At 56.8% G+C, this 116,822-nt stretch overlaps 4 protein-coding genes across 13 annotated transcripts; 2 read left to right on the forward strand and 2 right to left on the reverse strand.

The window, feature by feature from the left end:
- The first annotated feature begins 8,872 nt into the window (after window positions 1-8,872).
- Window positions 8,873-64,410, forward strand: ACSBG1 (acyl-CoA synthetase bubblegum family member 1). Its single transcript, XM_088025188.1, has 26 exons — window positions 8,873-8,962; window positions 11,273-11,654; window positions 11,742-11,782; window positions 12,348-12,375; window positions 18,068-18,142; window positions 18,535-18,810; window positions 21,305-21,362; window positions 21,454-21,470; window positions 21,788-21,893; window positions 34,728-34,896; window positions 35,468-35,533; window positions 36,228-36,319; window positions 38,097-38,195; window positions 39,164-39,264; window positions 48,998-49,218; window positions 49,628-49,716; window positions 50,002-50,122; window positions 54,000-54,080; window positions 54,164-54,313; window positions 54,631-54,807; window positions 55,455-55,636; window positions 56,441-56,671; window positions 57,299-57,516; window positions 62,180-62,319; window positions 62,748-62,994; window positions 64,325-64,410. The coding sequence occupies exons 1-26, from the start codon at window positions 8,873-8,875 to the stop codon at window positions 64,408-64,410; spliced, it is 3,543 nt and encodes a 1,180-aa protein (XP_087881314.1).
- A 1,381-nt stretch (window positions 64,411-65,791) lies between these two features.
- IDH3A (isocitrate dehydrogenase (NAD(+)) 3 catalytic subunit alpha) lies at window positions 65,792-80,360 on the reverse strand. The gene is made up of 11 exons (XM_028093817.2): window positions 80,268-80,360; window positions 76,513-76,575; window positions 74,001-74,084; window positions 72,544-72,658; window positions 71,150-71,337; window positions 70,692-70,825; window positions 69,909-70,011; window positions 69,755-69,819; window positions 68,401-68,485; window positions 67,821-67,973; window positions 65,792-66,447 (listed from the first exon to the last, which is right to left on the reverse strand). Exons 1-11 carry the CDS (start codon window positions 80,292-80,294, stop codon window positions 66,364-66,366), a joined length of 1,101 nt encoding a protein of 366 aa, XP_027949618.1. The 5' UTR covers window positions 80,295-80,360; the 3' UTR covers window positions 65,792-66,363.
- Window positions 80,361-89,380: 9,020 nt separating this feature from the next.
- CIB2 (calcium and integrin binding family member 2) lies at window positions 89,381-107,211 on the forward strand. 10 transcript variants are annotated; one of them, XM_088024918.1, is made up of 7 exons: window positions 89,590-89,657; window positions 91,560-91,777; window positions 94,090-94,124; window positions 98,967-99,091; window positions 102,284-102,395; window positions 103,920-104,067; window positions 105,885-107,209. In XM_088024918.1, exons 5-7 carry the CDS (start codon window positions 102,327-102,329, stop codon window positions 106,394-106,396), a joined length of 729 nt encoding a protein of 242 aa, XP_087881044.1. In that variant the 5' UTR covers window positions 89,590-89,657; window positions 91,560-91,777; window positions 94,090-94,124; window positions 98,967-99,091; window positions 102,284-102,326; the 3' UTR covers window positions 106,397-107,209. The 10 variants fall into 10 exon arrangements, 9 of the variants coding, with proteins under 9 accessions (XP_027949623.1, XP_027949626.1, XP_027949622.1 ...); XM_028093830.2 differs by lacking the exons at window positions 91,560-91,777; window positions 98,967-99,091 and having other exon boundaries at window positions 89,408-89,657; window positions 102,284-102,424; window positions 105,885-106,080; window positions 106,223-106,362; XM_028093828.2 differs by lacking the exons at window positions 91,560-91,777; window positions 98,967-99,091 and having other exon boundaries at window positions 89,413-89,657; window positions 105,885-106,080; window positions 106,223-106,362.
- A 474-nt stretch (window positions 107,212-107,685) lies between these two features.
- SH2D7 (SH2 domain containing 7) lies at window positions 107,686-116,347 on the reverse strand. The gene is made up of 6 exons (XM_088025189.1): window positions 116,172-116,347; window positions 114,838-114,927; window positions 111,860-112,025; window positions 111,312-111,515; window positions 109,451-110,190; window positions 107,686-107,773 (listed from the first exon to the last, which is right to left on the reverse strand). Exons 1-6 carry the CDS (start codon window positions 116,345-116,347, stop codon window positions 107,686-107,688), a joined length of 1,464 nt encoding a protein of 487 aa, XP_087881315.1.
- Window positions 116,348-116,822: the final 475 nt, after the last annotated feature.

The following is a 116,822-nucleotide window of genomic DNA, read 5'->3' on the forward strand; positions in this document are numbered from 1 at the left end:
CGGGGGGGGGAGGGGGGGGCATGCGGAGGCCTGCGGCGCATGGCTGCACCCTTGAGGGGTTTAGGGTGGGCGGGGGTCCTCAGCTGTGGTGGGACCGCGGTTCCCGGGCCCCTGCAGCTGCTGGCGTCCCCCGGGGCATCTTCAAGGCTGGGGCGAGCGTAAGCCCTTCCAGATTTGTGCTGTGGTGCTCTGCCCGCCCCAGCTGTGCACCGCGGCCTCCCCACTGCGCACACCTGGGATCCCCTCAAGTCCCCCAAGGGTAAGCAGTGACGTCCGGCGCATGTGGGCAGTGACGCCCTTCAGGGGTGAGTAGCCCCGTGTCCAGGTCTCCAAGAGTGGGCAGTGGCCCCTCGTGTCCTGCAGGTGGGAAACTTTCGGAACCACTAAGGCTGGACCCGGCTGGTGGGCCCCGCATTGTGCACATTGAGGGTGGGGGTTGGCTCTGGAGCTGGGCTCGGTGGCCCTGGGCCCCCGGTCCCTGCCTGGGAGGCTACAGTCACAGGTCTCTAACCTGCCTGGGCTGTGGGCCCCTCCTCCCCCACCGCGGCAGAAAGGGGCGTAGAAGGAGTGCTATCAGTGAACTGCAGGCTCCCAGCTCCAGCCGGGCCTCGGACGCTGTCGGGGAGGGGAGGCCCCTGCTCTCTTCGGGGATCCCCTGGTCTTGTTTGGGGTCCTGTGGCTGAGGCAGGCTCCATGCCCTCTCCCAGTTCTGTGGCAGAGTAAAGTGACTTTTAACATCCAAGCAAAATTCAACTGCTCATTCCTGGTTTGGGAGGCACTGCTTTTCCCCGTCCATCAGGCTGCTCTAGAGCAGTAACCTGTGGGCAGAGAACGCAGAGCTGGAGGTCAGGAAGCAAGATTCTGTAGCCAGGTGTTAGGAGCGCCCGAGTTTTAGCCTGAGCTTGTTTGCTCATCAGCAGGACATGGTCATTGCCACCTGCACGCCTGCCTCTCAGGGTTCCCTCGAGATCAGATGGGATGATAACCGTGCAGGCTGCCGGCAGCTCATAGGGATCCCTGTGTCTGGGCTGCACTGCAGACCAATGCCTTCAGAACTTCTGGGGTGGAACCCAAGCATCAGTGTTTGTAAAGCTCCTCGGGTGAGTCCAGTGTGCAGCCAGGGCTGAGAACCGCTGCCCAGCAAGGCACGCCTACCTGACTCAGTGCCCCGGACCAGTGACGCCGTGCGACGGGCATATGTGGGTGGCCAGAGCCTACAGCACAGAATAGGGCAAAGAACTCAGGAACCGGGAGACCTGGGTTCACATATCAGCATTGTCACTTCTGGCTGTGTGACCCTGGGCAGGTGACTAGCCTTCCTGAGCCTCAAATTCCTTGACTCTTTAATGGGGATAACAGTAGCACCTACTTCATAACCGTGTGAAGCACCTGGCGTGTCTCCACACACTGATGTATTTGTTTTTGTCTTTCTGTTTTTGTCTAAGCTAAAAACCTGGCAAAGAGCTCTCCTTCCTGAAACTCTCCCCAGGCTCTTCTGAACCCTCTTCTTAACTTGGCCTTGACCTTGGCCTGTAACACTTGAATAAACACCCGTGTGATTTCCAACAGCTCCAGGCTGCATCCCTGGGATGACTCCCCCTGCCCCACCCCCACCCCCGGAAGCGCCTGCGTGGGAAACTCAAGGTTGCCCGACCTGGTTACTGTTTGTTCCGTCCGGACACCTGAAGCTAGGGCCTCTGTCTCCAGGCGGTTGTGGGAGGGTGGACTCTAAGTTCAGTGCCCGCCAGCAGACAAGCTGGTGTGACTGCGTCTACACTGGCCATTAGTGAGGGCCTGCGCCTCCCGAGCCCCCGCCCGCCCCGCCCCCGCAGCCTCTCTTCAGAGCATGGAGTTACTTCTGGACACACTGAAGCAGACTCTTTTTCTCCATCGCCATATTTAAACCTGTCCTCTGAGTAATGTGCTGGGAGGGGGGGTCAGGAGGAACTTTGTGGGGGAAGGTACGGGCCATGCACCAGAAGGGACTCTGTCTTGGGCAGAGGGGGAGGGGGGCGTGCTGACAGGATGGCAGAACAAAGGCGGAGAGCCCAGTGTGGTGGTGGAAGAAGGCTCTGAACTGCGGAAGTCTTTGCTTCTTCTGGGACGGCCCCGGGAGCCAGTGAAGGTCTCGGAGCGGGAACTGCATTCTGGGAGGAGTAACCAGCAGCAGTCAGCAGGAGCTGGTGGGCCCAGGCCTGCCGGGAGGGCTCTGGGCAGGACATGCACACTGGAGAGGCCAGGGGTTGACGGGCTGGCCCAGAGAGGGGGTGCAGAGGGAGGAAGAGAGCTCCAGGGTGACGCTGGGGGACCCTGCCTTAGCGGGTGGGCAGCCGTGAGAGAGGCCAGGACAGAAGCTGGAGTGTGAAGGGGAGGCCAGGGTGGTGCAGGAGCAGATGGGCCGGCGCCTGGGGAAGCAGGCAGCCAGAGATAACAGAGCCCGGGCTCTGAAAGGCGGGCACAGGCGTCCTCCAAGGAGAGGATGCTGATTTGTCGGCCCCCAAAATAGTTATAGCTCCCGGCCATTGTTTCAATATCCCAAGGGACTTCTGCTTCCCTGCCTCTGTCTGGGTGTGTGTGACGTTGGGCAGATTTCCTCTCTGTGAGCCTCAATTTCCCCTTCTGTACAACGGGGACAAGAATACCAACCTCATGGGGTTATAAAAAGATCAGTGGACACAATGTGCATAAAGTGCTCATTATGGCTGTGCTCACAAGACGGAATTTGTGGATTTCATCACAGCAGGTGGTGGGTGCACACCTGCTGGGTGCCTGGCTCTGTGCTGGGCAGCAACAACACAGAGCAGGAATAAGGTAGTGCCTGCCCTTGAGGAGCCCATGGACCGGCCACGCCTAAGCCCCTGACTCTAACCACTCTGAGTAACCCCAGCGTGGACTGTGTTGCCAGCAAGCCAGCCCCAAGGACTCATATTAAAATCACCATTGCTACCTTTTTGGGGTTTTTTTTAAGATTTATTTATTATTTATTTTGAGAGAGTGAGAATGAGAGAGAGAGAGAGAGCACATGAGAGGGGGGAGGGTCAGAGGGAGAAGCAGACTCCCTGCTGAGCAGGGAGCCCGATTCGTGACTCGATCCCGGGACTCCAGGATCATGACCTGAGCTGAAGGCAGTCGCTTAACCAACTGAGCCACCCAGGCTACCTTTTAACAGCAAAACCCAAGCTCCATCTTTTAAAATTAATTTGAGAGACAGCACGCGCACAAGCAGGGGGAGCGGCAGAGGGAGAAGCAGGCTCCCCGCCGAGCAGGGAGCCCGATGTGGGGCTCGATCCCAGGACCCTGAGATCATGACCCAAGCCGAAGGCAGATGCTTCACCGCCTGAGTCACTCAAGCGTCCAAACCCCAAGCTACTGACAATACTTCTGTGGGTCACCGTCTCCAAGAGCCCACTTCGTCCTGGGACACGGGCCTCCCCCAGAGCTGTAGCCACCAGAAAGGGGGGTGTCTGTTTCAGGAGAAAGAACTCAGAAAGGGAGGGAGTGGCCTTCCTGGCGCATGCTTGTACTTCACACACGGCGCTCTGAGGTCTTCCCATCAGGAAGGCTTTGGGCCCGTGGGGAATGGACCATGCGTGCGTGGACTCTTGCCTGCATGGAGCTCCCATGGACCTGCAGGGAAATAAACCTCTAAGCACGCGATGTGGAAAGAGCCACGAAGGCAAAGGAGAAGCAGACCCCGTGCTCACCCCACTGCCTTTCTTACAAAGGGGAGGTCTGCAGCCACCCTGGGCCCAGCGCGTCCATCTCCCGACTCCGCTGTTCCAACAGCTCTTCCCACTCTGGGTCTCTGTGGCACAGTTTGATAATCCCCCAATATTTCACACGTTTTCCTTGTATTTGTTGTGGTGGGGAGTGACCTTTGATGTTACTACTGTCACTGTCTAGGGGCCCCATGAACAGTACCTGTGGGAGATAGGGACTTACTGATAAATGTTGAGTGTGTTCTGTTCCAACCACCAGCCGCCCAGTCCTCTCCCCTTGAGACACACCAATATTAAAATTAGGCCGCTTAATACCCCGACAGTGGCCTCTCAGTGTTCAAGCGAAGGGGAAGAGTCACCTGTGTCTCACTTTAAATCAATTCTAGAAATGCTCACGTGTAGTGAGGAAGGCACACCAAAAGCCAAAATAGGCCAAAAGCATGGCCTCTTGCACCATTTAGCCAAGTGATGACTGCAAAGGAAACGTTCTTGAAGGAAATTAAAGGACCATGCCGCGAACACAGGAATGACAAGAATGGGAAACAGGCGTATTGCCGACACGGAGAAAGTTTGCGTGGTCTGGACAGAAGCTCCAACAGCCACAGAGTTCCCTTAAGCCGAAGCCTAACCCAGAGCAAGGCCCTCACGCTCTTCGGTTCCGCGAAGGTGGAGAGAGGGGACGAAGCTGCAGAAGACAAGTCTGGAGTTGGCCGAGGCGGTTCCTGAAAGACACTGTATGACACAGAAGTGCCAGGTGAAGCAGCACGTTCTCCAGAAGATCCAGCTGTGATCACTCATGAAGGTGGCTCCTCGAAACAACACAGGTTTCCAGTGCGGATGAAACAGCCTTACATCAGAAGGAGACGCCAGCGAGGACCCCCATAAGCTGGAGAGGAGAAGGCAGTGCCTGGCCTCACGGCTTCAGGGGACAGATGGACTGTACTGTGGGGGTTCGGGCAGCTGCTGACTTGAAGCTGAACCGATGCTCAGGGACCAGTCTGAACATCCCAGGGCCGCTGAGAACCATGCTCCACCTACCCCTCCTTGCTCTGTCAGTGGAACCGCAGAGCCTGGATGGCCGTGCATTTGTTTTCAACATGGTTTACTGGATTTTTGCTGTTGAGGCCTGCTGCTTAGGGAAAAGGTCCCTCTGAAGATATGACTGCTCACTGACACCGCAGCGCGTCACCCGGAGCTCTGATGGAGATGGACAAGATTGGTGTGTTCTCACACCTGCAGCCTGTGCATGGCATCATCTTGACTTTCGAGTCTTGTTCTTTAAGAAATACACTTTGCAAGGCTATGGCTGAGCTAGATAGTGATTTGCGGAGGATCTGGGCACAGGAAGCGGAAAGCCTTCTACAAGGGGTTCGCATCCTAGACGCCATCAAGAACATTCATGACCCATGGAAAGAGGACAAAATGACAAACAGCAGTTTGGAAGAGGTGGGTTCCAGCCCTCGTGGAGGACTGTGAGGCCTTCCGGACTGAGGGGGGCAAGTCACCGCAGACGTGGCGGGAAAGCAAGATGACCAGAACCAGATGGGACCAAACTGCCGGAATCTCATGAAACTTGAATGGGCAAGTTGCTGCTTCTGGACGAGCAGAGAAAGTGGAATCACTCCTGGTGGAGATGCCGTGAAGACTGTTGGGAGGGCACAAGGTTTTAGAATATTCCACGAACTGAGCTGAACAAGCAGCAGGATTTCAGAGGCCTGACTCGTTTTGAGAGTTCAGACAGCATCACCCACTACAGAGAACTCCCTCACGAAAGGAAGTCAATCCATGCCTCAGACTTCATCACTGTCTTACTTTAAGAAGCTGCCAGGGGTCCTCTGGGTGGTGCAGTTGGTTAAGCATCTGACTCTGGGTTTTGGCTCAGGGTCGTGAGATCGAGCCCGGATCGAGCCCCACGTCCGGCTCTGCGATCATTGGGGAGTCTGCTTGAGATTCTCTCCCTCTCCCTCTGCCCCTCCCCCCTCAAATAAATAAATACAATCTTTAAAAAGAACTTGCCCCAACCCCCACCTTCAGCAGCCACCACCCAGCTCAGTCAGCAGCTGTCAACACGGAGGCAAGACCCTCCACCAGCAAAACAATCCAGTGAAAGCTCAGAAGGCGGTTAGCATTTCTTCTAGCAATAAAGCTTTTTTAAATTAAGTATGTACATTGTATTCTTTATACATAATGCTATCACATACCTAATAGGCTACAGTGTAGCACAAACGTAACTGTGCGCACTGGGAAACCAAAACAGTGATGTGCCTTACGGTGCATTTAGTTTGCATTTAGTTTACGGTGAGACTCATTTTACTGCGGCGTCTGGAGCTGGACGGGCAGCATCTCCCACGCATGCCTGCATCCTGTTGAGTTGGGGTGGGCGGGGAGGCCTAACAGGCTTTACAGAATTGTTACACATTTATATTCCATACTTTTATTTTCTGATTATTTCAGAAAAATCACTATCTTGTTATAAACAGCACTTTTGCATATTTTGTCTTCTATTTTCGGCAGCACAGAACGTTTCTGGAGCCACTGCAACTCTCAGCTTTGATTTGCAGACACTTTGCTCTTCTGAGGCATAGCAAAATTCTCAAAGCAATGCTTAGATTCAGAAGTGAATCATGAATTTTATGCACCATGTTCAAACATTGTAATGGGGTCACATAAGGTAAATAAGAGTTACTGTAGAAATATTGCAAATATTTTAATCTCATCATATACTTGATATCAGTTTTTTAACAGCTTTATTGAGATATCATTGACATATGATGCTTTGCCCATGTTTAAAGTGTACCATTTTGGGAATGCAAGCTGGTGCAGCCGCTCTGGAAAACAGTATGGCAGTTCCTCAAAAAGTTGAAAATAGAGCTACCCTACGACCCAGCAATTGCACTACTGGGTATTTACCCCAAAGATACAAATGTAGGGATCCGAAGGGGTACGTGCACCCCAATGTTTATAGCAGCAATGTCCACAATAGCCAAACTATGGAAGGAGCCTAGATGTCCATCGACAGATGAACAGATAAAGAAGATGTGGTATATTTATACAATGGAATATTACTAGCCACCAAAAAAAAAAAATGAAATCTTGCCATTTGCAATGACGTGGATAGAACTAGAGGGTATTATGCTAAGCAAAATAAGTCAGTCAGAGAAAGACAATTATCATACGATCTCACTGATAACGTGGAATTTTAAAAAAAAACAGCATCATAGGGGAAGAGAGGAAAAAAATGAAGCAAGATGAAACCAGAGAAGGAGAAAAACCATAAGAGAGTCTTAATCACAGGAAACACACTGAGGGTCGCTGGAGTGGAGGGGGGGGGAGGGATGGGGTAACTGGGGGATGGACATTAAGGAGGGCGCGAAAGGAATGAGCACTGGGGGTTACATGCAACTGATGAATCACTCACCTCTACCTCTGAAACCAATAATACATTATATGTTAATTAATTGAATTTAAATTTAAATTAAAAAATAAAGTGTACCATTTGATAAGGCTTGATAAACGTATAAACCCATGAAACCATCACCTTAAGCAAGGTAGTGAACACATCCATCACTCTCCAAAGTGTCCCCCTGAGAGAGTGTGCATTTAAAAGATGATCTACCCCAGCTTGTAATGGTCTGCAGCGGACCTGGAGGCCAAGGCTTGTTCTACTATCTCCTCGTTTGGTTCTTTCCAGGAAATAAAGCTCTCAGGGCCCTTGCATGTGATGCTGGCTCTGCCTGTTCCTCACTGGGTGACCTTGGGCAAGCTACTTCACTGTGTCAGCTTCTCACCCGTAATAGTACTGACCTCATAGGGTTGCGGGGAGTATCTAAGATCATAAATGTGATCATGTGCACACGTGCGTATATGTGTGTGTCCGTCACACACTGCAAACCCTCAGGGCTCTGCTCAGCACAGCACGTGGTCAACGTGGGCCATTGTCACTTGATGCAAATAGCCCGTCAACGCGTCTGCTGGAAGCAGCGCATGTGGAAATACAAAACGCCCACAGGATGGAAGGTCGAAATCTCCTCCCTTCTCCAGTGGAAGCGAGCTGAGACACTCGCCTTACTGAGACCACTGTTGTCGGGTAGCCTGTCTGGGTAATGCTACACATATTTAATAGTTTCCGTGGATCTTTCCGTGGCCTCAGCTGGTCCCATCCCAGCAGTAATGGTTCCAAGCAAATGACGGTTCCCGACCAGGGGAGAGCACTCGGCTTCCGCTTTCAACCATCAGGCTCAGCTCTTCCTCTGCTGCCCTCCCCATGACCGACGGCTGTGCAACATCGCTCAGACCCTCACCGCCCTCCAGCTACTCACGCAGCAGCCAGAAGCCCAGTGCTGTCCAAGTTGCAGGACCCCGGCTCTGGCTCCTTGGGTGGGCCCTTGCGTAGGAGAATCAGATCCGAGCTCTGGCATTGAAGCTGCCCCACGGTCTGGGCCCAGCTCGCCCTGCTTGGCTCCGGGTCCTGCCAGAACTGTAACGTGCACTGCCAGGATGGTGCAGTGCTGGTGGCCAGTGGGAGGCCCGAGGACAAGGCTGGAGTCCACTCCGAAGCAGAGACACCGCACTTCGGTTAGGGTGATGGTGAAGGAGCACTTGAAATGTGCACCTGAGTAGCTAGCTGTGCGTTGCTCTTAGAATGGGAACTGTCCCTGGAAAAACACACTGAAAAGCAGTTTAGGGAGGAGATTGCGATTCAAAGGGCAGGGTCTTAACAGATGGCGGCTAAATGGGGAACACGGAGGAGGGATGTCTGCTCCAGGAAGGAGCCTGGAGGCAAAGGGGAGGAGGAAAGAGGCCGGCCACAGGAAGAAAGTCCAGCCCAGGCGGGCTGCGCTGTCTCACCTCCACCCACTGGCCTCCCGCCGGCCAAGCGCACGCACGTGTGAGTGTGTGCACGTGTGTTTGTGTGTGCGCTCCGGGCAGGTCTGCAAGCGGAACACCAAGAATGCTCAGGGGAGCCCACAGATTCCCCACGGCCTCTGGGAAGGCGCTCTCGCTGCTTTGTGTGGGCTGGGGTGGTTTTGGCGACAGGGGAGGACTGGGGAGGTTGTCCTTGCGTTTGGGGGCTTACCACGGAAACCGCGGTGACTTCCGTGGTGAGACACGGCCTGCGTTGAGCCACCTTGGACTCCGCTCTGCTACTCCCCATGAAGCTGCCGGGCAATTCCGTTGACCACATTGTCTCTGACTTCCTCCCGCTGTTTGGAGGCCCTGTGGTGTCTGTGGGCTCCGGGCCGGTGGGGGGGAGGCCCGAGAAGTGGGCCCTGCCCGGCAACCCAGCACAGTGAAGTGCATCATACGGAACACGGTTCTGTGACTGCCCAGCACCAGTCTCCTGTCCCAGGGGCCCTCCAGAGGGTGGTCTCTCCCTGGGGAGGGGCCGAGCAACCCCGCAGAGCCTGCCTCCCCTCAGTGGGGGCCAGGGATGAGGGCACGGTTTGGGCTAGGCCACAGATCCTCCCTTCTAAGACGCTGGGCCCCACAAGAGTGACCCAGGGCGAGGAAGGACGCCTGGCAGCTGTGGGGGAGCCAGCCGGCCTACCAGGTGCTTGGCCTGTTTGTTACTCCCCCCTTCGGGCCCTCTGGAGCACCTAGAGGGACGCAGCCTGCAAGGTTGGTGCCCCGGCCTCCTGTCAGTTCTGCAGGTCCTCCCACGGCCTTCTGTTAGGCGGCCCCGGGTCTGAATCCGGCTAACAGAAAGCAAAAGGATGGTTGGACGCCACGCCCCGGGAACCCTCCTGCACTGTCTCTTCCTCTGCCTGTGGCCTCACGGTGGCAGGTGACCCGGGAAGCCGTGTGTTGAACGGCAGGGCCGCCTTCAGCCTGCGTGTCTGGGTGGCTGTGTGAAGCAGAGAGGCCCCCACGCCCTACACCCACCAACTGTCCGCGGCTTTATGGGAGCAAGAAATAAATCCGTGCTGTGTAGAACTATTGTAGTTTTGGGATTTTCCCAATGCATCAGCTAAGTATACCTTAATTCATATAGCTAGCCGGAGCCAGTTTCTGTTGCTTGCCACCAAAAACTCTGACCGACAAAATCTATTTGGTCACTAGGGATCTAAATCTGAAAGGCTTACACAAAAATGCCAACAACCACTATACCCAGATGATGAAATTGTGGGTGATTTTTATTTTCTTATTCTGCTTTTCTGTCTCATCTTTTTTTTTTTTTTTTTTTTTTGCATGAGCATTTATATAAAATATACTTAGGAAAAAGTCATTAAAAATAAGCAGGTTTGGATTCTCCGAGACAGGGCTGGAGCAATACCAGTCTCCACCTGGAAGGCCACTGGACTTGCAGAAGTGGTGACTTGGGGCCCCTCAAATCTTCTCTGAGCTACAGCACCCAGCCCAGCCCAGCCTCCACAGCTCTCCCTCTCATGTCAGACCCCCTTCCTGGAGTCCTGCTTGCCTCACAGAATGGGACCCCAAGCTGAGCACCGTAAGAGAGGCTGGACTGCCATTCAGTGAGGCATCTCTGGCCCTGGGGTCAGCACGTCCACAAGGCCCTAGGAGGGTCGCACGGGGAGTGAGACCGGAACACCAGCACATACTCCTCACAATTCTCTGATCATCCCAGGGCTGGCAAGGGGAGGCCCTCACGCACGGTGTCTGCACTGGGAGGGCTCCACGTCTTTGCTTAGTTTGGATCAACACACACTGTCAGGAGCATCAGATGCCATCTTTGGACTGGTCCCTGCAGGAGACCTAGCTCACTGGCTGGAGGGAAGGCACACCTGCCCAGCAGCGTGGGCATGACCACCCTCATTTCACCAGTGAGGAGACAGACCCACAGCTTACCCCAGGTCACGCACTGCGAAGACGGGGACACTGCCGGAACCCCAGCCCTGTCTGAAGGATCCCAACGCCTACCGCGTTCTTTCCAATCCACCACACAGTCCACCACACACACCTGCCTCTGCAGCTGAGGTCAGAGAGCTGGGCTGTTAGGGTGCAGCCAAACCCTCACGTGACCAGCACAAGGACACGGGAAAACATCTCCAGCTCTGACAAAGTCTTGGCCTTTCTTGTTGTTTATAAGGAGGTGGGTTAGCTACAGCGCAAACATTTTGCTCAGTTTCTGCAAAAATCATATAATCCACCTACACACCCTCCCAATTTTTGAATGAGGAAATTAAGACCCTAAAATGGGCCCCAGCTTGCCCAGGGTCCAGACAGCATCTTAGTCCAGACAGCTTAACGTTAGAACCCGAGCCTCCTCGCTCCCAGACAATGAGCTCTGTATCATACAGCCAACAAAACACCCTAATCACTGTCATATGCTCAGTTAATTTCTTTTGTTTTATTTTAAATTCCAGGACAGTTAACATACAGTTCTATTAGTTTCACCCAGTGCTCATGACCAGTGTAGGCTCCTTCTTATTGCAATGTAATGTCCCCACCAAAAATATACTAATCCTAAGTACACAGCTCAATGAATTATCACAAAGCGAACACTCCCATGTAACCCTAGCCCAGAGTTGGAGCAGCTCCCGTGAGCCCCGCAGCCTGCCCCCTAGCATTGCGCACCCCAGCTCGCCCCCCAGTCTGTCCCCCTCAGCACCGTGCACCCCGCCCCTGCCCCCAGCCGGCCCCCCAGCACCCCGCCCCCCCAGCCGACCCCCCAGCTCTGCACACCCCAGCCCGCCCCCCAGCATTACGCACCCCAGCCCGCCCCCCAGCACCCCGCACCCCAGCCCACCCCCCAGCATTACGCACCCCAGCGGCCCCCCAGCACCCCGCCCCCTCAGCCGGCCCCCCAGCTCTGCACACCCCAGCCCGCCCCCCAGCATTACGCACCCCAGCCCGCCCCCCAGCACCCCGCACCCCAGCCCACCCCCCAGCATTACGCACCCCAGCGGGGCCCCAGCACCCCGCCCCCTCAGCCGGCCCCCAGCTCCGCGTGCCCCACAGCCCGCCCCCGCCCGGGTACAGCCCTGACTTCTTAAGCGCAGAGTCGCGGTTCCTGTTTGTGAACATTGAGTCCTGTAATACGTGTTCTTTTGTGTCTCGCAGCTTTTGCTCCGTGTGAGCTTGGTGAGAATTACCAGTTTCTGGTCTGACAGTAACTCACATTCTCACTGCTGCTTGGTGCCCCCCGGTGTAAGCATGTCACCCATTCTGCTATCCATGGGCATTTGGGGTGTTCCCAGTTTGGGGCTAGTGTGGCCACGGGCACGCCCGTGCGTGTCTGCGGGCGCACGTGTGTTCACGTCTGTAGGGTCCACCCCTAGGAGTGGGATGGCTGCGTGGGTCGGGGTGGCGCTTTCTCGCCCCCCACCCCACCTCCCCCCGTGGAGATCCCAGCTTGGTGCTCTGAGACAGCCCCTGTGGGGGCGCGGGGAACCGGCACGGGGCCGCGGCGGCACGGACGCGCTCCAGCAGAACGCTGCCCGCGGGCTCCGCCCGTCTGCAGAGAAGTGCTCCCCGAAGAACCGTTCAGATAACCCCCTTCCAGATAAACAAAGGCCCCACATCTGCAGGTTGGAAGCGTTCTGTTCAGGCTGCCAGTTGGTGATAACCTGCTCCCCCTGCACGGCCCCTCCCGAGGGGCTGGAGCGCCCTCCATGCCTCTGCAGCGGGCTCGGGCTGCCATGTCCCCCTTGCCGCTGTGTCCCCCAGGCCCCGCGCACTGCCCGCTACACGGAAGGTACGCTGTAAGGATTTGTGGGATCGAATTTAGCTTTCTAAAACGCAAACGGGACGCTGTTGCTGAAAGCCCAGGTGCCCCTCGCTGTGCGTGGTCCGCAGCCCCGTGGCTGTCCCCCTGGCTGCTTTAACAGCCACAAACTGAGTATCTTAAGGAGCACACGTTTCTTCTCTTCCAGCTCTGGAGGCCAGAAATCCAAAACGGGTCTCACTGGGCTAAAGTCAAGGTGAGCAGGGCTGCATCCCTCCCAAGGCTCTAGAGGAGGGCCGTTGCATTACCTTTCCCAGGTTCCGGAAGCCCTCCGGGGCCTGCGTTCAGGGTCTCTCCCCTGTCGTCCCATCTCTGCCTGACTCTGTGTCCGTGGCCACATCTCCCCTCACGCGGGCCTTCCTGCCTCTCTTGTGACCACATTGGGACCCCCAGGTAATCCAGGATAAGCTCCCATCCTGAGGTCCTTAACTTGACCACATTGGCTAAGTCCCTTTTCACGTGGACGTTAACAAATTCGCAGGTTGTGTTAGGACATGGACATCTTCGGGGGCCATAATTCTGCCCCAAACCCAGGAACTGCTTGGTGGGTCCACACCCACGCTCTTCTCTCCTGGCCCATACACCCCTCGGTTCTCTAGGAGCCCCTGGCACTTCCCCACTCCCACAGCTTTGTTCCTGGAATTCTCACCCCCAAAACTCCAATCCACTGAAAAGCCCCCTTCACCAGGGAGCCAACCCTGAGCCACACACATGGATGATGGCTCTGACAGGTGGCACCTTGGGGCTCAAACTCTGGCTCCGTCATGTGCTGTGTGACCTCAGGCGTGTTCACGTCCATGTGTCTCAGGGTCCTCATCTATGAAATAATGATAATAACGTAGTTTTATAAGGTTGTATGAGGATTAAGTAGGACAATGTGCGTAAAACACTTTAGCATAGAGCCTGGTAAACAACAGCTTGATTCAAACAATGGTCCTGTTTCCATTGTTACTGGTGTCCAGGGCCCCCTTCCTAGCCGGGCTGAAACTCCACATAAGCAGACCTGTGTTCCTCAGTCCTATGCCCGAGTGGTCAGACCTTGGAGCCACCAGGAAAAGCAGGGTCCCGAGCCCCAGACTGAGCAGAGGGGGCCCCGTAGCTGTTGGTGGCAGGGAGGAAGTCTCCATGGATTGTACCAGAAAAAGCTGGAGCATATAGGGGTATCTGGGAAGGCCTCCTAGAGGAGGTGAGTGTGGGAAGCCTGGAGTGAGGGGAGGCAGCCCTCCCCACTTTCTGTACCTTTCCATCACCTCTTCAGCTTCCCATGGCCCTGCGGTGTGAATGCTCTTTCCGAACGGGGGCAAAGCCCAAGGGGGGGGAGGTCAGTTATGGATGCTGAGAAGGGCCCTGGCGATGACTTGGCTCCTCTGTGACCCAGGTCCTCAGAAAGGGCTGATGGAAGCTGGTCCCGGAGCCCCCAGTTCCCCCTGGGGCTCCACTCAGTCTTCTTGGGATTTGGGGGTTCAGGGTCTGACTCGGTTCTGCCGCAGGGAGAACTCCAAGAAGAATGGATCTCCTGCAGTCCTACCAGGCAAAAGCAGTCTATTGGGACGATCAGATTCTTATGTGGAAAAAGAAAAAAAAAAAAAAAAAGCTTTTTAGACTCTTGGGCGATGCTACAGAAAAGAGCGCCAATGCATTTAGCTGGGGCTGTGCATCCACTGGGCTCCCTGGGCACAGCCAAGACTCATCCCCTGGGCCAGGGCAGCCTCCTCTGAGCTCCCATCCACAGCTTGGCAAGCCCTCGCTGGTAGCTCGGGTGCATCAGGAGGTGGCTCAAATCAGAGGGCTGAAAACCATCAGCAAAAGGGGGAGGGGAAGGGCAGGGAAGGAACGTGTTTGGTTTTGCAGAACCCACAGCTCCAGCCAAGGAGAAGCATGAGTAGGTGCCTCACCTGACAGCCCCTTCCGGGAGCCGGTCTGAGCCAGGCACAACGCCCCCTGAGTTATCTTGAAGTTACCTCTAGCTCATTATAATACCAGGAGCTCCTGCTGTGGGTGGAGCTTTCTACCATTTTTGGAACCTACAGTGTGTGCACCAGCATACTGGTGCACGAGGCATCCACGATTGAAACCCAGGGATTGTGCAAGCTCCCTGCCTGGCCCCTAATGCCCGGAATATGCTTCCTGCACCTAACACCATGGGAGACAGTGCTTAGAGCCACCTCCCTGGCTCCTTACTTGTAACGAGGAACTTCCACACGTCCTTCAGTCGTGTTCCCTCGGACGCAGCCCGAGAGGCAAACCCCCTGTGTTACGTCAGTGCTGCAGAGCCAGGCTTGTCTGGGAGCTCAGACCACCTGCGTTCTGGCCTCAAATCTGTAACGGCTCGCTGTGGGACCTCGGCATGTCCTAGCCTCTCGGAGTGTCCCCATCTGCTCAGTGGGGTTACACGAACGCCTCCTGGCGGGGCTGTCCTGACACACACACAAGCCTCGGGTGTGGATGCATGGCATGGCTCTGGGCACGTGGGACGCCGGGGTGGCCTCGCTCCCCTCTCCTGTTGTAGGAAGGCCAGGCGGCTGACACTGTTAGGCCAAGATGTGGCCACTCACACCTGAGGGTGAGCAGACTTCATTTCTTCCCAGCTGGTGCCCTCTGGACATCAAGGATCAGGGGCTGGACAGGAAAGGGTCAGCTAGGAACTGAGAGGGCCCCAGCCTGACTCTGCTAAAGATGCTCTTTCGTTACACCCTGCTGCCTGGCCTTAGAGGTTTGTCATTAAGTAGCACACAGGGTTTGAGCAGAGAGCACACTCTCCGTGCTTGGAAGTTCAGCCCCTGTGTTGACCAGCGCTGGGCTCTCCCAGCCTGCCTCCTCGGCCCTGGCTCCTGGCTGCCCCGGCCACGTGCCAGGACTCCGAGGCCTTGGCGGGCCATCTGCTGGAGAGGCCACAGACGCATCAGCCCAGGCAGAAGCTGGAGGGTCCCCAGGCCATGCCCCTGGCTCCCTGAGGTTGGGGGTCTGTGCCAGGCTTGGGGGAGCATGCCCAGTGCCACCAGCCCTTTCCCCCATATGGGCCAGCCTGCTTCCTCTCTTTGGGCCTTAGTTCCCTTGAGTGTAACATGGAGGCCGTGGTCCCCAGGCCTGGCATGCACAGACCTCACCTGGGGCAAAGGCTCACTGAGTTTTCAGTCAGTGAAGCTCTTGGAGCTCCATTGGCCCTGCCCCAGGTGAGGCCCTGAGACGGGTGTGCATGTAAATGTCACTTCATAAGTGGGGAAACTGAGGCTTAGGGCCACGAAGGCCTCACCCAGGGTCGTGCACCAAGGCCTGCAGACCCTTGTCCGGGGCTCCCTCCCCAACCTCAGCCCAGCCCCCAGCTCCAAGGGCAGCTAGCCCGGGGCGGGGCTGGGGGCCTGAGCAGCAACCAGCATGCTCCCCACTCCATTCTTCCATGAGGACCTGCCTCCGTGCCAATTTGGAGCTTTCTCGGGGCCCAGGGTAATACAAATAACAAACATTAACTCTTACTGAAAGCTTCCACAGCTCCAGGTGCTTTCTGTACATTTAACTCACTGTAACCCACCAGATAGGAATTATTATGACTCATTTTTTCAGATGAGAAAATTGAAGCACAGAGAGGTTAAATAATGTACCCAAGGTCACACAGCTTGTAATCAGCTATTTTATCCCAGGTTGCCCAGAAAACAGAGTCAAGGCAACGCTTCTGCCCTAAGACTGTTGGGACGGTATTCCTAGGGCACTGATGTGTGGGGCGGGGAGGAAGTGAGGCAGAAACGGGTGGAAGCAAATACAAGGTGGTGAGCGGCCCCACCACGGCTCACAAAAACAGCTCTTTGTCACATCCTATGGGACACCCAGGCTCCTCCCGGTCTCCTGTGTCTCCACACGAGGGAGCTGGTGCAGAGACAGTGTCTGGGAAGACAGGGACTGATGGGAGGCGTGAGGCCTGGGGGGGGGTGGGGGCGGGCCGACTGGCCCAGCCCAGCCCGCATCCCAGCCCCACCCACCGCCCATGTGTACTTGCTAGCCCTGCCTTCTTGGAGCGCCTCATTTTGTTGTCCTTGTTCCCTAAGCTGGTTTTGGTTAGGGTTTCTGTCCCTGGCAACCAAGTGTCCCCATTTTATAGATGAAGAAACAGACTCGGAGGGGGGTGACTTGTCCTGGGCTGCGTTCTAACCTTACACCAGTGCTCAGCCTCTGCCCCGAGAACACTGGCTCTGTGGCCCTCGGTCTGGGCCTTCCAGGTGAGGGAAGAAGGTGCCTCTTTGGCAGACATGCTTCTGGGGTGGCCCACCTCCTCTTCGTCTGCCCCAATCTCCTCCCTCAAAGGGCTTGTTCCCAGGTAGCCCCGTTGCCCCCTCCTGGCCCTAGGCCCACTCGTCAGAACCCCAACACACCACATTCTTTGGCCCCTGCTTCAGGAAAGCTCTGACCTGGTGGTAAGGCTGTGAGACCCTGAGGCCCTGGGAGAGGAGTCTGAGCCTCAGGAACGCCTCCTGGGGTTCTGTCCAGAGCTGGAGGAAACAGCTGGAAGCGGGGGACCCAAACCCCACCTGTCCATAGGACATAGACGCAGCCCTGGCCATGGAGCCCTCGGGTGCACAGGGGCCTGGAAGCTGGGCTCGGGGGGAGGAAGGTGGTTTCTGGGGCGGAGGCGGTTCTTGGAGATCTGGCACATGGGAGATGCTGCAGTTCCAAGCAGCCTAAGCCAGAGCCCCGGAGCACAGCGTTTCAAAATTTAAAAAACAAAATAAAAAATTATGCCCTAGTGATACATATACATGGTATTAGAAAAATAGCCCAGAGGAGTTGATGCTCCGCCTGCCCGAGCTGCAGATGCTTCTGTGGGTTGTTTTTTTAAACCATTTCTATTCATAACACCTGTTTCTTGAGAGGGTTCTGCAGGTTTAAAGCATATGCTCATCTCCTGCGGTCTCGGTTTATCAGCCGTGGAGGACACCTGTGTACAATGACTTAGCTCATTAGGTGTCGCTCCCACCCACCCCACCCCCAGCCTCCTGCCAATGCTTGGTCATTGTGCTCCGAGTTTTGGCTCTATTATCTGCTCCTACAGTTTTGAACGGCATGCTTATGCCTCCACCTCGGTTTCCAGCCACGTTCACAGAACCCGAAAGTCCTCGGTGTGCGCTACGGGTCTGAACCATTTACCCACGTGATGCTTCTGACAGCCATTCCCTGACACTGGCATGGTTCACATGGAAAACATTTACCTCCTCCAGTGAAAATAAAACTAAATTTCCCCAGCTTTTTCTATAGCAGATTCCAAAAGTGTCCTGTGATCAAATAGTGTAGGTGGAAGGGACAAACGTTTCTTGATAGTTTCACATCAATTTCAGCGCACTTTGGGAAACGTGTGTGTGGAGCAAACCAGGCAGTTGGTGACTTCACAGATGGAATGGCTTTGGATGAAACCAGAATCCATTTCTAGATTTTAGAAGTGGGTCAAAGTAAAGAAAAACATGTAGGGTGTACAAGGCCAGAGGTGTGCAGACCCGGCAGAGACTGTGACCGTCTGGGATGAGCTGGAAAACTCTCGGTCCTCCAGGCTGGGGAGCTGCCCCTGCATGTAGTCATGGCAGAGCCCCCATCCCGGCTCCGCCAGGACACGTAGGGACACGTAGACTCGATTTTCTCCCAACTGTTGACGATGTTGACACATTCACATTTGTGCCAGGATTTGTCTTTGCAAGTCGTTCCTTGGTGCTGTCGGGTAGCGGGGCCCAGATCACAGAGGGCCTAGTGGACCAGGGTAAGGACCGAGGCTTCTATTCTGACAAGGGGAGTTTGGGATGGCACGGAGGAGGAATGTGCTCTCAGACTGCAGCTGTAACGGGGCCTGTGTGGCCTCATCCCTGCGCGGGGGTCCAAGACTGCACTCTGCTCCCCCAGGTCCAGGCCTGCGAAGGCCAGTCGTTCACATCTGATGGGGGCAGGGGCTCCACCCTCATCACACCCAGTCTTCTGGGTCCCTTCCAGGACTCCTCCTTCCCGCAGCCCCGCCCCATCCCCGCAGCCCCGCCCCCTCGGTCCTTCAGCCCCGCCCCCTCATTGCCCCTTCCCTCTTCTTTCCCGAGCCTCCTAATCTAATTTCCAGGAGAGGGAAATGGGCTCTGCGTGCACATTCGCATCGTCCTGTTCCAGGTCAGCCTGGTGGGGACCGGTGGGGGGACCGTCATCGCCTCGGGCTCCAGTGCAGGGAAGGAGGCAGAGATCAGGCTATCCCTGCCAGTGCAGCCTCGAGGAAGCCCCATCGGCCACCGCCTCCGTGCGGGGCACCTTGTTCACTCGTCACCCACGACTCGCAGAAGTCGCAGTTACTATCCCACCGCACTGCGGCCAAGCTCACGGTCACTGCGCTGGAGTCCCTTCCCCAAGGTCGCTCAGCTCCTGAGCACAAGGACGGGGAGCTGAACCCAGGTCTGTGTAACCCCAAAGCTCGGGGCTTTCCTCCTGCTACGGTTGCTCACTGTCCCATCATATCGAGGGTCTGCTAAGGGCTAGAGCCCTCTCCCTAGAGAGACGGGGACAAATGGGGACACACACACACACACACACACACAGGGCCTATGATTTCAGGGACTTCCCACACTCCTGGCTAAGAACACCTGTGCCATCCACAACCCCATCTTACCACGGGGCCCGGAGCATGGAGACACCCTATTTCCAGTCAGCAAGCCCTCCCCACCCCACCCTGCACCCCAAGTACCGAGCAGAGAGGGGGGCCCTCCGGCTGGTGCAGAATGTGGATGGGGCTTCCCAGTCGACAGACTCAGGCGGGCAGAACTGCAGCTTGCTTTCTCTGTAACCTGACGGAAAAAATTTTAAACCTCTCCCCTTCTTCCTACTAATGGCAGAGTGTTCAATCTATCCATGTCACAAAAACTGTCATTTCTAACTTTAAACTGAGTCACATCCCAGCAGCTCCACTGTGGGAACTTGTCCTGGGGTGAAGTGCTGATGGTCCAGGCTGCAAACAACCGCGATGTTCATCCCACTACAGGGGGGCCGTGGGGGGCCAGACCCCTCCCATGGCTGAGGAGCCAGGCCCACCAGGTAGGTGGCCCTACCCCGGGCCTCTTGGGGCCTCATACAGGAGCAAGGAAGCTGCTGCTGACCCTGCAGGCAGCCGAGGGGCACGAGGAACCAGCCCCCAGCCTCTCCCTCCACCCTGTGCCCCCTGCGTTGGCCTAACTCTACCCCGGTGACGTCCACACAGCTCAGCTGCGGGGGCAGAGCCGGCACAGACGGAATCCGGGGGGCAGAGGCAGCCTGACCAGCATGTGGTCACAGTTACTTTCCCCGGGGAATGGGTTGACTGTCCACACGGCTCAACCAGACTCGGCTGCTCGCTGTCCTTCCCTTCCGCACCAAGCCCGGCACCCACCCTCTGCACAGCATGTGCCTTTGGTCCTGGTGCCCAGGGGAGTGGCCAGCAGCCTCTCTTGCCGGCCCCCAGCTCTGCCCTCTCCCCAGGTGGGCCCCTGGTCCGTCGCCGGCTCTGAGGAGGGGGCTGCCCAGGCCCTCCCTTCCCTGGTGCCCTGGCACCATCTCCTCAGTGGCACTCAGGGGCCTTGTCGTCTCCACTGTGGCAAATGGCCCAAGGAGGCCCCTGCCCACACCGCTCCCCAGGGCCGACGTCCTTCCTAGGACCCCCAAGAATCTGGGGGAGGGTGAGCAGAAGGGTGCACTTGCTAGGCCTGTTCACACCTCCTTCCAAACCCTTCCAGGCCTTCTTCTTGGCCAAGAATTGGACATCTTTCTTCTCTGACTCAGTCGCCCCGTGGCTGGGGGCTCTGGGACTTATCAATAAGACGCAGTCCTGCTGGTGCACCCGATTCAGGAACATGCCCCCCCCACCCCCCACACGTTCCCAGTCTCAGGCCTTTACCCACATGATTCAAACAAACTGAGGCCCAGAGAGGGGCAGGGACCCACACAAGGTCCCAGGGGAGGGGGCATGGGTGAAGGTTCAGGCCTCAAAGCCAGACTGGGCCCTCTGTCCTGTGTACCTTCAACAGCACGGGGAGGCAGCATCCCGAGGCCTGAGGCCGATGCCAGACTTTTCCGGCAGACAGCCAAGCTCCTTCTCAGCCCCCTGCCACCACCCGTCAGGACAGCATTCCCGGCGACCCAGCTGAACCCTCTGCCCCTTTCTGGGGACACCTCACAGGAATCCCCACCAACACGTCCTGTATAGAGTTTGCACTGGGTTGACTTATGTCCCCAAAACTCATGCCCACTCAGAGCCTCGGAAGGTGACCTTGCTTGGAAGTAGGGTCTTTGCAGATGGGAGCCATTAGGATGACGTCGTATGGGATTCGGTGGGCCCCGGTCCAGTGACTGCTGACCTCGCAGCAAGAAGAGAGGATGAGGGATGTAGGCACAGATTGGGGTGCAGCACCTCCAAGCCAGGGCCGTCGAGGGCTACAGGCCACCGCCAGAAGCTGGCAGAGGTGAGGAAAGAGGCTCTCCTAGAGTCCTGGAGGGGACGGCCCTGCTGAGGCCCTCAGGTCACCAGTCTGACCTGTGAGACAATAACCTGTGTGCTTTAAGGCCCCCATCCTGTGGTGCTTTGTCCCAGCCTCCTTCGGGAACCACTACCCAGTGTAAGGGGGGATTCCTGGGGTTCAGAGGAAGCCCTCTGTTCTCCCTGCCCCGCGTCTAGCTGTCTATGGCCACGCAAGCCCATCGGCACTCTTCTCCCTTCTGCCGAAGGGGCAGAGCCATGCTTGTCTCTCGGCGCCCTGGAACGGTCACGGTCCTCGGTCCCTCTATCATGTCTGCTTCGGGCCAGAGGCCTGTGACAATGACAGGATAGTCCTCGGGGTGGGAATGTCTCTGCTTCCCCCAGACTGGGCTCCTGGAGGGTGGGAGTCAGGGCCCCTCCTCAGCTGTCCTGTGTCCCGGGCAGGGCCTGGGCAGGTGGGCCGGGAGGAGAGACCGCCCGCCAGGGCGGCGTTGGCCAGACGGTGAGGCAAGGCTGCAGAGTGTGAGCACTCGGGGCAGCCGTCTCGGCAGGGTCCGGGTGCACACAGGGGCTGAGATCCCCCTCTGCCCTAGTGTGGCCTGTCAGGCCGGTGAGGACGGTCTCAGGGGGCCCAGAAGCCCGGAGCCCATTGGCCAGGCTTCCTGGGAGAGCTGGGGCGGATTTGCATCAAAAAGAACACTGGCTTCATTGAAATTCTCCTCGCCTCCCGTGAAACAAAACCACGAAGAAAAGGAAAGTTTTCATCCTGAGCAACTTCACCCCTGAGGAGCGTTTTGAGCGTCTAAAAATAGAGAGGAAATGGGCCTCTTTGGGCCGCTCCAGTCGCCGCCCCTCGGCCCGGGGCCCGCCCCCACTGCCCACTCAAGGCCAGCCTCTCGCCCAGTGGGGCACCAAGCTCTTGCGCAGGTGCCCGCAGCAGATGCCACGCAGCTCTGGAGCTGGACGCGGCTGCCCCCGAGGACCCCAGCATGCTGGACAGCGCAGAGGCCCCCCAGGAAAGCTCGGCAGCCAGGTGAGCCAGCAGGCGGGCCCGTGTCTGCGCTCTGGGCTGGGCTCTGCCCCGTGGACCTGGGCAAGCGGCTCCGTCCTCTGAGCCTCAGTCTCCTCATCTGGGAAATGGAAGGAAGGGTCTGGAATGAGCACTGGCTGGGGTGTGAGTCGTTGGAGCTGGTACTGCCCTGTGTGGCCGAGAGGGGCTCAACCGAAAAGGGAGCTGCCCCCCAGGGGCGTGAGCCAGGGGCTGCTGTGGAATGGGGGGAGGGTGCTTCCGTCCTTAAGAACCCTTTCCTGTCTCCCCCAGGGGGTCGATAAGAGACAAGGATGGGGAGAGCTCTAGCTGTGTGACCTTGGCAGGCCCCCGCCCGTCTCTGGGCTACAGCTTCCCCAAAGCCCTGTGCATATTCACTGCGATTCACGGGAAGCAGATTCAATTAGTCAGACATTTGCTGGCACCCACTCAGCCCCGGGCCCTGTCCATCCAAGGAGCGGGGGATCCTGGGAAGAAGGGACCCAGTCCCGGCCTCAGAACGCCCCAGCCAGGAGGCAGGGAGACGGCAGACACCCTCCAGGGTCCAGACGTCCATGCTCTGTGCCCAGAAGTGGCACCGGCCAAGCGGGAGGAAGAGACTTCTAATTGGGGGCGCTAGCCATGGTGGAAAGACGTGAAGGAAGTCAGGAACCTTGGGGATGCGAGAGGTGGGGGCGCTGCGTGTGGAACGGGCGGGGACGGGAGTGGTAATCACCAGGTCTGGGCTCCAGAGCGCGTGACCACTGTTCCCACGGGAGGGGCTATGAGGACGGAATGAACGTTAACGAGCCTCAGAGACAGAGGCCCCTCCAAGGGGTGGGCTCTGGGTCTCCAGGGAACCCTCCAGAAGCAAGGGGGTCCTTGCCTGCAAGGCCTCGAGAGCAGGAGGTCCAGCCCCTCTCCCCGGACCAGGGCCATACACACAGGGGGTCAACAGGCCCCTTGAGGTAAGCTGGCCGGAGCTCCCTCACCCAGGGGGAGGTTCTGGACTGCTCAGCACACGGGTGCTCCTGCCACCCCCTCCTTCCGGGCGGCAAAGCGCTCATAGGCACACCTTGAAAGCTCAGCCCTTGTCAGGAAGCGCCAAGCTCTGCTGGTTCTCCGGGTTCCCTGTGCCCGAAAACGAGCAGTCAAGGTGGGGGTCAGGAGCCCAGGGTTTCCCAAGGTCCACCGAGAAGGCCCATGGTGGCAAGGGGTGGCAGAGGGTCGGTCCCGTGCACTCGCTGGGGTCTGGCCACTCTGGAGGAGCTGGGCAGCGGAGTCCTCAGAGCCTGAGCCTGCTTTGCAGACACTATGAAAGGGAGGCCGTCAAACGGGGACAGAGCCCCTGTCAGGGACAGAGGGCTGGAAACCCAGAGCTGGAGGACCCGCCCCTCTGCTTTCTTGCTTAGAGGCTTTGGGTAAGTTGTCTAGCTTCTCTGAGCCTCAATACCACCTTCTGTGCCCACGAAGACAGAGCGCCTGACCCCCATTGACCTTGCAGAGAAGTTGGGCAGATCCTACTAGCTACTAGCCAGTGTGGATGGCTCGGTTCCAGAAGCAGAAGGGCCGCCCTCCCAGGCATGGGAGACGTCCTGGCAATGCTGGAAACTCTCTTAGCAGCACCGGGCGGGAGGGCCTTGGGTTCCCACCCCGCTCCGCTCCGGACCTACTCTGACCCCGGGCAAGATGGGCTCTCGGAGCCTCTGTTCCCCTGTCTGTCCAATGGGGGAGATACTCCCGCTCCGTCAGCTTTGCAGAGTACCCGGAAAGAACTCGATGTTGTTCCCAAGCTCCTCTCCACCTCTCCACCCTGCACCCCCAAGACAGCGGGCCTGCATTCCTCCAGTAGCCCGAGAGGGGCCTTATCTTCCCAACCCCCTTCCCAGGGCTGCAGAGGGGAGGACTGGAGGTGGGGGGGCGGGGGTGGGGAGGCAGGAACTGAGAGCCGGAGGAGGGTTTGCACACCAGCCTGACCGACGTGAATTCCCTTTTGTGCCAAGCCAATGGCAGGGCTGGTGCTGGGCGGTGTGGGCAGGGTCTGGGGGGAAGGAGCCAGGCCAGGGCCAGCAGAGCTAGAAGCTGCTGGGCTGGAGCTGGGTCTGTGCCCTTTGAGGCGGTGGTGCTAGGTCACGCCACACATCAGGAGCACCACTGAGTGCGTCCAGGGCCCCTGTTAGATTCTCTGTCCAGTACAGATACCAGCCTCCCCGAGCCTGAAGAAGCCCAGCTCGGACGAGGGCCTTCAAAGGAGCCAGAGAAAGGGGCAGTTCTGGGTCTGTACGGCTGTGGATGCCCGGGGGCGGGGGGGAGCAGGCAAGGGCACCATGTGGACGGAAGGTGTGGGTGTGGAGGAGTTATAGGCGGCCATCAGACCGGTCAGGTAGGGCCAGGCTAACTTCTAGGTCTGGATGGGCCGGTGTGGCCAGACTTAGGGGCAGCCAGGCATGAGGGCGGCCGCAGCCAGAGGAGGAGACCCTGAGGAACCCTGATGCCACAGAAGCAGCAGAAGCAGAAGAGAGAGCCCAGTCTGGGGGGAGAGGAAGCCGGCGGGGAGCCTGGAGGCCTGGAGGCCAGGAGACAGGAGCCTGCGGGGCCGAGTGTGGCCCAGGGAAGGATGGTGAACGGACCACACTTCCCCGGGGCTCCCAGCCACCCCTCCCAGCACTGCCCACCCAAAGACTGGGTGCAGAGAGGAGGTCCCTGGGAGCCAGGGACGTGGGGCAGGCCGGGGGGCTGCTGCAAGCCCAGGGAAGGAGGCTCTTCTCACTGACAGAGCTGTCCAGGGAGGACAAGGGGTGAGCTCCCCGTCTCTGGGATGCGCAAGCCTAGAGGGACAGTCAAACTGCAAATACTAGGGGAAGGATAGAGGCATTTTCAAGAGTACGGACTACCCAGTGCCTTCTGGTTCTCCCCAGCCTCCCGCCTGCTTCCCCGCGGCAAGAAACACGACTATGGCAGGGGGCTTCTGTTTTTGTTTTTGGTATCTTTATTGTTTTTCTCTGCTTTCATAAATAACACGTCCATTTATTGAAAATCATTCATTGTTGACTACGTCAGGCACTGTGTTAAGCGCCGTAGAGTATCATAGAAAACAAGGCGAGCTTCTGACCTAAGGAGTTCAAATCCTTGCAACAAAGACCCACATCAAACAGTAATTATACGATGACTTGTCCTTGTCACTGGGATTGGTGCCACGAAGGAATTAAGGAAAAGAAGAAGGAAGTGTGATCGATACCACCAAACGGCGAAAATGGCACATTTGTGTTTGTATATGCTTTATCGCAATAAAATGTATCTTTAAAATGTTGGTAATTTTTTTAAAGAAATTATAGACAGCATGTAACAGATGTCCAACCTAGACTCCGGGGCTGGGGAAGACTTCTTAGGGGAAGCAACACCTAAGCTGAGACCCGGAAGGTGAGTAGGGGGTGATGAAGGGAAGAGCTTTCTAGGAAAAAGGCACAGCTCATGCAAAGGCCCTGAGGTGGGAAGGAGCCCGTAGTGTTCGAGAATCTACAAGGCCAGTGGGCACAGGACGGAGCACTTGGGAGTATCTGTGCCCCAGGAAGGGGCTGGCGCCAAGGGTCCCTGTACAAAGGGCACATCGGTAGAGTCAGAGTCCCCAGTCCCCGGACCTCTGAATACAGATCTGGAGGCCTTCAGGAGGCAGGTCAGCCCAGGCCAGCCCTGGGTCCTTGCAGGGGATGCCAAGCTGTTGGCCGGGGACAGCAGAGCCTAAGCTGGCCTGGAGTCAGGACGCTGGGCCCAAAGCTGACTCACTGTCCCCAGGCAAGCCCTTGAATGGCAGACTCTCAGGTCAGTGGGGTTTTTTTAGGTCACTGAGTCTAACCCACTCCATCACAACAATCACATATTATCAACCTACCCTGACTTGAATACCTCCAGTGATGGGGAACTCACTACTTACTTCTTTGTCCCTGCAAAGGACATGGTTTCATTTAGAGAAAGCCCTACATCACCCTGGGTCCTGGCTCCAGTCTCTCCTCCCAGGCAGCCCTGGCTCCTCGCAAGGGAGCTTGTGAGGGACGCTTGAGGGCAGGGCTGGGGCGCTGCTTTGGAAACTGGGAAGGTCATGACCATGTGAAGGACATCCAGGACCTAGCTTGGACTCTAGCCCCAAGAAGCTGTAAAGTAAGACTTTACATCTGCAGAATCTAATAGGTTGTATGTTCTGTATTAATGGAAGCAAATTTTTCATATAGTGCAATGCACAAAGATGAGTATACCTTGATGACTTTTGACAAAAAGCAGATAGTCCTGTACCCGGCAACATGGTAGAAGTACAGAACGTCTCATCGTTCCAGAATGCTCCTGCACTCCCTGACCGTCAACGCTTGCCCCGTCTTATGGAAGCAGCTGGTTCGGACAGACACTGCTCTTGCAATTCCTGAACGTCTTGTCGATGGGGTCACATGACCAGGACTTTTCCTCCCACTCACTGGGAGGTTCACCCTATGGCTTAGCCCCCCTGCCCCGCGGAGTGGACTCTGCTCCGGGCTATCCACAGTTGGATTATCCATTCTTCTGTGGAGGACGTGGGGCTGTTTCCAGTTTGAGGATTTTATGACTAGAACTGTAACGAACATTCTTGTGTAAGGTGTTTTGGGACATGCGTATTCATTTTCTTGGGTAAGCCCCTGGGGATGCTATTGCTGGCGCAGGGCCAGGGCGATGTTTGCAGAAGCCACCAGACGTTTTCCCACGTGGTCGTACCGCCCGCGCTAGCATTTTCTGCTGCCCCACATCTTCGTCAGCGCTGGGAGGGTTATTCTTTTTACCACTAGCCACGCTGCTGGGTGAGCGGTGGAATCTTCTGCGGGTTCAGTTTTAATTTCCCTGATAACGATGTTGAGCGTACGTTCAAGTGCTTACTGGCCATTTCTCTACATTCTTTTGTGAAGTGTCTGTTCAAATCTTTAGCCCATTTTGTAATTGGGTTCTTAATCTTTTTGTTCTTGTTTGCAGAGATTCTTCATATGTTCTGGACATCAGTCCCTCGTTAGATAAATGTCTTGCAAATATTTTCTCCCACTTTGTGGCTTATCTTCACTTTCTTAACGGTGTCTTGATGAACAAACATCTTTTATGTGATAAAATTCAATGTATCTACTTTTTTCTGTTATGGTTAGTGCCACTGTGTCATTTCTAAGAAATCCGCCTATGCTAAGGTTTTAAGATACTTTTCTGTGTGTTCTTCCAGAGGTTGACAGTTTTAGCATTTATATTTAGGGGCATGATCCATCTCAAGTTAATATTTTTCCACATATTTATTCAGTTATCCCAGTGCCATTTGTCAAAAATATTTTTTTTTCACTGTTAAGCTGCCAAGGCTCCTTTGTTAAAAAAAAAAAAAAAAAAAATCAGTTGACCATATACGTGTGTGGGCCTGTCTCTGGACTTTCTCCCACCGAGCCAGTCTTCTATCCTGACGTTCCTACCAAACTGTGCTGTCCGCCTTGGCGGTGTCGTAGGTCTTGAAACCAGGCAGTGCTGGTCCTCCGTGCGGTTCCTTTCCCCTGTTTGGGCTACGTCCAGCGCCATCAGCAGCCTCTAAGATGTTCCAGGACCCTTGCCTTCAGGATTCCGCGCAATGGCCCTCCGCGTTTCTGTGTATTTCTGGGTGGTGCCTTCACGTGGTCTCCTTCACGCTGGCTTCAAGGCAGTCAGACCTCTGATGAGTTTGGATATGACGAGTTTCCCTGACCCAAAAAGCATATGTCCTGAGAGTCAGGGGAAACCCATACCAGCTCTTAGGATCTAGCCTTGGAGACCACATGGCGTCGCTGCTACTACATTGTATTTGGTGGGAGCCAGTCATCGGTAAGGCCCGTCTCCGAGGAGAGGGGAGTGGGCCCCAGCCCCGCGATGGGAGGGCGCAAGAGGATTTGCAGACCTGATTTCGAGCTGTCACAGATGTGCGGTGAGAACTCCTCCCACCTGTCATTTCGATGGAATGTCATCACTTCATCATTGTTTTGAAAGCTGCTGTCCCTGGAAAGATTGCTCCCGGGTTAGCACGTTAGCACTTTTAAGTATATGGTCCCAGGGTCTTCCTGTCCCCTTTTACTTACGGGAAGTCAGTCATCGTTTCTATTCCTGTTTCCTGTTAGGCGACAGGTTTTCTCCTCCACCGGCCTTGGTTGTTTTTACAACATTGTGATTTTCAGCAGTTTCACTGGGATGGATTAAAGTGTGGGTTTACATTATTTCATTTAATGCAGATTAAGCTCGGTCATCATGTGTGACTTCTAGGTTTTCCATCTAGAATTTGTAGGCTGATGGTTTCATCAAATGTTGAGGGAAAATTAGACATGAATTTTTTCAAATTGTTTTCTGCCCCATTCTCTTTCTCCTTCTCAGGGACTTTGATTCAATGTACGTTAGACCATTTGATACTGTCTCACAGGTCACTGAGGCTTTGCTCATTTTTTATTTTTTTAAAGATTTTATTTATTTATTTATTTGAGAGAGCGAGAATGAGAGAGCGCGAGAGAGCACATGAGAGGGGGAAGGGTCAGCGGGAGAAGCAGACTCCCTGCTGAGCAGGGAGCCCGATGCGAAACTCCATCCCGGGACTCCAGGATCATGACCCGAGCCGAAGGCAGTCGCTTAACCAACTGAGCCACCCAGGTGCCCCTGCTCATTTTTTTAAATGGTGATATAATTTATCTATCATACATTTTACCCGTTTAAACTGTAAAATTCAATAGTTTTCAGTATTTTCACAGAGTTGTGCAGCCATCACCATGGTCACTTTTCGAACATTTTTGCCATCCCCAAAGAAACCCTGAACCGCTTCGCAGTTACTTCCCATTTCCCCTCAAGCCCCCAACCCTAGGCAACCACTAATCTACTTTTTGTCTCTATAGATTTGCTTCTTCTGGGCATTTTATGTCAGTGAACTCGTGTATCATCTACTGTGAATGGCTTCTTTCCCTAGGAATATTTTCATAATTCAGCCATGTTGTGCTTCATTCCCTGGACGGCCAGGTAACATTCCAGTGCATGGGTGCGCCCATTCTGTTCACCCACTCATCAGTTGGAGGACGTTCGGGCTGTTTTCATTTGATGGCAATTATGCATGATGCTGCCATGAACACATGCACAAGTGTTTATCTGGACGTGTTTGTATTTTTGTTGAGTATCTACATGGGGGTGGGACCGCTGGGTCAAAGGATGATTCTGTGTGTAACTCTCTGAGGACCCGCCAGACTGTTCCCCACGGTGGCTGCACCACCTCGAGTCCCCAGCAGCCGTGTGCGAGGGCTCTGATTTCTCACACCCACCCAACCCTGGTCATTGTCTACCTGTCTGACTACAGCCATCCTGCAGGGGGAGGTAGTATCTCCGTGGTTTTGATTCCCTGGTGGCTGACTGTGCTGAGCATCACTGCATGTGACGGTTGTCCATTTGTGCGTCTTCCTTGGAGAAATGTCTGGTTTTAATCAAGTTACCTGTCATCTTTTTGAGTTGTAATTGTTCTTTGTATATTCTACATGTAATTCTCTTATCAGACGTATAATTTGCAAATGTTTTCTCCCATTCTGCGGGTTATCTTTTTGCTTTACTTATGGTGTCCTTTGAAGCACAAGAAGGCTTAATTTTGATGTAGTTCAATTTATCTGTTTTTTTCTCGTTGCTTGTGCTCTTGACGTTGTATCTCGGGAAAGCTGTGCCTAACTCGGGCCCCATAGACTAACGTTTCTTCTGACAGTTAAACTGTTAGCTCTTACCATTAAGCCTTTGATACATTTTGACCTAATTTTTTAAAAAAGATTTTATTTATTTATTTATTTGACAGAGAGAGACACAGCGAGAGAGAGAACACAAGCAGGGGGAGTGGGAGAGGGAGAAGCAGGCTTCCCGCAGAGCAGGGAGCCCGATGCAGTGCTCGATCCTAGGATCCTAGGATCATGACCTGAGCCGAAGGCAGATGCTTAACCCACTGAGCCACCCAGGTGCCCCTTTTTTGACTTAATTTTTTGTGTATATGGTGTGGTCCAACTTAATTCTTCTGCATATGGATATCCAGCTGTCCCAGAACCATTTGTTGAAAAGACTGTTCTTTCCCCTACTGAACGGTCTTGCAACTCTTGTTGAAAACCAATCGACTGTATATGTGAAGTTGAGTTCTGGATTCTACATTTTTTTAAGATTATTTATTTATTTGAAAGAGAGAGAATGAGAGAGAGAGAGAGAGAGCACATGAGAGGGGGGAGGGTCAGAGGGAGAAGCAGACTCCCTGCTGAGCAGGGAGCCCGATGCGGGACTCGATCCTGGGACTCCAGGATCATGACCTGAGCCGAAGGCAGTCGCTCAACCAACTGAGCCACCCAGGCGCCCCACTGGATTCTACATTCTGTTCCATTTATCCATACATTAATCCTTTGTTTGTTTTTTTTAAAAGATTTTATTTATTTGACAGAGAGAGACACAGCGAGAGAGGGAACACAAGCAGGGGGAGTGGGAGAGGGAGAAGCAGGCCTCCCGCCGAGGAGGGCACCTGATGCGGGGCTCGATCCCAGGACCCTGGGACCATGACCTGAGCTGAAGGCAGATGCTTAACCAACTGAGCCACCCGGGCACCCCCCATACATTTATCCTTATGCCAGTACTATGTTGTCTTAATGACTGTAGGTGTGTAGTATGTTTTGAAATCAACAGGTGTGAATCCTCCAGCTTTGTTCTTTTTCAATATTGTTTTGGCTATTCTGGGTCTTTTGAATTTTCATATAAACTTTAGACCAGCTTGTTAATTTCTACAAAAAAGTCAGCTGGGATTCTGATAGGGATTATTTTGACCGGTAGATCAGTTTTGGGGGGGGGGGGGTATTGTCATCTTAACAATATTAAGTCTCTTGATCACTAGATGACTTTCCATTTGTTTAGGTCTTAATTAATTTCTTTCAACAATGTTTTGTTATAGGTTAATTTAAAAAATATTTTTTCTCTCTCTTCTTTCAATTGAATTATTTCTATCATTCTGTCTTCAAGTTCACAAACGTTTTTTCTGATAGTTCCAAATCTGCTGTTAAGCTCATCTGGTAAGCTTTTCATTTCAGAGATTGTACTTTTCTTTATACTTTCTATTTTCATGTGGCAATCCTCCATTGTTCATCAATTATGTCTATATTTTTTCTTTAAATTATCAAACATGTGTTAGTAACTGTGTTAAAGTCCTTGCATGCTTATTGCAACATCTGTGTCATCTCTGAGTTTGTTTCTATTGACTGCCTTTTTTCTCGATTTTGGCTCAAATTTCTTGCCTTTTCAGATGTCTGGTCATTTTTTGTTATACGTTGGATATTGCGATGATAGGTTAGGAGTTTGTTGATTTAAAGGATTTAAATATGCATTTCATTCAACTAGAGTCTCAGCCACAGGGCTCTGCCTTTCTGAGTCCGTCACTCCTAAGAAATCCCATGTTGCTGAGCTGTATGCAGGGGTTTTGGGAGTCTCACGGAGACCCACCCAAGTTTAGGCAGTGCATATGATACTTCAGAGTTTAAAATCTGGAGTCAGGGGCGCCTGGGTGGCTCAGTTGGTTAAGCGACTGCCTTCGGCTCAGGTCATGATCCTGGAGGCCCAGGATCTAGTCCCGCATCGGGCTCCCTGCTCAGTGGGGAGTCTGCTTCTCCCTCTGACCATCCCCCCTCTCATGCTCTCTCTATCTCATTCTCTCTCTCAGATAAATAAATAAAATCTTAAATAAATAAATAAATAAATAAATAAATAAATAAATAAATAAAATCTGGAGTCAAACTATCTGGCTTTAAATCCCAACTATTCCAATTACTAGCTGTATCACCTACAGCAAATTACTTCATCACTTTCTGCTTCCATATCCCATATAATGGGAATTATAATTCAGTACCTACTTTATAGGATTGTTGATGTCATTGAATGACTTAATATATGTAATGTGCCTGCCATATACTAAGTGCTCAGGAGATATTAGTTTGAACTTTAAAAAAAAAAGTGAAATGAGGGGTGTGCCTGGATGGCTCAGTCTGTTAAGCGTCTGACTTCAGCTCAGGTCATGATTTCAGGGTCCTGGGATCGAGCCCCATGTTGGGCTCCCTGCTCAGCGGGGAGTCTGCTTCTCCCCCTCCCTCTGCCTGCTGCTCCCCCTGCTTGTGCTCTAGTTCTGTCTCTGACAAATAAATAAATAAAATCTTTAAAAAAAATTTTTTTCAAAGTATTAGTTGATGGAGGGGTGTAATAAAAGGGTCTCATGGTGAATGACAGAAAATGGGACCATGGGGTGCCCACCCTTCTGCGCCTCACCCTGTTTGCCCCTGCCCCACCCAGGTGGCCTGGGATGAACCCACCGGTCCCAGTGCCCAGAACACTTTCTCTTGGGCGGGACAGGATTGCCTCCCAGCTCAGTCCGGGTTTTGCAACAGAGCCTGGCGATGGATGAGTTCATCTCCATGCAGGCTTGTGAGCTTTGTCCCGACAGGGTTGGAGGCTCTGGGTGTGGCCAGTTGGGTTAGAAGTGAGCTGGCTGGCTGGCCCCACCCAACATGGCAGGAGCCTAGGTGGAGCTGGGACCAGCCTTTGGGGCTGAAGCCTCTCCCCAAACACACCTCTGCGGGAGCCTTGCACTGGGGACTCAGTCCCCAGGGTGCCTGCCCCAAATATGTTCCTTCTAGCAGATGTGAGGGACATGGCTTCGACCACCCGTGCCCTGTTCTCACCCTTTCTGAGAGACCATGGGTCCCTAGAAGTCCTCTGCCTGACCAGGGTCCCCCGGGAGCTGGTCCGTCCTGGGGCCCTAGCTGCTTCCCCTTGGGGCCAGCCTCCTCCATGGCACCATGGCCTCGGGAACATCCTCTGCCTCAGGTCAAATCGTCGAAACTTCACTCTTTGCCAAACCGTCTCCTTTAATTTCGCCATACCCCCCACCCCAGCCTGGGTCTGGTAAGCCCAGTGACCTTGAATGCTCCTCTAGTCACTGCCATCACCTCTCAACCTTCGAGGCAAGGCCCCCATGCCCCCTGTGCGGGGGTTGCTGAAGCACTCTTCACGGTCGGAAGGAGGACCCCCCCCTGGAGCCGTCAGACCTGGGGAAGGGACAGATCATTTCCAGCTCCGGGAATGTGGGCTTAATTCGGATTTTTATTTCATGGTAGGCAGTTATGTTTAAGAAAATAACATCCAGCCTCTATGCTAAGTGCTCTGGGAGGGGCTTAGCCAGGGCAGCTCCAGAGGGTCCCTCCCAGAGGGCTTCCTGGAGGAGGGGGCTCTGAAGAACAGGATGCCGCTTGTGGGTTTTGCAAGGGGACGGAAAGTGACGATTACACATTTCCGAAGCCATCCTGATCCTGGAAGAAGCCCATTTACCCAGCCTCCTCGTCCATTTAGAAACTAGATCCAGCTGCCTCAGGGGTGCTGAGAGAGCTGGGCGTGGGGTTGCTGCCAGCTCTTGAACTGAGGACCTTTCTGATGCCATCCCCCACCCACACCCATGCCCAGCACCAAGTCCAATCATTAACGCCACCGCAGCTCAGCCCGCAGCAGGAGAGCATCAAGAGGAGGGAGGAATCATCCGCGTCCTGGGGACAGAGGAGGTCTGCGTTCCTTCCTGGGGTTCGCTGGGGCTGGGAACCCTTCCAAAGCACTGGTGGGGGCGAGGGGGGCTTCTGGCAGTTCTCAAAGGGGCTCATGACCCATGGCAGGCTCAGGGCTAGGACCCCTGACCCAGATGGTCAGGACAGCCTGAGGTGGCAATGGGCATTCACTGTCAGGAAAAGAGAACTTTAAGGAACTGGAATTTGGTGAAGGGCAGAATTTTCTGGAAGTGGGTGCGCAGGCAGTGACCTACCAGCTTACTGGGGTAGTCGGGAGGCATCTGACATCTGACTGGGGTCAGGACCATGGAACCACCTGTGCCCTGCCTCTGGGCCTTCAGGTGGGGCTTGTAATTCCCCCTGAATGCCCAGCAGGGCCCTGCATGTCTTCCCCTCCCCCAGAGGCCATCTGGATCCTGAAGTTGTAGCTTGCAAGGGATCGCTAAGGGGTGGGGGCCCCCAGGGCTGGAGGGGCGGCTGGGAGGGGGTTTCCAAGGAGCAGGGGCCCTGGTGTTAGAAGGTTTGGGTTTGATGCCACAATCCTGCCAAGTCCCAGAGTAGGGGAAGAAGTAGAGGGGGCACGAGAGGGAAAGGGGCAGGGGCGTTTGCTGCCATGGGACAGGGGAGAGAAAGCTGTTTTATGATGCAGATAATGGGTAAATCTAGCGCGCGTAGTGTCCTGGTTCCGGAGTGGGTCACAGAGACCCAGGATCTGATCCCTGCTCTGCCTTCTTGCTGGGCACGCGACACCGGGCCAGTCTCAGGCTCTCCGGGCTGCTCTGCTGTTCATCTGGAGTACGGGCTCTGGATGACGCCTCCACTGCAGGGCTGTAGAGAGCATGCAAGGAGCCGGCACATGGAAGATGCTTGGCACAGCTCCTGCATTTAGTAAAGAAAAGTTAAAAAGTCGAAACCAAACCAAAAGTGAAGCTCCCAGCCCACCACGGGAGCCCAGGCGGGCTTCAGGTTCGGCGCCCAGCCACAGGGCCGTGTCGTCCTGCAGCCCACAGCCTGCCTCCCCTCCCCACACTGGTAGGTCCCTCTTCCTCTCTTGCTCCCCACCCTCTTATGTAAGGCTCACAGGTGGGCAGCTGGGGCCCGTGCCAGGTGGGTCAGCGGTGTCTGGGGCCACACCTCACCCACAGCCCCAGGGCAGGCCGGGGCGGGTTCCCTCGCATGCCCAGCCCCACTGCCTCATTACCTGGAGCCCTGGCAGCACCGACTCCCACACTTGGTGCCTTAGCCAACGGAGCGCAGGGAACGCCGAATCCTGTACCTGCCTTCACGCGGGGGAGACAGGTGAGCACCCGGTGCAGTCAGACCCGGCCCTGCTGGGCGTCCACTCTACCTCCATGCCCGTTCGGCAAGGAACCCGGGAACCTGAGAGAGCAGCTGAGAGTCCGATCTTCGAGGTGAGACAGGCCATGTGGACTAAAGAGAAGAGAGGGCGGTAGGCCACCGTGTGGAGGGGTCAGAGAGGCCCGTGCAGATGCAGCTCCTGGGCGGGCTGCTGGCATGGCACGCTCCAGCTGGGGTGGCCGGGACACTGGGTTCTGGAGGAGCTCCTCTCCCAGCTGGGGCCTTTTAGGATCCGGGGAATGTTGGGGCAATGCCCTGCCCTGAAATCCTCTGCTGTGTTCCCAGAGTTAGGGTCTCCCCTCGCACCCGGGGCGGAGAGAAGCAAGAACTGGAAGAAGGAATGGGGAGGGCGGCCGGGGGGGTCAGGAGTCTGCAAAGCAGGAGTCCTGGGGCTCTGATTGGTTTGCTCATCCTGGTAAGCGCCTGGCCCAGGGAATAGAAACTGGAGCCCGAAGGCGAGTCTGTGTTGTTCTCGATGTGATGAGATGTGTGGGCTTAGCAGGCAGTAAATTACAGTCAGGTGCCCAGCCTCAGGAGCCGGTGAGTCCTGCCCAGCAAGGAGGGCACCTGCGTCCTCGCCTGGTCCGGCCACGGCCCGTGACGCACACCGTGTCTCTGTTGCAGGGCGGTCTGGTGGAGTGGGGCCTCTCTGGGGCTGATGCGTTCCCTGAGGTCCCCACTGTCTCCTGGGTGAGCTCGAGGGGCGCGGCCGCCCCACGGGGACCATGTCAGAGATGCTCCTGCTCAGGTCTGCCAACTCCATCCTGAGGACCATGTAAGGAACAGGGACCCCACCCCCCTCCCAGGGAGAGTACCCGGGCCACATGGCACCTGGACCCCCAGTCTTGGGTTTGGGGGTTTCCATTCCACTGAGTCACCCTCCCAATTGTACCCAAGAACTTTCTTTTCCTTACTCCCCGAAAGACCCATGACAGCCCCCCAGCAATATGTGAGAGCCACTGAGCACTAAGCACTTTGCAGGTACCCTGTATCCTCACCACAGACACGGGGCTGACGCAGAGCACCGAGGCTCAGAGAGGTACGGTGACTTGCCCAGGGTCACACAGCTAGTGGAGCTGAACCCAGATGGGCCAATTCTGGTGAGCCTCAGAAAGCATTTATTGAGCACCGATTGCATACAGCACAGTGGCCTGGCTGTTGAAGATGGAAAGGGAAGAAAGACAACAAAATAACTAGGAGATCGACGCCCCCCTCCAGGAGGGGCTCCCATGGAAAAGGAAGGCTCCTCTTGGCTTGTGGGTCACACACATGGTGAAAACTTGAGGAGGATGTTTCCTGAGCTCCAGCTGTGTACCTTAGTGCATCTCAGAGCCAGAGGACAGACAGACTCAGGGAGCTTACCAAGCCGCGTGCGGCATTCAAGGCCCAAACCGGAGTGTCCAAAGGCTGTGAAAGTGAAAAGGTGTTGGGGATAATGCCCGACGGCTTTCTGAAGGAGGAGCTGAACGAGGCTCGGTAGGCTCTGTCCTCAAATGGTCCCCTTCAGCTCCTCGGGCAAGACAGGAGGACAAAGGAGAGACCAATTGACCAGAGACGGTTAGGAGAGGGAGTGCAGGCTCTCCCAGCCCCCTCCGCCGGTCCCACGCACCTCACCTCGGGGTATATTCATGCACACACGCCCTTCAAGAGCTACCTCGCCCCCCGAGCAACCGGACAGGTGCTAAGCACATTTGGTTTCTGTGCAAGACCAGTAAGGCAAGGTGCTCATGGGGTATGTGCAAGCAGGAGGAGTCTAGTTTTCCAGAAGGAGAGGAATACTGTGCTCATCCCCTTTGACAGGCGCTGGTCCTGATCGCGGTGGTGCCACCTCGCCTGCTGGTCCCTCGCCGGCCCCCGAGGCCGCCCAGAACAGTGGCAGGAGTCAGAGGGGCATGGGAGGGGTCAGGGCAGTCGGGGTGGCTCCCCTCGGAGGACACTGGGAAAGCCAGGTCCCTGGGCTCACTCCCCAGGCAGAAGAGGCCGGCTTGTCCAGCGTTGGTCTCTCAGCCCCCGGGCCAATGCAAAAGGGGCCAGGAAAGAGGGGGCAGGTGCGTGGCTGGAGGCCCCCCTCCCCCCGGCAGCCGCAGGAGCGTGGGCGAGGGTGAGCACTGAAGCCGGCGCCGTGGCACCCCGCCCAGACACGGGGCAGTAGGCCTGCGGGGAGGGCACAGGCCCCAGTGCCACGCAGCGTGGCCCCCTTCCCTTCTGTGTCAGGAGCCAGGCCAGACGTCAGTCCCTGGTTGTGACCCCAAGAGCAGCCACACGTCACAGGGAGGTCCTGCGAAGTCTGTTTCAGATGGTGGGCGAGGATGCCATCCCCTTCCAGGATGTTGACCTCTCTTAAGGAGGCATCCAGCCTTCTGCGGCTCAGGGCTCCACATGGGCCGTGCACGGGGTAAGCAAGGTGTCCCTGTCACAGTCCCCAGAGGAGGACCGGCTCTACCCTGTGACCCCAGACGGGGGGCGGACAGCAGTGCGTCTGAGCCACCAGAGCCTGGCCCGTGCATGGGGGTGCCGGGCGCTTGGGAAAGGGGCCCCCACACCCAGAAGTTTCCGCGCGGGATAAGCTCGCTTGGCCCCCGGCTTCCTTAGGCAGCTGTCTTTTCGTTTCGTCCGTATTTAGCTTTTTTGAAACCAGAAGCAGTTTACGCACATTTTTATCAGGTGCAGGAAATGCTGCCGGTACCTTCTGATGCTGGGGATTTAAAGCAGACTCATCTGGCAGGCGGTCGCAGCCTCCCACAGCCTCCGCTAATCTGGGGGTGGCAATTCCGGAGGCCAGTCGGCTGTAGGCGCCGGGTTCACCCTGCAGCTGGCCTCACTCCTTTGAGGACACGGCCGGCAGAGTGTGGACCCCGCACCAAGTTCACTGTCCCCGCTCAGGGGCTCCCAGTGGGGCACCCGAGGCCCACGTGTGTGCGTGTCCCACATTCACCCACTAATTATATTGTCTGCGCCCAGAGCTCTGGAACCATTTGGTATCAGCACGGCTGTCTCTGTCCCAAAACAGATGCAGCGTCCACTCTGCGACCGAAGCGAGTAATGGTGGCGGCCAGCGCCCCAGAGTCAGCAGGACGAGTTCCACGCACTCAGAACCCTCTGCCTGGCACAGGGGCCCCTTGGTCCCTGTGCCAGACAGAGGAGCCTTGCTCACAAAGTTCCCAAGAACCGACTTGCCCCCACGCGCCCCCCTTCTCCCCAGGCCCCTCCCTTCATAACCTCCTGATGTCTTTCACTTTAAAACCTATCTCAGGTTCTTAAGCAGACTGCGGCCAGGTGGGCCTGGGTGCGTTCGCAAACTTAGTTTGAACCTGCAGTACCAGCAAGGAATAAGGCCGAATGTGACAAGCAGGTAACTGGCCCAACAGCCTGGGAAGTGGGCAGGGATGGGACTAGCCCCACCCTGACAGACGGATGGGACTCCCTGGAGCCAGGGTCCTGCCCTTGGGGCTGCCATGACCAGCTGCACAGGTTGCACACTGCACAACTCCAGTAGGCTCTGTTTACATACTGATGAGTGTGAAATATGCCTGTGGAGTTGTGTAAGGCCGTAGTCCTGCTTGACTCTGGTGCATGTACTGAACTCCATCCGCTCATCACCCAGGATGTTGAGGTCTGGCCAACTGAACCCTGAGGACAAATGGTGCCAAGGATCGGTCGGCTGACAACAGAGACCCCATAACCCCTTGTGCTATCCGGCTGGAAGGGGAGATCCATCGTCTAGAGCCACCAGGCCTGGGAAGCGAGGAGGATCTGGGCCAGGGGTGAAGGGGTGGAGGCAGACGGCCTGAGCCCCAGATCTCTCTGGCTCCACCCCTGTTATCTCCATGGGGCAATAGGCTAGGGCCTCCCACAGGCCCCCTTGGGGAGGGGAAGTCCTCACTGGGGTCTGCACAGGACACGTGGGAGCCCTAGAAATGTCCTCAGCTCCACTCTGAGCTTCTGAGCATGGCTGTTTCCAATGTCTGAGGCCCAGGGGGTGTGGGAGTGAGGAGGGGCTCCACTGGAGTGGTGCCCAGAATCGGCCAGTGCTGAACCCCCACGCCTTTCCGTGTCCAGATGGGGACACTGAGTCCAGAGGGAGCTGTGCCCAGAGTCACACGACAAACTAGAGCAGAGCAGGGCTCGGTGCTGAGAACTTGCAGGGAGAGCCTGGGTGGGGTGAGGTTAGCCTGCGGCTACGGAGGTCTTGTCCCCTGACCCCCACCGGGAGGCAGAGATGCCTGCCAGAGGCAGAGATGCCCGTGTCACCCCCGGGGGGCCCAGATGGAAGCCAGGCCAAGCTCGAGGGTCTCACGTTGTTTCTCCCCTCCCCAGCAGCTCCCTGACTGATGGGCAGACGCTCTCCAAAGAGTCCCTAAGCCATGCTCTCGTGCTCTCGTCCTCAGAGAAGGAGAAGGATGTCCAGCTGGATGGGTCAGGTGAGCTGGCTGGGAGGCTGCGGGCAGCACCCGGGCAGAGGCCAGCTGGAAGAGCCACAGGACGGGACTTGGGGGCCGCAGCCGGTTGCCATGTCCCCAGGGACCCCGCCACACCCCTTTCCTTATGGCTGCGTCAGGGCCAAGCCTGAGGGAAGGCGGTGAGTGGTGGGGGGGACGGAGGCAGGGAGGCAGCCGGGGCCCCTGGATGGGTGGAGGCCCTGGGGAGCAAGGCTGGGAGCTCCCAGCCTGGTAGCCTGGGGTGAGGCGCCGGTCGGGGGGCTGGGAGTGGGCAGAGTGTGTGGGAGGCTTGCAAAGACCTTCGCCCTCAGACAGCGGCCCCAGGAGGGTGGCGGAGCTGTATCATTTACCCGGAAGAGTCATCAGAATGGTAGTAGCCACATAGCTTCCTTCATTTTTATTGGCTATCTGACAACATTGTAGCAAGAGCACAAGTCCAGCAAAAGCTGAAACAGTAAGCGCCTGGGGCAGGGGTCACCGCCTCCGGGGTCTGCGCTGTCCTTGGGGTGGCACATCCTGTGTCGCCTGCCCCGGGGTGCGGACCCTCCCCGCCGGGAGCTCCTGGGAGCAGAGACTCCCCAGACGGCCCCCTCGCTCGGGTGTTTGCGGGGAAGCGTTTGAACTCGGCGCGTCTTTGGCAGAACGTCCTTCAGTATGGGTCCGCCTGGTGTCTTCCTCGTGGTTAGACTAGGTCTGGGATTTGGGGAGCAAGTGGTAGTGTTTGAGGGGGAACTAGCTGGGGAGGTCATTTCTTCAGGTCCCTGCGCAGGACCGAAGGGCGGGTGGAGCCGGCAACAGGACAAGGGGAGGCTCCGGCCTGGCTTTCTGGGTTGGAGGACAGTCACAGCGTCAAAGCAAAGGTCCCCATGCCCACTAGAAGAGATGCCAAGGGGCGTAAGGAGGGCAGGCTCCCCGGGGAGCGAGTGCCAGTGACCTCCCCCAGCGGGGCAGGCGCCACCATCAGACTAGCTGCCCCTCTCCCGGGCTGGACGTCTTGGGCTAAAGGAGCTGCTGGGGACCACTGCTGTCAGCAGGCGCATGGCAGAGCTGCCCCCGGGGACGTCAGCCCTCCCCGGGGCGCTGTCCGGCCAGCCTCGTGAGGGTCATGCTCTGCCCAGCTTCTCCTGTTCAGCCCCGGGGCCTCTGGGGCGCGGCTGAGGTGAGATCTGCGTCCAGCCAGGACCGAGCACCTGCCACGGGCCAGCCTGGTGCTGGGGCTTGCTCTCGAGACTCCCCCACGGGGCCAGGAGCCCAGGCTCCAGGCTCCGCAGGGAAGGAGGTGGGAAGGAGTCTTGCGGCTGCCCCGTCTGGAAGCATGCTCCGTAGGATCGGCAGAAGGCCCCCGTCCCCCGTGGAAGACTGTAGGGAGGGAGCTGGAGGGTGGTAGGAGGGGTTCAGTCCTCCTTCCCCACCCGGCTGCCCCCTGAGAACATTTACCCCAGGCTAGGCTTTGTGCTGAGGGCTTTGCAGTCTTTCATGTTGTCTTCAGAACCCCACCGGGTAGGCGCTCCATCAGTCCCACGTGACGGAGGTAACCGAGCTCAGAGAGGTTCAGTGGCGCCGCCGGAGGAAGGGGAACTCTTGGCTGGCCACGCTCGCTGCCTCTTTGGGCCCTGAGTAGCAGTGCAGTCCCCTTGGGGCCTGGCCAGCCCCTGCCTGCCCTCCCGCGAACCGCTGATCTGGCAGCCCCTCTGGGGAGCTCTGGGAGGCCTGCCTTCCGCAGTCAGCATCCACCTGGCCCTCCCTGAGTTCCCAGGACCTTGAGGGTCCTCAAGCTCCTGCCCCCAGGCCAGGCTCTGAGCTAGCAGTAGGCCCACTGAATCTGACCACACAAAGTCAGCCTTGCGCCGGGCCCTGGAGACACAGTTCTTTCCAGCCTTTTCTAGCTGAGCATGAACCCCAGCTGGAGCAGGGCAAGGCCAACACTGCAGGGAAGGGGAGGGGGTCCAGGGAGGGTAGCTGCTGGAGATGGGGCTGGCCAGGGCCTGCCCCCCACGCCCACTCTTCCTAGCAGACTCCTACACCCACCAGGGAGCTCTGACGCGGGGGTTTCTAGCCCCATGAGGCCCGCGGTTGGGTCAAGGGCTGCACGGGGCCCACCCTTCCCAAATGCCTCAAAGGCACGGCTGCTCTTTGGCTGGAAGGAGACAGATACAGCCTTGTCCCGGGGAGCTCACAGCCTGAGGCTGGGGAGCAGGGCGGGGTCAGCGGGAGACAGAGGTCCCCACTGTCGCTTCAGCCTCCGGTGGGGGTGGGCGTGGGGAGGTAGGACAGACCTCACCCCGAGTACAGGGGAAATTCATGTAGGCAGCTCCTCACCTGAGAAATGGGAGCGAGTGGGAACCCTAGCCTCACCAGCCAAAAACCGTGGGGATCCTTGTACAAACTTTTTCTAATCAAATGCCCAGTTCTGTTAAGTTACAAGTGTGTATTAGAGGCTTCCCTGGGCCCAGAGTGGCTCGTGTCCGATGTAGTTTTGGAACATAGGGGAGGTTGGTGGGATCTGGAGCCCACGGCCAAGAAAGAACTCTTGAGATGTCTTTGGGGCAAAATGGTGGTTTTATTAAAGCCCCGGGACAGGGCCCGTGGGAAGAAAGAGCTGCTGCCCCGGGCTTGTGAGCGGTGGCTGAGTACACACTTGTCCAGGCCCAGAGTTGCTCATGTCTATCCCCGGGGTGCTGATAGGGTGTGTGTACAAGGGAGAGGCCCGGAGGCCGGGCTCATGCCCAAAATGACATGAAAACCACCTTGGGCACCTGGGGACCGGCCCCAGGAGTGGCCCTGAAGGGGGTGCCGGCAAAGGGAAGCAGAGCTCTGTGGGGCAGGAGGAGACGGGCTCCGGGGTCCATGTGTGTTTCCTGCGCACGCCCACCACAGGGCGGGCAATGCCCATCTCAGCGCCCCCACTGCCATGGTCCAGGCCTGGACAAGTGGAATTCTGGGGGGTAGAACATAAAAGCTAAAACAGTGACCCCAGGGGGGCCCAACAGAGATCATCTTGTCCCTCCCTCCCGATTGTGATTCAGATGGGGAAACTGAGGCCCAGGGAGGACAGGGGTCTGCCCAGGTTTTCTCTGCTGAGTGGCCACAACCCAGAGCTCCTAACCCTCGGGCAAGAAGGCTGGTGAGTGGCCAGCAGGTGGAGGGGGTCTCTCCCACCTCAGACACAGTGGAGCCAAAGTCACATTCTGGTACATTCTGTACAAGGTCTGGACAAACTGTTCTGTCCCAGGCAGGCCTTATCCTTATCTCGAGTCCTGTTCTGAGGCCACCATGGCCTCTTCCCCTTAAATATCCCCACGAGTACCTGGCACAGGTCTGAGCAGTGTCCAAGGGCCGCAGCAAAGGGTCCCTGTGTGCAGAGGGAGCGTCCTGGCGCCTGTCCAGGCTGGCCTCGGCAGCGGGGGCTTCGGCGTCCGGCGCTGGCAGGAGCATCTCGGAGGCAGATGTGTCCCAGGCCTGAGAGCCTCCGCCACCGCAGGCCCGTGCATCCCTCCAGCTGTACAATAGGCTCGTTCTTGGCCATTCCCACGGCAGCAGTAACCACCCCCGGGCTTCTCCTTCCCCGCCACCCGCCCTCGCCCCTGTTTTTCCTCCTTCCCAGCCAATTGAGAGTGATTTCCTCTGCTGTTCAGAAGCCTTGATCCCAGAGCCCCAAGGACAGCAGCTCCCAGCCTGCCGGGCCACCCCCAGCATAATAGGTAGGTGATTGATAAGACCCAGCCCAGGGTCAGGCCAAGACCGGTGGCCACGTGAGCGAGAGAAGGCGAGGAGGGCCCTGAGCTGGCATGGTCTCGTGTGTTCTGGGGGCTGGCGGTTGGCCGCGGACTGCTAGCTGGGTTGGGTGTGGGTGCCTTCCTGGGTGACAGGGACCTCGGCTGGGTCCTGGCTGTGTTCTCGGCTGCTACTGGAGCCTTGAGCTTGGTTGGGCACAGCGGATCTGCGTCCCTGTTGAACATCAAGGTGGGGGTCGGGGACACTTTAAAGGGCTGGCAACCCGTCCCAATTTCTAAGTCTCTGCCGCCACCCCGGGAGCCACCCTCGGAGCGGCAGGCCGACGGGCACCCCCAGCTCATGGGCCCTCCCCACTGCTTGGGTCTGGTGGAGGGCCAGGCTCCTCCCCCAACCCCATCCCCAAGGGAATGGACGGTGGACCCTCACGCCTACACCCCATTCGGCTGCCAGGACTGACTGAGGCCTGGCCCCACTGTTGCCTCTGACCTGCTGTGACCTTGGCCATCCCTGCCCCTCATAGGGAAGGCCCCTCACGCCACCGATGTGCCGCATGTGGGAATTCCCGACCACTTCTCCGCTAATCCGTCCGTATCCCGACGGGCACCACAGGCTTAGCCAAGTGCAGTGGTTCCACGGGCTCAGAGTCTGTCCGGAGAGAAGGAAGGAGGGTTTCGGGCGCGCCCGCTGTGCTGGGATCCGAGATGCAAATGGTTTCCGCTCTGCCAGTGAGCTGACACCACGCTCCACCCGATGTCCTCCTGCAGGCATTTCCTTGTCATTAAACTCTTTAAGACTTTATTTTCATGACCACTTAGCATCCACAGTGTGGCTCCCCCTGAAGCATTTACCAGTCCCCTCTTGGGGACACTGGGTCATTTCCAGTGACCTTGCTCATAGAAACAGAGCCATGGAGAGATGGGCCTCCGGGCTCCCAGTGTCCGGACCTCTGCTCCGTTCCCACGGGCTCTTCCTGCCAGTGTGGCTGCGGCTCCAACAGGACTCCTTTTCAAAGCCCTTTGGTACAGTTGGCTGATTGCCCCCAGGAAGCTCGTACTGACTCACGCTCCCGGCTGGTTGTGAGCGGCATTGGCTGGGCTGGTGACATCTTTGCTGTTTCGCGCTTCTTCACGTTGGGAGAGACCCCGGGCAGGAGGCGGGTGGGCCGATGAGGTCAGATGGCTCCGGCCAGGGAGGTCATCACGACGACAGGCCAGGCGGGGACGAAGCGAAGCTCGGCGTGGCCTAGGAGATGGGAAGTAATGGACTCCCGTGGCTCCCTGTGCGGTGGCAGCCACCCTTGGGCACACTCAGCCCACCACCCACTTCTCCAGGCTCCCCACCCCAGCGGGCCGCGGCCTCTGCCACCCATTCTCTGCAAGGCCTGCTCCGATGCTGCAGAGAGAAGCTCCCCAGGCGCGGTGACCCTGTGTGCCTGGTCCAGGGCGTGAGATTCAGCCCATTCCTGCAGCCCAGGGGCGGGCCCGGGGTCCAAGCACTTTGTGGGCCAGCCAGCCCTTCCAACGGCTCTGCCCACCTTGCTGATAGTGAAAAACGGGGTTTCTCACTCATTGTCCAGAGATTTATCTCCTCTTCAGACAGAGATGAGGTCGGGAGAGGGAGTGGCATGAGCAAAGGCCCAAAGGTGGGCCTACATGGACCTGAGAGACAAAGGGAAGCATGAGGTCCCCCAGGCTTGGAGATTCATCTGTCTTCCCTTTGTCCAGTCCCCAAGCCCGAGGGTGCTCGGCAGCTGGCACCAAAGGCCGAGACCCCTGAGCTGTGGCAGCCTCGGGCAGAAGGACACTGAGCCGGGCTCCCAGGCACACAGAACAGAGGTTCGCGTGGCTATGTAGGCAGGCACCCACTCAGTGGGCCAGCCTGTCTCAGCACTTGGGCAAGAAGGTGACCTGCATCACCGTCGGGCCATGCTGGTGAGCGGGGGGAGGAAGAGCAGAAGGCCTGGGTCCCCTAGACACACAGGGACCCTGGGACAGGGTTAGGACAGAAGCTAGCTCCTTTTTCCCTGAAGGCCCCCTGACCTCCGCTCCGGGCTGGGCTTCTGCACTCAGGCCCCAGGAAGTAGTCACACTGCTTACAAGAGCCTCCAGCTGTGGGAGAGGCTTGATCCTCAGCAAGGCCGGCTCCAGTGTCCAGGGAGGGGTGGTACTTGGGACCGGAAGCGCGGGAGAGCTGTGTGGCGGGGAGCAAGTCCCAGTCAGAGACACAGCGTGGGCCAAGGCACGGAGTGGGGGCAGGGGGCACCAAGAGCCGCTCAGGCTGGTGCTGAGGTCACAGAGGGTCTTCCTCAGAGGCCACAGTGTGCACAGCACCCTGGGGTCAAGGTCAGATCTGGGTTCCGAAAGGTCTCTCCGGGAGCCCTGGAATGTGGGAAAGGCAGTGGTGGCCGCTGCCCAATGTCACCGCTCCTGAGCTCCCCTCCAGGCCTTGGGCAGGAGGCAGGACAGTCCTTTCCAGAAGGAGACACGGGCACTGGGTTCCGCGGGGGCCTGGGCGTTAGCCTGTGGGTGGGAATCCAGCTCTGCCCCCAGCCGCGCAGGTGACTCGCCTCCCCGTTTCTCAGAGGGTCAGCTGTGCTGCCTCGGAGGCTGGGAATAAGGTACGTGCCGCCCACCTGCGGCACAGCGGGCACTCGGCAAGCCATGACCACGGCAGCACTGCATGGGCAGGGTAGTGACTGGGCCTCCGGGACGGCGAGCAGACCCCATGCCCACCAAAGCCTTTCCTCTGGCCGGTCTGGGGGCTCGGGGGCCCAGCTGCCTCAGCTTGGCTGTTGGAGCCGGTGCGGAGAAGGGCCGGCTGGAGCCCGGGGCTGCAAGCCCCGCCGTAAGGCGCCCATCCCCCAGGCTGGCTCTCCTCCCTGGGCAGGTCAGCCGGGCTAAGTGGAGCCAGGCTCACAGGCCCACCAACATCCCTTCTTTTTCTGGTCCCCTCTGTCCTGTGCGCAGAGCGCGGGCACCGCCAGGCGGGACCACACCATTAGCAGGAGAGCAGAAGTTAGACGAAGGAACTCTGTCTGATATATCCATCCAAAGGTCATATGCTTTTTCCTTCTGATTCAATGAACCCACTTCTAGAAATCTATCCTTTGGAAAGCTTGGAACAAGGGCCAAAAGCTGGGAGCCGTCGGAGTGTGCGTGGCTGGGGAAGTGACTGGGACCGGCGCTCGCCCCCCGCCCGCCCACCTGCACGGCCAGAGACTCCCTGAGGTCACAGAATTAAGGATGGGTGATTTTTGACAGCTATGTTTGACTTGGTCTGCATAATGTGGTTTTTTTTTTAAGATTTTATTTATTTGACAGAGAGAGCACAAGCAGAGAGAGAGAGAGGGAGAAGCAGGCTCCCTGCTGAGCAAGGAGCCCGATGTGGGACTCGATCCCAGGACCCTGGGATCATGACCCGGGCCGAAGGCAGCTGCCTAACCGACTGAGCCACCCAGGCGTCCCTGCATAATGTTTTTTTAAAGTGTGAGCCAACATTGAAATATGGGGTGATTGCACACAGACACCCAAGATGTCAGGTAACCCTTTGTTCTCATTCCTGCAGGGCACCAGCTTGCCCCTGCCGATGAGCTGTGCCCAGCATCCCCACCATGCCCTGTGCCCCCCGCCCCCGACGCGGGGGCGGGGCTCGGGACAGTTACCGTGCCCTTGGACTGTAGCTCTCCTTCGTGAGCACTGTTCTTTATCGAGAAGAGAGAAACAGAAGGAGGTTTCCCAGAGCCCTGTGTTTCCGGGACGGTGAGAAGGAGGCTGACTCTTTGTGCGAATGCAGACTCTGGTCCCGTGATTCCCACGCAGACCCTGGAGCGCTTCACTCGTGTATTATTTATCGTTACACATTAGTTTTTTAAAGATCTGATTTACTCATTTACGAGAGAGAACGCAAGCAGAGGGAGAAGCAGACTCCTTGCCGAGCAAGGAGCCCCACACGGGACTCGACCTGAGGACCCAGGGATCGTGATCCGAGCTGCAGGCAGACACTTAACCAACTGAGCCACCCACGCACCCCTCTTTACACATTATTTTTTGTGATGCTGACACCTGGCCCCTCTGGGCATTTTGGGTTTGCTGCCCTTGATTCATACAATAGTAACAGGGCCTGGGGTGCCTGGGGGGCTCAGTAGGTTGAGTGTCTGACTCTTGGTTTTGGCTCAGGTCCTGATCTCAGGGTCCTGGGATCGAGCCCTGCATCTGGCTCTGCGCTTAGTGTGGAATCTGCTTCTCCCTCTCCTCTCATGCCCCCGAGGGACCTGCCCACAGGGAGAATCCACCTTTTCTGGTTTAGGGACCAGGGAAGGGAAGAGGGCCTCCAGCTGCCCAGGTATTAGAGAACTTGTATTGAGGTATAATTGCATGGCCTCAAATTTACCCACTTTAATGTGATAATTTTCCACTGAAAAAAATCATTTTTTTGATTAGCGAATTTTCACGGTTGTACCAACATCGCTGCAATCTGATTGTAGAACATTTCCATCACCTCAGAAAGATCCCTGGCGTCCATTTGTGGTGACTCCCACCACCGGGCAACCACTAACCCGCCTTCTCTGGACAGTTCCCATACATGGGGCATCCTCTGGCTTCTTTCTGGGAACACAGTCTGAGACGCACCGTGCTGCGCCCATAGCAGCCATGTCTGCCGCTTTGGGGTGGACTTGTGTTCGGGGTGGGGTGGGGGTGGGGTGCCAGGCTTGACTCTGGTCACCGGCGGACGGGCGTTTGGTGGTTTCCATGTCTGACCATTACAAATGATGCTGATGGCATTCATATCCACGTCTTTCTGTGGCAAATTCCGTGGCCTCCTTGGAAGCTAGGAACCAGCTCTCCTGTCCCAGCCCGGGGTCTTCTGTCAACTTCAGGGTCCATGTGCAACCCAAGAGTGTCTGGAGTGTCTGGAGGGGAGGGACGAGGTCATCCCACGGGATGGTTTTGAGGTTGGTGCCATCCGTGGCTGGGGCCACCCATGCGGTCCAGCCAGCCGGTGGCAGGGCAGCCCCCTTCCTCCAGAGGGTCGTCCGCTCCGCAGGACAGCCCTGGCCCAGGGAAAGGAGGCCCCGTGGACAAAAGGGTCTAGACCTACCATCCAAGCCTCCTGGAATTTGGAGAACTTGGGAAATTGGAAATGCACATTTATTGTGTACCAGCTAGGTGTCAGGGTCCTTCATGTACACCATTTCCTTTGCCCCCGCCCCCGTCATCCCTGAGGTCCAGATCCTCACCTTTGCTCTGAGGACACAGACTCAGAGGTTGCACGGTGTGCCCAAAGTCTCGCGCACGAAACGGCCCATCTGTTCCCACCTACCACTCACGGGGCCGGCTCTGTGACCTTGGGGAGATGCCCGGGCCTCCCTGAGCTGCGCTGCCCCATCTGCAAACCGAGGCACCACCCCCTGTGGAGCAGACTGGGTCCCTGCGGGAGGGATTCTGCACAGCGCCAGCACCTGACGAGAAGGAGTGAAGGCTGACCCTGTGGCTGGGACCCTACTTGGGCTACTCCGAGCCACTGGGCTCTGGTCCCCCGTCGGGAGGGCTGTTCTTTCTGCGGCTTTGAACTTCCATCCAGTTGGGTCTGTCCCTGATTCTCAGGGGCAGAGGAGGGGTGGGAAACCCGAAGCACGTTGAGTTCTGATGGCCCCGCTCTTCTGAGGCAGCCCGAACACCACTGACCACCCAGCCTCGAGGGGCAGGTTCCACTGGCACGAAGACAGGGAAAGGTCTAGGCCCTCAGTGTCTTTACGGTCTCCCTAAGCCTTGCCTATCCTCAGGGCTGTCAGACCTCCTCTTCCAGGCAGCCTCCCAGCTGCCCCGGTTCCGATCTGCCACCACCCATGGCCCAGCCCCCGAAGCACTGTTGGGACCGGCGGCCTGGGAGTTCTGCCCCCCGGGAGGACCAGGGCCTCAGGGGGTGGGGGCGGGGGGCCCTGGGCCAGCATGACCCCAGCTGTGGTCTCCCCCCGCCGCAGAGGAGAAGCTGTGGACAACGCGGGCAGACGGACGCGTGCGCACACGCATCCACCCCACCTGCCCACAGCCTCCCTACACTGTGCACCAGATGTTCTCCGAGACCCTGGACAAGTATGGGGACCTCCGTGCTATCGGCTTCAAGCGCCAGGGCACATGGGAGCACATCTCCTACTCCCAGTACTACCTGCTGGCCCGAAAAGCCGCCAAGGGCTTCCTGAAGGTGAGGGGCCCCTTGAGATGCAGCCTTTCCCTCCCCAGACCTGCCTTCCAGCTCTGGACCCTTGTAGGCCTCCTCCCTGACCCCCAACCTGGCGAGCCTTTAGAAGGAATAACTGTAAAACCATTCCCGTGTATTGGCCCGCTGGGACGTGCTGGCCTCCCCACGTGCCAGCCACTCAACACCTGGTTTTCATTCATGATCACACTCGAGTCAGGCTGGGCTGCCTGCTGGGCTGGGCGGAGGGCCTGACTCCCTGGGAAGGTGCCGGGAGGGGCAGCAAGGGCCCCAGGGCATTCTCCCATTGGGTGCCCTGGGAAGGTGGTCCCCGCAGTCTGGAAGGGGGCCTGGCTGGGAATGGGAGGCCCCCTTCCGTGCCCACTGACCTGGCCTGTCGGCCTTGGTCCTGGAGCTCGGCCTGGAGCCGGCGCACAGCGTGGCCATCCTCGGCTTCAACTCCCCGGAGTGGTTCTTCTCGGCGGTGGGCACGATATTTGCAGGGTGAGTGGCTGGGGGTGGGGCACAGTCTCCGGTGGGTCGGAGGGGGGCAGAGAGGGGAAGGAGGGCTGTTCCCTTTTTCAGAGGCCCCCATGCCCACCCCAGACCCCATCTCCTCCCTGGGGGCCCTCTCGGGACCCCTCTGCCCCCTGCCTGGGCAGCAGTACTGAGCTGGCAGGGGAACCCTGCCTGTCCGGGCGTGGCGGCCCCCCGGGCAGGGCTGCGGGCTGGGCGGAGGGAGAGGCCCTCGGCACCAGTTCAGACACGAACCTCCCCGGGCTCCTGCAGCGGCATTGTCACTGGCATCTACACCACCAGCTCCCCCGAGGCCTGCCAGCACATCGCCCATGACAGCCGTGCCAACGTCATTGTGGTTGACACACAGAAGCAACTGGAAAAGATCCTGAAGGTTCGGGGCAAAGGGGAGGTGGGCACGGGGGCCAGAGGCCAGGTGTCCTTGTGGACCTCCAGCTTACAAAGGAGTTTCCCATCCTCCCTTCCGGGGTCCCCCTCATCCTCCACGGCAACCCCATGACACACAGATACACATAGAACAAGGCAGGGCAATGGGTACCTTCCCGCTGGCCAGCTCCGGACCCTGAGCACCAGGAAGCCCAGGATGGGGTGACAGCATTGGGCTAGGGCCACCAGCTGGCCCACTGCCTCCTGTGGACACTGGGGTCCTCTGCCGGTGGCAGGGCTGTGTGCCGTGAGGGTGGCCCAGGGCCTGGACACCTTGAGCACTCAAGCCTGACCTTCAGTGCAGGATCAGGGGTGGGGTAGGGGGCTGCCACAGGGCAGGGGCTGCAAGTCTTACAAAGTCTTCTAAAGACAGCGAAATCACCCCTTGAGCCAGCCGGATCTCCTCTGCAGAGGGGGGATTCACTTAAGACCCCTCCCTTGATTGGCTGCATCCCACGTGAACCACGGCCAGGGTGTGGCAGCCCGGGGACTGCCCCGAGCCCCAGCCGTACCCACTACCTGCCCCCGGCGCGGTCCTCAGGGGCTCCTTGCATCCCCGAGGCCTGTGGGATTGACTTGGAGGCTCGGCTCTCGTTCTGGAAGTGTCCCTGAGGGTGGGCAGTGGGGTCTGGATGCCCAGAGGGGCGGCTGGACCAGGGGCCCCCCTCCATCTCCAGTGAAGAGGTCACCCCCTCAAGCCTAAAGAAAGAAGCCAGCTTGGTTGGCCATTGGCTCCCATCAGAATCCTGGGCCGGCCGGGGCTGCCGCCAGACCCCTGAGGCAGAGTCACTGGAAGCCGACCCCAGATCAGAGTGTGTTTTGAAATAGCTCCCGCAGTGAAGCTGTGGGCCCCCTGCTTCGGTTTGCGAAGGCGGGTGTTCTGGACGCAGCACCTCCCCATTCACGCGGCCCAGGCTCCCCCATGTGCCTCTCTGTGTCCAAGTCCCTTTCCGTGAGGACAGCAGCCATGGTAGGTCAAATCATTTAAACCTGATTCCCTCTGTAAGGACCCTATTTCCAAAGAGGAGCCCATTCTAAGGTACTGGGGGGTTAAGACTTCAACATATCTTTTTGGGGGACACAATTCAACCCATAGCAGTACCATATAAGCGCTTTTAAATTATATTGTTAAAGTCAAGAACTTTAACATGGGAAGAAAGAAAGGCGTTGTTATTAAAACTTAGGAGGTCTGAAAGGCAGTTCATCCACCCCCGTCCGCATTTCACACACAAAGAAACAGACCTGGGGGGCGGGGGTCTCAGGGAGGCGGCGGTTACCGTGTTCGGGTGCGTACAGCACAGCGGCCCTGAGAAACGGTCTTGTAAGCCCATTTTACAGACAAGGAAAGTGAGGGCCAGAGAGGTGCAGGATGGCTGACTCAGTTCCGTCCCGTCCCCTGTAAAAGTGGCAATAGGGGAGGGACGCTGGGGCACTTTTCATGCTGGGTTCATACAGGGGAACCGCAAGAACCAATTGAGAGAGTCAATGAGGGGGCCTCGTGGGTCAGCAGCAACAGAAGGTAGCATGGGGGCACGGAGGGCCATGTCGGCGCTCAAACGGAAGGCATGACAGGCCCCAGAGGGCAGCCACTGTGGGAGGGGGTGTTGAGGGAGCCCCCGCCAGGGGCGAGGCAGGAAACGGTCTGGACAGGCCCCGCGTCCCATGGGCCGGTGCCGGGACGAATGCCACCTGCGGGCTGCTCGTGCCAGGCAGGGTTTCATCGGAAATGCATCAAGCCTTTCCATCCAACAGCAAGTACAAAAGTTGAGCAACAGCGGGAGGAGATGGGCGGGTAAGTCTGGAATGTGGGACACTGCTCAGGACGGCTGACCTAGTTTCTGCAGCGAGTTCATGGCAAAGGTTCTCACCCTCAGTCCCGTGTTGGAAGCACCCCCCAGGTGTGTTCCACATGAGGTGCCGGGCCCCACACCCCTCAGTGTCAGATTGCAGGAGGCCTGGGGTGGGGCCCGAGGATCTGTATTTCTAACATTTCCCTGGTAAGGCTGCCCTGTCCTAGAGGGAAGCAAGGTGGGGCTTTGCTCTGAATTAAAAGACACTTAGACCCCAAGTCAGTTGGTCTTCGGGTATTCCATTTTATCTCCGGTGGCTTGTTAGTTATTATGTTAGTGTTTGCTCTCGGGTTTACCGTTTGCATTTTTAACTTAGCGTGGTCTGCTTTACCATCGCATGACTCACAGCTGTGTGCTGTGCACGGTCACAGGGTTCTGCTACTTCACCTGTGACGCAGGGTCCCCACCAACATCCTGCCTCCTCCCCGCCTCCATTCTGCCTCCATCCAGGTTACAAACCCTACACTACATTGTTTTAAATGGTCGAGTATCATTCAAAGGCATTTTAAAAGAGGGAAAATGTCTCTCATATTTACCCACCCGTTGCCATTCCTTTCCATAGACACAAGTCTGCTTCTGGCATCATCTTCCTGCCTTAAGGATTTTCTTCAACATTTCTTATAATACACATCTGAAAATGTGTTTATTTTCTTTTTTTCAAAAGATATTTTCTTTTGGGTTGATAGGATTTTTTTTTCTTTCAGCCTTTTAAAGATTCCATTCCAGTGTTTTCAACTTTATGTAGTTTCTGATGAGAAGTCTATTATTTTGTGTCTTTGTTCCTCTCCATGTATATAGGGTATCTTGTTTCTCTGGCTGCGTTTATTTATTTTTATTTTTTGACTTCTTACGTTTTTATTTTGGTTGCTGTGTAGTTGATACATTGTTTCAGTTTTCGGCAATATTAACCTCAGGTGTACAATTCAGTGATTCAGCACTTCTGTGCATCACCCGGTGCTCATCACGACAAGTGCTCTCCTTCATGCCCATCACCTGTCTCCCCCATCCCCGGAGTGGCGGCACCAGCTGGCATTCCCACCATCAGTGCACAAGTGTTCCTTTTTCTTCTCTGGCTGCTTTTAAGATTTTTTTCTTCATCATTGGTGTTTGGCAGTTTGTTATGTTGTGCCTTGGTGTGGTTTTTCTTTGTGTTTATCCTGCTTGGGGTTCATTGCAAGTCTTGAATTGGTGGATTTATAATCAAATTTGGAAATTTCTCAGACTTCTTTTCAATTTTTAAAAAAATATTTCCTGGGATTCCAGTTACATCTATGTTAGGCATCTTGGTATTCTCCCACGGGCCATGTCCTTCCCATTTTCTCTCTCTCTCTGAACTTTGAGGCCTGTGTTTGGCCTTTCAGGGCAGGTTCACAAGGTTTAGCGCCAGTGCTCAGATCTGACCTCTCTGGGTCTCTGCTGAACGCCTCCAGGGGCCCCTGCATGCTGGCTGACGGACATACAGACGGTTCCGGCCCCTTATGAGCTCTGTCCTCCTGCCCCAGTGGCTGCCGTGCACCCTGGTACTCAGCCAAAGACTCCGGAGCACCGGGCACCTGACGAGAGAGTTCTAGAACTTTCTCTTCCTAGTTTCTCCTCACTAGTGTCCAGTCCTACAGACTCTAGCCATCACGGCTTTCCTGAACTCTATGCTCTGTCACCTCCACTCAGCAAGAGACTGAATTCTGTTCCCCCTCCCCTGTCTGTCCCCCTCCCCCCTTCTGCCCCCTCCCCCCTCCGTCCCCCTCTCTTCTGCAAAGTCGTAGGATAAGCCATACTTCATTCAACCGGGCCCTGGGACGCTTGGTTTCCCCATGAGGGGACAGCCGTGCATGAAGAGGGACAGGTGTCAAAGGTCAGAGCCTGGAAACCCAGTGACCAAAGTGCCTGACAGGCAGGCCAGCAGCTGGTGAGGAGGCTCTTCTCAGCAGGTAACTTTTCTTCAATGAAACCCCATTACTTTTCCCACCAACACAGACCTGGAAAGACCTGCCCCATCTGAAGGCTGTAGTGATATATGGAGAAGCACCTCCAGAGAAGATGGCCAGTGTGTACACGGTACGTGTGGAGGGGCATGGGGGGCAGGGGGCCAGTGCGGCCGCCCTGCTGACGGAGCGCCCGCGCTCACCCACCCGCTGCAGATGGAGGAGCTCATGGAGCTGGGGGATGAGCTGCCCGAGGAGGCCCTGGACTCCATCATCAACACCCAGCAGCCTAACCAGTGCTGCGTGCTGGTCTACACCTCCGGCACCACTGGGAGCCCCAAGGGCGTGATGCTAAGTCAAGACAATGTAGGATGGAGCCCAGATGGGTGGGCTTGGCTGCAGGTGGATCTGGGCACTGGACCTGCCCTAGCAGCCCCTGGGGACACTCTTCTGGCCCCTCAGCCCGGGGGGTGGGGGGAGTCAGGACATGTAGGACGGCTTTTGGGTCTGTGGTCCAGACCGAGTCCAGTGAAGGGGATGGGGAGGGGAGGCCTGTTCTGCGAATTCCCCGCAGGGACGCCCTGGGTGGGAGGAGGCCCTGAAGAGGGCGCCTGAGCCCCCGGGGTGAGCACTTCCAGGGCTGGCTGGGAGACACCGCTGGGGCCCATGCGCTTGTCCTCCAGATCACGTGGACAGCACGGTACGGCAGCCAGGCCGGCAACATCCAGCCCGCGGAAGTCCAGCAGGAGGTGGTGGTCAGCTACCTGCCCCTCAGCCACATCGCCGCTCAGATCTACGACTTGTGGACGGGCATCCAGTGGGGGGCCCAGGTCTGCTTCGCCGAGCCTGACGCCCTAAAGGTCAGTCCTCCTCCGCCTGAGCGGGCCTCTGAGCTCGTGTGCCGCACACCCACCTGAGTGTGCACCCGTGAGCCTGCGTGTGAGTGGGTGGGCCCCCCGTGCATTTACGGGTCAGCACTCTTCCCCCACAGTCAGCATGGCCCACATGACCAACCGAGAGGCGGCTGACGATGGTATGTAGAGGAGAGGGGTCCACATGCCGTCCAGGATAGGTGGTCCTCAGAGGAAGGCCACACACCGCCCCGCTTCCCAGTCTCATCAACTACCCCCCATTCTTTGGAAACGTATTTTAAGCATGAGGAGAGCTCTCCCAGATGCCCCCTGGCACACCTCCCCCACCTGCACCTCCTGGCCCAGATCGTCCCTCGTCCGTTCCTATACTGGTCACTGCTTAAGGGGGATGGTCATGTTCGGGTTAGAGAGGAAAGAGCGGCCGCCCCCAGAGCTGGGAGGGGACTGAGGAGCCTTGAAGCATCTGGCCACATGAGCAGCAGGGATGGCCGCCCAGTGGCGGCCGACAGCCTGGGACACGTTGTGTGCAGGTGTGTGCACCTGTGCAGGATGCCTGTGGGGTGTGTGCACCTGACTCTGGCGTGGGGGGCCTCCTGGCACTGAGCCGGCAGGCCTTCCTCTCTGGTGCTGGACAGGGGAGCCTGGTGAACACGCTGCGGGAGGTGGAGCCCACGTCCCACATGGGGGTGCCTCGAGTGTGGGAGAAGTTCATGGAGCAGATCCAGGCGGTGGCGGCTCAGTCTGGCTTCATCCGGCGCAAGATGCTGCTCTGGGCCATGTCGGTGACCTTGGAGCAGAACCTCACCTGCCCAGGCAGGTATGGAAGGCCAGGGGACAGGAGACCGGGGTGGGGGGTGGCCAGCAGGGCTGGGGCATAAGACCAGCATGCACCTGAGGATCTGCTGGGCTGGGCTTGTCCTGGGGACCCCCGTGCAGAGGCCCCATCAGGTGCTGGGCTGGAGACCTCTTCCAGACCCCACAGGAGATGGTCACCCCACCTCTGGGTTCTGACTGGCAGGACTGACTCGCTCCCGCTGGGTGGCGTTCCCCTCCCCCGAGCTCCTCACAGGCTCCTGAGGGGTGTCCTGACGCAGCAGGGGGCCAGGGAAGGGGCCACAGTGACCAGCCCTCTTCCGGGCTTTCCAGCCTCCGAGTGCCCACAGAGCCTGCGGACTGCTTTTCAAATTCCCACATAGTGCACAGTGCTGGGGGAGGGGCCAGGGCATAAACCTGGCCTGTTCCACGGTAGGAATGTTCTCCCTCACTAGCAAGTCTGGGAAATGGTATCATGTCCCGTGAGATGCGTATGCATGTCTGCAAACACGGCCTCGTGTGCATGGACACGGGGAGTGAATATCCGTGCACGACTCATTTGTGGGCTTCAGATGGGGTCACGCCCGTTGGCCCCGCGCGTCCAAGCAGACATACTTCAAGTCCCCGCGCCTGTACACACCCAGCCTGCTTGGCCTCCGGGCTCGGGACGTAGTGCACACCAGTGCACACACACCCGCGCGTGCGTGCTCGCTCACAACGGCCAGCCAGCGTGCACCCGCCGAATACCCACCTTGCTCCTGTGAGCGCGTGTGGGTTCCTCCGTGGACCATTCCTCCTCCCCCCGCAGCGACCTGAAGCCCTTCGCGGCCAGACTGGCAGATTACCTAGTGCTCGCCAAGGTCCGCCAGGCGCTGGGCTTTGCCAAGTGTCAGAAGAGCTTCTACGGGGCTGCCCCCATGACCGCTGAGACGCAGCACTTCTTCCTGGGCCTCAACATTCCCTTGTACGCAGGCTACGGCCTCAGCGAGACCTCGGGCCCCCACTTCATGTCCGGCCCCTGCAACTACCGGCTCTACAGGTACATGCAGGCCCGCCCGCCCGCCCTGGCTGGCACCCTGGGGCCACCTATGTGTGGGTCCCCAGTGCCAACACTTCCGGCCTGTCCCGGGCCCGTGGTCTCTGCCGTGGTCACCGGGGCCTGAGGTGGGAAACCCTTACAGTGCCGGGCCCTCCGAACGGGTTCCTCCCTCCGACCCCTCCCTCCCGTAGGGCACGGTGTGTCGGTGTGTCGGAGGCTGTCCCCGCATCTGACGCCCGGGGCCACACGGCCAGGGGCCGTGGGGTAGAGGGGGAGTTGGGAGGACAGGGCCAGCGCTCCCATGGGCAGGCAGGGCAGTCAGCTCTGGGGGGATTGGAGCGATCCCCTGTCAGGCTTAATGACACCCCTCCTGCTGGCCCCTCACTGAGGTTGATGTGCCCTCCCTTCCCTCCTTCCTTCCCCCTCTTCCCCACTTCCTTCCTCCCTTCCTTCCTTCCTTCTTCCTTCCTCCTTCCTCCCTCCCTTCTCCTTAAAACCTCTCACTCCAAGTCTCTATTAAAATATACAAGCTGGGAGGTGAAGTGTGGGAGGTTGGAGCCCTGGGGGCTCCTGGGTAGGGCCTGCCCCCAGGCTGAGGCCTGACGGGCCCCCTCGGGCCGCCCCCAGCTCCGGCAAGGTGGTGCCAGGCTGCCTGGCGAAGCTGGTGAACGAGGATGCCGAGGGCATCGGGGAGATCTGTCTGTGGGGCCGCACCATCTTCATGGGCTACCTGAACATGGAGGACAAGACGCGAGAGGCCATCGACGCCGAGGGCTGGCTGCACACGGGGGACATGGGGCGTCTGGACACGGACGGCTTCCTCTACATCACCGGGCGCCTCAAAGGTGAGTGCCGCTGGCTGGCTTCTGGCCACGGGCATGTGTGTTGGGGGGACGAGCTGCTGCCGTTTGTGCCCCGAGTCCTGAGCCCGTATCGAGTTTGTGCACTTGGACTGACAGCATTTTACTTCCGACTAGCCGGCTAGTCCTTCCCCCTTCCTCCTCTCCTTTCCCCTTTCCCCCCTTCCTTCCCCACTCCCCCCTTCCCCCTCACCTCCCTTCCTTCCTTCCCCCTCCCTTCCTTCCACTGGGCTCCCTGCTCCGCGGGAAGCCTGCTTCCCCCTCTCCCACTCCCCCTGCTTGTGTTCCCTCTCTCTCTCTCTTTCTGTCAAATAAGTAAATAAAATCTTTAAAATAGTATGGTTAGAGGTCCGGGCCCAGGACCGGGAGGGAGAGGGGTAGGAAGGAAGGAAGGAAGGAAGGAAGGAAGGAAGGGAGGAAGGGAGGAAGGGAGGAAGGGAGGAAGGAAGGGTAGTGTCTGCCCCACAGCAGAGAGTCGAAAGTAAAATGCCATCAGTTTACTAGCCGGGAAGGTCGCCCGGCTAGTAAATGGTGGAGCTGGGATTCAGACTCTCTAGAGAAACCAGGCAAGTCTTTCCAGAAGATTCTGGGGCATAAATATCATGCATTTTTACGTGCAAACATGGGCATGGTATGGAGAACACAGACTGGATATAAAATTTAAAGCAGGAGACTTCAGAGAAATTTCCCATGAGGAATGTGGCCCTCCCAGGGGGGACGGACTTGCACGGAAAAAGTGGAAAAAGTGTTTTGCTTACTTTGCGCAAGAAGGTGTAAACCCAAACACATCCATGGGGCGAAGTCCCCACCCGTTTCCCAAGGGAAACAGCTCAGTGAGTGGGCGAACAACTCTGGAAATCTTGCAGGCAGGGGTGTCATCCAGCCCGGGCTCTGCTGGCCACAGAGGGCTGGTCTCAGGGTGGAGTCTGGGCAGGCCTGGCCTGAGCCTTGGGAAGAGCAGGGCAACAGTCCTGGCGACCCTCCTGGCGCCCACCGGCACACTGCTGGGGTCTGCGAGATCCCTGCACGCACCCTCCTGCTGCACGGGCGGGCGGAGAGCGCCGCCTAGGGCCCGGCTTGGTGATGGCGGGTGAGGCCTGCATGCTGAAGGGGTGGGGTAGTAATGGGGAAACATCAACCCAACTGGACGTCCTTTAAAACAGTATGGTCGGGTGGCGCCTAGGGAGCTCAGCTGGTGAAGTGCTTGCCTTCGGCTCAGGTCATGGTCCCAGGGTCCTGGTATCAAGCCCCGCATCGGGCTCCCTGCTCAGCGGGAAGCCTCCTTCTCCCTCTCCCTCTGCCACTCCCCCTGCTTGTGTTCCCTCTCTCTCTCTCTCTCTCTCTGTCAAATAAGTAAATAAAATCTTTAAAATAGTATGGTTAGAGGTCCAGGCCCAGGTGGCTTTTCTCCAGATAAGTATCCACCGACCCAGCCTCACTGCCAAGGAGACCACCTCCCCGCAGGGCATTACCCACCAGGGGACTGTGTGGGAGGCGGCTCAACTGCCTGTCCTTGTACCCGAGTATCTCTGTGATACGGCCTGTAATATGGCTATGTGAGGCCTACGGCCTTGGTCTTCATCTTTAAGACAACCTTGGCTAGAATCATGCCAGTGGCCTCCAAAAACTTGCCAAGATTTTGATTTTGATTTCATTGGATCTAAGGATTAATTTGGTGAGAATGTGTCTCTTTACAATATTGAGTCATCCAATCCATAAACATGGTATAAGTTGCCCAACGCTGTGCAGATATACTGAGAAACGTGAGTTAGATCATTTTCTGGGCGAATGTAACTACTTCAGAAAAGACAGTAAACTTAAAGAGACTGATTCCCGGGGAACACATGACCGTCCCCCCACCACATACGCACAACACGCTGGACCAGGAGATTCACTGAGAAATTCCAATGATACCTCACCTGATTTTGAGCATAGAAAAGAAGGAAAACTTCCAAATTTTTAGTGAGGTGAGTATAACATTGATACGAAATCTGAAAAAGATTGTATTTAAAAAGAAAACCGTAGACCAGGGGCGCCTGGGTGGCTCAGTCATTAGGCGTCTGCCTTCGGCTCAGGTCATGATCCCAGGGTCCTGGGATCGAGCCCCACATCGGGCTCCTGCTCGGCAGGAAGCCTGCTTCTCCCTCTCCCGCTCCCCCTGCTTGTGTTCCTGCTCTCGCTGTGTCTCTGTCAAATAAATAAATAAAATCTTTTTAAAAAAAGAAAAAAGAAAACCGTAGACCAATGACTTTTATGAATATATATACTAAAATCCTAAAAGAAATACTAGAAAAAAAAATACTAGCAAAAAGACTAGCAATACTAGTCTATGCCAGCACATTAAAACGTAACCCATCATGACTAAGTGGGATTATTCTGGAAACCTAGGGATATATAATGTAATTAATCCCATTAATAGAGCTTTAAAATATTTATGATCATCTCCACATCTATTGCAAAAGCATTTAAAAAAATTTAATATCCTCATTCATGGATAAAAACAGAAACAGTAGCTCCTTCCTTAATGAAACGGGAGTCTCCCAAGCCAGAAGCCGGCCCCAGTCCTGGGAAAGCCAGACCCCACGCCTCGGAAGAAGGGGCAGGCTCGGTGCCCGCGGTCGCACCCGGCCTGTCAGACAGAGCAGGGTGGCATCATTCACAGCAGCGGCTCGCAAACAGATCAGGACGTCGCCATAGGGAATCTGTGGCTTGTGCCAGCGCATTTAGAAGGCATCGCAGAAGAAACTAGTCTGTGCACGATATAGCAACAGAGAAGACAGAATGTTCCCCATAAAGAAGGGGGCCCTCACCGCTGCTGGAGGGAAACAGAAATCCGTTATCCTGTTGGAATGTGGAAGATCTACAGGAGCCAAGAAGAGGGACTCAGTGAAATTCTACTACATTAAAGACAAACAAACCTCCAGGTAGTCAAATGGCCCGGAGCAAAGACAGATGTCATAGCCCGGAAGACTCGCCGGCAGCTCCTGATGCATCACGTGACCCGGAGAACTCGCTAGGAGCTGGGGTTTGTAGGTTTCTCTCCAACTTTCTGTGCACACCATCCGACCGTCTCCAGATGCCGACAGTTTCGTTCCTTCTTTCCATTCCTTCTGGGTGTTTCTCTTGCCTCTTGCACTGGTAGGACCTTCAGAGCAGCGGTGAACAGACATGGGGACAGTGGTCTTCTGTGTACGGTTCCTGATCTCTGGGGAACGCTTTCGACATTTGATCTCTGAGTGTGTTTCCTGCGGATTTTTGGCAGGTGGTCCTTTCTGTGCCCAGTTTGCTGAGGGCTTCTATGTGTACTAACTCGTGAAAGACGCTGGTAGGAGGGGGAAAGGGGGAGGGGGCCAGGGAAAGCCCCAGAAGGAGGAAGGCAGGGCTGGTGACAGCCACTGGGCTCTGCCTGGGCGTGGTCCCCCCCCCCTCCACCCCTGCTGCCCCCAACAGACCCCAGTCTGGACGCTTCCTCCCTGGCCAGCCCTCGCCTTGGTAACCACTCTTCACCCCGCTCACCAGTGCCCTAAAACTCTGAGCGCCAACCGCTCAGAGGCTGCCACCCACCCGGGCCGCCCCTCAGCACTAGAGGGGCCCCACCCCTCCCGCCTCTGCCTCCCTGTCTTACCTGCCGTGCACGTGGGCCCTCTGCCCATTGGACCCAGTTCATGCGCAACATGCAGCTGGGCCACGAGCCTCCCTGCAGCCAGGGTCTGTCTCGACGTCCACACGGGACCTGCACACAAGGGGACCAGCTCGTCTTTGTTGAACTAGAACTGGGGGGCCACAAGCTCGCGAAAGCAGTCAGGTGTATTGAGTAAATGTCCACTTATAACCATCTGTTTGGCAGCATACCACCTTCCAGGGAGGAGGCCAGAGGGCTAAGTGCCCCCAGCTGGTCTTGCACAGATGCGCTCAGTAGACCCCTGAATGAGCGAGGCGGTGGATGAGGGGTGGACGCTGTGAGAGCAGCTCCGAGAAGGGAGAGCCAGCGTCCCTGGAGGGGAGAGGGCTTCCTGAGGAGAACACGCGGTGTGTTAGGGGAGACGGGGGGCGCGTTGGGAAGGCGTATGCGAGGTGAGAAGCTCGTAGCAGGAGCTCTGGGGCTGTGCTGTGCTGCGCTCCCCCAGGCTCCTCCACCTCAGACAAGCCACCTAACCTCCCCGTGCCTCAGGCCCCATCTGTACAATGGGCTTCTTCATAGGCCGGTGGTGAGTGTTCAGTAAATCACTGCACACGTAGGACTTAGCACAGCACCTGGCCCATGGTGAGTGCCAGGCGCCTGCCGGCTGGTGGCAGTTCAACTGCAGGACGATGGCAGCGTGTCTGGGGGCGATGGATGAGAAGTCTGAGCAGGCAAAGTCTTGGGAGGATGAGCAAAGGAGTGGGAGCCCTGAGTGAGCATTTGTGCTCCAGGAACTGCCACCGTCCCCCAGCAGGTGTGTCCCCAGCAGGTGTCCCACCCCAGCAGGCGTGTCCCCAGCAGGTGTGAGGTGCTTCCGAGGGCGTGGCACTGCCCCCGCCACCCCCAAGTATCCACAGTGCTGCCTGACGCTCCTGCCTCCAGGGGCTGGGGCCGAGGTTTGGGTCCTGGTCCAGCCCATTCACCTGGATTAAAACCTGTGCCGGGGGCCTGGCCCTGCCTCCCCAGAATTAATCATCACAGCTGGTGGAGAGAACGTCCCCCCTGTGCCCATCGAGGAGGCCGTGAAGATGGAGCTGCCCATCGTCAGCAATGCCATGCTGATCGGGGACCAGAGGAAGTTCCTGTCCATGCTGCTCACCTTGAAGGTGTGTCAGGGGTTCTGGCTCTAGGCGGGTGGGTGGTCTGTGGGTCTGGCCCAAGCAGAAGCCATGCTCGGCCAGGACACATCTACATCTCAAGACTTTATTCTGGGATAGCCTGTCGGCTACCTGCAACGGGGCAGGAAACACAATTGGTCACATGCTGCTGTGATGACCCATTATGGTCCAGCTCAGCCTGGCTCCCCAGGGTTGCAGCCCTCACTCCCCCGCTCAGATGCTCTGAGCCCAGGCTGCTGGACGGGGCTGGAAGGGTCCCTGTTCTAGCCCATGGTTTTATTGGCTGAGGTCCTGCTAGGTGCCCTTCCACCACAGGCCGTCTCTGAACAGAGCTTATGGTGACCCACATCCTCCAAGACCAGGGCTTGTGTCTTGTGGGGTGAGGCCTGGGCCTGGTCTGACCTCTGGCTTTTCAGTGTGTGCTGGACCCAGACACCTCCGAGCCGACGGACAGCCTAACTGAACCAGCTGTGGCCTTCTGCCAGAGAGTGGGCAGCAAAGCCACCACCGTGTCTGAGATTGTGGGCACCAAGGATGAGGCCGTGTATCAGGCCATTGAGCAGGGGATCCAGAGTGTCAACAGGAACGCAGCTGCCCGGCCCTACCACATCCAGAAGTGGGCCATTCTCCAGAGGGACTTCTCCATTTCGGGTGGAGAGTTGGGTAGGGTGTTTTTTCTTGCTTGTTTGTTCTCACTATTCAGGGGGCCGTGTGGGAGGGCAGAGGCCATGGCCGAGCCTGGGAGGAAGCCCAAGGCAAGCACAAAGCCACGGAGAGCCCCCTCCTTCTGGCGGGAGGACACAGTTGCCCGGTGTGCAGGCTTGCGCCCGGGGAAAGCCAGACGCATGCACTAAATGTGTGCTGGAGCCTATTAATTTGAACGTAGAACCTTTAACTTTGCTTTGACTGGGGGGCCATTTTCCCCTGAAATCACAGCAGGACCAGGAGGCAGACCCTAAAGCCCTGTTAGTGTTTGGGCTGGAGTCCCCTGGCTCTAGGGGCTCAGCTCACGTGCAGGTAAAGGAATGAAGCCCTTCTGGACCGTGGTCCACAAAGCCAGGAAAGGCCACTGGTGCAGCCCCAGCTGGGCGGAGGAAGTCACTCTTGGCTGAAGCATGTGGGGTGTTCGCGGCCAGGGGAGGCAGGAATGGCTTCTGGAATGGCCTCTGGCCCATGAGGCTGAAGCAGGGCACTGAGCTACCTGCAGAATGGAGCATGTCTGGTTGGCTGGTGCTAGGAGAGTGAAGGCAGGTGTCTTCTCTGACCAGCTTCCAGAGGTGACTTGGAAGTCTCCAGTTACGCAGCCAAGTGTGTTAGCGCAAAATGGCCTCGAGCTGCCCCCAAGGTGAATCAGAGCCCTTGCGGCCATGCTTTACAGGGAAGAACCAAGGCCAAGAACAGGAATTTGGGAAAGACCTCTCCCAGAGACCGCGTCAGACAAGGTGGCACACCCGGTCTGCCCCCAGCTGCTCGGGCAAGCAAAGCATAACGCTCCACGTCGTGTGCGTGGTCACAGGCCGCTCACCCATTAGCTACTGTTGTGTAACAAATTACCCCCAAATTTAGCAGCTTGACACAATAAGCATTTATTATCTTGACTTCTGTGGGTTGGAAATCCAAGGCAGCTTAGCTGGGTGGTTCTGGCCTGGGGTCTCGTGAGGTCACAGTCAGAACGTCAGTCGGATGGCCGTCACCTGCTCACCACGCGCATGTTGGCCAGAGCCTTGTCCTGAGGCTGCCTGCGTGCTCCTGGCAAGGTGGCTCGCCTGCCCCGGAAGGATCCGAGAGCCTGAGACAGAAACTGTAGTTCTGTGGGTTTGAGTGTGTGAGTCATCGATTCACCAGAAGGACAGAACAGAAAATACGCGGAGGATCAGAAATGGGTGCAGGATAAGGAAGGCGATGCCTCCTGGTCTTTCGCGATCCTCAGCACACACCTTCCCGGGCTTCTCAGCAGCCAGGCCTCACTCCCTCTTTCCAATCGCTCCTTCAGGTCCGACGATGAAGGTGAAACGGCTCACGGTTCTGGAGAAGTACAAAGACATCATCGACTCCTTTTACCAAGAGCAGAAGAAATAATCAGGGGCCATCCTCCCAGTTTCTGCTGAAGACGGTAGGCCTTTTGGAGGGTCATCCTGGGCTCCAGGTCCTCCTCGGTCTGGGCGCACGGATGCCCAGCAAGGCTGTGAGGTCTCCGTGTCTGGCCATGGCACTGGTGTCCACATTTACCGGGTCTATCACCAGCAGCCGCTGACGATTCCAGAAGCTTCACATGTGAATAGTTTTACTTTTAAGCATTGCTTTTTGTTCAGGTGACAAATGAGATCAGCTCTCCCCCTGGAAGTAAAGGGCAGGCTGCTGGCTCACGTGGGGGAGGGTGGAGAGGGATGGCCGGAGTTACTTGGCGCGCTGCAGGAGAGCCCATGGTCAGGCCGACCTCCTCTGGACCCATGGCTGCTGCCCACCCCGCCGTGCCAGCCCTGGGCGCTGGGCACCTCACACTTGCCGACTGACCTGAAGCTTAATAAAACCGCTGTTGCCTGTTTGTACTGTGATCTGAATATTAAACCATTTAACAGAATTGCCAGCAAGTACCTGATTTTTCTTGTCAGTTGAGCAGGCAGGCCAGGGAGTCGTGGGTATTGAACCCACGGGACCATGAGCCACGGGTGTGACCCTCCGCGCCCTGGAGCCCGCACAGCGCAGGACGGCGTTGAGGGGAGGCCGCTGTGAAAGGCGGCTCGCGCTAGCCCTGCACCCCAAATACGTAGCCTGTGACCTCAGACACGTCTCAGTCAGTTCTGGAATTCATTACTAGGGCGGATCATTGGCGCGATCCAACAGAGCAGAGAAAGCCGCAGCCTGAACCAAGTCAAACACACGTTGAGACGTGAGTGGTGCCAAGCCTGAGAAAGCGTCCAGACAGGGATCCTCGCTAAGGAATCCTGTGCTCAGGGTGCGCTCTGCAAGGCCCACGGGTTCGCAATGCCATGCGGGGCGGGGGGGCAAGAAGAGGACAGGAGTCGCCGAAAATAGTGACTTGGGAGTCTGACATAAAGTGCAGTCGTGCTGGGGCGGCGGCGGGGGGGGGGGGGGGTCAGCGGCTGAGCCCTGGCCCCGCCGCAGGCTCATCTCTGGCCGGCGCCGCTGAGGTGGGACGGCGGGCAGTGACCCGGTGCCCTGGGGATGGGGCAGGCCAGCCAGCACCCCCAGCTCAACTGCAGCCAGAACCGAGGCGCTGGGGGCCCTGGGCGGCTACAGGCAGAGTGGACCACACGCGGCTGGCCCTGCGCCAGAGACACCTCCCACTGTCCAGCAAAAAGCCCGCCCCTCCAGGCCATGGAAGCTCTGGCCAGCAACGGGGGTCTCCAGTAACAAAGTAACTGGACACACAAACCCACGTCTTTGTATCAAATATACTGCCTGTGTCTTATTAACAAAAATCACATCTCTCCTTACATAGTTCTTGAAGTCTTTATTCATACTCAGTAATTCACGTCGAAGGACTCACCTGCCTACTTCCCACATTGCTAAGTATGCCCTATTCACTGGTTTCGATCTGAACTTTCCAGGAAACCTCTCCTGTGCCCATTAGTTTTTTAAGAATATCATCTTTACTATCATGTCAATAATCTATTTTGTTTCTATTACATTTTTCATAAACCAAGGAAAACAGGGTTTTCTTTAAAAAGTTATGTTTTCTCTTATTAATTCTGTATCGTATTTACAGCTGAGGAAAAAACCGTTTTAACCAAAGTGTAAAATGATTAACATGGCAAACGATACAGTCCACTTAGAATTTACAAAAAACATATACGGGATAGACACAGAATAAATAAAACAAGCACTTGGGGAAAGTCCTCTGAAAGCAGGCCTAGGGACGTCCCCCGCAGCCTCTGCACAGATTTTGTTCAGAAAAGGCCACGTCTAAAAGTGTACTGTCGGGAAAGAAGCGAACCAAACGTGTGCGCGATGGGAGGTGCCCGTGGCGGCCGGTGGGAGTGACGCCCACAGGCACCACTCACAGGAGCCTCAATCTAAATCTCGTACTCGACGACAGATCTCCTCCGTGAAGTCAGAGCATTTTGCGTTGCCTCCGAGATCTTTCGTTAAGCTCTGGGAAAAGAGAAAAGCAAAGAGAAAATGCACCCACACGCTAGAGCCAAGCCAGGCTGTTTTTACAGAGAGCCCCCGAGCACGTCCAGCACCCCCGCCCAGAACGACCAGGGTCCAGTTAGCGCAGCCCCCGAGCACGTCTGGCACCCCCCGCCCAGAATGACCAGGGTCCAGTTAGCGCAGCCCCCGAGCACGTCTGGCACCCCCCGTCCAGAATGACCAGGGTCCAATTAGCGCGCACGAACACGCTGGAGAGGACAAGGCGCTCTCAAGACAAAATGGAGGAGGGAGGCTTTCCAAAATTCTCCCTCTGTCCGTACAGTAGACCCTAACATTGATTATGGACATTTAAACAAACCATAAATCCCTTGGGGAATTTTTAAAGTTGAGAAAACGTACTCTGACCTATTTTGGAAGCTGAGAAACAAATTTAAGGTAATATTTGAATCACGTGGGGCCTGACTCATGAGCTAGAGATCAGGAGGCCCACACTGCACCGAGGCGGCCCGCCAGGCACCCCTGAATCACTAGCTCTCCGACTCTCCTCCTTAGAAGAGAAATTCTCCCACCCGGCCCCCGGGTCCTCCAACAGCGTACCCTCCCTTCACTCCCAAAGGGACCCCAAAACACTTGGTTCTCCCGTCCCACTGTGTCCCGACAATTCCAAGGGCCACCGAGGACTTGAGGCAGCACTCTCTCCAAACAGATGCTATGCCTTTGCAGCCTCGCTCTCTGCCTGCGCACAGAACAACGAAGCTGGGTTTGAGCCAGACTGTGAGCCCCGGCCACCCCGGAGGAGCTGTGGGACCTTGGACGAGTCAGTCAGTCTCTCTGTGCCAGGTTCCCTCACCTGGCAAAGGGGGTTAGTCGTAGCATCTACTTCACAGAGCAGCAGAGATTTACAGAGATGATGTGCATGAAGAACATAAAGTCACCCAACATTTAGTTTATCAGCCACGATGATTCCTTTTATGAACGTGCTTTGCTTTCACAACACACGTGGAGCACGTCTCCGCACATCTGATCCGGCCCTGCCACTCGATTCTCTGGCCCCGCAGCCTGGACCTTAGCTCCCCTCGCGTGTTAAGACTCCGCAGGCTTTATCACGCGCACCACACAGGTTTGCTGGCGGGGAGGAGCAGGGACCTGACCCTGGTTTTGCACTGACAACAGGACACCGAGGCCTCACTGACTCTGGCCCCGAACCGCGGCTCCTCCTAAAGCACACGGGTGTCTCTGGGTTAGTGCTTCCTAGCCCCTGCCACGACGGAACGCACAGCTCCTCTCTCCATAGAGCGGACCCACGTGTGCTCGGGGAGCCAACGACTGCTGCCTTCACCCAAACACAATGTGTGCAAGACGATGACCCAAACCTTTCCATCCTTAATTGTGGCAAAGCACGCAGCCTCAACCCTCGCAGCGTGGTCAAAAAGCCCCATGTGGCGCAACATCATCACAGCGCTGAGCAGGAGGGCCGTGGGGTTGGCCATGTCCTTGCCCGCGATGTCCGGGGCGGTGCCGTGAACCTACCGGAGGAACACAAACATGGTCAGAGGGACCGCAAACAGCCCTCTCCTGGGGACGCTGCGCCCTGTCACGTCTCCTCATTCATCAGACATGGGGTCGGGAAGTAAAGCCTCAGAAAAACCAAGAGCCAAAACCATGGGGGGAAAGTGCAAAAACACGGGCTAACAATCCTTTCCAGCTTCTGATAAGATGTAACTGAGGAAGGACACATAATAAATAATGATACAAAATAAAAAAGGGGGAAATGAATAAATAAACCAAGCTTATATAAAAAAACCTAAAGAAAGCATCATTTTATTTCGACTCCTGGGAAAACTCAACAGCTGAACCACATTCGTGCAGATAACCCCATCCTGGGCCCTCAGGCCATTCCTATGTGAACGCCACTTCCCACGTCACCCAGGTCCTTACCACTCAGGTCCTTACCGACTCGAAGATCGCAACCCCATTGGCTCCAATGTTGCCACTTGGTGTCACACCAAGACCTCCAATCAATCCCGCACACAGGTCACTGGGGGCAGAAAAACATTTCAAAGGGTGTTCTGAAAAAATGAAACACCTCACTCAGACTTTGGATTTTATTTATTATTTTTTAAAGATTTTATTTATTTATTTGATAGAGAGAGAGCACAAGCAGGGGGAGCAGCAGACAGAGGGAGAAGCAGGCTCCCCACTGAGCCAGGAGCCAGACACAGGGCTTGATCCCGGGACCCTGAGATCATGACCTGAGCTGAAGGCAGACACTTAAATGAGCCACCCAGCGCCCCAGACTTTGGATTTTAAATACCACTCTCTGCCAAAGGGAACCAGGGCTCCTTGGAGAAGTGGCTGATCTGGGACCACAGTTAGAAAAACCCAGGATGGGCCGGAGGCAGCTTACTGTGCCAGAAAGCAGACGGTCGGCCGTGTCCAGGACATGACAGCTCAAACGGACGCACACTGGCTAATATAAATGACGGCTGTGACGGACAGAATTCACGGTTATACCCACGAGTCAAACTGACGTAAGGACACAAATCAATGAGAGAAGGGAAGCTGATCCTCGCAGCCGAGTACCGACTAACAGATGTAGAAGGAATAATGGCCAACTTCGTGTATGTGGTTGGGGAGGACACCAGGAGGAGGAAGGCAGGGCGAGGGGAAGAGAGGCAGAAGTAACGTTAGCAGGGGTGGGCTGGGGGGGCCGGGGACACAGGAGTTCCTTGTACCATCTTGCAACTTTTCTGTAAGTCGTTTACAGAAAATTTCTTTTACAGAAATTATATCAAAAGTCACAAAAATTTTGTAAAAATGACCACCCACTTGGGGGGCCTGGGGGGCTCAACGGGTTGGGCGTCTGCCTTTGGCTCTAGTCGTGATCCCAGAGTCCTGGGATCGCGCCCCACATCCAGCTCCCTGCTCAGCCGGGAGCCTGCTTCCCCTCTGCCTGTTGCTCTCCCTGCTTGCACTTCCTCTGTCAAATAAAATAAAATCTTAAAAAAAACAAAATGACCCACCCATTAGCTACACATAGTAACACACTGAAATCAATCAACCAATAAAACATCTCAGAATGGGAAAAGGGACGAATCATTAGAGGACAACAGCCCAGGGCCAATTTGGCAAATTAAACGAATCACCCATCCAACATGTGATCATGGACATTACCACCCAAATCACCAGGATCCAACTCCTACCACACACGCTGTACTTTTTAATATTCGAATGAAACTTCTTAAGCCACATTCATTTCAGGACATTTATAAATAAATTATAGACTACAGGGTATAGCTGGACTCACCTAAGGATGTCTCCATACAAATTTGGCATAACAAGAACATCAAACTGGGACGGATCCTGGACCATCTGCGAGGAATACACACTGTGTGTTTAGCGATCAGCCGCACCCGCGACACGCCACAGAAGGCAGCAGGTAGGCAAGCATTTATACTTACATTCAGACACACTGTATCAAGGTACATCTCATTAAATTTAATATCTTTACAGTTTTCAGCAACTTCCCTGCATTTTTGCAGAAAAAGCCCATCTGACATTCGCCTGTATTTAATCAAATAAAAATGGTTGAAAGACTTGCAGAAAGAAAAGGATCAAGTCAAAGAGTAAAGTTGAAGAAATGTTAGTTCCAGAAGCCCAGATGTCTGATTTCAATCACAGTAAAATTATTTTTTAGGCAGTTAATTAAACGCAAACTGAAAATGTTTTGGGATATCTCTGGAAGCACAAAAAGGGCATAAAAATGTAAAATATCTGATCAAAATAAGGACTTATTTTTAATGGTTTTGTCCAGCAAAAACGAAGAAATATCTATTAATAAGAAAATGTTAAAACTGACTCATTTAAATGGTTGTACCGCTGGACACGCTCAAGCGCTTTCGCTGCACATCCAGAGATGCCTTCAGCAGACTGGGGCAAGCAGGAGGTGCACCGCCAAGCCCCCGGATGGCCCCTGGCACCTGGCCGTGTCAGACACACTCCCTGGTCGACTTGGACAGCATAAACGCGCCTGCCCTTTGACCTGGGTGGCTTCCTCGGCTAAGCAGTCACAGCATCTGGGGATCTGGTCTCCAGTGCCCTGCTCTGATGACGCCCAGTCCCTCCTGCCCCTCCAATCTGCTCACAGACGGAGATGCCTGACCCACTGACCGGGGAAAAGAGAGGGATGCTGGGTCGCTGCTGCCCCCGACAGCAAGCGGGGCTCCGGCCCGGCCAGGACTCACATGATGTTGGCTTTGTGCACGGCCGTGACGTTGCTCCGGTGGTTGTTACGGGCGTACTCGAAGGCAAACTCCGCGATGCGCCTGCTCGCCTCCTCGGTGATGAGCTTGATGCTCTGCACGACCCCGTCCACGATCTGAGGGAGAACGGGTCCTGCCTCACGGGACTGGCCGGTGCTGGGCCCCGAGCAGTGAGGACACACCGCCACGTGGGGCGTCGCGGGGGTGAGTATCAGCAGCCCCAGCCCCAGGAGGCAGGAATCACAAGTCCCACTGCACGGATGACAACTGAGGTGCAGAGATGGCCACCTGCCCAAGAACACGCCTGTGAGGTGGGAGATTCACCCGCCTCAGGCCCGGTCGCGGTGAGCCGTCTCGGAGAGCCGTTCCCAACGACCGGGAATCAGGACGCCTGTCCCAAGTGCACAGAGACAACCCAAGTGCGAATCAAACGAACATACCACGTGCTCGATGCCGCTGTATTCTCCTTCTGTGTTCTCCCGAATGGTGACGATGTTTACGTCAGTGTAAGGGGTTTTATAGCCCTCGATTGAGACGCACGGCCGGACATTTGCATAAAGGTCAAATGTTTTCCGGAGCAATAAATTCATAGATGGGTGACCAGCCGCTATTGGGGTCTTTAAAGGGCCTGTGGTAAAGAAAAGCACCCAGATGACAATGGGATACGTTCTGGGTTTTCTTCTTCTTCTTTATAAACACAAGTACAGAATGTTTCCTTGAAATTCCAATTTTTCCTTGTTTCACTTTCCCACTGGAGCTTAGTTAGGATGAGAAGTAGCCATGTGACATGTGTACCATGCACGCTTATGAACCGGGAGACGTCATTCAGCGTGTGCTCCCAAGCCACCCACTGACCCACTGGGGCCGCAGCGCAGAAGGCGTCTGTCTCTGACTTTACCCTCTCCCCGATTCAAACAAAGGAGGAAGAATCCCCTGGAAGCTGTCTGGAACATTACTGCACTCCTTAGTAACACCGTGCACCTCCCGGGGGAGGACCAGGCTTGGCAGTATCTGACCCTCACCACCACCCATGCCGTAACAACACTCTTGCTGTTATTTAAAAGTGAACGGAAGGGGCACTGGGTGGCTCAGTCAGTGAAGTGTCTGCCTTCGGCTCGGGTCATGATCTTGGGGTCCTGGGATCGAGTCCCGCGTTGGGCTCCCTGCTTCTCCCTCTGCCCCTGACCCTCCTGCCCCTGTTCATGTTCCCTCTCCCTTTCTAATACATAAAATCTTTAAAAAAATAAAGTAAAATAGAATAAAAATGAAGGGAAAAAAAACAAAAGCAAGAGTAAGAAACTGGCCCAAGCCTCCCAGTGGTACGTGGCACAGATGAGATTCAAACTTGCATCTGTCTACACTTACAGCCGGTGCTGAATGGGAATCAGGCATATGCTCACATTTTGAATCATGACTTGAAGCATATATTAATTAAAATGAGAATAAAAACGTGCAAAGTGTACAAAAGATAAATCTAGGTGAACATAAAATATAACTTTCATTTGACACTGGCCAGTAATCCTTTAATGTTCTTCCTGGGGAAAAATACGTCCCAAGTGAAAAACCACCTCACCATGAGTAAGCTGCTTCATGTGGGGTGTACAACATAAGGTGCAGAGAAGGCGAACCTCTATGTGGTACACCTGAAACTAAGGTAACAGTGTGTGTTAGCTACACTCCAGTAAAAAAATTCTGAAAAAAGAAAGAAAGAAGTTGCCTCATAGAGGATGGTTTTATTTTAACACAGTCAGGCTTTATTTTAGCTCAAATGTATCATAACCTTTCAAAATTAACACCTATAGCAGAAATCCACAATTGCCACCATATCCACTACCTTTCAAGCCCATCTTGTTCTTATCCATGGACTCTTTGGCTTCGGGAGGGATCATCCACTTTCCTCCGGGCCCTTGAATGGCGGTAACATTCCGCTCCTCCCACTGAATGGGCGCCTAGATGCCGTGACACAGAGCACAGTGAGCCGCAGAGACGCTGGTGTGACCCACACGCACACTACAAGGACAAACGTCTTCAACTTTGGGTGAACTGGTGAAAACATACAATAAAGGTCCAGAAAGTTCCTGGCACTCGAGATGAGATGTCATTCCCTGATGCACCCAGAGGGCCTCTCTGCCGCTACCCTGTCCAGTCCGCACCAGGTTGCCACCTGCCCACTTGTTTTTCTCACAATTCTTACCGTGGCTAAAATAAGAATAGCACAAGGAGAGGAGAAATACGGTGGGCGGAAACACCAGAGTACTGACATGGGCGTGAGCCTAGAAATCATATGCTAAGTGAAGGAAGCCGATCATAAAAGACCACGCAGTAGAAGACTCTATTCATACAAGTGTCCAGAAGAGGCCAATGTGTGGACACAAAGTAGACAAGTGGTGACCTAGGGCCGGTGGAGGGAGGGGTGGGCTGAGGGGGCTGGGGGCTGGGCAGCGAGTGCTAACGAGGGTAAGGCTTCTGTTTGGGGGGTGAGAATGGTCTAAAATTAGATCGCAGTGCTGGCCGCACAACTCTGAGCATGCACTGAAGACCACGGACTTGGACCTCACACGGCAAACCAGCAAACCGTGCAGCATATCAGCTGTATTTCAGTAAAGCTGTTTAAAAACAGTCCAGTCCCAGATACAGTCCATAAGCCATGCAGGCATACGCCAGAGTCCCCTCCTTCCCTGTATGTGCCCCGACAGCCGGCACGGTGGGCGCCGACCAGGCGGAGGCAGGTCTTTCTCCACCGGGCGCTTACAGCAGGTGACCAGTCATACTGGCTCTCTGCGCAGTCTGCCACTGGAGAGGCATCAGCCCCTCCACAGGACTGGAGCTTACGAAAGCTGTGTATGTGCGGTTCAAACCCCACTCCAGTCTTCATCTTACAGGAGAGCATGGGACTTTGCCTAGCATCTCAAGGGCGATCAAACAAAGCCCAACTTTCCTGTATTCCCCAAACAAAAAGGTTTTAAAGTAGCTACTGCATGAAGACTGGGCTATTAGAATAACTGTCCCTCATGCTTGATGGTAATACCACATCGGGAATTTTTTTTAATCTTTCAAAATCTCCTAGATGGTTTTGTGAAATATCAGTTCTAGTCTTGCTGGCAGGAGACAGGAAATGAGGCAGGCAGGGGACTGGCAGGGCTAAGCCCTGCGCGGCACTGAAGTCAGGGTAGTGGAGACGGCCAACACCTTCCGCTTCACACAAGTTGTCCTAAGAGCACACAGACTCCAACTACCCGAGAAATGTTCTCTACAAATTATGATGAAAGGTGTTTTTTTAAACACACTTACTTTGGCAGCATCAAAAATCTTCATAACCGCAGCTGAGATCTCAGGGCCAATACCATCTCCTGGAATTAAAGTGACTGTCTGAACCTGAGCATAAGAAATCACCAAAGAGGACAGTAAGGATTAATTTTTGAAGGTTTGGAAAGAATATCACTGACAGAGAAATCCAGCTCATGGGGGGGGGTGCTCAAGAAGACCCGAAGGCTGGGGCACCTGGGGGGCTCAGTTGGTTGAGCGTCTGCCTTCGGCTCAGGTCATGATCCCAGTGTCCTGGGATCGAGCCCCACATCAGGCTCCCTGCTCAGCGGGAAGCCTGTTTCTCCCTCTCCCACTCCCCCTGCTTGTGTTCCCTCTCTCGCTATCTCTCTCTGTCAAATAAATAAATAAAATCTTTAAAAAAAGAAGACCCGAAGGCCTTCAGGAAAAGAGACATCCCTCCAAGAGCTCACCAAAATGGAGGCAAGACCCAAGAGACTCTACTCTTCACCTGAGTTGAGGCTCTAATAAATAATGCTCTTTAGATAAAACAAAAGTAAACTACAATTGATATTTTTTTTGACAAGCTACAAAGAGACCAGTTAATTCAAGTCTATGAAGCCAAAGAGAACAAATTTCCACAAGGTTCTCTCACTGGAATTCAGAGGGTTTCCCATGAAGGCAACTGCTCTCCTCTCCACCGGGATCCTGGAAAGTTAGGTCCTCACCCAACTGCTCAGGCTTAAAAACCCCTTTCAGACACGTTCCCAGAAGACTGCTGCAGTCTGTTCTAGAACTCAGAGAACACCAGACTTCCAATCACAAGGAGGTCCCCGCTTTCCTGAGCCCCTCTGTGACATCCACTCCTCAATGACAAGTACCATCAAGGGGAGCCCCGCAGAGTTTGTGTGTGGCCTACAAGAACAGCAAGTGTGGTCACGCCTGCAGAGAAGGACAGGGGTGTTTCTAATGTGAGGCCAGGGCTTTATCACAAAGACTTCAAACAATCAAGCCAGCATTTCAAACGTAGAAATAAAAATGTGTAAAGGCAAGTGATGACGGGACTTTCAGGAGTTAATTCAGAACCGCTCCCCCAACTTGGAGACCGTTAAGTGTCATTATCTGGGGACTTTCTCTCACCAGGAATTCTGGCCGGACAATGGTCCCTGGTCTTTTGCCTTCCACTGATACTCACTGAGCAGGTAGCCTAATTATTTCTGAATTTCTCTGTATTACTGAATAAATCTTTTAAAAACTTAGTTCCTCTTCTTCTTTCTTTCAAATATAACCCCCTTCCCACCAGGCAAAAATCTTTACCAAATGGACAGCTTAAATCATAGCAGAGAGCAATGATCATCCCATCAGCCCTCAGAGCGTGTTTGAAATGCTAGCGTGGCCAGCCGGGCGCTTCAAGTGTGAGCCTCGTTCTGCGTCTTTTGCACAAGCAGAGCCAAAAGAACGCTTTGGCTTCTTCTTCCTGTTCTCCCAACACGTAATAATAAATGTCATCAGGCCACCAGAAGAATCTACTTTTCTTCCACAGTATAGAAAGTCAATGGGGAAAAAAAGAGGTACAACGGTCTTATAAATCCCTCCTAGAGTAAGACATTATATGGGAGTAGAGGAATTATGAAATCCAAATCAGATTCTATAAGAAGGGGGTAAAATAAAAACAAATAGGAAGTCACTGACCCACAGTCTTAGAATGCTCTAAAAATGTGGTATCAGCTTCTAACGCACAGAATTCTAATGCTGGGAATTCTAAAAGCAGCAGATTTAATAAGAAATAGGAGATCCACTATCATGTCTACAAAGACTGCATAAGGACGTGTGAGCCCATACGGCTCAGACAAGTTTGAGGCATTCCTAACAGCGGTCAATCTACTGTTTTTAGGGAAGCTCACAAAATAAAAATGCAAAGCAGGCTTTGAAGCTTCTCAACAATTCTCTCTGAACTTGTACAAGTTTTGAAAAAAACTGTCTTACCAAAATGAGATTTCGAAGTGAAGTAACAGGCTCAAGGGTGATTTCTATTTTTAACCAGGCTACTTTAAGACATTAATGTGACAGGCTTACAGAGCCAGCTGTAACATAATTCTTTTTTTTTTTTTAAATATATTCAGTCTTTTTTTTTTTTAAAGATTTTATTTATTTACTTGAGAGAAAGAATGAGAGAGAGAGAGAGAGAGCACATGAGAGAGGGGAGGGTCAGAGGGAGAAGCAGACTCCCTGCTGAGCAGGGAGCCCGAGCAGGGAGCCCAATGCAGGACTCGATCCCGGGACTCCAGGATCATGACCTGAGCCGAAGGCAGTCGCTCAACCAACTGAGCCACCCAGGCGCCCTGTAACGTAATTCTTAAATGTGCAAGTGATCCGATGGATTTATGCGTGTTAGCCATAACTTAAATATCCAGCATAAGTATGACAAGTTTTCCCTAATTTTAAATAAATGGCGACAAAAAAACTATGTAATAAATGTGTTAGAGCATCTTTCTTGAGAAACTTCTAAAAGGAAAATAAAAGATGTAATTATACTCACACCACCAGCAAAACCTCTGGTCACCTGTTTTTGGTTGTGGAATGCCCCCAGCAGCCGAGAGACCTACATCAATATCAATAAAAAAAAGTCATGCACAGAATTAAACCACATATAGTGAGGAGTAGGGATGAGGCCATTTCTGAAGGCTGATGATGCTGCAAATTTGCACACATATATTCAGGAACTTCTACGAATATCTGTCTCATGTATTAGCTCAATGTGACAAGCTATCTCAGATTTGAAAACCTAAATATCTAGTTTATCTCTGCTTTGAAATTAAGTACTATATATTTTAAAATTTGATTTGATGAATATGTTGTCAAAAAATGTTGAAGGCGGAATGAAACTATCCCTTTTTAGTTCAAACACTGGACTTTCCTCAGATGATCTGGAAGATTTTATATCAACATTATTGACTACTGTGTCAATTTGGGGGAAACACATCCTCTAAGAAAACTATCACTAATTTTAGAGCTGGAAGGGTCTTTAAAAATTCCAGAGCCCAACTCACTCATTATACAGGCAGAGACATCGGTGTTTCACGGGTCAGGATTTGCCTGCAGCCACAGGGTGACCAGAGACCAGAATTCAGGTCTCCTGACTCCTAGTCCAGTGTTCCTTCAGTTACACACTGTGCCTACTCTTCTCCCGTGAATATTTAGTAATTACACTTATTAGAATAACAAAAATCTAACGAAGTTTATTTAATACCATTGACACCTGTGTCATACAGAATGAAGATTTTACTTATTTTTTCTGATAAGTAATGACACGGTCATTAACAATAATGACATGGTCATTATGTAATTGTTAATTGCCAGGAAAGGGGAGGCAGAAAAGAGAAAAGTGACCCCCTAACTCCACTAGCCCAAGATGTTACCACTGGGATAGTGGTTTCCGCTCAACACTATCAGACACTAGAAACAGAAATCTGAAAAGGTTACTTTGAACTTTAATAACTGAGTCGTTGAAAACTGGTACAAAGTCCTATTAAGAAATTGGGTACATAGACCAAAGGTACTAAAATTCATTACAAATTATAAACGTAACTTCTTTTCACGCTAGATACATAAGCAAAAATACATTTGTTATATGCCACCTTAGTCTTCCTTTCTGGGGACCGTTCTCATAAGGCCCGACACTTTGCTGTCACACTAGCATCTACTAGAGACACCAACCAACAGCCAAGCAGGTGTGAATGAACTGTACTCCCTAACCTGGCATCTACAGTCATCTCTCTGGACTGAAAATAAAAAACAGGGCCAGACTCAAAAGGACACTCTATGCCAAAACCACCGGCAAAAATCTTAATCCTAGAACATGATTCATCCACGGACAGATGGGCTGCTGGAAGAGAGGCCGTGTAAAAGCTACTCGGTGACAGGAACATTGTAAAATTTGCACGAGTGCTTCTGCCCACCCCAGCCCAGAGAGAGGGGGAAGACATTCATACAAAACAGGACCATGTCTTTGTGACAAAAGACGCAACAAACAAGCGATTTCAAATGTCAATCCACAAGCACAAAGATTTTTATGTTTTATTCACTGTTGGATCTCCAGTGCCTACAACAGCACGGGGCTCATAGGAGGTGCTCAATGAGTATTTTCTGGAGAAACACAAGCCAGCCTCAATAATCTCTTTTATCTGACAAATCCCCATCCCAGCAAACATCTTTAATACTTGTGACGATTTTCTCTACCAATCAGTCTGGTCCATGTTTGTCATCTCTCCCACGTGGTCTTACAATAAGGCAGTATACATCTAAGTCATTAAAATGACCCAGAACTGTACATAAAATGAGATTTTTTAAAGGCAGAGACTGTCTTGTACTTTATAACGTGCCTGTACATACATTACATTATGTTATCTCTATTACACCTGGAGAGGTAGGTATTAGTGGCCCTTTTCAGATAAGGAGACTAAGGCCAGGCTCACAGAGCATGAACTGAACTTCTGACTTCAGGTCCTGGGCCATCGGAATCCACGGTTCCCCATTTCCTTTATTACCTTCATGATCTAACTTAAAAACATATAAATACAATGTTGGATGTATGGCAGGTACTCACTAATAAATATTTGCTGCTGGGGAGCTGGCTCATAATTACAGCATTTTAGAATCAGAAAGGTCTTTAGAAACCTAGTATTTTCTCTAAATAATGTTTTTTAGAAAAAAAAATTTAAGCTGCAGACCACTTTTTCAAATTAAACCCTACATGGAACCCCAGTAGAGGAACTGCTCTGACTGAAACATCAACCCAGCATCCCCAGCATCCTGGAGCATGGGGCTGAGGCACCTTCTGCTCCAACCCCTAAAGGGAAAAACGGGCCCCACAGAGGTCCCGTGATGGCCAAGGGCCACACGGGAGTCCGTGACAGGGGAGAACCTCATCTGATTCCACAGCCCAACACTTTCTGAACACCCACTATGTGATTTTTTCTTGCAGTCCACACTACAGGCAAAGCAAGTCGACCCGCACATCCATTATCAACAGTGCTGCTTTAGACCACCTCTGAAGGCTCAACGGACCTACCAAAGATGAGTCAGGTATTAAGTGGGGTGAACTCCGTGATGAAAGGTTTGATTTCTGCTGAGACAGTGGCACAGAAATCGCTTTACCTTCAGGAGCAAATGTGGCAGAATAGTGACCGTCACTCACTAAGCCAGGTCTGGAGGGGGTAACGAGGCAGAACCCACTTACTGAGGCCCGAGAACCAGTCTGCTCGTGACTGCAGATAAATGTACTGAATGCTGGCAAAGCCTCAGATTCGTGTGCTCCTTCTGTATGTACTAATGCTTTCACATTACTGCATTTAATCCTCAAACAACTCTGTGAGGCAAGCATAGATATTCTACAGACCGGCAGACAAAGCTCAGAGATGTAAAGTAATGTGCTCAAGGTCACACAGCCAATCAGTAGCATCTCCCGGGATTCAAACCTAGATCTCCTGGTGTAGGCTTCCAGCGTAGAGCTCTTTTCACTAAATGACAGTGATCTGAGATGCTCTTTAAGCTCAAAGCAAAGGAGAAACATAGCACCAAATTTTACTAAAAAAAATAAAATAAAATAAATGGAATTGCTTACGGTAGATTTCTAGGGGGCCTTTCGGGAAGCTCAACAGGAGACCCGAGGGCCTACTTTTCCCCGTGCCTGTTATTTGTGTGTGACCTTGGCTACGAGTAGGGAGAATGGGACTGAGAACTAGGAAGCAGGACACCTGGGGGCAGCCCCCACTTCCGACCCCGACTCCCCGCGTGACCTTGAGCGGCAGCGTCTGCAAGACGCGAACCCGGGAACTGCAGGGGGCCCTGACGCCCCTTCCAGCTCCGGCTCCGGCCCCGGCCCTAGCTGTCAAGGGCAGCGACAGCTCTCCTCGAGGTCGCGGGGTTCTCCCCAGCGACAGGGCGGGGGACTGGGTTAGGATGTCCCGGGGGCCGGGGGACCCGCGCCGTCCGATGGCGGGCCCGGGTGTCCCCGCGAGCCCCGCGGCGCCGGCCCTGCCGGCCGAGCCCGGGACAGCCCCTCCCCCGCCACCCTCCGGCCCCGCCGGCCGCGCTCGGGCCACCCCCCCACTCCCGCCCCGGCGCGAGGCGCAGGTCCAGCCCCGGCGCGGCGCTCGCGGGCACACCCGGGCCCGGCCGTGACCTTGGCCCCGCCTCAGGCGCCGCCGTCTGGGCGCAGGGCCGCCCGCACAGTCCCCGTCCGCCGAGGCCCGCGCGGCCCGCCCGCAGCACACCCGCCGGCCCGGCTCTCACCTTGGAGATCCACGCGGGCCCGGCCATCGCGTCCCTCCTGGCGCCGCGACGACAGCAGAGACAGCAGTGCGCAGTCGCGCAGTCCGGACTGGAGCCCCGCCCACCGCGGAACCACGCCCACACCCAGGCCCCGGCCCGGAGCCCCGGCCCCGCCCCTGCCTGGTCCCGCCCTGGACGGCCGCCGTCTCCGCTGACCAATCGCCTGGCTCCCCTCCCAGTCACGTGCAGAGGCGCGACCCGGAAGCCCCCGGGAAGGCCCTGTCCCCTCCTCCCGGCTACTGCAGTGCCGGGGCTGGCGGGACGCGGTGGCTCCCCGCAGTTTGCGACCTCGTGCAGGTACGGGGACGGCTCGCTCACTTCACAGATGCTTGTTGTGGTGTGACAGCGTCACCGACGTGTGGCCCCAGAAGTCCGGCGGTCTGTAGTGAGCGCTGGGTCCGGTCCGACGCGGCCCGGCGGACCCCGGCGTGGGGCGTCACGGCCGGCGCGGGCGAGGCTGCCGGCGGTGCGGGGACGCGCGGGTGCCGGGAGGCGCTGGGGGGGGCCTCGTCCCAGAGCGGGGTGGCCGGGGGAGCCTCGTCCCGGGGGACCCGGGGGCCGCGGCGACTTGCAGTAGGCCTCCCCTGCCCGCCGTGCAAGGTGATGGTTAGGTAAGAAATGACGCCCAAGGCCTTCGTGAGCTAAAACAACCAACCGCAGCTACGCCTGGCTGTCGTTGGGCCTGGCCGTCCGGCCTTGAAGGGTCCACAGACCCTCCCTCCGTCCCCTCCAGGCGCGCCCTGCCCTGCCCCGCCCCCACCAGCCCTCCTTCCCTCTCACAGGACCACCCTGGCTCCCGAACTCCCGGCTCTCTCTCCCGGTCACCTCTCACCAATGTCTATTTTCAGCCATATTCCTGCCCCTCCTTCCAGCCCCACAGTCCTGGAGCGCCAGCCAAGTAGGACTGCTGGCCAGCCCCCAAATGCTTCCCATGTTTGACTCGCCCCACGGGCGTGCCATTCCCTCTGCCTGACTGCCCTTTCATCCCCTTACCACCTGCTGCAATTCCAGCCACCTGTTAAGACAGCTGGGGTGTTGGTTCCTCCGGGGAAAACCCCAAGACCTGCCCACCTATCCCTACTCCCTGCTCAGAGCTCCCCAGCACTTGATTCCCACCCCCCCCACCCCCCCGGGGAACCTTACATTCTTCCTGCTGTGTACCTTTGAGATCTTCCTCCAGCTGTCTTTCCTTCTGGAACAGAAACCAGCATGTTTCCTGCTCAGTGACTATAAAACAAAGACGGAGTGACTTTCTCCAGTCTCTGTTGAATCTCCACAATAACCCCATGAGGAAACGGAGGTACAGCGGGATGCAGTGGTGCTGCTTTATACTGGGAAACATAACTACCGAGAGGTCATCGGTTCAACAAGGCTTCCCAAGAGGAGGAGTCCTATCAGGGGCACTGTGAGGAGAAGAAACGAGTAAGCCCCAGCCCTACCCTCCAGGTCTAGTGAGAGAGAAACCCAGACACTTGAGACAGTGATGGGTGTTTGAAGGGTTGTGAACAGGGTGGGGTTGGTTGGGGAAGATTCCACTGTGAAGATAGAATTTAAAGCAGTCCTTGGAGAGCTAAGAAGTCAGCAGCCTGAGATGGGGCCAGGAGAAGGGACCGGGGCCAGGAGAAGGGACCAGTGCCAGCAAAGACTTGGAGGCAGAAAAGCATCAGATTTTCAGAAGCCCAGGTGCTGAGAACTGAAACAGACCTCGAAGGTTTCCCAGTCCAACTCCCACAACAAGGTGCTCCCTGACTCCTGAGCAGCTGCAGGGACATCGGGGAGACAAAAAGCTGCCTCGGGCCCAGCTGGGAGCCGTTCCCTGGACCAGGCCACAGGCTCCAGAACCCCTCAGACATTCTTGAGTTCCTCCAACATGCGGGTCACTCTCCTCTGGACACGCCCCTGTTTCCTGTCCTTGCACTTTGTAGCATCCAGAGATACCATTAGCAGTGTTTGCCACTCAGGAGAAGGATCTAGAAGGTGTGCCCTTGTCTAGGACTACAGCACTACCCAATCCAAGTGTGTTTTATTCTAGACAATGTTTTTAATCGAGACAGCGTTCTTAATAAATCAGCAAAATACACATACCAAATGCTTCTTTTTTCTTTTTATAAAAGGAGCACACATTTATTTCAATAGGGTTTCCCTAATTTATTTTCCTAAATATTAGAACTTTAGTAAATAAATGGGCAAGGGACCTGAACAATCGGTTCACAGCCAAAGAAACACAAACTTTTTAAAATGTCCAGCATAGGGGCCCCTGGGAGGCTCAGTCAGTTAAGCATCCGACTCTCAATTTCAGCTCAGGTCTTGATCTCCGGGTCATGAGCTCAGGCCTGCACTGGAATTTAACATACCTGATGTAGGAAACATGACATCAGGGTTCCAAGCCACCTGATGTAGAAAACATGACATCAGGGTTCCAAGCCGACAGCCAAGAAAGAATTCTTAAGACGTCTTTGGTGCAAAATGGTGGTTTTATCAAAGCCCAGGGACAGAACCCCTGGGCAGAAAGAGCTGCTGCCCTGGGGTTCTGAGGGGTGACTGAATATATACTATGGGATTGGGGGAAGATAAGGAAAGGGGAGGTTTCAAAAGAACTTTGATATGCTAAAGAGGACCTACAGGGCACTGGAGGCCTTGCATTGTCAAGTTAAGGTGGTTTTTCTCTAGCAAGATACTAACATTAAGGTAGTTGGGAGATTCCTGGAAGAGTCACACAGGTCCCACCCAGGGGTGGGGGGAGGTTGCAGGGGGTCAGCTTGTGCTTTGTCTTCAGCCAGCCTTCTGCTCCCTCATCAATATCTTCTGTGCTCTGCTATCACTTCTTTCTATATGTGAGCAAAAACTAGCGGGGAACCTGCTCCGGGACTCAATCTTCCAGTTGCTCAGGTCAGAAGACTTCAGGGTCAGCTCTATTTTTACAAGTGATCTAGAATTAGATACTTCCCACCTGCACTGCTTCCTCCCTGGTCTAAAGTCCTCTCTGGGCAGAAAATGCCAAACTTCTGATAATGGCTGCTGGCTTTCTCATGACCAGATCCCCTCCAGGAGCCCACCTGGGGGTCACCTCATTAGAATGAAGGACGCTCCTGTCACCCAGGAGGTTACAAAGGGTTCAGGGGCCCTGTGTCAGAACCAGGGGCAAAGCTGTTATATTGGCTTTAAACATTTCAGTTGAAATAATGTGATGTATGTGTGTGTTAGGGGTTTGAACCCATCACTACAGAAACCCCTAACTACAGAAAACTACAGCCCATGGACAAGCTTTGGCCCAATGCCTCCTTTTGGACAGCTAAGAATTGTTTTTACACTTTTATTTTTATTTATTTTTTTAAAGATTTTATTTATTTACTTGACAGAGAGAGACACAGAGAGAGAGGGAACGCAAGCAGGGGGAGTGAGGGAGGGAGGAGCCGGCTTCCCGCGGAGCAGGGAGCCTGACAATGGGGCTCAATCCCAGGACCCTGGGATCATGACCCGAGCCGAATGCAGATGCTTAACAACTGAGCCACCCAGGGGCCCCTACACTTACACTTTTAAATGGCTCATAAAAATCAAAAGATAATGCTTTGAGGGACTTTATTATATAAAATTCAGGTTGCAGTGCTGATACGTAACGTCTAGCTAGAACACAGCCAAGACCACATGCCTGGTATGGCAGCTTTCAGAGCAGAGGTAGGTGGAGCACAGACAGTGACTGGGTATCCTGCAGAGCTGAAACTCTCCCATCTGGCCCAAACAGAGAAAGCTTGCTGAACCACAAAGCGATGGTGTTAAGACATTTTGGTCTCAAGACTATTTCTCACTCTTGGGGCGCCTGGGTGGCTCAGTCGTTAAGCGTCTGCCTTCGGCTCAGGTCATGATCCCAGGGTCCTGGGATGGAGTCCTCGCATCGGGCTCCCTGCTCCGCAGGAAGCCTGCTTCTCCCTCTCCCACTCCCCCTGCTTGTGTTCCCTCTCTCACTGTGTCTCTCTCTGTCAAATAAATAAATAAAATCTTTAAAAAAAAAAAAGACTATTTCTCACTCTTAAAATTTGAGGCCCCGAACTTTGTTAATACAGATTATTCATGTTTATCCTAAGTTAAAATTGCAAATGACCCCTATGGCTGTATTAAAATGTGTTTTAAATAAATAACAATAACACCATTATATGTTAGCTTGGTTCAAGTATTTTTATGAAAAAGAATATTTTCAAAGACAATAAACATTTAGTGAGAAGAGTGTCAGTCCTGGAGACTCCACTCTGCACTCGTGAGAATTATATTTCTATTATGGAGATAATACTGCGGACCTCACAGACTCTCTGAAACGGTCCCGGGGACCGTGCTTGGAGAAGGGCTGCCTGAGGCAGTGAGAACTTTCTGCAGAAGCCCACACTCCAGAGGGTCTTCCTCCAATGCCTCCACAGCGTGAGAGCACCTGGGCAGGAGGGGGTCTGCTCGTGAGCACACGGATGCTGCAACGGCAGAGTTCCCATACATGAGGTGCTGCCCAAGGGACTCTGCTCTCGCATGGACAGCGCATGAGGCTCGGTGGGCCCCGGGTCTTAGATGTCCGTCTGGCCTCAGGTTCAAGCTGCTGAGGACGCCATCATCTGATCCCGAATTGAAGGCTGGCTGGATCTCGTTCCTCAAATATTGTTGCTTCTACTTTGGACTAAATCTTTGAACAAGGAAGCTTGTGACAACACCTAAAAAGACAGGTCTTCAGCCCTCCGTGTGCTCACAGAGCAGGTTCTGTGACTGTGGAGGGCCTCCTTGCTAATAAGTGATGGTCCATGGCCCAGAGTCCAGTCTGCTTGCAACGCCCCCCCACCCCAATAGCAAGATTTGTGCATCTGCCACTCACCACTGGAGATGACTCAGATCTACAGCAAAATTGAACCCAGTGGTGAATGACCTGCCTTGGTCATTTCATGACAGACATCCCACAGTGATCCAGGAGAGGTGAGGGGGCTGGGGCCAAAGTGATGGGGATACAGTACTAGAGGCAGGGGGACTCTGGCGAGAGCAGCCTGTGCTGATGGGTGAGTATGGGGCGAGGGAAGGAGGGGGTCACGCCTCCGAGGGTTTTAAAGGCGCCTGAAAGGGTGGATGGGACAGTTTGCAGGGGAGGCTGAGCCTCCTCAACAACAGGACCATCCCCATCGGCTTGGGCCCACTCTAGGCCACCCAGGAACTTGGTACATCCAGAATGGCTTTTGGGGAAGGGCCCAGAACAGGCCCACAGGGGCCACTCAGGGAGAAGGTGGGCTCACCTTTTTTGCTCTACTAAAGGGCTTGGTCACTTGACCCTCCAGCAGCAGTGACTTGCTTCAGTGTGTGAACAAGTCCAGAAAATGTATTCTTTTAAGAAATGTTGATTAGTGTTTACTAAGACCTTGTCCTAGACCCTGGGGATAGAGCCCAATAGGATGTGGTGCGCCCTCCTGAGCCCTAGCGTTTAGAGGAAGTAACACCTGCCTCCTTCAAAAGAGATAGCCCCAGACGGTTATGTTCACTCATCCACAAATATGAAGATCGGTGTATAAAATGCTGGAGATTACAGGGAAATGAGCAGACAAGACTGTCCAGTGCTAGGGATGGAGATTTAGCGGGCGGTTGCAGGGGACCCAGTAACTGCTCACAGATTATACCAAGACTTCAGGGAGGAATGAGGTTTGGATTGCCCCTAAGATCGAGAAGAGTCAAGATAAGGTAGGACATTCCAGGAGGGACCCTGAGGCTGATAAAAGTCACTAGAGAGGGGCGCCTGGGTGGCTCGGTTGGGCAACTGCCTTCGGCTCAGGTCATGATCCTGGAGTCCCTGGATCGAGTCCCGCATCGGGCTCCCTGCTCGGCAGGGAGTCTGTTTCTCCCTCTGACCCTCCCCCCTCTCGTGCTCTCTCTCTCTCTCTCTCATTCTCTCTGTCTCAAATAAATAAATAAAAATCTTAAAAAAAAAGTCACTAGAGATAGGGCAGCAAAGGACAAAGGACAGGTCTGCGAGGAGCATAGTTGTCCCACCCTGGCCTCGGGCCCAGGACACTCCCATCTCCACCATAAAGATCCCCTCAGACTCTAAGTCTTCGGAAGAACTTCTTGCAGATCAAGGACATTTGTCACAAAGAATAGCAGCTCGTCAAGGAGGAAGGACGGGAAAGAAGGAAAGAGATTAACGTTTTATTGTATTCACTCAGACCCTTTACCTCCTATCAAGCTCACTCCTTGGGCTTTCCGTAGCATTGATCCCTCTCGTTTTCCTTCCAAATTTTAAAATAAACTTTATGGACTGAGTCAAAAACAAAAAAGCTAATGTTTAGTGAGTGCTCACAAAGTGTCAGGCGCCACTGTGGGATCCTCAGTGACTTCTCAGCACTACCTTCTCGTTTTGTATCATTTACAAGACTGCAGTTGACTAGGAGTTGGCCCCCTTTAAAGGATGCTAACCACGTGCTCCCATCTCAGTGGGATCAAGTCTTAAATCTACCCATTGCCAGCAGAGAGACTATTTCTTCATCCGTGAAATGGGTAATAATGCCAACCCTACAGACTTAAGAGGCGTTCATGGAATAATCGTTATTTGGTAAATGCAAAGCGTCCAGCACAATCCTGGGCACAGAGTAGGTGACCAATGTTACTTCTCCCTCTGTCCACCCTCCCTTCAAACAAACACACGTCTGGGAGCAGTGGAAGCACATGGTTTGGAGTCAGAATGAGGTGAGAACTTCCTGCTGCACCTTCCTAGCTGGGTGGCATCGGGCAGGTCACTGCCTCTCCGAGCCCATGGTCTCTCAACTGCAACATGGGATGTAACTTGCCCCTCCTCATGGCACTGTTGTAATAGTTCAGGAGGGAGGGCTTCCTCTAGGGCAATGGATAATGATCGCAAAGGTTTTAAGGGAATTTTCAGGTGGGCTGCTTCTACTTATCTCCCATGAGGATGGAATCCCAGAACTGAAATCACAGTCCTCTGCAGAGGTGCTGGTTTCTCTACCTGAACACATGGCGGGAGCCGAATCTGAACACAGAATTCTGGCCGGCTCCCAGGAAATGTGCATTTCAAGAGCAAGAAGGAAAACCTGTACCGGTGATTAGTCTGAGAGGGCTCCAGTCTCCCCAGCTCTAACATCGGAGAGAATCTCTCACACGCTCTGGGCTCTCAGATGTCACCTTCTCTGAATTTCTGCTCACATATCCTGCAACCTTTCCACTATGGAGGTCATCACACATGTCCAATACACGTGAAGGCTGGTCAGCAATCCCCTGGCTTCTGAATTGCTTCCCGCCCTTCTCATTGGAACGGATTATGCCTCTGATGACTCTTGGGATTTGACAGGGCGGCTTGTCTGCTTAGCCCATGGCTGCTGTTCTCACCTGAAGGTGGCAAGATGTTGAGAAACTCCAAGCAGGAACCTCAGGTATAAAAGGAAAATGTAAAAACACCAGGGATTCTCTTGTCAAAGAGGGAGGGACCCGTGCTCCCATCGGAATCCCTAACCTCCAGCAGTGAGGCGTCCAGGGCCAGCAGCACCAGCAGCACCTGGGACCTTGTTAGCTCCCCACACTCTGGGCCACCCCAGACCTACTAAATCAGAAACCCTGGGAGTGGAGCCTCCCAAGTGGTTAAAGAAACAAACCACCTATTTTAAAGCGTAACGTCCTGAGCTCATGGAAGTCCAGGTGAGGCACAGCCCAGGTCCTGCCACTTGCCAGCGGTGGGACCCGGGGCGAGTTACCGAACGGCTCAGCCTGTTCGCTCACCAGTACAATGCGGAGAACACCAGTAGAATCAGCTGTCCGGGTTAGCAATAACGCACGTATGGGCTGGACCTCTGAAAGGACTTAGCAGCGACTCTTATTTGCTTTGGCCTCTGGCGTTTGCTTAAAGTCCCAGAAAACTTCCTGGCCTTTGTCCCACTTCTCTGGACACCGTAAGTCCTGTAAATCGTCCCCAGCCCTACGTGTGTACCCAGGGATGCCAAGAAAGGCTAGCCAATCCTGCCGCCTCCCTAAGAGACCCGGAGGGCCCAAGATGCCCTGCCCAGGCAGTGGCCAGAGGCTGGGTGGGTCTCCAGCTCACTGACCCCTCCTGTGCCCCGGAGGGCCGGCCCTGGGTCGCGCCGCGAGACCTGGACGCCGGTACTCAGTCCAGGGCTCGCCTCGCGGACGCCCCCCGCCCGGGTGAAGGGGCGCCAGGGCTACTGCTCCCTATCCCTGCGCCGCGGAGTCTTCCGGGCCGCCCGGCCGGAAGTCTTGGCCCCGCCCAGCCGGGGTCCCGGCCACGCCCACTATTAGCCTTGGCCCCGCCCGGCCAGAATGCTTAGCCCCGCCCAGCCGGCGGTCACGGTGCCGGCCCCACCCATCCGTTAACTTTGGCCCGGTCCTGCCAGAAGTTTTGGCCCCGCCCGGCCAGACGTCCTGGCCTCCGCCGGCTCAAGACCCCGGCCTCGCGGGGCTGGTGGTCCAGGCCCCCCGGCCGGAAGTCTTGGCTCCTCCCGGTCTGAGGTCCTGGCCCCGCTCCGCTGGTGGTCCTGGCCCCGCCCCGCTGGTGGTCCAGGCCCCGCCCATCTGGCGGTCCAGGCCCCGCCCGGCCGGAAGTCTTGGCCCCTCCCGGCCTGAGGTCCAGGCCCCGCCCATCTGGTGGTCCAGGTCCCCCGGCCAGAAGTCTTGGCTCCGCCCGGTCTGAGGTCCTGGCCCCGCCCATCTGGTGGTCCAGGCCCCGCCCGGCCAGAAGTCTTGGCCCCTCCCGGCCTGAGATCCTGACCCCGCCCCGCTGGAGGTCCAGGCCCCGCCCATCTGGTGGTCCAGGTCCCCCGGCCGGAAGTCTTGGCTCCCCCGGCCTGAGGTCCTGGCCCCGCCCATCTGGTGGTCCAGGCCCCGCCCGGCCGGAAGTCTTGGCTCCCCCGGCCTGAGGTCCTGACCCCGCCCCGCTGGAGGTCCAGGCCCCGCCCATCTGGTGGTCCAGGCCCCGCCCGGCCGGAAGTCTTGGCTCCGCCCGGCCTGAGGTCCTGGCCCCGCCCCGCTGGAGGTCCAGGCCCCGCCCGGCCGGAAGTCTTGGCTCCCCCGGCCTGAGGTCCTGGCCCCGCCCATCTGGTGGTCCTGGCGCCATCCGGCCGGAAGTCGCTGTCCCGCCCAGCCGGAGGAGGGAAGAGGCCGGGCACCTCCCGCGGCGGGAAGGGGCGGCCCCTGACGGGGTGGGCACGCCGCACCTCGGGGCGGGGTCGCGCTCCCGCCTCCTGGTGGCCGCGGGGCTGCGGGGCGGGTCCGGGTGGCCGCGAGCTCGGGCTCCGGCGCCCGGGCGACGGCGCGGCGGCCGCCATGGGCAACAAGCAGACCATCTTCACGGAGGAGCAGCTGGACAACTACCAGGTGAGACGGCGCCCGCCCTCCCATGCTTTCCGCGCCGCGTGCCGGCTGCAGACCCTGCCCCTGCCTTCAGCTCGAAGCGTGACCTTGGGCCTCAGTTTCCCCACCCTTGCGTCGAGAGCGCTTTCCAGTGGGGAGATACTCGCCGGCGCGCCGCGCCCGCCCTCAGCCCCCTTGCTCTCGGCCCCAGTCTGGACGCGACCCCCTCCCCAGCCACCTGCCCCAGCGCCCACCTTGGCACGGAGTTGGCGGGTCATTAAACGCCGGCTTGAGGGAGGGTCCCCTATCCCAGGAAGCAGCCCAGGAGAGTGGGGTTCTGTCTGGGTCGGGAGTGAGGTGCATCCCCAAATGCAGTTCTAAGTTGGCGGTGTCTTGTTTACCCGTAGGGGTCTCCCCCTGGCCCCAGCATGGAAATACTTGGGAGCAAGGAGGCGGCCAGAGACCAGTCCACATCTCCTGGTCCCCGAGTCCCCCAGCAGCCACCCCTAAGACCCTTCTAGGACCTCCTGCCTCCAGAGCCACAAAACTGTCCAGACCAGAGGGCCAAAGCCCTCCTGCCAGTGGGTGCAGGGCGCGGGTGCAGGATGAAGCCCCAAGCCCTGGTCCGCGGGGGCCCTGGCCAGCCTCCTAGGCCCCTTCCCTGCCCCGTACACTGTAGCCACCCCCGACTGTCTACAGCAACCGCGACGTTCTTCTGCCTCCAAGGCCCGAGGTGATGCCTGTCACCCCACTCCCCTGGGCGGGGGCCCTGATTGTGCTGTGGTCCCTGTGGAGTGTGCTGTGGGAGCCACGAGGCCGCCTGCTGCCTTCACCAAGTTATTTTGGTAATGGGCTGGACGTGGGAGCCCTCTGATGTGGGCAGAGGTAAAATAAAGGCCCCTTCTCAGAAACCCTGACTGTCATTAATAGTTGTCAGCTCCACGTGAGGCCTTGAGAAAGTGCAGGGAGCCACAGTCATGGGGCACCTGCTGTGGTCCCAGGCTCTGGAACGGGGGCCCTCACAGTGGGGTGGTTTTCAGCCCCATTTCACGGAGGAGTAAACAAAGGCTGAGGCGCCAGTCAGGGCTCAAGCCCAAGGCTCTCTGTGTTTGTTTAGGGGCACGGCCTGTGTGTGCCCTTGGTCTTGGAGGCCGGCCAGCCTTCTGAGAGGCCGCCAGTGTGGCGTGCTCTAGGGGAGGGCCCTAGTGGGCCGGGGAACACCAGGAGGGAAGGGGGCTTTTGCTTTGCAAGGACCAAAGATGGTGCAAAGATGGGCCTGCTCGAGCAGGCCCAGAAGGAGGCATTCCAGGGGCAGGGGACCACGTGGGCACAGGCAAGCAGGTAGACCATGCTCAGAAGTGAAGAGTGGCCCTGTGGGGCTGGCAGCCTGGGTTTCCACTCAGACCAGCCCGGCATTGGGTTACACTTCAGGGCCAAGCCCAGGGTTGGGTTGTGATCCTCCTGCCAGAGCCAAGCAGACTGGGAGAAATGCGAGCTGAAGAGACCTGAGAGCCCCAGTCCCCCTCCCTCTGCTGTCCAGCCAGTCAGGGCCCCAGTTACAGCCACCTACCGCCCCCCCCCCCATCCACAGGAAACCTGAGAGCCCCAGTCCCCCTCCCTCTGCTGTCCAGCCAGCTCCTCCTCGCCAGCCAGGGCCCCGGTTACAGCCTCCTCCCCTTTCCCCCTCCCCCCTCCGCAGGTGCCAGTGGTTCCCAAGTTCAGGTTTCTCTCCAGACTTCTCTGCCTTCCTGACCAATCGATCCACCTCCCAGACCCCTCTGTCTGCAAAGCAGGGCTCCCTGCCTTCCCCAGAACCCACCACTGCTGCTCTGGCCCTGCTCTGCTCGTGCTCAGGCAGCCCACAGTTTCAGCTACGAGCAAGCCCGTAACTCACCTGGGGACTCCCCTCTTCTATCTCCACCTAAGGATCCAAAGCAAGACAAGAATTTGGGAATGTGACTACAAAACACCAGCAGGCTCCTCAGAACCCTGAGAAGCTTTTAAGGTTCCTGCCATATTCATCCCCCATGAGCTACCTTTCTGCAATGAGCTCCAGGCAAATAAGTCAACAGCAGAAAAAGCAAACCGTCAGTTGATGAGCAGGTTCACGGCAGCTTTGTTGGTGCTCAGAGAAGAAACATTAGGTGAGGCAGGGTCAGCGTCTTCACGGACACCTTCTGTGGCCTGTGGGAGGTTTATGTGCAGAGGCCTGGTTCCTCATGCCACCTGCGCATATTGAGCATGCACGGTGTACGAGGTATCACAATACACAACAGCAGCAGGATGTGGTCATGTGTAGTGCCCATGGGTGGACTCTGTTCACAGCCAGCAGACCATGGTCAAGAATTACAGAAGCCTGGCTTGCAGTCAGCCCTTCTGGGCTGTACGTGCAGCTAAGAGCAAGCTACCAGCGTCACTGAGCCTCAGTTTTCCCATCTATAGAATGGGGAGATACTGCCTGCCCCTCCCCTCCATAGGCTAGTGATGAGGACTGAACAAAATTGGATAATCAGAGCCCCCACGGACCAGGCCTGGTCAAGGTGTGGTTCTCAGCCTGGGCTGTACGTCGCAATCATCAGAGTAGCTTTGAAAACTCTGATTCCTGGCTCCAGACTCAGGGATTCTGCTTTAATGGATCTGTTTTGTGCTGGGGCTGGGGCTGCTGGTAGAAGGCACAGGAGGTTTAAACAGCTCCCCAGGTGATTCTGCCCTACAGCCGAGGCCCTCACTTTAGCAAGCATCTGCATCACTGGAGGTGGCAGATCTAAAGACGCAGATTCCTGGCCCCCACCCCCAGAGTTTGTGATGCAGTAGGCCTGGAGTGGAGCCTGAGAATCAGGTGCTGGCCGTCCAGGAACCACGTCTTGAGGACCATTGATGTGGACAGATGTAAGTGGTTTTGATAAGGGACCAGGGTCATGTGAGAAACTTTTGCATCTTTGTTTGTAGGACCCTTGGTCAGGACCCAGATACTTTTTAACCCAGGGCAGAAGAGAGAGGAGAGGAAGCGAGGATAGGCCAGGGGGACAGAGAGCAGAAGCCAGGGCCTCTCCCCATTGGTGGTAATGCTGATACCCCCACCAGGCTGGGTGGGAGACCCTGGCCCTTCTCACTGAGCACCTTCAGGCCATAGAGCCAGCCCTGGGGCCGAGGGAGGTCTGTACCGGGAAGACTCAGCTGGGCTGCCTTTGGGGCCTGCTCCAGGGATCTGGGGACTTGAGGAAATCAGTCCACACAATTGCCACCTGAGTCTTAGGCCTGCAGGGCAGAGCGTTCTCTGTCCATGCTGGGGGGGAGGTGGGGCAGAGGAGCTATGGCCTAAAGCAAAGCCTAGCCCTCCAGGAGAAGCCCCTAGGTTCCTAGAAGGCCAGGGCCATGTGAGGGCTCTTAATCCAACTCCTGGGTAGCAGCATGTGGCTCAGGACAGACTGACTACATGGGCCCGGCTCCCCCTCCTCAGGTCTCCCACAGGTGGGACCCTCCTCAGTGTGCGGTCCAGCTGTAACAAACCATCAGTTGATGAGCCCGTTCACAGCAGCTTTTTGGTGTTCAGAGAGAGGACCTTCTCTCGGTGTGTGGTCCAGCTGCCCCGGTGTGCGGTGGCTTCAGGTCCTGTCCAGGGCAGCAGCCGCGAGTGCTCTTCAGGGCTGACTCTGCTCAGCACACTGCCCCAGGAGGCTCGGGCTCTGCAGAGCCTAAGGTGCCTCCTGCTCTCATGCGGCTGCAGTGGGCAAAGGCAGGGGGGCCAGACAGCAGGGATGAGCACAAAAGCCTTCCGCTGCTGGGATCTTTTCGCCTCCATACTTCCCACCGTGGCCTGGCATTGCAGGCACATCACCAGGCGGGCCATCCAGACAAGGGCAGGACATCTGAGATGAGTTTATGACCGGGCGACCTTAGGCCCTGCATGCTGCCCCCACCCTGAGAAACACCTGCCTGAGGGTCCCTAGCAGCCTCCGCCCTTCCTCTGGCCAGATGCCGCCAGTCACTCCCTGCCCGCCTGCCCCACACTCCCAGCCTCCACGGCCTCCCTGTGTGACCTCATCTGGGCCTGTGGCTTCAGAAGCCAGGTAGATGCAGGTGTTCCCCAGCCTGTGGACCTGGGGCTCTCTGTCTCTGCGCACAGCCACCCACACACACAGCCCCCAGTGCCACCCGGCACGCAGTGTGGATGGCACATCCCTGCAGCCCTTGTCCCGCAGGGCAATCCACAGTGGCATCCACCTCTGACCTCTCCATCTGCCTGTAAATGCCCTCCCCAACCACCATGCACACAGTCCCCAGGCCAGGTCAGAAGCTTCAGGAAGCAGTGGCTCTTGGCCAGGGGCAGGGTGCGGGCGGGGTGATGGGCGGGTGGGGGCAGGATGGGGGGGCAGGAGTGAGTCTTCTGTGAGGCCCTCAGGGATAAAGGAGCCAGGGACTTGTAAGGGACTATGTGTGTGTTTTCCCTTTGCAGGACTGCACCTTCTTCAATAAGAAGGACATCCTCAAGTAAGTGGCTTCTGTTCACCCTTCAGAGCTGGGGTGGGGGCAGGGGCTGGGACCCCCCGCCTGGGCTGGGTGCACCAGCTGGAACTGAGGAAGGGCATCCGCGAGCACAGGCCGCCATGAACTTGAGAGCGTGCCCCCCCCCCACGCCCACATCCCTCTGCCAGGAATTGGGCCTCTCCGTCCTGGGTGCCAGGCGCTGTGGTGGGTGGTTTCAGACACTCATTTAATCCTCACTGTGACCTTGTAACAGGAGAACCCTTTTATCCCCACTTTGCAGGTGGGGCTTAGCTGTTGGCCAGAGTCATGGAAGACCTGGCCTCTGACTACAGGCCCCTTGCTGTCACCGTGTCCTGGGATCTGTCAGGACTAGGGGCTCCCTGTCTGGTAGACTAGCGGTTCTTCAAGGCCCTCTGGCTCCAGCTCCGATGCCCTCCTGCTCCTGGGAGGTCCAGAAGTCAGGGCCATGGCCTGCATGCCCACACCACCCCTGAGCTGCCCACTAGGCACTCTTCCCTTTCCAGGACAACCCCTTTCTCTGGGCTTTGATGGAAGAGATGAAGGGGGGTTGGCAGCTTAGAGCCCCAGGACCAGACAGTGAGCCAGGAAGCCTGGCCCCAGCTTCCAGGTGGTATTAAAAGCTGGCAGGGTCACGGGACTGCTTTCCCTGGAGGTTGACAGGCAGGCTGGGGTAGAGCCTGGAACAGCTTCCCGGGCTCGTGCACTATGCTTTGTCACTGTCCTGACCACTCTGTTCAGACGGGCAGTGTCCTTTCTCCTCTGCCCAGGCTGCTCTTCCAGCCTGTCCACTGGGTAGCCGGGGACACCCACGTCCGCCACCCTGGAGAGGCAGGGTGGGGGCACAGGCCCCAGGCTGTGGCATCCGCAGACCAGGGCTACTCCCACTTGCCGGCTCTGTGGCCTTGGGCAAACTGGGAGCATCGCCGAGCCTCCATCTCTCCTGTAAAGTGGAAACCATGATGTGTGCCTCGCTGCGTGGCTGACGGGCAGGAATACCAGGCCGTGGTGTTTGGAACACGGGATTTGGTCTGTGGCTTAAGTGATGCATGGGGGGGGTCCCCGTCTGGACAGGATGGTGCTCAGAAATGCGACAGTAGCCGTTGCTGGTGGCGTCGCTGTGGCACGTCTCCCCTTTCAGGGCTCTTGGCACGGACCCTCCCGGAAGCCTCGTCGCATCTCTTCTCTGTGTGGGGAGCCCCCACCACCGCAGTGGCCACACCCAGGCCGCTGGGCTTTGGAGGCCTGTGGCCGTTTCTGCTCTGGCAGCAAGAGCTTGTCCCCGCCGCCTGGCAGCCGCTTCTCCACCTCCTCCGCTCACCACATTCCTGCACCCCGTTCACACCCACTGCCACCTGCTCCGTGAGCGCCCTCCAACCCCGCCAGCCCTGCACTCCTGCCGCTGCTCTCCCAGCGTCCTGCAGGCTCAGGTGCTCGGCTCCTTGCAAAGTTGCAGTTTGCCAGGACCCAGGTTCCCTGCACTGTCACTGAGCGCAGTACGTGTTAGCCCCCAGTGAGCGCCGGAAGATCACGTGGCTGAGGACCCATCGAGTTGCCCTGAGAGAACGTTCCCAGCTCGGAGCAGCAGGGCCAAGGACACAGGCCTGCTTCACCCCACCCCTACCTCCAGTTGTCTTCTGGGAGCAGCGAAGCTGCCCGTGGGGACAGGGTGGCACAAAGGCCAGGCCAGGGATTAGACTAAACCTGGTAGGTCTTTGGGGTTGTCCCTTGTCCCTTGGCAGATGGGGGAACCTCCCCACCCACAGCCCTGGTCTGCCCAACTCTGAGCCCTCTGAACCCTTCAGCACCCCAGCCGCTGTAGCTCCACCCAAGCCCAGACCGGGCCTGGGGTGCAAATGGGGAGAGGACCCCCCCACCCCACCCTCCGACAGCTGGATGGCCCTTCCTGATGTGGCTTGCCCTGGTTCATTCAGCTCTGCCACAGTGTTCACACTCACTGGGGGTGTTCGCACTCACGGGGTGTTTGTACTCAGTGTGTGCACTCACTGGGGTGTTTGCACTCAATGGGGTGTTCACATTCACTGGGTGTTCACACTCGCATGTTCGCATTCGCTGGGTGTTTGCACTCACTGGGTGTTCAACTCACTGGGATGTTCGCACTCACTGGGTGTTCTCACTGCGTGTTCACAGTCACTGGTGTGTTCGCACTCACTGGGTGTTCTCACTCGGGTGTTCGCACTCAGTGTTCTCACTCGCTGGGTGTTCACACTGGGGTGTTTGCACTCACTGGGTGTTCACACTCACACACTGGGGTGTTCTCACTGCATGTTCACACTCGGTGTTCGCACTCACTGGGGTGTTCTCACTGCGTGTTCACACTCACTGGGTATTCGCACTCACTGCGTGTTCGCACTCACTGGGGTGTTTGCACTCAATGGATGTTCTCACTATGTTCACACTTGCTGGGTGTTCACACTCACTGGGGTGTTCTCAATGCATGTTCACACCCACTGGGGTGTTCACACTCGCTGGGTGTTCACACTCACTGGGGTGTTCTCACTGCGTGTTCACACTCGCTGGGTATTTGCACTCACTGGATGTTCTCACTGTGTTCACACTCGCTGGGTGTTCACACTCACTGGGGTGTTCTCAATGCATGTTCATACCCACTGGGGTGTTCGCACTCACTGGGTGTTTGCAATCACTGGGTGTTCTCACTGGGTGTTCACACTGCATATTCACACTCGCTGGGGTGTTCTCACTCACTGGGGTGTTCTCACTGCGTGTTCACACTCGCTGGGGTGTTCGCACTCACAGTGCTGCTTCTGCAGCCTGGTCTTGTCAGGAGGAAGATGGCATAGAGTCCCACGGGCGCAGGAGCCCTGGGGTCTGCTCTGGAGCACTGTGGAGATGGCAGTGCTCCCTGGAGTGGTCGCCCCCGCCCCCCCGGGCCCCTGTGGCTGGGAGGGAAGGGCAACTGTGGTGGTCAGCACAACACAGGGCTGCCTGTGGCTTTGTGGCCCACCCACGTGCCTGCAGGAAGTGTGGTGAGACCAGGCAGCACATGGGATCATTGTCTCTGGAGAAACCACGATAGCTCTGTTCCGGTTTTGGCCCCTTCACTTTTGTCCAGCCTTCTCTCTGGGCCCCAGCAAGGGCCAGCGGGATGTACCAGGGCCCAACCACCCTTGCCAGGGGGGCCCTCTCCACTGGTCAAACGTCAGGGCCAGGCAGGGCACCTGAGGCCGGACCCCAGAGAAGGCAAGGAGCAAGGACCAGCTCAGCAGTGCACACAGCAGGTCAGCAGCAAAGTGAGGCCCCAGAGCCAGGGCCCTCCTCCCAAGGGCCTTCCAGTGCCACTCCCCCCGGGCCCACCACACCCGCTGAGCTGCGCCCCGAGTACTGACCAGATGGCAGGGAGGTAACCTGAGGAGCAGTGGTTCTCTGCAGCCTGGGGCCCAGCCCTCTGGCAGCCATGGCTCATAGATAACCTCTGGGCAGGTCCCGCCCCGGCCCGCAACCCTGATGGACCCAGGGCACAGCTCTCCCACCCCCACACTGAGCCTGAGCAGGCAGCGCCGCCCCAGCTCTCTTCCCGCAGGCATGAGGATGCGCTCTGACTGCCCTCTGCCCTGTGAGCCTGTCTCCCCAGTACAGGGCGCCCCGGGGTGCTTGCCTGCACATGACTTTATCGTGCTGTAGCTTCTCTGCCTTGGACAGACTCTGTATGGTCTGCTTTAGTTACTTTAGATGTTTTATGTTCTGTGACACATGATGGCACCGAAAAGTTCGAAAACAGAGCCAGTCAAGAGAAGACAAAACCCGAGCTGTAAGCAGCCCCTCGGAGTCATGACCATGACTCTGTGTATAGAGCCTTGTGCCATCTGTCAGGCCAGTATTGTTCCTTTGTGTGTGTTTATCAAAAATTCGTATCATGTTGCTTTATAATTTGCTTAAAATTGCTCTTCCTTAGGCAAACTGTAATAATAGATGAGAAAAAGGATCTCGCCACGTCCTTAGTTCACGAAGTTGGACACACAGGTGTTCACACCACTGTTAGAGTTAGTGCTGCAGCGAATGGAACCCACAGCTCTGGGACCAGTTCTTTCTTTCTTTTTTTTTTTTTAAGATTTTGTTTATTTGTTTGACAGAGAGAGAGGGAACACACGCAGGGGAGCGGGAGAGGGAGAAGCAGGCTTCCCGCGGAGCAGGGAGCCCAACGCGGGGCTCGATCCCAGGACTCTGGGATCACAACCTGAGCCGAAGGCAGACGCTTAACGACTGAGCCACCCAGGCGCCCCTGGGATCATTTCTTTGGGATGCATTTCCAACAGGTTTCTGGATCAAAGGGATAGACATATTTAAGGCTTTTGATTTTTTTTTTAAGATTTTATTTATTTATTTGAGAGAGAGAGAGAGAATGAGAGATAGCAAGCACGAGAGGGAAGAGGGTCAGAGGGAGAAGCAGACTCCCCGCCGAGCAGGGAGCCCGATGCAGCACTCGATCCCGGGACTCCAGGATCATGACCTGAGCCGAAGGCAGTCGCTTAACCAACTGAGCCACCCAGGCGCCCTAAGGCTTTTGAGTTTTACTGCTGACGCTCCCCTGCCTGCGTCCACACCGCCAGCCACCCCATCACACTGGCTGTTGTATCATTGTCTTCTGTCCCCCGATTGTTCACTGATGGTCCCAGTCGGGCCACACGCGCTGTAAATAATGGAGCCCCCATCGGTGGGTCCTGCGGGAACTGCTCCGGCGGCTTGTTGCCTTGGGCAGATCCAGCTTCTTCTTGCAGTGTTTTAATTTGTACGTTTTGGCAACTACAGGTTGGATTACTGTTTTAATTTAATTATTGTTACGCGCAGGGTAGGCCCAAATGTGGACCGCCAACCAGTGCGCCACTTCCAGAAGAATCCATTCCTCCCGGTGATTTCCAGTGCTCTGTCACGGACCACCCTCCCTTACATGTGCGCCTCGTCTGCGCCCCAAGGTGACCTGCTGTTCCTTCCAACTGTTTCCACAGCCGAGGGGCGGACACTCCAGAGGCTCTTGCCTCAGGGCTGTCCCCACTCTCCTGCCTTTATTCTGCCACACGGACTTCTGAGTCAGGTCGGCAAGTTCTCAAATAAACCTGTTGCAGGTTGTGGTGAGGGTTGTGTTCATTGTGCACAGAGGTGAAGCCACTCCGGGGTTCCAGTCAGGAAAATAAAGGCACTTACCCCACGACCTGAACGTTCCCTATCCGCTTACACGCTTGGAGTTTATTTTATACTTTGTTGTTCTGGGGCATCTTGGTGGCTGATGCTGGTGCGTAGAAAACTGTCTCATGCAGAAGGGCTGCTGAGCCCTTTCTCATTCAGATGGTTTTAAACTGCTGAAGTTTGGTTTTGGCAAACAGTTTGCCCCCTCCTTTCCAACATTTCCCTGCACCGCCCGTTTTCCTCGCTGGCCACGGTGCCCAGTGCTCTCAGGCGTCCTGCGTTTCTGGGGCCCCTGCTGGGTCTGTTTAAGTGTGGTGCTGGCCGTTGGTGTGGGGTACGGCAGCCTTTTGTTTCTGTTCTACTAAGGATTTTAAGCTTTATGACTGATAAAAGTTAATACTTTAAAAATACTTATTTCTGTTAATAAATACTCCAAAAATGCAAGCGGTTGGGCAGTGGGTGAAGGAGGAAGTGGCAGCCAGCCCCTCTCCTCACTCCTGTCTGCCCCCAGCTTGCAGGCGCCATCAGTGTGAGTAGGGCGTGCATACTTTTGGGGGGTTTTTCCTGTGTTCTTACAACCATCCCGTCATAAATGCAGCTACCAAGTTAATAAAAATATTTTTTTTACCTATTGATATGACGTGTAGTCACAAATTTTCGAACATGCGTGTATTCCTGGTGGAAATCCTACGAGGTCTGAATGCACTCACCTTCCGGTGCCGTTGGACCTGATGTTATATAAGATCCCCGATGTGTGTGTGTAGCTGTCGGTCTGGTCTGGGTGCTGCGTTGGGTTCAGCTGGCAGGGTCTTACTCTCTGAAGTAAGCGGGCAGGCTCTTTACTGTCTGCCCCATGGTCTGGAACAGGCCCCGCAGCACAGGGGTCAGCCTGCTCCCAGGACCGATGGCGGAACTGATGGCCTCCGTGAACTCAGCGGGGCGCTGCACTGGGAGGGGGTAGCAGGGGTGCAGCTCCTTGTTTGGAGTTTCTCCCACAGTGATTCAAACTTCCAAATTCTCTTCGAGTTTTCCTAAAAAGAAAAAAACATGGTCATGTCACTTGGTCCTAGAGTCAGGGCAGAAGTTGGCCTCCCCACCCCAGGGACACGCCAGCCTGCCAGCCCTGCACCCCTCTCCCCAGTCCCCCCTGGCGAGGTGCCCCTGACAGGCGGGCAGCTGAGGGCCGGGTCGCTTTCGTAGCACCACCCTCTTGGACCCCCACACGTGAGGACAGTAGGGGGAAGGGAAGTTGACTTGCCCGTGGGTCAGCCCACCACTGAGCGAGGTGCGGGCTCAGCCACCACCTGACTTGACCCCACGGGACCTTGGAGGGGTCGGGCGATGCCCAGGAGCATGCAGCATCAGGTCAGGGGGGGCAGTGTAACAGTTGGAGGTTGAACACACCCGTCAAGTACACAACAGCGGTCGCATAAATTGTGATGTGGAGGCCCGGTTCTGTTCCGTGTTTGGGGACAGTAACGCAGAAAGCAAGAGCAAAGGACACCCTTGACTGCCCCCTGGTGGGGAGTCCTGCTTGGTCCCGTCACGCCGGGCTCTGTTCACCCGCTCCCACCCAGCACACGGGCTTCCACTTGTTTCCCCTCCAGCTCTGTGTTTCTAAGCCACAGAGCTTCCTTGTGATTTCAGGACGTTTACGAGAATTTGTGGCCGGCCGAGCGGGCTCGCGGCACGTTGCTCTGAGCCAGGTGCCCATGGCTGGGAGGAGCCAAATGGTTGGAACCCGGAGGGCCTTGGGTTCGAGTCCCGGCTCCACCACTCACTGGCTGGTGTGCTGGGGCAGGCACTTAACCCTTGGAGCCTCCGTTTCCTGCCCTGAAACAGTGGAGAGGGTGACACCTGCGTCTCAGGGTGGTGTGGGGGTGACACTGAGTCGCCCACATGGGGGACTGACCCAGAGCGGGGCACAGAGTGAGCACTCAGTAGAAGGGGCTGTTGTCACCTGTGTGAGCCAGGCACGTACCTCCACGCTCCGCTGGAGAAGGCTGGGTGGCTGTGCTGACGGGCCTGCCACAGGGTTGGCCACTTGCAAGAAGACCAGGCCTTGGGGGAGCAGGGCAGGTGGGGCCCGGAGCTCTGGGGCCACTTTGATGCCATCCCCGACAGTCCTGGGCCTCACCTGGTGCCTCACCATGGGCCGGGAACCCGCCTCAGCCCCTGCTCCATGCCCCTCCTAAGTTGAACTTGTCTGGGGCTGGGAGTTGGCGCTCTTGTCTGGGCTGTTAGGGGTGTGGTCACAGGGACACGGGCAGAAGAGGCCTGGATTACCGGGACGGCCTCCGCCCGAGCGCTGGGCGCCCAGAGAGGTGGGAGGGGCTGGGGACCTGGCCCAGGGTCCGGGGGCCGTTCACAGGGGCTTCCTGTGGGTGTGAGTGGGGGCGGGGGTGGCTGGTAGCTCTTCCAGAGACCCCACCCTCGGAGCCCGGCTTGGGGACGGGGCGGCAGACAGCCCGGGCTTCGGCAGCCTTAGGACTGGGCAGAGTGGTGAAGAGCTCCTGCTCTGGACTTCAGGCCTTTGCTCCCGCCATGAACCCCGATAGCTGTAGTTGTGTGGTCCTAGACAAATGGCTCTTAACCTCCTCAGGCCTCAGTTTGCTGAGCTGTGAGTGGGGGCCGCCGTGTATCTGCACAGCCGCGGGGAGAATTAAATGAGGTGACATGCCTAGTGCATAGAAGGCCCTTATGGGAGCCCAAAGGGGAACACAAGAGGTCTGGTTGCAGACCCCTGCAGCTGGGGGCCGGCCTGGTGGGGGTGGTGCAAAGGGCCAGGACACGACCTGGTTATTGGCACGGGGGTCTGGGCAGAAGCGGCCTCCCTCACAGGTCCCACACCCTGTGGGCAGAGCAAGGGCCCAGGGTGGGGGGTGCTGTGTAGGGGGCCGGGGTGTAGGTGGGGCAGCATCGGCAGCTGGGGGCTCCGGGGGTGCACCCCTTCCAGCCCTTCCCCTCTGCCTCCCTCGCAGGCTCCACGCACGGTTCTACGAGCTGGCCCCCAACCTCGTCCCCATGGACTACAGGAAGAGTCCTATCGTCCACGTGCCCATGAGCCTCATCATCCAGATGCCGGAGCTCCGGGTACGAGAGAGGCCGCTGCTGCCGGGCAGGTGGGCTGGCGGGCTGGCAGCAGACGCCCCAGACCCGGGTTGAGGCCAGCTCCACCCTCCGAGGCTCACTGAACCTGTCTGTGCCTGCTCGCTCCCCTGCACTCTCTGAACACGTGAGCTGCGCTGTGGGGGCTGCCTGAGGGGCTGTGCTCACCCGTTCGCCCCTTTGTGGAACGGCCAGTTGGCTCTGCGTGGCGGAACTTGTCTGCTTTTTTTTTTTTAAGATTTTATTTATTTACTTGAGAGGGAGAGAGCAAATAGGGGGGAGGAGCAGAGGGAGAGGGCCAAGAAGATGCTGAGCATGGAGCCCGACGTGGGGCTCGATCCCGTGACCCTGAGATCATGACCCGAGCCAAGTCCAAGAGTCCCACACTGAACTGACCGAGCCCCCCAGGCACCCGCTTGTGTCTGCCTTTTCAGATGATTCTAGGTCTCCACCTTGTCTGGCTTTCGCCTCTCACCTCAGGCCATCCCCACCAACCCTTCTCAGACCTGCCGATCTTGTCAGAATGCCACTCAGGGTCAGCAGGTCCCGAGCAGGTCTGGGTGGAGGGGGCCGAGATTGTTTTACAGCTGAAGCTGCTGGACCTCGCAGCACATGTATGTTCGGCAGGAAAGTTTCATTTCATGAGTTCCTTGCCCACAATGCATCCAGTGCCCGCCAGGGCTAAGGGAGACTGGCGTTCAGGGCACAACTGCATCCCGCTGTGGGACTTGGCCAGGAGCCCCTCGCGAAGCCTTGGATGTGTGACTCGGGGTCAGGGCACCACGTGGCATCCTTTCTGACCCACGTCCCGGTTTGACCTCCGTCCCCAGCGACAGTGAGGCCCAGGCTTGGCCCTGGCACGTGCCCGCCAGCCTAGAGAAGGGCCTGAGCCGCAGCCCGGAGGTCGGTGCAGGGGCATGGGGCCCTCTGGCAGTCGCCACATGGGTGGTTTCTGAGCCTCCTTGGCTCAGCACGGAGTGGGGGTGGCCAAGTCCAGTTGGGGTGGGGACTCTAGGAAGAGTGAGCCCCGAGAGGATGGAGTCGGGGGTGCAGCTGCCGGAGCAGGAGGCCCCGAGCGGGTGATGATGGCCTGGGCTCTGACTGGCCCTCGGAGTCTTGCTGCTTGTCCCGGCCCCTTTCTCCAAGCCTTGGGGGCCCCACTTCTGCCTCCCACGACCCTGGCCTGACCCGGCTTAGCCCAGAGCTGCCCATGAGCCCTCTGGGCAGCGGGGTGGTGCCCTGCCTGAGACGGGGCAGTGCCCGTCGTGAGCGCACCTTGGCCCCGCCAGCTCTGCTCGCAACCGAGGAGCCCCGCGCCTGGTCTCATGCCCCCCAGCCGTCCCCTCCCTCTCCCCCTCCCCCCAGCCAGGCAGGCCCAGCTCTCGTTCCCGCTGTGCGGGCGGGCCGTGGGGACTCAGAGGGCCTAGCTCACTCGTCAGCGTCCGAGGCCTCTCTCCCGTGCCTTCGGTCACCCTGCACCCATGCGACCGCTGTGGCTGTTTCCTGCAGGAGAACCCCTTCAAGGAAAGGATCGTGGAGGCTTTTTCTGAGGACGGCGAGGGGAACCTCACCTTCAACGACTTTGTGGACATGTTCTCCGTGCTGTGTGAGTCGGCTCCCCGGGAGCTCAAGGCCAACTATGCCTTCAAGATCTACGGTAGGGGCCTGGAGGGCACCTGCGGGGGGTCCTGGGAGTGGGGCGGGGGGGTCCGTGGACACCCCAGTGGGGGCAGGCATGCCCCGTGGACAGAGCAGCAAGGAGGTGCCAGGCTTCCACGAGGCGAGACACTGGCGCTGTGAGCCCAGGGAGGTCACAGGTCAGGCTGCGAGGAGCCTGCCGAGGAGCTCGGACCAGGCGCCCGGGGCTCTGGGTGGGGCAGGGCAGTTCCGAGTCTGGACGCATGAGCCAGAGGCCGGGGACTGGAGAGGGCACCTGGGCCGGGCAGCGGGCCTCCCAGGGCCACGGTCATGCCGGCCCCAGAGGCGAGAACTTCACGTGGCTGGCCTCCCCTCCCGTGGGGACACTTGAGTTCCAGGGAGGGCTGGGCCGGTGCTAGCAGAAGAGCCACTCAGACCTGCTTGTCCCAGCACCTCTGACCAGCCCGCGGCCCCGGGCCTCTCCGGCTGTTTCATTTTGTAGCGGCTATGCCGCTTTCGGAGGCCTGGTCTGGGCACACGCGGCACTTCCTTGGGTGTGTGCATCAGGGATGGTAGCAGCAGACCCACCCTCCACGAGCTGCACCCCACTGCACCCATCACCCTCTAGCCTCAGACCCCGGCATCGCGCGTGGGGCATCGTGCGTGTGGGGCATTGCGCGTGGGGCAGGCCGTCATCTGCCAGCGAGGGGCACGGGGGCGCCAGGCTCCCTGCTGCCCCAGCTGTGGAACAGTGGGAAAGGCAAACTGGGACGCGGGGTTTGGTGCTGGGGAGAGTCGCGGCCTGACTTGCAGCAAGGGTCACCCCCTTCCTGGGCCTCAGCTCCTCCCCATCAAAGGGGCCCAGGAAGCCAGCCAGCCAGCCAGCACATCTCCGCAAAGCTTCCTGGCGGCCCCTGCGGGGGTGGAGGTCCCAGAGGCATCCGCAGGCCGCTGCCGAGGTGGGCGCTGCAGGTACCTGTCAAGGGGCTGGGCTCTGGGGTCCAGCCCTGACTGGGGCTGTCCCTTCGGGCCACGTGCCTCTGCAGGACCCTGTTTCTTCATCTGTGTATGAACCTGGACCTACTGATCGGCTTGTGCAGGCGGTGCCGTGAGGCAGAGCACGTGCGGTTCGACTGGCCGCCAGGCTCTCCATCACTCCCATGCGTGTCAGGCTGTGGCCAGCCATGGGGGCTCAGCGGCGGGGGGCGGAGGTCTAGAAAGCCCTCTGAAGGTGGTGCTTGATCTGAAACTTGGAGGACAAATGGGAATTTGCTGGCCAGACGGGTGGGAGGGGCGAAGATCTGGGAGCCAAGCTGCAAGCAGTGGGCAGGGTGTCGTGGTCACTGCCGCGAGCCACGTGGCTGTGCTGTGGGCAGTGTAGTGCCTTCTGCCGGGTGGAATCAAACCACGCAGCTGCTCTGTGCACAGAGACCGGCCTGGGCCTCCTTCCGAGGGCTTCCGAGTCTCCTGACCACCACCGTGCCTGGTGGGGGGCCTGTGGGAGGCCGCGTGGTGCAGTTGAGAGAACATGGCCATGGGGGCTGAGTGCTTAGTGGCGAACAGGCCCGGTCAGCGTCCTGGCTCCCCCTCCGGGCAGGCCTCTGACCTTGATTCAGTGGCTTGGCCTCCCGGGCCTCAGTTTCCTCCGCTCCAGAGGGAACACAGGGCCCACCGCGGGGTGTGGCCAGGAGGGCCAGGTTTGGACCTGTGACCATAGCGGGGTCTTACGGGGGTGAGTGTTGGCTTGTCGCATGTGCTGTTCATCCTGGGCCTGGGCACCGGGGGCAGGATGTCGGGGGGAGCCGCGGCCTGAGCACGCCGTGTCTCTGCTCGCAGACTTCAACACAGACAACTTCATCTGTAAGGAGGACCTGGAGCGCACGCTGGCACGGCTCACCAAGTCGGAGCTGGACGAAGATGAGGTGGTGCTCGTGTGTGAAAAGGTCATCGAGGAGGCCGACCTGGACGGCGACGGCAAACTGGGCTTCGCAGACTTTGAGGACATGATTGCCAAGGCCCCCGACTTCCTCAGGTGCGGCCCCACGGCTGGGCCCACCGCCCGCCCTCCCGCAGCAAAAGGAGGGCAGCTGTGTCCTCCGCATCCTCGTAGGGGACTGCGCCCTGGGCCAGCGGCCAGTGGGCTTTCTGCTGAGGGACCCTTCCTCTCTTTCCAGCACCTTCCACATCCGGATCTGAGGACACTGCCGAGGGCACAGGGGCCCCAAGGCCAACCACCTGGGTCTGCTGTCTGCATGAGTGTGACCTCCGAGCTGTCCATAAAAGAGGCTGCGGCCTCTGGGGTTAGACCCACCAACATTTTCTTGGCCCTTTCAGCAAAAAATCCTTAACCAGGGAAGGCGGGTGTGGGGAGCAGGGCCCTTCCCAGGCCCCGCCACACGCCCTCCGTCTGTGCCCCCGAGCCCCCCAGACCGCGGTCCTCTCCCTTTCAGAAATTGCCCCGCTGGGAGGGGGAGGCAGAGACCTCACGGGGCAGGGGATACGGACGTGTCCCAAGTGCTGGGCCGGCGTCCTGACGGCCCAGGGCAAAGCGAAAAGGGAAGGAGGACAAGGTGTCACGAGCTATGCAGTCTTTCTCCAAAACCCATAGCTGGGCTGCCCCCCAGCCCCGCCTGGTCCCCTTCTCCCCCGACTCCCCCAATGTGAAGCTGTGTGGACAGTGGGCCAAGGGCTCTGTCCCTGTCCCTGGCTCTGAGGCCTGGGCACCCCCCCTGCCCCCCCCCAAGATGTGGAATTCTCACTGGTGCGTGCTGTCCACACATTTGTGAATTCCCGGTAGTAAAGCACTTTGACGTCCCCGTGCCCTGTCTGCCGACATTAGGACGTGCTCCGTGGTCCCTTGTTCTTGCTCCTCGAAACCCCACCACTAGTGGGTCACCTCTGGGTCTCCTCTGGGTCAAGTGTCGCCTTCCTGTTTTGGGCACTAACGTTTATTTCAATGCTTGTGCTTTGGAGAGGGAGACACATTGGCACCCCGAACCTCCAGGTGAGCCCCAGAGGGGACATTAGGTGAGAGCCGTGCCCGTTTCCCTCGTGACAGTAGTGATCGTGGTGAGAATCTACGGAGCACGAAGCACGAGTCAGACATGGGGCTATCTGCCCTGCTCTGTCCTACGAGGGCCCCTGGGAGGCAGGCGCTCTCCCCCGCCCTTCAGGGGGGAGGCTGCTGGGGGAGACGCCCCCACGGGGGTGAGCCGGGCCAGGGGACACGGGCGGGAGGGGCCGTGGTGCGCTCTGGGGACGGTCAGTCTGTTTTCCACCTCCAGTGCCTGGAGGCCTGGGCGGGAGCCGCACGCCAGCTGCTCCCCCACCCACAGGTGGGGGCACTGGGGGAAGAGGAAGTGGGACAAAGGAAGGACCCTGGGGGACGGGTATCCAGGGACAGTGGACACGTGCGTGCCTGTGTCCAGAGCTGCTGTGTGGGCCTCATGGGAGCGGTCTGAGAGCCACCCCGCGGGGCCGAGACTGGCGGGACGCAGAGGGCAGGGGAGGGTGACCCGGTCATACAGCAATGGGCAGTCTGTGCCCACCGGCTGGCCCCAGAAACGCCCAGGAGCGCGTCCCAGGCGGACCCCAGGCAGCCAGGCTTGGGGTGTGTGCTCAGGCGCTGACTGTGACCTCAGGCGGCTCGCTCCTCTGTGGCCTTGGTCTCCCCGTCTGGGGTGCGGAGGGTTTGGATGAGGGCCTGGCCAGCCCGCACGGCAAGGCTGCGATAAGGCAGGGGGCAGAGAGGGGGCAGAGAGGGGCCAAGGGGCCTGCTCCTGGGAACCCAGCACCTCCGGGCCGGAACTCTTGCCTCAGAGGCCTCTGCCCCCCGCGGCTGGGAGGGCCGCCGGGTCGGGAGCTGGCCCGGGTCTCAGCCCGCCCTGGCCCGGGGTCGGCCACGTGCTCCGTAAGTGGCCAGGAAGCCCAGGCCTCAGAAGTTCACCTTGGGGATGGGGGTGCTGACCCTGCCTGTGGTCAGTCCCCCGCCCCTCCAGCCCTGACCCCCCACCCCCCTGGGGGAGAGTGAGGGGCACTGGGGAAGCAGGGGTGCCTTCAGAGGGGGCATAGCCGGGTCCCAGGAAGCCCACCGGTGAGCTGCTGGGAGGAAACCCGGTGCTCAGAACTTGTGCTTCTTGTCAGTGAAGAAGATCCTCCGGAGCTTGTCAGGCTGCAAAGAGGGAGGACATACTGGAACCTGGAGACCCTGGACAGAGAGAGGCCCCGCATTGGTTGGAGGCTGGGGCCCACGTCCAGGAAAGGCCAGCTTGGAATACTGCTGGTTGTTCACGAGCCTCGTGATGCCAGAAGTTCCGCGTCCAGGACCCCCCCTCCCCCGTTCTGGATGAAGGACCCGCCTCTTCTGAGATGGCGAAGGGGAGGAGGGGGTCTCCAAAGGGGTGGAGAAGCAAGCCCCAGCCCCTCCTTCCCTCACTGGAGGGCCCCAGGGTTCCCTAGCTCCCAGAGCTCTCTGGTGCAGCAGGGCCCTAGGCGGGTGGGGGTGCGCTGGTCCCTGGCGGCGTCGGACCAGAGAGGATGTGGGGCTTGGCAGCCAGGGCATGTGGCCTCGGGGTTCCGAGAGGGCCTGCCTCCGGGCGGGGCCTCTGGTCCCAGGAGAGTCAGGACCTCAGTGGCTGCACCACGCCGGGTAAACGCCCCGTCCCAGGATGTGCGGGAAGGCCTTTCAGCTGGGAACTTGGGTTTCACTGCCCAGACCTCGAGAGGGTCTGCATGTGCTGAGATCCGAGGCCGTCCCCATGGAGAATTGGACCCTCCCTGCTCACTGGCTCAGGGTGCAGGCAGAATGTGCTGGGGCGAGGGTACCTGGGCCCCGTGGGAGCCCCTGACCACCTCCCTCTGCCCTCCTGACCTCCACTTCCCCTGTCCTCCCTCCTATCGGAAACCCCCTGAAGTGGCAGCTCTGTTCGGCCGTCCCTGGGCCGTTTCCTTAGCCCGGGGGCATGTTTAGCATTGCCCTTTGGGCAGAATCTTAGAGATGAAGAAAGGGAGGTCCTGGTCAGTTGCTAAATGAGAATACGGGATGCTCAGTGAAATCTGAATTTCAGATAAATGAGGAGTAATCGCAGTATATGGGATATACTCTTGGGGAGAGTTGTTGCCAAGGAAACTGGGGGGTGGCTGAGCCATGATGAGGGCCAAGGCAAGTCCGGCCTGGAGCCAGGGCCCCTTGTCCACCTGTCACAGTGGCCAGGGCAGAGGAACCTGGTCTGCAGAGAAAGCCCCCAGAAGGGGCTTCTAGGCCCCCCCCCTTACATCCAAGCTGAGCAACAACCCCTCCCACCACCTCCAAGCATAACGTTACTTCTGGAAAATTCTGGGCCCCTCAGGACAGCAGCAGTGACCTGGCCTGCTCATGCATGAGGGCCACTGATCCCTCCTACCGGCAGCCACCCCCGCCCACCATGGAGCCCACCTTGTGTGTCCGTCCAGTCTCCTTGCTCCTGGCTGCTGGGGTTTGTTCATAGGTGTTCCTGGGCTTGGGGATCTCTTGGGCCCCTGAGAGCCTCTCATAGCCGTAGTCTGTGGGTCCTGGTGGCTTGCTAGATGGAGGACTGGTCCCGGGACCCAAGGGTCTGGCTGGGCCCCCCCAGCGCACTGGGACCTGCGCGTAGGCACTGCCTTCTTGGTCTGGCACGTCCCTGGGCCCTGATGGGGGACCTGTTGTCTGCAGGAACTCAAAAGTGTCTGCAGAACTGCCCTGGGAGCAGGGCTGAGCCCTGTGGCTCAGCTTCGGAGACGCCTGGCTCCAGGGGGCAGCCGAGGATCCCAGGGCCTCAGAAGCAGGGGGCAGGAGGTGGCCCCAGGGCATGGGAGGCACCGTAGGACCCTGCTCGGGGCTCACCCCAGAGACGGCAGGCCCTGGGCCATCAGGCTTGTTCTGGCCTCCAGCCGAGAGTGTCCTCTCCGGCGTCTTGCCCGGGGAGCTGGGCTGGCTGCCAGATGGGGCTGGCCTGGGCCTGCCGGACGCCTCTGCGCCCAGGCCCAGCCGTGCCTGGTTCACCTTCCTCAGGTCTGAGTAGATGCTGTTGCTGGGGCTTCCAAAGGACTCGTCCAGAAGGGAGGCGCTCCTCTCAGGGAGGGGAGGCACCCTGACGGGGACCTGGGGAGACAGAGGCAGAACCTCCGGAAGCCTCCCCCATCGCTCCTCAGGTAAACGCAGGCTCTCAGCACGCCGCAGTCCTGTCCTGGCTCCGTTTACCTCACTGTCACGTGTGAGGGTCCCTGCCAGGCCCCACGCTCCCCGACTCTAGTCTGCCCTTGGCATTCGAGGCCAGCGGGCACCACCCAAGCTCATCCTGCTCTGTCTTCCCTCCAGAGTGGTCCACTGGCCCCTCAGGGCCCCCCGAGCCCACCCGCTCACGGCCCCCCTTCAGAATAGGCCATCACCCCTGAGGCTGTCATTTTTGTATTATTCCCTAAATGTCTGCTGGGCACCAGCTGTGTACCAGACACCGTCCTGCGTGCCTAGGACTCGGTGGGCCGCAAGGCCAACTCTGGAAGTCTCCCTTCTAACCTGGGACCTGGGCAACAGACCAGTCTGCTACATGGTTTCGTGTGCCTACAGACCCACGATAGCATGTCACAAGATGGTGAATGGTCTGGTGGTGATCGGTACCGTGAAGAGGAGCAAAGCAGGGCGACGGGACAGACAGAATGACAGGTGGGGAGGGGTCTTTCCTTTTGGTGGCCCTTCTGGAGAGATGACACGCAAGCAGAGAAAGGAGTACAAGCCGCGAGCTGGTAGGAAGAGCATTGCAGCAAAGACACAGCAAGTGCAAAGGCCCTGGGGTGGGAGCAAGGTTGGTGTGTTCTGGGAAGATGCCAGTGAGGCTGGAGAAGAGTGAGCAGAGGGGAGGTAGCAGGGCCCCTGGTGAGGCCCCCCGTGGACCCTGGGGAAGGCCTCAGGCCTGCTGTGACCTACTGTATAGGAGGAAAATCTCTCTGAGCCCCTCCCAGGAGGTGCTGTGGACGGAAAATATCAACTCACAGGCACCACCTCCCCCCCGCCAAAGTTTAGAGGAATTTCAGGTATTTCTTACCCAATTCCTCATTCAAGCCCCAGAGGAACCGTAGGAATGGTAAACTGAGGCACACGGCTAGAAGGGCCCAGCGGGGGCTAGAGCATACCCAGCTGGCCAGACGCAGGCCCTGGGGTGGGTGAGCCCGCACCTTTCTGGGCCTGGTGCTCCCACCCCGCAGCCTGGTGCAGCCCTGACCCGAGGGGCCCAGAATGCTGCTCACCGTCTCCTCAGAGAAGCTGCAGGAACTCGCACCCAGACTCTTCTTGGTGTGGAGGAAGGGGACCTGCGGCTTTAGGCGGGGCCAGGGGCTGGCAGCCTTGTTTGGGGCCGCCATGGGGGATGCTGAGGCAGGTGGATTTTCCAGGCCCAGACTGGTGTGCTGGAGGCCCAGGGTGATGGCATCATACAGATCGTTGTCCTCCGGCTGGGGGCGGGGGGGTGGGTGCACAGTGGGTGTGTGGTCATGCACCCCACTCTGGCCTCCACAGCCTGCCAGTGACGGCCGGCCAGGGACCGACACACGCCCCCCCAGGTCCCCGACCCCAGGGAAGGGCCGACACACGCCCCCCAGGTCCCCGACCTCAGGGAAGGACCAGCACATGCTGCCTCAGTCCCCGACCTCAGGGAAGGACCAGCACATGCTGCCTCAGTCTCCCCTCTTCAAATAGGGACCGTGACCCCGCACTGAGTGCCTGGATGGCAGTCGTGTGCCGGAGAGGCCTGGGCACCCTGCCCCACCCCCGCACACGGGAGAACAGGGGTACCTACCCGGGGGCAGGCAGTAGACAGGATCTCCCCAAAGGGCTCAAACTGCACCACCTGGTAATGGCGCACGAGGTCAGCCAGGGTGCTGTGGCTGCGGGTGTCTCCCGAGACCAGGTAGCGCCGGTCCTGCTGCTGGTTGATGACAAAGTGCCGACAGCGGTCACTGCCCCTACAACACAAGCCAGTGTGGCCGTGGGTGGTCCAGCTTGCCCGCCGGCGCAGCCCTGCTCGGGGTGTTCCTCTCTAACGGGGCCTGAAGCTCCCTAGCCCAGCCCTGCACAGCTCAGCCTTGCGCGGGGTCAGGAGCCCGGGAGTGGCTTTCAAGTCCCACCCGACCCCGTCCCAGGGAAGTCCCTAAGCCTGCCCCAGTGCGGGGCGAGGGAGGCACCCAGCGGGGCCGCCAAATTCGGAGGGGCACCACGAAACTCGGCAACGAAAATAACCAGCAGAGCAGTATTTTAGAAAATCAAAATCAATTACCCAAATGTCCCTGATGAACAAAATACCAAAATCTTAAACCAAAAGGAGGTCCGACCCTGCACTTACTCAGCGCCCCTCGGCCCACCCTAAACGCCTGGAGTTCCAGCCCCGCCCCCAGTCCGCGGGTAAACCCCGGCCCTCCCGGGGTCCTGTCCTTGACAGACCAACAACCTTTCTGCAGCGAAGCGCCGGCCCGAGTGTGCGTGCGCGCAGGGACGGAGTCCCGCAGAGGCGCCCTCCGGGGAGCCACCCCCCCCCCCCCCCAGGCAAAGCAGAGCGCGGTTCGGAGACTCCCGCCTGCCCCCGTGCGGCTGGGGACGTCACATAACGGAATCACAGTTCCGTGTCTGGCTTCCCTCAGCGCATCTTTGAGATTGATTCGTGTCCGCGCACGGTGAGCTCCCCGGCCCCGATGGGTAGAATTCCACCGAAGGAAGACATCCACGGTTCGCCCCCTCTGTTGCTGGACGTTTAGGTCGTTTCCAGATCTGGGCTGCTAAAAATAAGGCTGCCGGTGGACATCCCACTACGCATCTGCGGCGACCAGGCGTGCACATCTCTGTTGAGAATACACTAGGAGTAGCACTGGGGCTCAGGGTTCGCCTCTGTTTGGCTCGGTAGATTCTGGCGAATCGTTTTCTGAAATCGTTGTGAGGTAGGAGCCTTCCAGGTGTCCCCACGTCCCCACCAACTTCTCGGTATATCCTCTGTTTCCCAACTCTCGCCACTGATTGCGGGTTGCATTTGTATTTCCCCAATTACTAATGCTGCTGAACGCCAAAATATTGTTGCCCTTTGGTCGGATCCTTTTATGAAGTGGCTGTTCGAGTCTTTCCCCTTTATTGATCGTGTTGTCTCTGTCTTAGTGATTTGCGGGAGCTCTTCGTATATTCTGGCAGGAGCCCTTTGTTAGATACATGTAATACAGAACGTCTCCCAAGACTCTGGTTTGTCCTTTTATTCACTCACTGGTATCTTTTGATTAACAAAAAGTCTTAATTTTAAAGAAATCCAGTGTATCCACCTTCTCTTTTATGGTTAGTAGGTTTGTGTCTTAAGAAATCTTCGTCTTAACCATGAGAGACGATGGACTCTGAAAAACAAACTGAGGGTTCTAGAGGGCAGGGGGTGGGGGGATGGGTTAGCCTGGTGATGGGTATTAAAGAGGGCACATTCTGCGTGGAGCACTGGGTGTTATGCACAAACAATGAATCATGGAACACTACATCAAAAACAAATGATGTAATATATGTTGATTAACATAACAATAAAAAATTAAAAAAAAAAAAGAAATCTTCGTCTTTCTCGAAGCCTTGAAAATTTTTCCTGTTTTCTTTTAGAAATGTCCTGCTTTGCTTTTCTCACTCGTGTCTATGATCCTTCTAGAATTAGTTCATTTTTTCTGTATGATGTGAGGTGGGGGTCATTGTTTTCCATCTGGATATCCGATTGCTCCCACACCCCTTACTGGAAAGACCTGCCTTTCAGCACGGAACTGCTGTGAAGCAGGTGAGCACGTGTGTGGGGCTGTGTCTGGGCCCCATGGTGCTCCACGGGTCCATCTACCCACCATGTACCTCTGAGCAATTTTATAAGTTGGCATTCCACCTAAGACCATGTTTGGAAAAAAGGGCCCTCACACTAAAAAGACATTTGGAAGCTGCTGAGCTCACATATTTCAAAGTGCTTAGCAGAGTACCTGGCACATAGAATAACAACGACCATTTTAATAGTGACTGACGTTTATTTGGTCCTTACGATGTTCCAGCCACGGTGCCAAGCATTTTTCAATGTATAAACCCATCCAACCCACTCAGCAATCCTACAACGTCGGTACTACGATGTTCCCAATCCTACAGATGAAGTCACAGGGGCACAGGGAAGCCCATGCTCAAGGCCAGGACTTGAACAGGGGTGGTCTGAGCAGGAGGTAACTTTGCATCTGATCTGAGTCCTCTGAGGTTTGCCTGGGAGCCCTGGCCTCACCTCCTGACGGGAAGGGGGCTTCTCCCTTCCTCCGCCTTCCCCAACCCAGCCTCCTCTCCAGCCCAGCCCTGACGTCACCACCTCGGCTTCATCCTGGCCGACCTGCCCCCTGTCCTGTACCGTAGCCTCCCCATTTCACGGGTCCCCACGGGCCTCACACGTCCTGCCTCTGTCTTTAGGTCCTCCGTCCACAGCCTGCTTGAAGGACCCTGGCCAAATGGCCCTCCCCGGTCTACAGACATTGCCCCGCACTGCTGTGCGGGCACTGCCTCCCCAGGAACCTGCTGTCCCCAGCCTCTTGCAGCTCTCCCAGTGCCCCCAGCCCACCCCCTCTGAAGGCTGGGGCTGCGTCCCGTGGCCAGTGCTGCTCCGGAACCGTGCGCTGAGCATGTGATGGATGGAGGTGGGGCGGGGGAGCCAGCGCCCAGGGAAAGCCAGGCCGTTCGGGCTGCGGGGGCGCCTGTCTCATCTGCGAGGTCGGCTATGGGGGCCTCACAGACGGCTTCCTCCCCTACCTGTAGGACAAGATGTAGCCGGTGGCCCGGTCGCTGAGGCGGATGAGGAAGGAGCCAGGAGCTTTGTCCCCAAGCAGCTGCTCCGTCTGCCTGGGCAGAAGACATGCAATTAGCGGGGGGCCTGTGCCCACGTGGCAGCAGGAGTGGGCCGACTCCGACCTGCCTCAGAGTCCCTGCGGGCCGCGCCCTTGGGGGCCAGGCCCAGCGCACGGATCTGCAGCCCTCCACAGGGGACTCTCTCAGACCCGCGGCTCCAACTGTGGTCTGTGTGCGCTCAGTCCGGCAAACTCGGGACTCAGTCTTGGGCTGGGTCTGAGTCCTGAGGCTCCACATGCACAACCCTCCACTGCAGCTCACCGGCACGCACAATAGCCACTGACCCTGGGCACCCACTCTCCACCTGAACGTCTCTGTAATAAGAATGAATCCCTATAGCCAGAGATTTTTAGGTTTGGGGAGGTCCCTGCCTCAGGACCACCACCGTACAGTTGTGCAGGCTGTGCACTGCACAAGAGTTTCTACCGGGAGGAGGTGATGCTTTGTCTGGAGCCTGATCACAAGAGCAACTCCTAGGCTCTCATCTCCCCTACATGTCCCTTCCAGCCCGAGGCAGCTATGGATATTTCTGAACGGTGCCAAGTATTTTGGAGACATGGAGGAAAATCCCAGCTCTCTTCTGGTTTGGCACCACTAGCTCACCGAGCACTCACTGAGTGCCTGCTCCAGGCAAGGTCAACGGCAGATTTTGCACAGCCCAGTACTACATGAAAGTGCGGAGCCCCTCCCTCAGAAAGTAAGGATTTCAAGACGGGGACAGCAGAGCCATAAACAGCGTGGCCAGTCCCAGTTGAAGGCCAGTGCCGAGCCGGGAGCGCCGGGCTGGATGTCCTGCTCCTTCGTCTCGTGCTCTGGCCGCTCGCAGGTCCAGCGCCATCCGAACGCCAGCCCCCACATCGCAGCCTCTATCGCTGGATAGTGCACGTCCAAGCCGGCCCAGGACGATCCCCACTCAAAGCAGCTCTCTCACTGCCCCCATGAATAGTGGCCGGTTTGGACGACAGAGGAGATGGCCCTCCGGTCGTTCGTCCGGTTCTTGGGTGGGTCCCAACGGACCTGCTCCTGCCCCCGTCTCTCTTCTAGACCTTTGCTCAGAGTGGGGGCCGGTGCACTCGCCCAGCCTGCCCACAGGAGTGGCCACCAGAGAACGAGGCGCCCCTCAATCTGCTCCCTGCCTAGCCCGGGGAGGCAGCAGGGGCCAGTCTTCTGCCGGGGTCCCCAGACCATTCTCTCGGCCCCCAGGGCCCCCGTGGGGCACGTGGATGGGGCAGCCTTACTTGCGAGTAATGAATCCGTGAAACCAGGGGGGCAGGGCTCCGTCCTGCAGGATGAGGGGTGCCTGTGTCTCCATGAACCACGTCAGGGCCAACTCCCGCAGCTTGGCGAGGGCCTGGCTGTCCCCTGCCTCCTCGGGCCCCCTCCGCAGGCTGAGCGGCTGCAGGCTGCCCTCCATTCCGGCCAGCCCTAAATGGAAGCAGAGGGCAGACCACCCACACGCCTCTATATCTGCGTGCACCCGGCTCATTTGACTGAGTCCGTGCCCGCTCTCCGCCCCCCCAACCGCCAAGCCCACAGAAGCCCTATTGTCACCTCTCCTTCCTGACTCTGGGGCGGACACCTTGTGTGGCTGGAGACACTGGAGGGAGCATCCTATTAGCAGCCAGGTTGGGGGGCTGCTGGATAGGGCAGGAGACCTCGGACTTCCTGGCCCCTTTCCCCTAACCCCCAGCCTCTGCCACGGCTAGAGACCAGGCCCTGGCTAAGGTCCTCAGCCCAGCTGCCATTAGCAAAGCAGTGGGGTTAAATTCTATTTGTCCTCGTGGACGCCACTTGTATTTTGGTGAAGCTCTGTGCTGATTAATCTCCTTCCACTCCAGATGGATTGAGTGTCTACTGTGTGCTCTGTGCCCTGGGCTGTGGGAATCACG

This window comes from Eumetopias jubatus, unplaced genomic scaffold (genome assembly GCF_037043125.1).
Source record: "Eumetopias jubatus isolate StellerSeaLion01/CBP00866 unplaced genomic scaffold, mEumJub1_p1.0 scaffold_7, whole genome shotgun sequence".
In the NCBI taxonomy this organism is placed as follows: Eukaryota; Metazoa; Chordata; class Mammalia; order Carnivora; family Otariidae; genus Eumetopias; species Eumetopias jubatus.

What these genes read in the sequence shown, in the direction of transcription:
- ACSBG1 (XM_088025188.1), top strand. Translation starts at nt 8,873, where the DNA reads ATGAAGCTGCCGGGCAATTCCGTTGACCACATTGTCTCTGACTTCCTC. An exon ending in TGTCTGTGGGCTCCGGGCCG is followed by an intron (nt 8,963 to 11,272) that starts GTGGGGGGGAGG and finishes CTCGCCCCCCAG; the next exon opens with TCTGTCCCCCTCAGCACCGT. An exon ending in CCGAGCCTGACGCCCTAAAG is followed by an intron (nt 54,808 to 55,454) that starts GTCAGTCCTCCT and finishes GGTGCTGGACAG; the next exon opens with GGGAGCCTGGTGAACACGCT.
- IDH3A (XM_028093817.2), bottom strand. Translation starts at nt 80,294, where the DNA reads ATGGCCGGGCCCGCGTGGATCTCCAAG. An exon ending in CCAGAGGTTTTGCTGGTGGT is followed by an intron (nt 74,085 to 76,512) that starts GTGAGTATAATT and finishes TCTTATGCTCAG; the next exon opens with GTTCAGACAGTCACTTTAAT. An exon ending in GAACAAGATGGGCTTGAAAG is followed by an intron (nt 71,338 to 72,543) that starts GTAGTGGATATG and finishes TCTTTACCACAG; the next exon opens with GCCCTTTAAAGACCCCAATA.
- CIB2 (XM_028093821.2), top strand. Translation starts at nt 89,607, where the DNA reads ATGGGCAACAAGCAGACCATCTTCACGGAGGAGCAGCTGGACAACTAC. An exon ending in AATAAGAAGGACATCCTCAA is followed by an intron (nt 94,125 to 102,283) that starts GTAAGTGGCTTC and finishes CCTCCCTCGCAG; the next exon opens with GCTCCACGCACGGTTCTACG. An exon ending in TCCAGATGCCGGAGCTCCGG is followed by an intron (nt 102,396 to 103,919) that starts GTACGAGAGAGG and finishes TGTTTCCTGCAG; the next exon opens with GAGAACCCCTTCAAGGAAAG.
- SH2D7 (XM_088025189.1), bottom strand. Translation starts at nt 116,347, where the DNA reads ATGGAGGGCAGCCTGCAGCCGCTCAGCCTGCGGAGGGGGCCCGAGGAG. An exon ending in GGCTACATCTTGTCCTACAG is followed by an intron (nt 112,026 to 114,837) that starts GTAGGGGAGGAA and finishes CTTGTGTTGTAG; the next exon opens with GGGCAGTGACCGCTGTCGGC. An exon ending in GCAGCTTCTCTGAGGAGACG is followed by an intron (nt 110,191 to 111,311) that starts GTGAGCAGCATT and finishes AGGCTTCCGGAG; the next exon opens with GTTCTGCCTCTGTCTCCCCA.